Source organism: Diabrotica virgifera, chromosome 3 (assembly GCF_917563875.1).
Source record: "Diabrotica virgifera virgifera chromosome 3, PGI_DIABVI_V3a".
Taxonomy (NCBI): domain Eukaryota; kingdom Metazoa; phylum Arthropoda; class Insecta; order Coleoptera; family Chrysomelidae; genus Diabrotica; species Diabrotica virgifera.
Genome location: NC_065445.1, coordinates 175,643,653 through 175,787,831, shown reverse-complemented (window position 1 = coordinate 175,787,831; position 144,179 = coordinate 175,643,653). Strand labels below are relative to the sequence as shown.

The 144,179-nt window shown below is 32.8% G+C and overlaps 2 protein-coding genes and 1 long non-coding RNA gene across 3 annotated transcripts in view; 2 read left to right on the top strand and 1 right to left on the bottom strand.

Annotated features, from left to right (window-relative positions):
• LOC114339428 (zinc finger protein 28-like) overlaps window positions 1–17,008 on the top strand; it is a 57,304-nt gene extending 40,296 nt beyond the window's left edge. The window contains exon 2 of the mRNA XM_050645673.1: window positions 15,625–17,008. Within this exon, the coding sequence (XP_050501630.1) occupies window positions 15,625–16,940 (1,316 nt within the window). The 3' untranslated portion in view covers window positions 16,941–17,008. The remainder of the gene's footprint in view (window positions 1–15,624) is intronic.
• Window positions 17,009–49,354: 32,346 nt separating this feature from the next.
• On the top strand, window positions 49,355–140,500 carry LOC126881408 (zinc finger protein 227-like). The gene is made up of 2 exons (XM_050645671.1): window positions 49,355–49,685; window positions 137,039–140,500. Exons 1-2 carry the CDS (start codon window positions 49,454–49,456, stop codon window positions 138,601–138,603), a joined length of 1,797 nt encoding a protein of 598 aa, XP_050501628.1. The 5' UTR covers window positions 49,355–49,453; the 3' UTR covers window positions 138,604–140,500.
• Window positions 120,537–120,822, bottom strand: LOC126881409 (uncharacterized). Its single transcript, XR_007696838.1, has 2 exons — window positions 120,774–120,822; window positions 120,537–120,675 (listed from the first exon to the last, which is right to left on the bottom strand). It is a non-coding gene; the product is annotated as an uncharacterized LOC126881409 (long non-coding RNA).
• Window positions 140,501–144,179: the final 3,679 nt, after the last annotated feature.

The window sequence follows — 144,179 nt, the reverse complement described above, 5'->3', positions numbered from 1 at the left end:
ATTATTTCGGGTTGGTTGCCCATCGTTTAGGAAGTTTAAGTTTTTAGAAATTATCAAGTTTTCCAAGATTTTTCCTTCAGAGTTTGTTCCGAGAAATCCCCATATTGGATTGTGGCTATTAAAATCACCTACAATAATTATTCTCGGAGTTGGAATTTGATCCAATGAATCTGTAAGTTCTGTTATTGATTGATTTGGAGGAATATATATATTGCAAATACATATTTTTGGGGAAATAGAACTGTTTCCGTACTAACTATTTCTAGATAACTCTTAATTTTTAAAATTTTTGATTCGTAATTTTGGTTTATATACATAGTGACTCCTCCACTAGCTATATTTGCATCCCTCCAATTTTTATAGTAATATTTATATTTTTTTATATGGTAAGTATGCTGTTCTTTAAAGTTCGTCTCCTGTATATAATATATATATATATATATATATATATATATATATATATATATATATATATATATATATATATATATATATATATATATATATATATATGTCTTCATATCAAGGCGAGATCCGTTTGTATCATAAGCTATACAAGATGAGATCCGTTTTGCAAGGCGAGATCCGATTTTGGATCTCACCTTGTATTCACGTGTATATAGTGACATCTCGATGTAACAATGGTTAGGGTACAAGGAAATCGATTTTTGTCTGGACCTCATTTTGCACCCCTTTTGGTGAATTTTATATTGCAGTGGTTCCACTAAATCCGCTGTAGAGGGCAGCGCGCGCGATCCGTTGTGTATATGGTAAATATATATTTTGCAGACAACCCGAGATCCGGTAAATTTGGAAACATCGCAAATGAATTTCACGGTCAGCTCTCTCACTCGGCTTATGTCTAGCTTGAATAAGAATGTTTACATTATTTAAGGGCTCCGTCCACAAAGGCGATTGTCAAATATCTCGAGAACTAGACGGCATATCGAAAAAACTTTGGAATGCTTTTTGAATGGTTTTTCAAAATCTATATACTTATGCAATAGCAGGGTTCTTATTCTGCCTGCGAAAGCGGTGGGTGTAGCAACTTTGAATTTTCAACTGAAACACTTTATTTTTAATTAAATAGTTGAAATTTAGAATTAAAAATACACAACTTTTGTTTGAATCGATAATAGCTTCTTTAATCCAGTCGGAAGAGCTTCAAAATCGTCGTTTTGATGACATTTTTAGGGTTTAGGGGTACCTCAGGTAGTTAGCTTAAAACGTAAGAAATAAATTTGAATAGTTAATGTTTATTGATAAACAAAGCTCCAATTCTATTTTACTTCAACTCATTTTAAGGCTATTTCAATAAACTAATCGGTTCTTTTTTCAGTTTTTTGGTAAAACATTGTAACTTATAGACGAAAATTCTTAAAATCGGCTATTTTTCATTTAAATTGTCAATAAATAATTAAATTGAGAAAAAATTGGTCAGATTTACATAAATTTTGTTATTCCGTCCATATAGAAACTAAAACAATTGTTACGTAGTTACACTGAGTGTCATAAAAAACGTGTATTTTTACTCATTTCTTTGAGCTATTTCACGTAATATCGAGATATAAGTTGTATTTTTTACATAAGTTATATTAACGTTAAACTGATTTAATGTATAGTTTTATAAGCAACAATTAAGTATAGCGAAATTTATAAAACCTTGTTTAAATGGTTTTACATGCTCAATAATGCGGTTATCTTAAATTTTGTTTTGAATGTTTTTCTTCTTACTGGTAGACAAAAAATGGCAAAATGTGCATTTTTGACATCAAATTGTTGATAACCAACATAGTTACTACTAAAAATATTAAAAAAACTAACCGTCGGTATAACAGGTTGCCTGGACCTGGAAACCAGATGCAGAACAGTACCATAAATGTTTTAGACTTTTTAGCACTTTCTTTAAGTGAAATTTAAAATCATTTACCACCCATGTACACTCATTACGGAATCTGTTACAAGAATTTCAGCGATTTCAGCCATTTTTTCAAAATTTATTTGGATTTTCTCTAGTAATCCTTCCAAAAGACGATACATAAATGGTGAATACCTTTTACACCAACTTCAAGGAGGGTAATTTATACAGGTACATACCTGGAATTATTATATGGACCGTTCACTCTTGCTAGAGTATAGTTCGCTCAAATATGAGCTCTTTTAATCCATTTCACGCGGTAAATTAGTCCGCTTTTCCTTTAGGTCTTAGTTCATAGGTTGTGATGTTTTTTTGCCCTCTCTACTATCTTCTTTCACTCTCTCCGGTCCTGAATCTTTTCTCTCCAGTTTGCAATTTCCATCTTTGATATATCGTCTAGCAGTTGATCTTCCCATCTAATTTTTGGTCTTCCTCTTGGTCTATTTTTTACTGGTTTCCAGTTCATTATCTTCCTGATCAGTTCTTCTACCCCTCTTCTTTGTATGTGCCCAAACCATCTGAGGCTTTGTGCTTTAATGAATTTTACTATATCTTCTCCTTTATTTATATTTATTATTTCATGGTTCATCAGCTTTCAATATTCCCCTGTTTCTGTCTTTACTGGGCCATGTATCCTTATAATTTTTCTCTTAATTATTTTTAACTTTTCTTCGTCTTTTTTCGTAAGGCACATTACTTCTGCTCCATAGGCTATCACTGATCTGATTGCTGCTGTGTATATTTTTGATTTTGTTTTTTTTGCTCAGGTTTTTGTCCTTGAGTAGTTGGTGATATTTCCAATATACTCTATTACCTGCTTTAATTCTGTCGTTTATCTCTATACTCCTTCCGTTTTTGCCGTCCACCATCACCCCCAGGTATTTGAAGCAATCTACTCTCTGGAATGTATTTTCACCTATCTTTATTTCTGCTATTCTGTTTACATTGTCTCGTGTGCTTATAAGATATTTTGTTTTATTCTGATTGATTATTAGTCCTCTCGTCTTTGCTTCTCTTACAAGGGTTAAAAGTGCCTCTTCTAGTCTTTTTTTATCTCGTGCTACCAGTCCCAGTGCATCTGCATATCCTATGATCTGTGTTGAGCTTTGAATAATTGTCTTTTTCGGCCCTGTGTTCCTAATTACTCCTTCTAGAGCGATATTAAATAGTGTCGTTTGTCGTTGACAGACTGTCTCCTTGTCTTACTTCAAGTTCTATTTTGATGTCATTTGTATCGCCCTCATTTGTTTTAACTTTTGCTGTTGAGTCTTTTATTGTCATTCTAGTTAGTCTTATTAATTTTGCCGGTATCTCCATTTTTTTCATTTCTTTTAATAATTGTTGTCTGTATATGCTGTTGAAGGCCTGTTGGAAGTCGATGAATAGTATATGTAATTCTATGTCATGTTCATAGCTTTTTTCAATTGTTTGTGTCAGTACGTGTATTGCATCTATTGTTGATCTTCCTTTGATCTATTGTTATAAAACCCTGTTGATATGGTCCTATAATTTTTTCTGTGTATTGATTTAGTCGGTTTCTTATAATTGTGGTCAATATCTGATACGTTGTATTTAGTAGCATAATTGGTCTGTAGTTGCAGCACTTAGTTGGATCTTCTTTCTTAAAGATTGGTGCGATGTGTCCGTTTTTCCATTCTATGGGCATGCTTTCGTCCTTCCAAATTGTAACCATTAACTTGTGCATTCGCTTCGTGAGCTCCTCTCCGCCGTTGATGATCAGTTCGTTGTTGATTTCATCTGGCCCTGGCGTTTTGTTTACTTTTAGTTGTTTTAATACCTCCATGAATTGCTAATAAGTAGGTGCGACTTCCTCTTCATCTCTGTTATCTCTTATATCCTCATCCTCTGAATATGCCTTATTGTCGTTTTTGTATAGGTCCGTGAAATGTTTTTCCCAATCTTTTTTGTTTATTTTTGTGACAGATTTTTTGGTACTGTGTTGTTGTTTTATCTATTCGAACAATTTCTTGTTGTCTTTATTATTCGTTTCTAAGTCTTGCATTTGTTCAGAGATCCATGTGTTCTTCTTTCTTCTATAGAGTTTCAATGCTTCTTGTTTTTCTTTTCTATATTGGTCCAGTTGTTCCTGTTCGGCACTTTGTAGCCATTTGTTTCTTGCGAGGTGCTTCAGTTGACTTTTTTGGTGACATTCCTCATCAAACCATTCTTTCGATTCTTTGTTTTTTTGGAATCCTATTATTTGTTCTGCTGTCTCTATTATGCTGTTCTTTATGTTTTTCCATTCTCCTTCTATTTCTATGTGCTCGTACTGACCCAATTTCTGTGCCAGTTGTTCTGTATATTGTTGCTTTGTTTCTTGCGTTTTCAGATTGGCTATATTCCATTTCCTCCCTTTTCCTTCCTTATGATTATTTGCTTTGATTATTTTCATCTTAAGTTTTGCTATCAACAATATGTGGTCAGTGCCTCCATTTGCCCCTCTATATGACCTTACGTCTTGTACTATTTGTGTCCACTTTTTCGAAATTAGAGTATGATTTATTTGGTTTCCATCCATTCTTCCTGGTATCATCCATGTTATTTTGTTTTCTTTTTTATGTTTATGCCCAGTACTAACTATATATGTATTTGTTGCTGCTGCTAGGTTGCAGATTTCTCCTCCATTATCATTCGTAGTTTCATGAATGGTTTCTTTGCCAGCTACATTACGATTATAGTCCTCCTTTCCGATCTTTGCATTGAAATCACCCAATATTATTAATATGTCATTCCTCGGAATATTTTCACAGGTTTCTTCCAGGATGTCTTAGAATTCTGTTTTATCTTCTTGGTTTGCTTCTTCGGTGGGTGCATAGCAATTGACTATCGAGATGTGGGCTTGTTTATTTTCTTATGTAAGATATCCTTTCATTAACTGCTTTGAATTGTATCAGTTTTTCCCTCATTTTTTTGTTCACCATAAATGCCGTACCATTCGTTCCCTGTTTGTTTTCTCCCGAATAATACATGCTAAAGTTTTTCTTCTCAATTTTTCCTTCTTTCTTCCATCGTATTTCCTGTACGGCTAGGATTTCTAGTTGGTATTTTTTCATTTCAAGAGCTATTTCTTGCATCTTACCTGCTGCCAGCATGGTTCTAATATTCCAAGAGCCCATTCTAATGGGTTTTGTTCTTTTCTTCTTATTGAGATTCTTTCTTTATTTTGTGTGCGTTATTTTGTTTTCGTTAACCGTTTGCATTTCCGACTCTTTTTTTGCCATGTCAATATCATATTTCAGCCGCTGTTCTTCGTTTATTAGTTTTTTGAATTTTCTATCAGCTGTTCTCTCTCTTCGTCCCATATCTAGATTTTGCCATTCACTATTAATTTCTTGTAGCCGATTTTCGTTTGCTTACCTTTGCTTCTTTCGTCCTTTGCTAGTTTAGTTATTTCCTTTTGTATTTCTTTTTCTTTCGATGTCCAATCGTTGTTTATATAGATACGATCTTTATGCTGTTTTAGTTTACGTTTCTTGTTTAGGATTTCCATTTTATCCGTGAGGGCTTCTGTTTCTATTGCGCATACTGTTTCTCCTATTTTTTTTGCACTTCTTAGTTTTATTTGTATTTGCAACTCTTGGGCTCTGAAATTTTCCATTTCTTCTTTTAATTTCTTATAATCATTTGTTTCTACTTTCAACCCAGTCACGATCAAGCTTTTCTTTTTGCTAAATTTCTCCAGTTGCTCCATTCATTCATGTAGCTGTTTTACTTCTTTTTTTAGTTTTTGTTTCTCTGCTTTTACACCCATTAACTCTTTATTGGTTTGTTGTTATTCTTTCCTTATTTGTTTTATTTCCTGAAGCATTTCATCGTTTTTATTCATTAGCTCTTTCATTATTGTAATCATAACATTTTCCATGTCTTCCTTGTTTTCGTTGCCTGCTTTGCTTGGTGACCGTTTTTTAATTTTACTTCTATTAAAACAATCATCCAAGTTTTCTCTTTTGCGTTTCGTTTCATCATCGGTTTCACTTCCTGTGACATTTTTTCCATTTTCTAGGAGTGCAGCGCTAAATACCTGGAATACCGATATTAGATTATCAACAATACTTAAAAAATGAAAGTTACCAATTCACCGGTAGTTAATGCGTTATTTAAAAATTACCTGCGCACCAGAGTTGCCAGTTGGTCTGTAATTAGGATGGGGATTAAAATAGATACGAATTCACCGGGACCCGGAAATATGCACACCCTGATATTCTAGTTACGTAAGCTCGTCCGATTGGCGCATGACGTTAACAACAGAGTAAAGCATAGTCCCGTCTATGCGTTCGTAATACGAACGCGAATGAAATTTGAGAATAGTACAAATCAATGAATTATGACTAAAAGAAACTAAGTGATTTTTATAGTTTAGAGGGAAATAATTAAACTATTTACTTTTATTTAAATTGATTTTCAGTTATTTGTAAAGTTCCCAGTTTCTTGATTATATTGGTATCCGGAAAATAAAAATATTCATATAATCGATATCTACTAAAATTATTATATTTCGTTAGTTGGCAAAAATTGATTAGTGGCCTACACATTAGTAAATATAATTTTTACCAAGGGGAAGAAAAGCCCCAAAATAAAACCATAAATTTAATGGATTGATAAAAAAACAAAATTTTTTACTTTTTAAATAATGTATTTCATCAGATTTAAGTAAGAGGCTTGGAAAAGACAAAAATAAGTTTTACAGTTTTCATGCCATGCACTTTATTTAAATTTTGTGCATGTGAAATAGACGTACATACAGCAACTATGTAGCAGTTTTCATAATTTTTCTTTTACGCAATGTCAGGTTGTTAAGAGACTTGTTTAATTCTTTAATTCGGAAGTACATCCGAGACCTAAAAAATAACTTGTTCGCTTTGTTAGAACAGTCTACAGTTACACTTTTGGACATAAGGTTTTCTAGATAATTTTTAGTTACCAAAATGGAATCACCATTCATGTGGAAGGAAAAATTGTCTCCAGTTACTTAATATATGACAAGAGAGTGTCTGATGGTTTACATAAACCACACTTACTCAAATGATCAACCCACGTGTACGTTGAAACATCTTCGGATTGAATACTGGAGTCCTTCAATTTATGGCAGATATAACCAGCCAAATTCTCCAAACCATCATACTCGAGGTCACTAATGTTTTTTCATTCTAACTCTCATTGAAAACTTGAAAATCCACAACTGTTTCGTTGTTAGAATCCAGCCTTTGGATCAATTGTCCAGAAATTGGTAAATCTGGGATGTCGTCTGTTTAAACGTTCGAAAATTCGTTCCGTTGTCTCTCCTACCCGTATATAACTTTTATAAAATAAAATAAAGCTTTTTGTTAACACTTTAAAAAAATTTTAATGGGTTTTCCCCGAAAAGAGCTTCATTTTTTGGTGCTATGTATCACGTTAAAATATTTGATTTGGAATTTGAAGGATAAGATCGTCTTTTTATGAGCTACAAATTTACTTTTACTGGTTCTATAGACTAAGAATATACCATTTTTTCGTTTTTTTTATATGCTACATTTTTTCCAAGAATATTTTTTCGATATAATACTTACTTTTTGAGTATTTGCGAAAAACCGCCGAAAAACGTGTTTTTTTTTTGTTGAAAAGTAAATATTTTTAGTCGCAACTGACTCTAGTACCTAAGTTAAAAAAACTCTATAGAACAAAAGTTGCTTAAACTTAGTCAGATCTGTTTCCGGACTTATTTTAAACGTATATTTTTTCACCCTCCAAGTAAAAGCAATCAACGGCACAAATTCAACTTTGAAGTGGGGGATGGGTAGAATCTAAATCCAAATTTTCATGCAATTAGGAGTTGACCCTGAAAATTATGTGTGTTTCTTTTTATCTTTTAAATCATTTTACTTAAAATAATTTTTTAACTATCAAATAATAATTACATATTGAGTTATTTTATTTTTTAAACTTTAATAATATTTATAAAAAATTTTACTTTCTTGTAATGTATTTTTAAAACAAGCAATCATTTAAATAATTATTTTGTAACAATTTGTATTATTTAAGAATATAATAATTACATTTTGGTTTCGTAGTAAGTGTTTTTTAAGAATATTAATGTATAGTTTTAAAATATTGTATTGCAAATAATTATCATTATTAAATGGTTATTATTTGTCAAGTATTCTTTTTCTTTTTTCACACCCTTATGTATGTAATAAAACTAAGGGACTTTCTGAAAGGTCAATCGTAGACTTTAAAGACACAAAAGAAGCGATACTTAAAAGTTACGCCCATTATAGATCTTTATATCGTGGGAAATATACAATACAACACGAGCTCCAACCGCTCGACTAATACTCTTTAGAGCTGGCATCAGTGTGTGATCTCGCGTTGAACGGTAAATATCTAAAATTTCGTATATAAGTCCTCCCCTTTACTTTTCAGCGACGGATCTCGTTTCGCTGTAAATTTATCAGAAAAATTTAATTACAAAAATCTTTTCCCCTCTAAGTGTGCCATGATTAATATGTTAATTATAAAGATACTTATGAACAATATACTCCAATAATTAATTTACTATTGGTGGATCTCGGGTTGTCCTCGATTTAGTCGGATCTCGCCTTGATATGAAGACGTATATATATATATATATATATATATATATATATATATATGTGCTTTGATGGTAGGATTTCTGAACATAAGTGTTTAAACATTTCAAAGTGAGTATAAAACCCGTTTATATTCCACTGTAGTATGCAATCCATTTTTATTATTATTATTATATATTTTTATTCTTGTGAAGACTCTATAGAGCTATCAGAGTCCTCTAGAAATTGTTTTATGGCAGCTGGACTCAAGTCGAGTTGTTTCATTATTCTTTTTCGTATTCTAGTACCTGCTTTTTATGGCTCGATCGGTATAGTCGGATGCATTTTTGACAATGTTTTCAAGAAGTCGTCAATATCTTCGGTATATGTTTTCACTAGACTGACAAGGTCTTTATTCTCATATGCATTTTCGAAAAAGTCTACCATCTGCTCAAAGTAATACATTTTTTGCTGGCTCTAGTAATTGTTCTAATTCATTATAAGTTTTTGGTCTCTTGGTGGGATTTGTGTTCAAAACGGTAAAAGGCTGTGCGAATACTTCAGCGGGAGGTGTGTTTGCATCTGAAAAGTTTCGTTTAGCACTCCTAATATCGGTAAATGACCCTTTAGATTACAAGAAGTGCATTCTTGACTTTCATGTGACAAGAAAATACGATAATTTGTATTATCATGTGTGACAACTATTGAATCGGGAACGATGGTGCTGGATGGAGATATATACACTTGACGACGAAAACTTAGGATATGTTTGTATGCAGGATTAGAGAAACCTATTCGTAAGAAACCAATAGATGAAGCTAGTGTATAACCAAGTTGATTTAATTGATATTCGAGGAATTCGTGTGGGATAGACGGGCAGACATTTGATAGTAGTAGACGTTGACTGGGTATTATTAACGGACGAGTTTGAACCATTCATTGTGATTATTCCTCGATGTTGTTTCATGAATTCATCTACGATAGTTTTGCTGGATAATTATATGCAGATTCGGTTGCCGGATATTCTTGAACAGAATAAGATGTTCTTTGGATTGACATTATTTCCAATGGCTAAGAGGTATTGTTCTATTTTAATACCATTTAAGGAATTAAAAACAATAGCTTGTTCTTTCAAAGGAAGAGCGGTAGGTTGTTGTTGAGTGAGAGCAGTTGAATAGCTATAGGGTTTGTTGGTGTTATCGTTGTTGGTTGAAGTCATTATTATTTATAATATTGTTGATTCGAAAAAATTTTCATTTACAAATTTTTAAATGTTGTTCTGAAGCTATTTCCTTGTGGCATTTTTATGATTAATTATTTATATGGGAAATAAGCCACAATTAAAATGAAAAAAATAATTTTATTAACGTTTCGACGCCCAAATCGGGTGCCGTTGTCAAAATACAAAATATTACTAAATAAACAAAAATGTTGTTGCTAAGCAAAAAAATTCTTCTAATAATTTATTTAATCTGACTCATTTATATTGGCAATTTAGACATATATTATACATTTTAAAGTAGAAGACTTTAAAATGATATTGCCAATATTTATGAGTTGCGTTCCTGGGACGACTTACTGAAAGATAGTTCATTCGATTACATGAAATCAACCCCAACTCAAGAATATCCGTCACAAAAAAATTATAGCATGTGATCTGTCTTTAAAAAGACAACCAAATGCAACGACAGTAAAATTCTCGCGTTAGAGACTTCATAGTAAATCACAAGGGAAAACCAGGAAAAAACCTTGTGATACTATCCCGACATCGTAAGTATTTGGTCTTACATTTAATTTACTCTCAAAAAATAATACCAAATTCTGACTTGTAACATGTTTAAATTATAAATAATATTAATAATACTAGATATATAAGTAATACTAAAATATAAAATATGTACCAGCTCGATGTTATTGACTTACTAATCTTGGTATTTTCTTTCTGTTGACTTCCTCTTTCAGTATGGGCAACCACATCCTACTGCATTCTACCGAGGAATTTGCGACACAATTGGTTTCATTTAGCAGAATTAGAGCCGCTTCTTTGATTTTTCTCTTTTTACTATCTGATTCTTTCAGGACTATACTTGAATCTCTCCACTAAACTCTATGTTCATTATCCCATGCGTGTTGACATATTTGAGATCTATCAAATTCTCTATTTTTAATATAAGATTAATGTTCACTTATTCTAACGTCTAATGGTCTTGATGTCTCACCTAAATAAAATTGTTCGCATTCGCAAGGTATTTTATAAATGCAATTCTTTGTTCTTTCTTGATCATTGTTAGGTTTATAAAAGAAAGAACAAAGAATTGCATTTATAAAATACCTTGCGAATGCGAACAATTTTATTTAGGTGAGACATCAAGACCATTAGACGTTAGAATAAGTGAACATCAATCTTATATTAAAAATAGAGAATTCGATAGATCTCAAATATGTCAACACGCATGGGATAATGAACATAGAGTTCAGTGGAGAGATTCAAGTATAGTCCTGAAAGAATCAGATAGTAAAAAGAGAAAAATCAAAGAAGCGGCTCTAATTCTGCTAAATGAAACCAATTGTGTCGCAAATTCCTCGGTAGAATGCAGTAGGATGTGGTTGCCCATACTGAAAGAGGAAGTCAACAGAAAGAAAATACCAAGATTAGTAAGTCAATAACATCGAGCTGGTACATATTTTATATTTTAGTATTACTTATACAGGGTGTCCCGGAAAATAGTGCGTTCCTTTAAGGTATGGATAGAATACACAATTTAGAACAAAAAAGTCCTATACCATTTTTTTCTAAAGTTAACCGTTTTCAAAAAAAAGATTACATTGGTTTCCATATACCTGAATTTTAATCTTCAGAAAATTCAATAATCTGGCAACATGTTACGCACTGGTGAATAAGAACTCGTTTGTGTCTTACAGTATTTAAAATAATCCAACCTAATACTTACTATTTTTGTTTACTATAATTTTTTTAAAATGTAGTTGAAATATGGCATAATTTTAAACGAATTATACTTACATATTTTAAGATGAAAACACATGTTTTAACTGAACCACCACTTTTGCGAAAACATGAATTCATAGAGTAACATGCACTCATACGACGAGAAATTCCAGCAAAACATTTTGAAAGAATTTTAGTAGGTATTATGCCTCTCCATTTATTGATCTGCCATAAATAAACAACATAATATCATAATATTACTCATGAACACACGATCAAAAACATTTTCGGCGTTGACACTAAACAGGATTCTTCCAAATTTTCTGTTTACTAAACATGGGACTATTTACGATTAGATTTTTGTACTTCACAGAGTTGCCAGATTTGAATTTGCGTTCCAAAATGTTTTATAGTTTTTTGGTCAAACGGTTGAATTTAGAAAAAAATGTTATAAGAGTTTTTTGTTCTACATGGTGCCTTCTACCTATACCTTTAAGGAACGCACTATTTTCCGGGACACCCTGTATATCTAGTATTATTAATATTATTTATAATTTAAACATGTTACAAGTCAGAATTTGGTATTAGTTTTTGAGAGTAAATTAAATGTAAGACCAAATACTTACGATGTCGGGATAGTATCACAAGGTTTTTTCCTGGTTTTCCCTTGTGATTTACTATGAAGTCTCTAACGCGAGAATTTTACTGTCGTTGCATTTGGTTGTCTTTTTAAAGACAGATCACATGCTATAATTTTTTTGTGACGGATATTCTTGAGTTGGGGTTGATTTCATGTAATCGAATGAACTATCTTTCAGTAAGTCGTCCCAGGAACGCAACTCATAAATATTGGCAATATCATTTTAAAGTCTTCTACTTTAAAATGTATAATATATGTCTAAATTGCCAATATAAATGAGTCAGATTAAATAAATTATTAGAAGAATTTTTTTGCTTAGCAATAACATTTTTGTTTATTTAGTAATATTTTGTATTTTGACAACGGCACCCGATTTGGGCGTCGAAACGTTAATAAAATTATTTTTTTCATTTTAATTGTGGCTTATTTCCCATATAAATAATTAATCACAAATTTTTAAAGCCGGACCTGCTTTTATACAGGTTCGACTAATTGGTTAGGCCGATGCCACATTATGCGTTTTGACCGAATGCGGTGAGAACGCATCCGTTTCCAACGCAACCGGACCGACCTGTCACACTATGCGTTTAGTCTGGTGCAGTTTGTAAGCGCGTACCGATAATTCAAAATGCATCCGTTTCCAACGCAACCGGATCGATCTGTCACACTATGCGTTTTCACCGGATGCGGCGGAAACGCATCCGGTCAAAACGCATAATGTGGCATCGGCCTTAGGTGGTTTTGCTAATTAGCGAGGTTAGATACATACACTTTGTTTACTATTATTTTGATAAATCGAATTACAGAATATCATTAAGGAAAATGGTTTTCGTATCCTTACTTTTTCAGCATATGATGTATCACTTTTCACTAACACAATTGCTAACTTTGATTTAATAAATTGGGTTTTATTTGCGTTTGCAAAATATTGAAACTTTTAACGGAGCTGAATAACACGTGTGTTTATCAGACTGTTGCCAGGTTTGGCCTCCTCAAATATCTTTGCATCCTTATATAATAAAAGATCCAAATTTTTATAGTAGTTTTAGATAGTTCCTGGTAAAGTTTTATTAAAAAAATGTACCTACTTACAAAAACAAGTAAAATAAAATCTAAACTTTTTTTGGGGTTTTTTGTAAAAGTATTTAACCTTTTAACACTTTACAAAAATCTACGCTACTAAACTTAACAATAGATACTTAACTAAACAATATATCTAGATTCAAAATAAATAAAAAATTAGGTCTTTAAGTGCGTTGGTCACAGAGATATGTGACATAATGTTAACATTGTCGTTAAATGGGACTTCGGGTGCCCATGTTTTAAACAAAAACTGTTTTAAACCTAAACAAATGTTTAAACATGTTTTCTTTGTTTTTGCATTATTTTTCCCTTATTCTCAAATAGTGCAGCCGATATGTGAAACAATTGTGCATTTAATGATAGAAGTATATAATTTGGACCACATATACTGCACATATAAAGGTTCAAATTTAGATGGGAGGCCATCTCAGATTTTGCCTTATACAAAAATGGCAGGGATTCAAAATGGCGACTATACATATGTGACTAATAGCACGATAACTTTTGAACGAGACTTCAGATTTCAACCAAATTTGGTATATAGGTTCTTTTTTTGATGTATAAGATCGGGGTCTTGAACCAGAAGAATCGGTTTACCAGAAGTTGTGTTTTTGCGGGTTTTTTTTTAAAATATGCTGCTTTTTTTCAATTCTTTCACCCTGTATGTATAAATTTTTCAAAAAAGTTAATACCGCCATTGAAAAGAGCGTAAAAATATTTTTTAGGAAATATTTTTAACTTTTTAGTTATGTTAATTACCATTTAATAAATGCAAAACGTATCTTCACATGTACCTATATGCGGCAGATTCGTCCAAATATTATAAGAAATATTGTGCATTTAATGGTAGAAGCATATAATTTGGATCACATATACTACACATATAAAGGTTAAAATTTAGATACGAGGCCATCTCAGTTTTTGTTCCTTTTACAAAAATGGCGGGCATTCAAAATGGCGACTATACATTGTGACTAATAGCACGATAACTTTTGAACGAGACGTCAGATTTCAACCAAATTAGGTATATAGGTTGTTTTTTATGAGTAATATCGAGGTCTTGAACCGGAAGAATCGGTTTTCCAGAATTTGTGTTTTTACTGTTTTTTTATGTAAAAATATGTTGTTTCTTTTTCAATTCTTTCACCCTGTATATATAAATTTTTTAAAAAGGCAATACGGCCATTGAAAAGAGTGTAAATAAATTTTTTAGGAAATATTTTGAACTTTTTAGTTTTGTTAATTACCAATTAATAAATGCATAACGTATGCTCACATGTACCTAGGGGCGGCAGATTCATTTTTAATGCCCGCCATTTTTGTAAAAGACTAAATCTGAGATGGCCTCATATCTAAATTTGAATCTTTGTATGTGTAGTATGTGTGTTCCAAATTATATGCTTCTACCATTAAATGCACAATAATTCTTATATTATTATTTGCACGAATCTGCCGCACATAGGTACCTACATGTGAATATCTGTTATGCATTTATTAAATGATAATTAATATAACGAAAGAATTGAAAATATTTCCTAAAAAATATTTTTACGCTTTTTTCAACGCCGGTATTACTTTTTAAAAAATTAATATATACAGGGTGAAATAATTGAATAAAGAAACAACATATTTTTACATAAAAAAAAAAACAGTAAAAACACAAATTCTGGTAAACCAATTCTTCCGGTTCAACACCTCGATATTATTCATCAAAAAAAGAACATATATACCAAATTTTGTTGAAATCTGTTATCTCGTTCAAAAGTTATCGTGCTATTAGTAACATAGGTATAGCCGCCATTTTGAATGCCCGCCATAAGGAACAAAAACTGAGATGGCCTCGTATCTAAATTTAAACCTCTATATGTGTAGTATATGTGGTCCAAATTATATGCTTCTACCATTAAATGCACAATAATTCTTATAATATCTGCACGAATATGTCGAATATAGGTACATGTGAAGATACGTTTTGCATTTATTAAATGGTAATTAACATAGCTAAAAAGTTAAAAATATTTCCTAAAAAATATTTTTACGCTCTTTTTAATGGCCGTATTAACTTTTTGAAAAATTAATACATACAGGGTGAAAGAATTGAAAAAAATACAACATATTTTTACATAAAAACCAGGAAAAACACAACTTCTGGTAAACCTATTCTTCCGGTTCAAGACCTCGATCTTATACATCAAAAAAAGAACCTATATACCAAATTTGGTTGAAATCTGTGGTCTCGTTCAGAAGTTATCGTGGTATTAGTCACATATGTAGTCGCCATTTTGAATCCCTGCCATTTTTGTAAAAGGCAAAATCTGAGATGGCCTCCCATCTAAATTTGAACCTTTATATGTGTAGTACATGTGGTCCAAATTATATGCTTCTATCAGTAAATGCACAATTCTTATAATATTTGCACGAATCTTCCGCACTAAAATATTTGTATTATAGTGAGTTTGTATTTTAGGTTATCTGCAGCAAGGAGAAAATAAAATGGAAATTATGGAGACACTAATTGAACATTCATCTTACCAAAGCAATTATATGGGTCCACACGCTGAAGAAAAATCATTACATCAAAATAAGAAAGTTGCGACTGAACGAAGACCTTACAAGTGTGAAATTTGTTTTAAGCAGTTTACTATAGCAAGTCATTTGAAAAGACATTTGAGAGTGCACACTGGCGAAAAATGTTACAAGTGTGAAATTTGTTTTAAACAATTCAGTCATAACGCAACTTTGAAAAAGCATTTAAGGATACACACCGGAGAAAAGCCGTATAAGTGTGAAATTTGTTTTAAGCAGTTTACTCAAGCAGTTCATTTGGAAAGACATTTGAGAGTGCACACTGGAGAAAAACCTTATAAGTGTGAGATTTGTTTTAAGCAATTTAGTGAAGGAGGATCTTTGAAAACACATTTGAGACTGCACACCGGTGAAAAACCCTATAAGTGTGAAATTTGTTTTAAGCAATTTAATGAAGCAAGTACTTTGAAAACACATTTGAGAGCGCACACTGGCGAAAAACCGTACAAGTGTGAAGTTTGTTTTAAACAGTTTTCGCAACAAGGAGCTATCAAACAACATATGAGAATTCACACTGGAGAAAAACATTACAAGTGTGAAATTTGTTTTAAACAATTTAATAACGGAAGTTCTTTGAAAAGACACTTGCAAGTGCACACTGGGGAAAAACCTTACAAGTGTGAAATTTGTTTTAAGCAATTTACTAGAGCAGGTGATTTTAAAATACATTTCAGATTGCACACTGGAGAAAAACCCTATAAGTGTGAAATCTGTTTTGCGCAGTTTACTAGAGCAAGTAATTGGAAAATACATTTGAGAAGAGTTCACACTGGAGAAACCCCTTACAAGTGTGAAATTTGTTTTAAGCAATTTATTGAAGCAAGTAATTTGAAAGAACACTTAAGAGTGCACACTGGAGAAACCTCTCACAAGTGTAAAATTTGTCTTAAGCTGTTTTATAGAGCAAGTCAGTTAAAAACACATTTGAGAGTGCACACTGGCGAAAAACCGTACAAATGTGAAATTTGTTTTAAACAGTTTTCTCAACTGGGACATATCACACAACATATTAGAATTCACACTGGAGAAAAACATTACAAGTGTGAAATTTGTTTTAAGCAATTTAATCAAGCAGGTAATTTGAAAAAACATTTGAGAGTGCACACTGGCCAAAAACCGTACAAGTGTGAGATTTGTTTTAAACACTTTATCCAATCAAGTGATTTGAAAAGACATTTGAGAGTGCACACTGGATAAAAAAGCTTACAAGTGCGAAATTTGTGAAAATATAACTACACAATATTGATCGTAATAGTATTTTGAAATTATTTTTTTTTTATTTTCAAATTTTTCCGTCCACTGAAATCTGCCGATCGATAATTTTAGGAGAGACCCGGGCAAAAAGTACCACCCAACACTTTACTTGCATCTGCCAAACTTGTGAGAGCACACACTGGCGAAAAACCGTACAAGTGTGAAGTTTGTTTTAAACAGTTTTCGCAACAAGGAGCTATCAAACAACATATGAGAATTCACACTGGAGAAAAACATTACAAGTGTGAAATCTGTTCTGCGCAGTTTACTAGAGCAAGTAATTGGAAAATACATTTGAGAAGAGTTCACACTGGAGAAACCCCTTACAAGTGTGAAATTTGTTTTAAGCAATTTATTGAAGCAAGTAATTTGAAAGAACACTTAAAAGTGCACACTGGAGAAAACCCTTACACGTGTGAAATTTGTTTTAAACTGTTTTCTAGTGCAAGTCGGTTGACAACACATTTGAGAGTGCACACTGGCGAAAAACCGTACAAGTGTGAAATTTGTTTTAAACAGTTTTCTCAACTGAGACATATCACACAACATATTAGAATTCACACTGGAGAAAAACATTACAAGTGTGAAACTTGTTTCAAGCAATTTAATCGAGCAGGTAATTTGAAAAAACATTTGAGAGTGCACATTGGCCAAAAACCGTACAAGTGTGAGATTTGTTTTAAACAGTTTATCCAATCAAGTGATTTTAAAGACATTTGAGAGTGCACACTGGATAAAAAGTGCGAAATTTGGGAAAATATAACTACACAATATTGATCATAATATTATTTTGAAATTATTTTTGTTTATTTTCAAATTTTTCCGTCCACTGAAATCTGCCGATCGATAATTTTAGGAGAGACCCGGGCAAAAAGTACCACCCAACACTTTACTTGCATCTGCCAAACTTGTGAGAGCACACACTGGCGAAAAACCGTACAAGTGTGAAGTTTGTTTTAAACAGTTTTCGCAACAAGGAGCTATCAAACAACATATGAGAATTCACACTGGAGAAAAACATTACAAGTGTGAAATTTGTTTTAAACAATTTAATAAAGGAAGCACTTTGAAAATTCACTTGCGAGTGCACACTGGGGAAAAACCTTACAAGTGTGAAATTTGTTTTAAGCAATTTACTAGAGCAGGTGATTTTAAAATACATTTGAGATTGCACACTGGAGAAAAACCCTATAAGTGTGAAATCTGTTTTAAGTAATTTATTGAAGCAAGTAATTTGAAAGAACACTTAAGAGTGCACACTGGAGAAAACCCTTACATGTGTGAAATTTGTTTTAAACAGTTTTCTCAACTGGTACATATCACACAACATATTAGAATTCACACTGGAGAAAAACATTACAAGTGTGAAATTTGTTTCAAGCAATTTAATCAAGCAGGTAATTTGAAAAAACATTTGAGAGTGCACACTGGCCAAAAACCTTACAAGTGTGAGATTTGTTTTAAACAGTTTATCCAATCAAGTGATTTTAAAAGACATTTGAGAGTGCACACTGGATAAAAAAAAACTTACAAGTGCGAAATTTGTGAAAATATAACTACACAATATTGATCATAATATTATTTTGAAATTATTTTTTTTATTTTCAAATTTTTCCGTCCACTGAAATCTGCCGATCGATAATTTTAGGAGAGACCCGGGCAAAAAGTGTCACCCAACACTTTACTTGCATCTGCCAAACTTAATAAGAAATGAAAATACCTTATTATGTCTTAACCTTCATGTATTAACATCATTAATACTTTTGAAAGAAAAATGTTAAGGAGGATACTGGGACCCATTTGCGACAATGGTATATGGAGAATAAGGTTCAACCACGAATTATACTAATATTACAGAGAACCCTCTATAGCAAATTACGCATAAATACAAGGATTGCGCTGGGCAGGTCACCTTATAAGAATGGATAACGACAGAACACCTAGTAGAATGCTTAGCAGAACTGTGGTGGGACGTCGGCCAGTAGGAAGACCAAGGAAGAGGTGGACAGCCGAAGTGAGAACCGATGCTAGAGAGATATTGAGAGTGAACCACTGAAGGAGAGCAGCAGAAACAGAGATACTTGAAGGCGGATGCTAGGGGGGGGCAGGGCTCGACTTGGGCTGTGGCGCCATAGTGCTGTTTCACATTATAAGAATTTAAACGTACGAGGGTTAGAACGCACGGCGACATTCCAATGGTGGCGCATGTAATCATATGGAGCCTTTCTCACTAGAAGGTGGTTGGAACGTTCGGTGAAGTCGCCGTATTTATGCCGTCCCTCGCTTACAACAACAGACGGCAGCCGTGCCGTCTTTACGCACCCAGTAGCATAGGGGACTTGATGCATCCTTTCATATGATACTGTCGTTCAGTCGCACGAAGTTAGTTTCTTTGGTTGTTTGGTAGAACATTTTCATTACCACTTTGTGGCTGTTTAAAGTAGGTATATATATTTTATATTATTATGTCTCAGATTGATAGTGTATTAATAACATTAATTGAAGCGAGACCTGTTCATTGGGACAAAACAATAGAAATGTATAAAGATACTTGACGAGAAATGCTTGGAATGGTGTATGCAGTGCACGAATTAATTTGAGTTAATTAATTTGACGAATTAAGTGATAAAGAAAAAACACATTTTATAAGTACAGCAGAATTAATTATGTTACTGATAACAACAGTAATTAAAACTGCTATTATAATAGTATAACAGTATATTATAATAAACTTTATTTTACATAGTTGCAATTAACGTTGAGTATAGAGGGTGTTCCATCAATATGTGTGAATATAAAAATATATAAGTCGTATCTTTTTGTGTTAATAGAATGGACCCAATGAATTAGGTTCCTCTTATTTCTCTTTTCTTCGACGATAAAGTAAACACAACACTATAATTTGATTTCGCTCCATATAAAATATACCTTTTATTCTACGAAATGATATTTAGTTTTATTGGGCAAACAACTCGGTGAAAACTGGAGTAGGGCGGCGGTCACGTCTTGTGTGAAATTATCTAAAAACAACATTTAAAACAAGGGGAACAACATTTAAAAATAAATGGATGACAGAGGGTCTTTTAAATTCTGTACATGAAAAACATATATTGTAATGTTGTTCTGAAGCTGTTTCCTTGTGGAATTTTTATATTAAACTAGTCTAAATGGGTAACGAGCCACAATTTAAATAAAAAAAAAATAATTTTATTAACGTTTCGACGCCCAAATAGGATGTCGAAACGTTAATAAAATCATTTTTTTTAGTTCAATTATGGCTTATTTCCCATTTAGAATAGTTTATTACATAGATTGTATGAGCTAATCCAAGATCCCACAAATAAGAACAATGATTATAAAAACAAATTAAGGCTTTTAATTAAAAACATAATAAATAATAACTGACAAAATAGAAATTGCAAATGAATTAAATACGCATTACAGTACATTCGGACAAAAAATACCCATTTGTAATGATACATCGTAATGATACATATCCGACATCGTATCATGTACCTACCTCAGCCACAATGTGTACCTAAATAAAAATAATATACCAAACAACATAGCAAAATATCTTCGTGCGACTCAATTCTTATTGTGTGAAAAGGATAGGTGTGTCAAAACTATCGCACGAGAAAACCCTCACACGTTCAAAATTCTTATAATGTGAAACAGCACATAGGAGAGAAAGAGAAATCTGCCGCTCGGGACACACTTTGCCCCGCCCTAGTTCCTAGCCTGGGTAACTATTGCCTTACTACTGGTACTACCGGTACTCTCCAAAATTATTGAGAGCCTCATTAAAAAACTCGACTTATGACCTTTCTCGTTGATAACAACATTTTATCGCAAAATCAGTTCGGCTTTTTAACTAATAAATGTACCACTTATGCCATGTTTTCTGTGCTACATGAGATTTAACAAGCACTAAACAATAATCTTTTTACTGCCACTGTTTTCTGTGACTATGCCAAAACTTTTGATTGTGTAAATCACGATATTTTGATAAAAAAACTCAATTTCTACGAAATTCGAGGTATTTCTTTGAATTGGTTCCAATCCTACTTGGATAATAGGAAACAACTGGTTAGAACAAATGATACGGACTCGTCTGAAAGATATTATATGTGGTGTACCACAAGGTTCAATATTGGGTTCTCTACTTTTCCTTATCTTTATAAATGACATCACTTATTTAAAAATGGATGGAAAAATTTTCTTTTTGCTGATGATACCAGTATCACTTGGAGCAACTCAACTATTGCAACTCTTGGACGTGGATAAGACAGTAGCATTATCCTATAAAGGAGCTCTTCAACCTTTGCCTCTTAATAACAGCTAGATCAGTACCGTTGATTGTGTAAAATTTCTCGGTATTTTTTAGACAGCAACCTCAAATGATCCCTTCATATTGATCCGTTAAGTAAGAAACTCGCCTCATCTTGCTATGCAATAAGATCTGTTTCAAGGGAAATAAATTTAGCATCTTCTAAAATAACATATTTTTCGTTGTTCGAGTCTCATCTTCGATATAGTCTTCCTTTTTGGAGCTCTAGTACAGCTGCTCAATCTGATATTATCTTTAAATTGCACAAAAGAACAATAAGATATGTTTGGCCTCAGAAGAACTACACATTGCAGAAGTTACTTCAGAGGTAACATCACGGAATTTTAACACTTCCATCTTTATATATTCTAGAAACGGTTTGTTTAATTCGTTAAACACCTTCTTGTCTTTCCAGCAAGGCCTAATCATCTCTACTCCACCAGAAATTCAACCTTTGATATTTATTTACCGATCCCGTCCACTGAGTTAGTAAAGAAATCTATATTATATTCGGCAAAGAAACTATACAACCATCTCCCATTACAACTTAAATCTGCAACATCTTTCCCAAAGTTCCGTAAAATGACAAAAGCCTATCTATCTAAAAGACCATATTATTCAATAGAAGAATGGCTTAATGGAATAACTAAGAAAATTGGGTTTCATATGCAGCAGCTTAAACTTATCAGTTCCTAATGTTGTTTTTATTTGTTGATGTTCAATTTGCAATTTATATAAATTCTGCAATATATTGTTGTTTTTGCTTTACTTTAATACTCTTATATACTTATATTGACGATTTATCTAATTCTAGTAAAATGAATTTGTTACTGATATTTTTTGACTGTATGTAAGCTTTGTCCATAAAATTGTAAAATTTTCAGTGACAATAAAGCATATTTTCATATATCTATCTAGTTAAGAATAATTGAGCCCCTCAAAGGAAAAGTGGTATAACTCACAAATGTTTGTTGGTGAAATGGTATTCTTCTAACTACAAAAGAACAACTAAATTCAATCATTGCCATTCGGCATCTCATGTAAATTACAACAAATTGTTGTCAAGAATCGGTCACAACTGCTCAGTAAGTATTACTGAGATTTTTAGTGTGTTAACATGCAAAATCTTTCATTTGCCAAAAGTTTTATGCAATTGAGTATACTAATTTTTGTCCTCTGTTTGGCTCAATTAATAAAGAAAAATAATTTGCAATTATTTCTGAGAAAGCAACAATTAAAATAAAAAAAAAATTGTTTAATTCAAACAAATGATGCCAAATAGCCAAATTAAATAAAATAAAAAGTTGTGTTATTGATATATTTTTTATAATTACAGAAGTTTTAATTCCTACCAATTCTCCATTCGAGGAAATCGTTTTCGGCTATTAAGTTCGGAAAATTTATTATTAAAAGGGCTATAGATTTTTTTGTTGTCTCCAAAAATAAATTTTAAGATTTATCAGATTTTTATCCCACAGGAAACAAATCCGGCGAAAAAGCACTTGAAAAAATCGAAAAATTACTGACCGCTACTTTTTAACTGGAATATATGGGGAAAGTCAATAGAAAAGGCGTACCGTCTCGTGTGTATCGAAATCTCTGCTTAAATTAACATTTAAGCAAACAATGCCACTTTCATTAATTTGAATATATTGAAAAAACTAAGCGTTATAGATGAAATTGTTAAAAAAAATCGACCCGGGCAAAAATGATTTCAGAATTTTATATCATTCTAAACATAAAAGGTCTTTTGTAATTTTTCTTTTTAAGTTGATTGTTTTCGAGATATATACAGTTTAAAACTGAAAAAAGAACGAAAGATGACGATCAAAGTTCAAAAACATAAGTAAAAAATATAATTTTTGAAATTACGAAGTGCCTTAATTTAAGTTCAAACCTTATTCTATCAGTTCTTAATAAGTATTTTGGACTTCTTTCATTTTGAAACATGTTCTATATAGTTGTTAATACCCGTCTTCCCATAAGAAAACTTTCTCATTAACAATTAAAAAAATATATTTTAGAATAAAACATTGATAAAATTTTTATCGGAACCTGATAGAAGATGGTTTTATACTTGAATTTATGATTCAAAAAATCTAAAATAATATCTGCCCGGGTCGAATTTTTTTTAAATATACATATTAAGCCGGACTCAAACGACTCGTGTACTTGGCGAATAATCGTCACTTGCGTATACTTTCCATGTCGTCTGAGTGGGTTACTCGTACAATTGTTTGTCGTTCGTCTTCCAACTGTTGTCGGTAAAAATTACCCGAGTCAAAGGGATCACGATTATTCGCACACTTGCGAAGTAGTCCATGTGGTGAGACCGCTCCCGTCTGTAAAAATTTCTGATTCGGTTTCTTTGTGGATTCCTAATCAAAAATGTCCCCTTTAAACAAATCTGAAGGGTGCCAGGCGGAATTGTTGGGCAGAAATTGTTTAAACAATTTTTTTAAACACACAAAAGATCACGTTTTCTTGTCCTGGAACATATATTTTTAGGTTTTTTGGTTCATTCTAAACAAGAAAGGTATCTTGTAATTTTTCTTAAAAATTGATAGTTTTCGAGTTATAGGCGATTTAAAAGCTGAAAAATGCGAAAATACGCATTTTCGAGGCTTAAAAACTCATATTTCCAGTAATATTTTTGAGGTTGCCAGATACTTAAATTGAAGATTAAGCATTCAGCTTCAAGATTCTGAAGATTGATCGCGTCTAACCTTAATGTATACCGTTGTTTTTTAATTGTTAAATATTCGTGTTTATCCGGTTTTTTTGCCGGTGAAAAATCTCCAATTTTCTTACGAAAGATATTTTTTCTAGATTCTTTGGGATATTCTAAATAAAATAAGTTTCTTGACATTTTTCTCAAAAGTTAACAGTTTTAAAGTTATAAGCGATGTAATATCCGAAAATGCGTTTTTTTGTCATTTTTCGGATTTTAAATCGCTTATAACTTTAAAACTGTTAACTTTTGAGAAAAATGTCAAGAAACTTATTTTATTTAGAATATCCCAAAGAATCTAGAAAAAATATCTTTCGTAGGAAAATTGGAGATTTTTGAAACAGAACGCGCCGCACCGGCAAAAAAATCGGATCGACATGCCTATTTAACAATTAAAAAACAACGGTTTAAATTAAAGCTAGACGCGATCACTCTTCAGAATTTTGAAGCTGAATGTTTAAACTTCAATTTAAATATCTGGTAACCTCAAAAATGCCTAATTAAATATGAGTTTTTAGGCCTCGAAAATGCGTATTTTCGCATTTTTCAGAGTTTAAATCGCCTATAACTCGAAAACTATTAATTTTTGAGAAAATTTACAAGATACCTTTGTTGTTTAGAATGACCCACAAAACTTAAAAATATATGTTCCGGAGCAAAAAAACGTGATCTTTTGTATTTTTTTAAAAAAATTGTTTAAACAATTACTGCCCAAAAATTCCGCCCGGTACCCTTTAGATTTGTTTAAATGTATAAATGTATAAATAATTGGCATTTACTGCGACTATTCATTTAGACCAGTGCATTTAGCACTAAAAACACCGGAATAAATCGATTTTTAAATACACCATCTAGAGACTTGCTAGTTTTGCATTGTGTTGAGGATGATGTCAGGAAAAAAGTCTACAATAGAAAAATGGGTGGAAATGACTAATTAATAATTGCTTTTTAAAGTTCTTAACATTCATTAAAAAGTGCATAAACATGTCAAAATAAGCATATTAAGGGCCAAGTTTTGTTACTCGCGGGGTTTTTGAGGTCGTTGAACATGACTACTGAGGTACGTTGAACATGAGGTCACTGCTAGGGCACGTCATCTGGAGGTTCGAGGGCTAACGGCCCTAAATTAATGCAATCTGGTGCCCAGTGTCACTGCTGTAGCACGTCATCTTCTGGAGTTTCGAGGGATTTTGGTACTAAATTAATGCAAACGGCTTATACGAGGTTTTGGTGTATTCGGAACACGATGATTACTCCATCAGAACCGATCCATGGAGCACCTTGTGCCCGTGGTCACTTCCAAGGCACGTCAGCTCAGCTACCCCAAAAACTCCCGAGTACCTAATCTGTTTCATAGGCGTAACCGGGATAATCCTAAGGGGGATTACAACTACTGGAAGGCCTCGGAGGGGTGTGGTGTTAAGCGTATAGAGCTCAAAGTACATCCCAATGGAGGGGGTTAAACCCCTGGTTATGCCTATGATCTGTTTGCATAAGTTTAGTGCAGAAAACCCTCTAAACTCTAGATCAGCGGTTCTCAATCTGTGGTACATGTACCACTGGTGGTACATATCATTATTTGCGGTGGTACACAAAACACACAAAAACTTAAAATAGTAGTACATAGTAAGTCTTGATTATACAATCTAAAAATATAGAAATATAATAAAAGAAACTTTAGATGGTACATGACTCAAAAAGATTGAGAACCGCTGCTCTAGATGACGTGCCTTAGCAGTAAACCTGGACACCCAGGTGCCCCGATGGTCAGTTCTGATGGCGTATTTGTCCTCAGCAGTGCCGGTTTATCCACTGGGCGCTTGGGGCGGGCGCCCAGGGGCCCTTTCCTTTTGATTATAAAAAATAAAGTCGCTAAATAATTTACATATTCTCCGAAAAAAAATCTCATACACAGATACGCCAATACACTGCAAACGCCTTTTTTCTATTGTTACATCTCTTAACGCCTATAGGTACACAATGCCGTAGCCTAGCCCCAGAGGGGCCCCGTGTCAGTGTTTGTGGTGGGGCCCTTTTCCAAAAACTACACAAAGTTGTCAGATTTCGCCATGTCATTGATTAAAAACTACCCAGGTAGTGGGTAAAAAGTGTGTAATTTATTAATCAATAGTCATGTCTCGAATTGTATCCAAAATAATCGCACAAACGGAGTTTTTTGTAGTTTCTAATAATTTCATTTTGAATTGTGGGTCTTAAATAATAATTTATCTTACTTTTCGGCTTTAAAATAAGTTCTTTTAAAATAGGAATAAAATAAGTCCTTTTAAAATAGTTCAACGAAACACAAAAATAGATATACCTACTTACATAAATCTAATTTATAGATAAAGAATATATTATTCTCGAAAATGCCAATACCCAAACAATAGCTACACACTTTTTCAAACATTCAAAAGTAAAGCGAATACAAAAATTGCAATTTGGCATTATACAGTGGCCTCTAAGGCTAGCACTCCACTTGCGATTTGTAGTCGCAGCGACAAAAAAATCGCTGTCGCACAAAATCTAGAGTCTAGAAAATTAGTCGCTGTTTTCAGAATCGCGAATTGAATGTTACAAGGATGTAACATCAGCTTTTGATGTTTTTTTAATCTAGAGATAGGAGAAGTTAAGACGTCAATTAATACTTTATGCGAGAAACATAAAAACGATGTTAATGAAACCAAAGAGAACTTGCATAATGAAATTACCCATTTTGTAACGTTATGCTAAAATTTGAATAAACATCATACAATTTATTTGATTCTTTCAGGATGTAAAAGCAACTTTTCCCAGTATTTTGACTTTACTGCAAATTTATTTGACGATACCAATTTCTAATACGTGAGGCGAGCGGTCTTTTTTCGGCTTTAAAAATAATAAAAACCTATTTAACCTTGCGATGACCAACCTTTTTTTGTTACACGGATGACCAACGGGGGTAAAAAATGACTACAAGTCAAAAATGACAATTGATAAAAAAATTAAGTTGTTTTAAAAAATAAAATAATGTATTCGTAATTTTAGTATTATTAGTATTGTATCAATAAATAATAAATAAACATTAGTAAAACATATTTTAATCACAACTGAACCAAAACAGGAATCATCATTCTGAACATAGAACTAAAGAAATTTTAAAATATAGGTACACTAATTTACGTCGCCACAGGTTTAACAAACAACTTTTTTTCACTATTGAAATGTTTCTTACTAACAATTCAACATAATAGACGGTATTTACTTAATATAATATTATAACATGGAAGGCCAAGGGAGTTCGTCTTTGACCCCAAATTCAGAAAAAAAAATTTCGTAAAATATAGGGAATTTTTTTAATACAAAATAAGAGGGTGTATATCTAGAATGATATTAAAGTTAAATAAAAAAATAATGAGCTTAAAATTGAAAATATTTCTGAATTTATTAAATAAAAACATACGTTGTGGTCCAAATTTACCCCCTTGGTCATCCGAAGGTTAAGGTCAAATTTGGGTCAAGAAAACTTAGACGCATTATCACTAGTATATTATAGACAATGAAGATAATTGGAGAAACTGAATTGTGATAATATTATATTGCAGTTTGCAAATGCAAAGTCAAGAAAAAAAGTGATCTAATTTTTGTCTTTATGTTTTTTTTTATAATGTTTTTTGCTTGTCATGTAAACCTTTACGGAAATTTGACGTTCTGCATTAAGAGTTGCATATATAGCTTTTAAATGTCTCACCAAAGTTGTTGTATTAAATTAAAGAGTGTCGAAATACTGGTTACAATAGTAACTGTGTATTCTACAACTTTCCTGTCGCTAAGCATAAGGCCGCACATCAAAGAAACATGAAACGTAAATTACGTTTCATGGAAATAAAACACTGCTAAACAAATATACGTCCGGCCATTTATGAAACTCTCCGAAAATAAAAATGTGTCCTGAGCATGAATCACACTCGTTTCATTGGTAGGCGGACTTTGAGATTTGTTTAGCAGTGTTTTATTTTCATGAAACATGTTTCATGTTTCTTTGGTGTGCGGCTTGCCTAAGGTGATTCAACGACAAAAATGGATTGATGCAATTAGAAAAAAGTAGGTAAACACAATTTTACGTTTACGCTGTTAATTAATTAATTATTTAGGTGCAATAAATGCATAAGTTAATATTTAAGAGGTATTATACTATAATTATATTAAATTATTATACTTTTTTGCAGAATAATTTTTTTCTAATATTAGTTGTCAACATAAACGTCAAAACGATAAGCAAAATCTTAAAAATAATCATAATGAATAATAAATTCTGTACTTTACTGATATTAATTATCGATTACAATCCGATTACTTCTTTACGTTGTAAATATTACACGATAAGAATTAAATCATAAGTTTGAAACAACTATTATTTGCTTTTCTACTGTCCTCTTTAAAATTCCGGCCGAAATAGGAACACTAGTCAACCGTTAGATGGCGATACCAACGAAACTCACAGAGGATAGGCAACACTTTTTTCTTTCCAGATAAATTTCCGGTAAAAGTTATACTAGTAATACTGTAGGTAGGTGCCCAGATAGCATGTACAGTGGCGTAGCTGAAGATTGGGGGGCCCCCGCGACAATTTTTGTGGGCCCCCGTATTATAAGCATAACGACAACTAATAACAGTATAATTATTAAAATATGTGTAAATGACAATATTTGGCATTTCTTTAAAGTCTTCATCAGTTACTGTTTAGTAGATTCATCAGTAGATTTTTTGGGAATAGACATGGAAACCTATTATACCTACATGTATCTTAATCCCACAAACCTATTAGTAAGTTGTTTGAAAACATTAACTTCAAAACTTTTTTGCTACAAGTTATTTTTTCGTCTCAGCTGAGCTCATCGTAAATATTTTTATACGTTTTATCCATTTATTTTTAAATTTCGGTATAATACCCCACTATTCTGATATTAATGCCGCTTTTTCTAAAGTTTCGGAAAACGAATTTCTCATTTCTCGAAGATTATCACGATTTTGTTTCAAAAAGTTGCAAGGTCGTCCGTTAACTCTGCCGTTTCAGATTGCAAACGTTTTTTTTTAATGGCATGGACTTTATGTCATTCAGCCAGTCACAACATGAGGTACTTAGGGTCATATGTGTAGTGTGTGTGTGTTGAGTAACTGTCTTGTTACTTTGCAAAGTCGACGTCATTGTCTTTGCAGAGAGACGCTAATTGTATCCGGACGTCTGCGGTCCCTCCGGTGAGTACCGATCCCACAAGGACAGAAACTATCTTTATTCATTAATTTATATTAAACCAAAAATCCCTGCCCTGGTGAGATTCGAACTCACGACCATTCGGACCTTTCGATCTTACCACTGAGCCACAGAGGGGGTTTTGATATTAGAATAATAAATTTAAGTATTGTAGATTGAATAGTAACGTTAACGACAAATTCAAAATTATTCATATGCTCTAATAATGCATTAGCTTCTAATTTTTCATCGTTTTTTAGATAGCAATGAAATTTTAGTTAAAGATTTCATTACTTGTCGGAAAGCTCGACGCAAAGCCATAACAGCATCATGTCTGGATGACCACCGGGTTTCACATAACCTTTCTAGTGTTGGCAAACGCGATGAATCCAAAGTCATAATAGTACATAGTACATCACATCTTTTAATACTCGCACTAAAAAAAAAGCATAATCTTTTAAATATATCCTACAAAAACCAACTCCTGTGTACACCAGCAACGGCATCATTCAAGGTTCAGATTATGGGATGCACAATGAATATTATAGGAAGATGTTTTTTCAATGTCAGTTATGCGCCTTTCTACGCCTGAATTTGTACCACTCATAACGCTTCCCCATCATACCCCTTCCTATGCAGTTGTGTACGGAAAGGTGCTTTGATTGTATAAATTTTAAAATTTCATTTACAAGGCCTTCTGCACTTTGGTCTAATATGCAAATAAATCCCAAAAAACTTTCAACAACTTCTTCTTGGAAGGTAAATTATTATTTTCATCGCAAGTTATTTTTACATATTGGAAAATAAAACTAAACTGATCGTGCTTTGAAATATCTTGAGTGCTGAGTGGTATCAAGAATTATTGAATAAAAAGAACTCTTTTTGGAGTTATACTTCTTTACGATCGAGAGTGAAATTTTATAATTCCCTGGCGCATGCGCAGACAGACAGTATGCAGTTCGTTGCTAATCTTTCAAATTATGTATGTATCAGCGCAAATAAGTCATTAAAAGAATATATTAGTGTTCTTAGTAAATGTAATATTTATTATAATTTTTGTGTCTTTGGATTTGTCTTCCTCGGGCGTAAGATAATAAAATATCTATTTTTATACTTCACTTTGATCTATTTGTCATCGTGATGTGTAATTATATCCGACACGTCAATAGCACGGGGCTTGATAGCTCGGTTGGTAGAGCATTGGACCAGAGATCGGGAGACCGTGGGTTCAAATCCCGGACGATTCATATTCATTTCTTTTTTATTTTTGGTATTGTTAAGTTTTGATTAATTTTTGGTAATTATTGTTAATTTTTGGTATTGTAAATTAAGTATATTTATTTCGTTAAAATTATATAATAGAAGTATAACTTCTTACGTGCGTACAAAGTACACACACATTATTTTTAATTAAATTCATCAATTTGTTTTCAGTTTCTTGAGCCAGCAAATTTATAACTTCGTTTTGTATTTGGGGGCTCAATTAAGTAATTTGTTTTTAAGTTATTGTTTTTATCGATTAATTTAGCCAAAACAGGATCACATTTAGCTAGTAAAGTAAAAGAACCACCGACAAAAAATTAAATTTTTGTGATTCACTTTCATCTAAACTACCAACATGTCTACAAAACGCTTAATTGCACCCGGAAAGAGTAGGCCGCGTCCCACCATCAAATAATTTGATCAAACTGGTTTGAGCAAACTGAAAGTGACAGTTAGTGACGTCACATCCTGAGTTTTCATTGTGGATAATAATGAAAAATTTTAATTTTAAATAAAGTACAAACAAGTTAGAAAACTCAATACAAAAAATTTGATCAAACTAGACCGATAGTGAGAGCACAGATTTTTAGAATTTCAAAAAAACTGCAATTGTGACGTCACTCTGACGTACTTCCGGAGTTTGCTCAAACTGTTTGATCAAATTATTTGATGGTGAGACGCGGCTTACGTCAATTACCCGCTTCATTACTTCCTTCCAAATTCCCTATTTTGATGTTTATTAGGAAAATATGTTTTGGTCTCCAATTTAAAGAAAGTAGAAGTATTAAGCTTGAAGGCTTTAAGGGCAGGGCCCTGCGGACCTGTCAAGGCCCCGTCTCACCATCAAATAATTGACAGTTAATTTGATCAAACTTGACAGTCAAACTTGACTAGTGACACAAACTATACATACTAACTGTCACTTTGTGTCACTAACTGTCAAGTTTGATCAAACTAACTGTCAATTATTTGATGGTGAGACGGGGCCTTCAGCTACGCCACTGAGCATGTAAACTTGTGGCAAGTTTGATTCTTCTTTGATTTTAAATTGCTGCGTCAAATATGACTTGGCAAGTTTGTGTCAAGTTTGCTGTGATTATTCGAGTTTGTAGCAACTTTGCTTCAAGCTTACAGTTGCAAAGCCGTCATCTATTTGGTTGACTTACACGTTACGGTCGGTTCGGTTCGGTTTCGTTCGTTACTGTAATGTATTGGCCATGTAATTATAAACCCCACTCGCGACGCTCATGTATTGCTAATTATCGCATTATATTTTAGTTAGTTACAGGTAAAAGAATTAACCAGTTGTATTTGATATGTAGTCAAATAAAGATTTGTTTTGGGTTCATCCAAGTGTTTTTGTGCCGAATATTTCATGGCGACGAGGATAAAAACGTTTTAAAAGTGTGTATAAGTGAATACAAAATGTCGAAAAACGGAAAATTAGATTTATCGTTAAATTTGGAATTTAATCCCAGAGTTTGTGAATGGAATGTGTTTATAAAAAGACTAGAACAATATTTCATCGCTAGAGAAATTACAGATGTTAAAATTAAAAGAGCTATTTTGTTATATAGCCTTTCAGAAGAAGCTTATATCTTGTTATCCGACTTGTCCGTGCCTAAAAAACCTGAAGAATGTGAATTTAATGTCATTGTAAAAAGCCTAGATAGCTACTATAATAAAACTTGTTTAGTGTGGGTAGAAAGGGCAAAGTTTTATGGTGCTTCGAAAACAAAAAGTGAAACGGTACAAGATTGGAGTGTACGTTTAAAAAAACTAGCCGGTACTTGTGAATTTGGAAATAATTTGGAAACAAAATTAACAGATATGTTTATTTCAAAATATAATGATGGAAAAGTAAAGAATACGCTATTTGCACTGAAGTCAGATATCACATTTAATAAAGCTATGGAAACAGCACAAATTGAAAAAGCAGCAATAACTGGCATTAACGAAGTAGATAGCAGAAGTGTGGTAAAAGTGGAACCAGTAGAAGAAAGAGAGGTGTGTCAAATAACGAGTGGGAGTTGCAGTAAGGAAATATTGCAAGTATCACAGCGTGGTGATGGCAGAGCACATCAACAAGAACGGCGATTTAAGGAGACTAGACCTTCAACTTCAGGGATGCAGAGACATAGTTCGGATTTTAATCGTGATGAGTTCAGTGCTAGTGTTCAAAAGTGTTTCAGGTGTGCTAAAAGATATCCGCCTTCAGTACGTCCCTATAAGGATTATATCTACAATTTATGTAACGTTCGAGGACACTTAAAACGGGTATGTAGAAATAGATTTTTAAATTTATTGCAAGAAGGAACTGAATCATCTGTATTATGTATATCAGCAAATAATGATCCGCCAATTTGGACGGGGTCGAGTTCGCTCCCACTGGTAAGAATTTTACCTGAACTAAAAAAGGTAGAGTCCGAATTGGCTCCCATAGACAAAATTTATTTTACCTAAACATGTCGAAAATATCACCCAGCGTTGTCACTTCTTTCAAATTTTCTCTTTTTGTTAGAAACAGGTACCTTCCTAGAAATATCTATGGGAAAGGAGGAAGACCTAACCCTTCGGTCCTAACTTAACTTTCGGGTATTAGAGTGTAGAGCGCAAACCGGCCGATTTCAGGTAAGAGCGCATACCGGCCGACACCGATAATTTGTGTTAAAATTGCCACATATGCCAATGTTGAACTAAAACCAACTCTAAAAGTATTTGTCTAAAAGTATAATTTTCCTATAAAAAGTCTAGATCACTATGTAAATTTCCTAAGCAGTATAAATATTACACGATTTGGCAACAATGTCTAATGTTTCCGCGATTATATGAGAGCCTACCCGCATTCATGCGGGAGCCAATTCGTACCCTTCTAAAATATACCTGAACGAAGCGGAGCGAACTCGACTTCACCCGCCAATTTATATTGATATCAGTATTAGAGGTAAAATGTTTAAATTTGAATTAGATTCGGGCGCCGCGGTCTCTGTCCTACCTTTTAGTATATATAACAAATATTTTAATACACAACCGTTATCTCAAGTTAATGTATCGTTAGTTAATTTTTCGGGAGACAAGGTTCATCCTAAGGGCAAAATTAACTTACCAGTAACTTTTTCAAAACAAACAAATAATTTGGATTTTTATGTTATGCATCGAGAACAGCCTTGCTAGGTAGAAATTTTATTAGGTGTTATAATATGGGTTTCAGGGAACTAAATTTTATTGAAGCAGATAAAAATAATGAAATAATGGGGTGGTTAATGAAAGATTTTCCCACTGTAGTTTCTGACAAATTGGGCACATTTAATAAATTTCAGTTAAAATTTAATATTAAACCAGATGCCAGACTTAAATTTTTTAAACCCAGAGTGGTTCCTTTTTCTTTAAGAAACAAGGTAGAGATGGAATTAGATAAAATGGTCCAGGAGGGCATTATATCTGCAGTTGAATTTTCGGAATGGGGAACACCCATAGTACCGATTTTAAAAAATGATGGAGGTGTTAGGATTTGTGGTGAATTCAAAATAACTATCAATCCTTTTATCGAAGCGGATAAATATCCGTTACCACGGATCGATGATTTATTTGCTAATTTACAGGGTGGTCAAGAGTTTTCTAAAATTGACCTGAGTCAAGCTTATCAGCAAGTTGTGATTCATCCAGATTTTCGGAAATATACGGTTATTAGTACTCATAAGGGATTATTTGCATTTAATCGTCTACCGTTCGGAGTTGTATCAGGTCCATCCCAGTTCCAACGTATTATGGAACAAATATTTCTCAATATGCCAAGTATATCTATTTTTTAGATGATATTCTAATTACAGGAAGGAATAGGGAAGAACACACTAAGAATTTGTGTAAAGTTTTAGCGATTTTACAAGAATGTGGTCTTACAGTAAAAAAAGAAAAGTGTACGTTTTTCGCGGAATCAGTATCTTATCTTGGATTTATAATTGATAAAAGGGGCTTGTGACACAACTAAAATCGTTTTTGGGAAGTATAAATTATTATAATCGATTCATTCCATATCTCCAGTGGCGGCTCGTGGAATTTGAGCAGGGAGGGCGCAGATAATAACAATTGCACACAAAAATTTGCCCTCAGGGATTTAGTAGGAATTTGATCAGGGGCAGCGGGTTTTCATTTTTCTATCGGGTGCAAAGTAGATTTCCATTTACTATTTGAACGGTGTCTCTGCAATTTTTTCCCTAGAATGTTTGCTGAGAACTATTGTAGGTTTATATACGCAGATGGGCAAATATGACGGCAAAGCTTTTGACGCGGCAAACGGTTTCAAGTTCGTAGAAAACATTAAATTGGCGTTACGCAGGTAAACGCAATGAAGGGCAATACTCAAATAGGGGCAATAATTTTTACGATGGGCTGGTCGGCAAATTTCTCAAATTATGGGAAAAACCAACCTTACCGACTTTCGGCTCTGGTCAAAATAAAATAGTTAGGTACAACTTACAGGAACTAGGTACCTACTACATATTTAAATTTTCAAATACAAACAAATTTGATTTATAATAGTTTAATAGTTATATTCAAGAAATACACTACGACATTGCGTTCATAATAATTAATACATTACAATTACTTTTTAAAATTAAAATCGGCTCTACGGTCTTTCATAGCAATAAATTTTTCCATAACTTTTTCCTCGAAATCATTGATCCCATCATGAAGTAAATTTCGGTTTATGGACATCATAGCTAGGGCATTTAGTCGATCATTAAGCATTGTGTTTCGCAAAAATGTTTTTATGCGCTTAAGGGTTGAAAAACAACGTTCCGATTCTGCAGTTGTCATTGGAGTTGTCACAATAATTTTTAACACCATTATTGTTTCTGCAAAGGTTTCGGCAAGATTATTCTCTAACATAAACGTGAGAATGTTCATAGCTCCAACAATTTCTTTTAAGTCTGGCCTCGAATATATTACTTCTAATTCAGTCTTTAATCTAGTCTTGCATAACACGGGATAACAAGTAGTTACAGCATCTAGAATATTAACTGGAAAAGTTTTCGAATATTTTGAGTACATGTCTTTGTTGAATAGTTCAGCCGCTTGCAAATGGCCCCGATAAGAGAACCTTTCCTTCATTTGTGTTGTTATTACATCACACACCTCCTTGGCAATAACACTTCGCATATTATCATCAGTTCTTCTTCTTTTAGCACTTTCAAAATTTGATTCAACACTTTCTTTAATTTCATCAGTATCATTTCGAATGTTGGTAATACTTTGCTCAAAAATTTCTAAGTCCTTCTTCAATTCAACACTGTCCTTATTTCTTGATTGGAGTTGATTATAAAGTATATCGACTTGCGGCAAGACTTTATGGAAAATCGTTAACCAAAACATAAATTCTGGATCTTCTAACGCTCGCCTCAAGCCAGAAGCCTCATTGGAAGTAACACTCTTTTCACATCTGTCCTCGACCTCTTCAAAAACTTCTATAAGTTTCTCACGATTTTCATATACAGAATTAACCGTACGAATATTATAGTTCCATCTAGTGACGGCCACTCTCGGTAATCTTTTATTTACTATTTCTTCTAAAATATCGCATCGATGGGAAGAATTTGAAAAAAAACGCTGGGATAGCTGATAGATTATTAAAAAACACTCGCACTTTAGGGTTTTGCGATGGGCTTTCTGCATAATTAGGTTTAATTGATGGGCATAGCAATGTATAAAATGTGCACTGGGATATTTCTGTTTAATTTGGATTTGAACACCGCTGGTTGAACCGCTCATAACATTTGCACCATCATAAGTTTGCGCTATTAGTTTTTGAGGAGTTTTTAAAATTAACGGATCTATTTCGTTTTCAATACAGGTTTTTAACCCAGCCGCTGTTTTATCCCTAACCCTTAAAAAGCCCCAAAAATTTTCATAAATGGAATCTTCGTAGAAATACCGTAATATCAATACCATTTGACAATTATTTGAGACATCGGTGGTTTCATCGCATTGGATAGATAAAAAGTCGGCCTTTTCAATTTGATGGGAAATTTCTTCCCGACAAACTAGTAGCATACAGTCCAAAATATCATTTTGTATGGTCTTGGAGGTTCCTTTAAACACAGTTGCTTTCTGTAAATGTTGTTTAAGTGTAGCATCCAACTCTGCAGTAAAATCTATCAACTCTCTAAATATTCCTCGATTTTCAGATCCCTCGCTTTCGTCATGACCTCTAAGTGCTAGTTCAAAAGAACCGCAAAATTTTACACAGCTAATAATTATTTTCAAAATGTGTCGGTTTTTTCTGACTTTATTATTGTGTAGTACTAAAGACTCCCTGTATGCAGAACTCAATTGTGTTAAAATATTGACTTTGCCAAGCAATGCGAACCCTGTGCATGAATTAATATGACCACGAGACGATTCATGTTTTTTTTATTTTTGCAGGAAGGTGGTGAAGATCTTTTATCCCTGTTCTTGCCCAATTTCCGTCCATCCCTGATCCGGCATTGTAAAGTAATAAACACGGGAAACAGTACAATAAATTCGAAACGTCACAACCACAAATCCAATTATTTCTTGTATAAATGTCTCTTGAAAAATGGCGGGTGAAACTTCTGTTTTCTGCTTTGCGTTCACTAATTTGCGTTAACTTCAAATTTGGCAACGGCCTGCCCAATTCTTTAATTTTTAACTTATCTTCAAGTGGCAGATTGGAAAAGTTCGTATTTAATATATTATGAACAGTATTCATGATGCTAAAATAAATTCGTTCTAATTAGCCCATGTGTTATAATATGAAAAATATGTGTACTTACGTAATAAGAATAAGTGAAACTTTAAACACTACTACTGCAAACTTTTCCACTGCTTTCGCTTTATTGTTGTCAGAGATAACTGCTTGCAAAGCTTCTTGCCGCGTGCTTTCTTGCTCACTGAGGCCGCTAAAGAAGTGCGGCCAAAATGCAACATCACGCAACGTCTGAAGATGAGTGGGAGTGTTGGTCGACCGTCCTCGATTGCTATGGTTACGTGGCCGCACTTCTCTTGCGCCCAAATATCGTGCGTGCTCTCTCAACGTGGTCTCAACCATCGCCTACGTCCTATAAAGCTATGACAAGCTGGTTGAGCGTCGGAAAAATATCAGACAGTGTTTTTATGTGAATTTCAACAAATTAAAATTAGAATAGAAAATGTTGAAGTTGGTTGTATCAGAATTTTTTAACCAACATTATATCTGGGAGGGCGCGCGGCCATGCGGCCTCAAAGAGGAGCCGCCACTGCAAATCTCCCAAACATTGTTCATTGTTTATATAAGCTTTTAAAACAAAATGTTGTTTGGCACTGGGATGAAGAATGTCAATTAGCTTTTGACACTATTAAACAAATGTTAGCTTCAGATCTAACGTATCTGAAGGTAATATCGCCAAGCTAAGGTTTAGAATTTTTTTGTTGGATAGTGGGTCATATTAAAAAATATGTCACAACTTGAGCTGTTCAATGAACTACTTGAAATTACGTAGAATCTACTAAAAAAATAATTTGGGTATTTTTACACATTTACTGGACAATTTAAAAAAAAAGTCATCTTTGGCGATATTTCCAACCCCTGTTGGCAATATCGCCAACCTATTATTTCGAATACAATACGGTCTAACAATTGAACATTATACTTCAAAATGATATATTTGCTGAATAATAACAATAAGTAAGTATTTAAGAACAATAACATTTTTGTACCATAATCTGGAGTGGTTAGCATATCTGAAAATGAAGTGTCATGTTTTTCTTCATCTGATGTTTCCATCTCACTTAACTCTATATCATCAGAATCACTGTTGCTTGTCGATGACTCTACGGCAGAGCGCTTTTTAATTTTTCCAACCTTCGACGTATCTGGAGAAAGCTGCCAAGGCAATCAAAACTCCAAGAAGGGATGGTAACGCCAGGGCGTTATTACCATCCATTGGACTTGGCGATATTACCGACATGCACATAAATTGTTTGTAATTTGGTTTTCGAAGATAAGCAAAACTATCTAAAAAATCTGAATGCATCATTTTATTCCTTAGGAAACAAAGTACAAATTACTGAAATCAAATAATATTACTCATCAATAACGCCGCTCCAATCTAATAAACACAAAAGATGTAAAATTATAAACGGTACTCGTTCTACACCGAATACTGATATTCAACTGTCATAAACACAGCTGACAAACCTAAGGTCATCGCAAACACGATCACGTGATTTAGAATACTATGAGGAACATATCCATGTTGCCATTTATTATTTAGCAAACGTACTTTCTGAGAAATCACGAGTTGGCGATATTACCAACCTGGCGTTATTACCTGCACATACCTTAGTATTAGTTCATTACGACCCAACCCTAGAATTAAATTTAACGGTTGATAGTTCAGATTATGGGATCGGAGCTGTTCTCTCGCATAGTTTGAAAGATGGTAGCGAGAAACCAATCTATTTTGCTAGTAGAACGCTCAGCGATACCGAAAAGGCTTATTCGACTCTAGATAAAGAAGCAACTACTATAGTGTGGGGAATCAAACGTTTCTACCAATTTTTATATGGGAAGGAGTTCAATTTAATCACAGATAACAAGGCGTTAGTATCCATTTTTGGCCCTAAAAATGGGATACCGGTTACGGCGGCAAATAGATTGCAGCGATATGCAGTATTTTTAAGTGGTTTCAATTTTAATAAAGCATGTATCGACACAAAAAAATGTAGCTGACTTTTTAAGTAGATTGCCTTCAAATAAGTCGATAAGGCTAGATTCTTCTAAGTTTAATATAGAGGAAACTTAATTTAAATTATTTAGCAGAAAGCGAAGAAATTCCTATTAATGTGAGTGATATAAGGAAAGAAACAGAATTAGATCCGATTTTGTCTTGTGTAACTAAATATGTTATGGCCAAATGGCCCACAAATGTTGAATTAGAAATTAAACCCTATTTCCTTAAACGAAATGAAATATCTATTGAAGATGGCGTCTTATTGTGGGGACAAAGAGTAATTGTTCCTAGTAAACTACGAAATAAATTACTGAATGAATTGCATTCAGCTCACTTTGGTATAGTTAAGATGAAATTATTAGCTAGGTCTTATATTTGGTGGCCATCATTAAATACAGAAATTGAAGTTCTCAGCAAGAACTGCATTCCTTGTCAGCACATGCAGGCAGATCCTCCTAAGGTTCCCTTACAAGGCTGGAGCATTCCTCAAAATGTTTGGTCACGCGTGCATATAGATTTTGCCGAAACACGAAAAACTCATTTTCTGATAATTTTTGATGCTTTTTCTAAATGGGTAGAAGTTTGTCTAATGTCTTCAATCACCTCAATGACTACGATTGCTAAACTTAGGGAGTGTTTTGCTCGTTAGGGTTTACCGGAAGTACTTGTCAGCGATAACGTCCCGCAGCTAACATCGCAAGAATTTAAACATTTTACTTTAATTAATGGTATTAAACATATAACAATACCTCCTTTTTCAGCACATTGCAACGGTGCTGCTGAAAATAGCGTTAAAACAGTCAAGCATTTTTTGTTAAAAGATATTGATCAAAGGAATATTAATTTATCATTGTCTAAATTTTTATTGACATATAGGAACACAGTGCACCTGTCGACAGGTACTTCTCCCGCTAAGATATTTTTTGGAAGGGCCTTGCGAACGCGTCTAGATTTAATTAAACCTGATGATTTACAAAACCAACAATCAAACCCAGTTGATTTAACACAAATTAGACGTAACTTGATGCAAGCGCAAGAAAATAATAAGAAATATTATAGGGGAGGAAACAGGTAGAGTTTGTAGTGGGGGATATCGTTTTAGTTAAAGATTATGGAAACACCAAGATGTCGTGGTGCAAAGCAAAGATTTTACGAATTTTAGGTAGAAGAGCATATTTGGTAAATCCGTTAGGTAGTAAACTTACGTGGAAAAGACATTGTAATCAAATTAAAATAGTTTTTAATAATAATTTAGAAGGTATTACATTTGCGGAGACGATGCACGATAGTTCAGAGGAAAATAATATTCAAAATAACGAGGAAAATGTTATCCAAGCCGCTACAAACTTAACAGGAAATCTAGGTGGGGAGCCTCAGCTAGACTCTCAAAATGATAGTGATGTTATCTAGGAGTCAGGCATCCCACATAGACGTCCAATAAGATCTAGAAGAGAACCAAAACGTTTTGGATTCGAAATATAGTATTTAGGAGTTTAGTTTTGTTGTGTTCCTAAATTTAGTTATAAGTAGGATTTTAGGGTGGGGTGATGTAATGTATTGGCCATGTAATTATAAACCCCACTCGCGACGCTCATGTATTGCTAATTATCGCATTATATTTTAGTTAGTTACATGTAAAAGAATTAACCAGTTGTATTTGATATGTAGTCAAATAAAGATTTGTTTTGGGTTCATCAAAGTGTTTTTGTGCCGAATATTTCAGTTACCCTGACTGATATCACGCCCACGAAAACGAAAGTGTTGCCACCCGAGAGAATTTTCAACATAAAAGGGAAAAAGTTAACTTATAAAGGAATCTTTGCTCAGTGGCGTGCTGGAACTTTTCAAGCGGCCCGGTGATTTTGTAGAAAAGCGGCCTCCCATCCTCATTTTACCGTCTGTTATCAGGATGTTTTATTCGTTATTTAAAAAAACAAAAAACAAAAACAAAAATATAAATTATTTTTGAATCAATCATAAAACTTCGAATTCAATGATTTTTTTAATTTGCCATATTTTTTCATTTAAGAATAATAATCTTACAAATAATAAATGACATGTATGACAATATATATAATTAAGATAAAAGTAAAATAAAATTTTGAGAATTTTTCAATTATGTATTAAGCTCAATTTTAGTAAATTAATTATACAAGAGAGTATAAATGCAAGTAGAGTGCAAATACTTTAATTTAAAAATATTTTTCTATAAACGTGTTAAAAATGCAATTTTTAGCACTCCATACGAGCGTTAAAAACGCTACTTTAAGGCACTAGTGCTTTAAAAAAATTTTAAGGCACTGCAGTTAAAAAAGAGAAATGTCATATTTTGAAACGTCAAAATATTTATATTTCATTTATTAACATTAATATTAATAGTAAAACTTGCGCAATTTGAAAAAGGTGGTTTAAAAGGTTTTTTAAAATTTAATTTAAACTGTATTATTGCATTTTTAACACGTTTGTAGAAAAAAACTATTAAAATTTGTTAGAATATACAACAATAAAAGTAAGATGTTATTCTATAGTTGTTATGATTTACGTATTGACAGTATAGGCGGTTTTGATGTAATGTCAAGGAAAATATAAAAATGGAATGCCAGTTCATGTTCAAGTAAAAGTTTTTGTAGATATTGCCCTGTAATGAATAAATTATAATTGTTGATATATGACGTTTGTAGAAAAAATATTGTATGATATACGTGTTAAAAAGTACATTTTTAAGGCACTCATGTGAATTGCAGAATTCGCTTCGCTCATTCTGCAAAACTTTCACATGCGCAGTGGCGGATCTAGCAGGATCCAGCATCGTCAAGAGAGGGGGCCAATTGGCTAAATTTCTATGAAAAATAAATGAATAATTGAATGTTTTTATAATCTTTATATATAACTTGGTTTGAGAGGGGGGGCGATTACCCCCATCGCCCTCCCCTAGATCCGCCACTACACATGCGTGCCTTAAACGTGTACTTCTAACACTTATATCATAAATAACTATTAAAATATTAATACAACGCAATAATCTAAATATTCTTTTGCGATTATTTTATAAAATAATTACTTAACTCTTGATCAATAATTTCCGCATTAAAGTAGATTGTTGAGCAAATACGTCGATTATTCCATCATTTTTAAGCTCAGACAAAGCTTCTTTTTCTATAGCCATTAGCATAAAAGTGATCTTGTGTTAAAGTAAGTACTTCTTAACCGATTTTTTATGCATTTCAATGTTGAAAAGCTTTTTTTGCAAGATACTGGTGTCACTGAAAGAGTTAATAAATGCTTTATATTATACTATTTAAATTTTGATAAGCACACAGCACACTGATATAAGTTGTACTTATACAAAACAGCGTAACAGCAAGCTATACAATCTTTACACTTTTTAGTACATACCACACGGAGGTGAAGTTTTCACGATATCAACATTGTCATTTGTTACTTCATGTTCATTATCACTTAGATTAATAATATCATAATATCATCCTTCATATTTTCTGTAGACTGAACATATTCATCATTAACTCGATCTTCTATAATCTCAGTATGTATTTTGCAAAATCCTATTTTTAATACAATACATTTATCAGAAAAATCCACGAGTTCTTCTCTAATTGCAGTCGCAGATATGGTAGGATAAAAACTTCTTAATTTTTCAGTATACCATTTTTTATTGTATCAAAATTTCTAGGATTTCTAGGATTTCTTAGATCATCATAAAACGGTTTGATTTGTCAAAATATAATAATTTGGTCAAAAGTGAGCAAGACGTTTTTCCATTTTTTATTCTGCAGAGTACATACATGTTTGAAGGAAATTGGAAATTCATAAATATACTTGAATGTATGAAAATAAATAATATTATATGTAGCAATCTATTTATGCATAGACTATAGAGTCTTATTCATTTACTTAAGCTGTATTTCACAATTAAAAAAAATAATTTTTTTTTAAATGTTTTATTAATATTATTAGCAAAATTAACATCCGATTAGAAATTAAAAAAAAATATTTTTTTTATTACATCTAAAAAATTTTGTGAAAATATTTGGCCGGCCTCAAGAGGCCGCGGCCTCTCGGTGATTGCACCGATTCATTTATATGGCCAGCACGCCACTGTCCAGTCCAAATTGTAAAATATTTAAAAAAAATCAAAATATTTGAAAATAATTCAACATATTTTCACAGATTTTTTAAATAGGAGCATAGGAGGGAATTTTATCATAAAAGTGGGAATTTTTAAGGTACGTTGAAGGAAAAAGCTTACTCGACAGCTGGCAACACGGGAAAAGTAACCTGCCTGCCAAGCTAAGCGGTGATAATTTGTGGTTATGTCCTATCCCTATCCTATGTTGATATTTTTCATTGAGTTTTTTACCAAAATTTTCCGTACAATTCTCCGAGACTATTACTGTAATTACTAAGCTGAAGCTGCTTTTCTTCAGTTTTGCATAGACCTACCTGCTTGTGATGATTATAAGTACAGATTGGTATTCTTTTTACTTTGGTGAAATTGAGGTAAGTTTTTTATGTTTTTCGTAGCTTCTAGGCCTCTAGCTTTACTAATTCTAGCTATTTACTATCTAAAATAAATTATATTTATAATAATATTATATGTAAATAAGGTTAGGTTTTATTGTAAAATTGTACTGTAACATCTTTTTGTCTCTTTTAATAGCAAATATTAATTATGTTCACACAGCAAGAGTTTATAACAATTTCTTTTATTTGTTTCAGAGCTGATAGACAAAACTGAGCATCAGAATCTGAAGCTAGCGAGTTTAATGTAAGTTCCAATAAATAATTTTAGACAATAGATTGTATTTTATTTGAGTGATTACTGAATAAATAGTTATATAAAATGGTATTGTATTTTTTATTCACGTTGTTTTATTCAAATTGTGGCTAGTATGTCAAAACAAACCTTAAGGAAGTTTGTATCAAGTTTGAAAAAACAAACTTCATGCAACAAAACAAAAACAAACCTTCAGCAAGTTTGTTGTGTCAAGTTTGTATCAAGTTTGAAAAGACAAACTTCATGCAAGTTTGTCACACTCCAACTAGCAAGTTTAATTTAAACTTGCTGCAAGTTTGCAAAGTTGCCATGGCAAACCTGCAGCAAGTTTGAAACAAGTTTATATTGCTATATCGGTGGCGATACCAGCGAAGCTCGGAGCGTATACTTTCCAAGTAGGTGAATTTAGTAGGTTACACGAGTCGTTTGAGGCCAGCTTTGACATAGAGAGAGTATCATTCATAGTGAAGTGACGACACCATCTTTTTTATTTGGATTAGTGCTGTTTCACTCTTACGCATAGTAAAGCTGCGACAGTTGTCCTCCCCTTCCGTACCTATACTCACAGTTAATGTCATCTTAGTTTCTCGATACAATGTGTTAGAAAGAGATGCCGCAAACCAGTCCATGAGATCAGGTTTGTTCCATAACACGACCGAGAACCGTCACGAAACGGTAACGCTCCTGCGCAGTAAACAAAATCCGTTCCAACAAAAATATGATCGTCATCGGATCGTCCTTCCCACTGTTCCGACAAGGATTGTGATCTTTTAGTGACGGTTTCGTGATGATCATTTCAGTAATCGGGCAAATGCATGTGCTGGTTGGACTGACTTGCAAATTTTGAGCCTTTTTGCAAATCGAAAGCGGGAATCGTGATCGACTAAAAGCACACCAGTTGTCACCAACAAAAATGATAATCTAAATCAGTTTTCCAACATCGGATTCCAAATTACCGTCATAGGACGATAACTGGGCGATACAATTACGAATATGCGCACAACCAACTGTACAAGTAGTTTCGTGACGGTTTCTGGACCGTCCAAAAGTTCATGTTGGAACAAACTTCTTGTCGTCAGGAAGCGCGGAAAGTAGGCTCACTCTATGTTAATATACAGGGTGTAACAAAAATACAGGTCATAAATTAAAGTACATATTCTGGGACCAAAAATAGTTCGAATGAACCTAGCTTACCTTAGTACAAATATGCACATAAAAAAAGTTACAGCCCTTTGAAGTTACAAAATGAAAATCGATTTTCTCGAATATATCGAAAACTATTAGAGATTTTTTATTGAAAATAGGTATGTGGCATACTTATGGCAGGAACATCTTAAAGAAAAATTATAGTGAAATTTGTGCACCCCCTAAAAATTTTATGGAGTTTTGTTCCCTTAAACCCCCCACCAAACTTTTGTGTACGTGCCAATTAATTTATTATTGTGGTACCATTAGTTAAATTTAATATTTTCAAAACTTTTTTGCCTCTTAGTATTTTTTCGATAAGGCAGTTTTTATCGAGATGCGGCTTCTTTTTTAATACGTTTACATACAAAATTTATGGGGATTTTGTGCCTTTAAACCCCCCAAATGTTTATGTACGTTTCAATTAAACTATTACTGCGGTACCATTAGTTAAACAGTCTTTTTAAAACTTTTTTGCCTCTTTGTATTTTTTAGATAAGGCACCTTTTATCGAGATGTGGCTTCTTTTTTAATATGGTTCAAAATATACCTAAAAATGTAAACCATAAATAAATTTTCATATTATTACCAAGTGTCCATAATCGTACTTGGATTTGACAAATATTCAAAAAATCTCCATAAAAACTGATTTTTCGAAAAAGTACTAAGAGGCAAAAAAGTTTTTAAAACATTGTGTTTAACTAATGGTACTATAATAATAATTAAATTGGAACGTATACAAAAGTTTGGGTGGGTTTAAAGGAACAAAACCCCCATAAAATTTTTGAGGTGTTTCCAAATTCCACTATAATTTTTTTTTTCTTAAGATACTACTGCCATCTGCCATAATAATGCCACATGTCCACTTTCAATAAAAAAGCTCTAATAGTTTTCGATATATTGGGAAAAATCGATTTTCATTTTGTAACTTCAAAGGGCTGTAACTTTTTTTATGTGCACATTTGTACTAAGGTAAGTTAGGTTCAATCGAACTATTTTTGGTCCCAGAATATGTGAATAAATTTATGACCTGTATTTTTGTTACACCCTGTATACCTCTAGCAAAGAATACATATCTCCCAAGAACCGACACAAACGGATTATCTATGAACTAAATTTTTATGCGCATGTGCCAGATCGGCCATTTCTCAATTTGTATGAATAGCAAATAATTTTGGTGACATTTGTCTTGTACAGGATCGGCGTTTGTTGTCACAGTTGTTTGTTTGGCTTGGCTTGGCGTTAGTATTTTGTTTTTGTATCAGTTTGTAGCTCATAATATTTTGTATAGACTTATTTTCTATATATATTTTCTTATATAGCCTACAACTATTAATTGTTATTTTCCAACATTTATACAATTTAATTCTTTTTGAGATATCTTGATTATGTGAATTAATTATTTTAAGCTTTTTCATGAACTATAAACTATCGTATAAAAAATTAATTTTGTATTTATTGGGACTTCACAAAGAATTTGAATCTAAAATATCATACAAATTCTCTAACCTTTCTTTGACCAAATGAATCTGCAGGAAGAGCACAAAGTCATATTTTATATGTGTTCATTCCACAAAAGCCACGTGCTGTGTTTAAAAAGTTGAGAATCCAATACGCACAAAAACTTCCATAAAGTACTTTTATCAGCAAACCTAAATTAAATTTAATAAACTATGTTTCATTAAATTGTTTCTGTAGTTTGTATAAAACAATAACTTAGGTCAAATATATAAAACAATTTATGACTGACTACTTGAAATTCAGGATTTTCAGGAGTAACATTATATAATTTAGCTAATTCAAAAAGTTTGATCCAATATCACTTGAAATTGTTTCAACATTCAAGTTAATGCTTGATAATTGACAATACACTCTTCATAATAGGCTTACATTCTCTTGATTATACTTGCGTTCCAACAAAAAAAGAATGTGTGTGTACTTTGTACGCACGTAAGAAGTTATACTTGTATTATATGATTTCTTAAAATGTTTTAATTTTTTTTAAACACCAAACAAATTTTGTGCTTACCGCTTTCAAAAAAATAAAAAAAGTATAGGATTACTTATTGTATAGGAACCATACATTACATAACCAAACCGTCAACCGTCCACACCACAGCTGTGCTACAGCTGCCATATTGGATAATTTTTGACATGTCATTTGAACATCCAATCAGAACAAAGTTATAATGCGCATGCTCCCGGATCATAGGTTTTAACATATAAAAATTCACCCTCATATCGCCCGTAAAGAAGTATAACTTCAAAAATCTAAAGGCTGCTTTCATATGGAATATAAGCTTCTGACCATAATGATCAAAACGTTTCCATATATATATTAATTAATATATTAATTAAAAAAATTACTTTTTCTCTTTTCTCGATTGCTTATTAGTTTTTATTTTTAACTATATGTACCATATATTCACCACCCTGTATATATTTTTTCAGTTATTACATCTTTATATTTATAGAAATAAAATAGTACAATACTTATTGGTTTTTTATTTATTTACCCCGATATTCGACTTTAAAGAATGTACTGGCTGGTTTTGGCTGGAATGTACGGAATGTTTTGGCTGGTTTCCAAGACAATAAAAATTGAAAATATTGACATTCGATTTTAACATACAGTTTCTTGTTGTTGATCACGAACATTTGTCATCCAAAAAGAATTGGATTCCGTGACGGGTACAACGGTTGTTATTTTTCGATTATTTTACGAAATAACGAATATAATGAATTAGGAAATACCTCGACAAACAAGTAATTGGTCCTAGGTTTTCACCCAAAGTAATCGAAAGTAGAACTGGAAGTCGATATTGGAACTCTTCGTGTAACTTTGCGTCGATTGATCTACGATTTTACTAATTTTGTCATCTTGTTTTACATTCATATCATATTTTGAGTGACTTTAAAGCAGTACCTACTGTTGTAACTCTAAAACCGAAGTCCGATGTCAAATTTCTCATCTTTAATACCATCCATGGGTTATAAGCTTTCATTCGACACCTCATTTGTCATTCTATCTGTATTAGTAACTGAGGAGTTGTATTCGCGGTCGGACGGACAGACAGTCATGAAACCAGAAGTATATATTTGTTCTCGTCTTGCGAATGCGCGTCGAATAATATATCACTTGTGCTATTGCGGTGACTTTAAAAGAGTACTTCCGGTCGCATTTCTAAAACCGGAAGTCCTAGGTCAAATTTCCCACCTTTAGTACCATCCATGTATTATGAGCTTTCATTCGACACCTCATTTGTGATTCTACCTGGTATAGTGACGGAGGAGTTACATTTCCGGTCGGACGGACAGACAGTCTAGGTCAAATGTCTCACCTTGAGTACCATCCATGGATTATAAGCTTTCATTTGACACCTAATTTGTCATTCTACCTGGTATAGTGACTGAAGGAGTTATATTCGCGGTCGAACGGACAGACAGCCTATTAGGTCACACCAAGTCGTTCAAATTCTCACCAACTTGTTCACACTTTTTCAAAATTGGTGAAAACAACAAATTATATTTTGTATCGTTGTATCAATATAAGCCAAAAAGAATAATTAGTGACTGTCACGCCACTATAATATATTTTATTATTGGTCTTTCAATGCTAAAATCAGGATAAAAAAGGTATTTTATCCATGGTTTTAATCAATATTATTCTCACCATTACTTTGTGTTGTATTTGCAACCTTTTGTAAATCAAAAATAATTCCACCATATTAAGAATGTCAACAAAAGCCGGCCCTGCATGCAACATTTCTCTCAGTGCAACTAAAATTTTATTGATACACGCCAGAAATGTGCGAGACTTTTCTCAGTGTACTCGCGTGTACACTTGCCAACTCGATACTAAATTAAGTACATGCTAACAACAAAAGAATCGCCGTCCGTGTCGGTTCTTGTGAGTGATAATTATTATTCTTTGCCTCTAGTAAAATCGTCGCGAGTTGTTTCGATACTAGTATTTTCATTCGATACTGAGTACTCAGTATCGAATCAAAGTATCGATACCGTATGAGTAGATGAGTACTTAGTAGAATCGAATCATCCCTAAATTCCCTTAAGTAGATCAGCTGATAAGTAAAATAATCTTTGACCAGAATTTTTATAATATTTAGCAAATAGTTTCACTTTTTGGGTGTAAGTTATAAAATTATTATTAAAATACATAAAATCAAATGGAAGTAAAACAAGAAATTAGCGAGGAAACGTGTAAAGTAGAAATAGAGTATAATGACCTGGATGATACTCTTCTGGATGGTGTTAAATGTGAAATTAAGGAGGAATCCAATCGGCAAAGGACACATGACACATCTGATTATTTGGACTTAAAGCATGCTATAAATACTAAAATAGAACAACATGGGAATAAACTTGACTCCTTTGAAGAAAATAAAAAAACTGAAATAGGTTAGTAACAATATATTTATTATGTCATCCTATGTTTAGAAGTATAGTGGAACCTCAATACAATACGTCTTCCTCCGATAACCCGGAAGTCCGGCTGAGGGCAGGGCGGAGTACCATGTATCCGAATTCCGACATCTTTCAAATTACTTTCGCTTTTAAATTACTCCCAAAGTTGTGGGAAAATACACCAATCTGGCAAACCTGACTACCACTATCAATTTTTTTTGTTTACGGAAGATGGCGATTATCTTATATCCGTCCTGACTAGGCTATCTCATCCTGGCCACATTAAATTCGCTTCATGCCCATTCCATCAGTATAGGGCTTTTCATCGATTGTCATTTGTTTCGAGCTTCTGTCATGTGTCGCATAATATTAATATATATACGTCATACGTCTTCGGTTTGTATCATTGGTAATACCAATAACATACGACGTAGATATATTAATATTATGTGACACATGACAGAAGCTCGAAACAAATGACTGTGAATGAAAAGCCCTATATGGCTTTTCATCGATTGTCATTTGTTTCGAGCTTCTGTCATGTGTCACATAATATTAATATATCTACGCCATACGTCTTTGGTTTGTATCATTGTTATATACCAATAACGTATGATGTAGATACATTAATATTATGTGACACATGACAGAAGCTTGAAACAAATGACTGTGAATAAAAAGCCCTATTGACAGTTCGTTGGTATAAACTATCAATTTTTTGTTTATTTGGTTAGTAATTGTTGTTTTACTGTCCATTGGAAATATTCCATGGGCAACTTACAGTTTAGGGCAGGGCAAGCAGTCTAACCTATATTGAGTTTTTGCGAACAGTGTTGCCATAATTTTTTATAATTTAGAGGTTGTTTAAAATATTTTTTCTATTCTCATGTCACTACCTGTATCATAATGAACTTCATTAAGATACAGATTTTTAACCAATAGAATCCAAATGAAGCTCATACTCTATACGAAACTCACCCCATACGACTCGTTTCGTAACCCTCATACTCACTTCATAATGACCATCATTAAATGCTCGTTGTATAATATACTAATATATAAACTTAGACTTTTACGCAAATATATTTTGAATATTTTTTGTTATGAAAAGCTATGACTTTTAAATTTATACAAAGCAGGATTTATAGAATATATTCTAAATTATTTTTTAATTCACCCCTTATACATTATCGGGTATACTTGGCAATGGGGCCAGAAATTAAAAAACAGAAATGGTCAGATTGCAACAGAATATTTTCTGATTTCTATCTAACATCTGTTTATGATTTTTAAATTATACAGGGTGTAACAAAAATACAGGTCATAAATTTAATCACATATTTTGGGACCAAAAATAATTCGATTGAACCTAACTTACCTTAGTACAAATTGCACAGAAAAAACTTTGAAGTCACAAAATGAAAATTGATTTTTTCTAAAAAAAATGCAAAAAAGTTTTAGAAATAGTGCGTTTAACTAACGGTACCACAATAATAATTTAATTGGAACGTACACAAAAGTTTGGCGGGGGGGGGGGGGGGTTAAAGGGAACAAAACCCCATAAAATTTTTGTGGGGTGCACAAATTTCACTATAATTTTTCTTTAATTTAAGGTGTTCCTGCCATAAGAATGCCACATGTACATTTTCAAGAAAAATCTCTAATAGTTTTCGATATATTAGTTAGTCTCTAATAGTTAGGTTCATTAGAACTATTTTTGGTCCTAGAATATATATATATATATATATATATATATATATATATATATATATATATATATATATAAAATGAAATGATGTTGGAATATATATATATATAAAAAATATATATATATATATATATATTTATGCACAGATATCAAAGTGAGGTCCTGACATTACGCGCACTTAGTGAGGACCGGTAGAAAACGTAGACATAATCGTTTCAACTCTTCATAGTGACCTTGACAAGTAAATAGCAATTAAAAAATGACGAGTATACACAAAAAAAATTACGTATATGTGCCCCGTATTGTTCAAGTATATTGCCACCCAAGTGAGGCCATTATACGCAGCTATTAAAGTGAGACTGTATATACTTTTTCGTTATGCGCACAAAGTGAGGACAACTTTACGTGTATATTTCCTTACAGCTCATCAAGTGAGGACCATACAGTGTTGTCGATAAATATGAGATTAATCGTTTCTACTGCCTTTTTCTGTATAACACAGTAAGAATTATTATTGTTTCGATGTTTCAGTCACTTGTAGTTATAAGAAGGATGTGGACTTTTTGTTCTTGCTCGTACTGTTTGTTAATTTTATAACATTTTAGTACCTCAGCATTAAATCACGGTAGCCTTATCGGAGACTAGCGTTAATAAAGAAATAGTTTTATATTTTTTAATAATTTACGTTAAAGATGGATAGGAAAGCAAGAATTTTGAAAATAGCGTTAGTTGAGAACAATAATAATCAAAATGGAGGATACAGTGATAGTTCAGTTATGTGAAATTTATATTGAACTTAACATATAAATATAAAAGCCCGACTTTTGATCTAAGGGGAACACAGTTTTTACGGTACATACATATCTGTCATTTGTCTACCCCTCCCTTCCATTTCCCCCACCCCTTATTTTTAAATAGGGAAGAGGGGCGTGTGCTAGCTCATTTGAAAGGATATTCAATTCTCTATCCAGTATTATTAACATTGACATAATTATCTATACAGAGTGTATTTTAGTATAGGTACTGTTGCCCCTGTCGATTTTCATTTTGAAACGACAATTTTCCAACCTTAATTTTAGTATACAAGATGATTTACTTAATTTAATTAAACTTAATGTACTTTTTTACTGACTTAATTTTACAGTTATTCCACTAGATGGCAAATACAGTGAATATGTGCATATGTTTTATTTCGAATAATCATTTTAAAATAGTTTTAGTTTTTTATTTTCTCTGAAAATTGTTGCAAGCTTCTTGTTCTTATACCTAAAATCATGTCACTACAAATTTATACGAGACTACATATTAAGAGTATAGAAAGTATTATAATATATGACATACATGCTTTTTTCCATTTATTGAAGATATTTCACCTTATCCTGAAACAATGCAATGTGACCAAGTGTCCTCAACTAAAAAAATATATCCCACTATTTTGATATTAAATGTATTAGTCCAGAAAGCCACTGCGCATCCGCTAGGAAAAATATTCTAATTCGGATTTTTTGCACAATCTTACTCAAAAAGGACCCCTTTTAACAAATTTGCGTGTTGCCAGGACCAAAAGTTGGTCAAAAATTTTTTAAACGTTTTTTTTTGTTTTTTTCCTAAAATAATTTTTTTTGCATGGAACAAAATTTTTTTAGGCTTTTTGGATCATTCCAAACAGAAAAGGTCTTTAGTGATTTTTCTCTAAAGTTGATATTTTTTGACATATAAGCGATTAAAAATTGAAAAATTGCGAAATCGGCCTTTTTTAACCCTCAAAAACTATGTGAAAAACTGAAAATTTGAATGTTGCCAAGGTAAGTAGATATTTTTTAAACATCGATTGATGAAATCCCGAAGAGTTTTTTGCAATACAGTATCAAAAACCCCTTTGTTTCTTAATTGCCAATCAAGCGTGCGCGAGACTATTTTCCACCGTTGCATGTGTATGCAGTATGGTGCAAATGAAAGGATTAAATTCGTTATTTCGTAAACCGGCGACTTTAAGGAAAAATCCCGAAACAGGTCGATTTTTATTTTTAAGTTATGATATTGTGACATATATGGTATACTAGTAACGTCATCCATCTGGGCGTGATGACGTAATCGATGATTTTTTTAAATAAGAATAGGGGTCGTGTGCTAGCTCATTTGAAAGGTTCTTCAATTCTCTATTCAGTAATATAAACATTTACATAATTATTTATACAGGGCGTCTAATAATTTAATTTTTTTGTCAATTTGCCAAATGATTTAATTTAATAAAAAATTTTTGGACACCCTTTATAAAAAATTATGTACATGTTTATATTACTGAATAGAGAATTGAAGAACCTTTCAAATGAGCCAGCACGCGACCCGTATTCTCATTTAAAAAATCATCGATTACGTCATCACGCTCAGATGGATGACGTCACTAGTATACTATATATGCCACAATATTATAACTTAAAAATAAAAACCGACCTGTTTTGGGATTTTTCCTTAAAGTCACCGGTTTACGAAATAACGAATTTATTCCTTTCATTTGCACCATACTGTATACACAAATACACATGCAACGGTGGAAAATAGTGTCGCGCACGCTTGATTGGCAATTAAAAACAAAGGGGTTTTTGATATTCTATTGCAAAAAACTCTTCGGGATTTCATCAATCGATGTTTAAAGAATATCTGCCTACCTTGACAACATTTAAATTTTCAATTTTTCACATAGTTTTTGAGGGTTAAAAATGGCCGATTTCGCAATTTTTCAATTTTTAATCGCCTATATGTCAAAAACTATCAACTTTAGAGAAAAGTTACTAAAGACCTTTTCTGTTTGGAATGATCCAAAAAACCTAAAAAAAATTTGTTCCATACAAAAAAAAATTATTTTAGGAAAAAAGCAAAAAAAAACGTTTAAAAAATTTTTGACCAACTTTTGGTCCTGGCAACATGCAAATTTGTTAAAAGGGGTCCTTTTTAAGTAAGATTGTGCAAAAAATCCGAATTAGAATATTTTTCCTAGCGGATGCGCAGTGGCTTTCTGGACTATATAGTTTGTACTATAACCCGTATTGAAATAGATTGCAACATGTGTGTGTGGTTGGGATATTGACTGCGAAACCTAAGGCTTCATTCGCCTAATCATATTTACCTTTGATTCTTATAACAATAAATAAAATTGATTAACATTTTATATCAATATTATTAGTGTTTTTAAACAATATCAGTGTGATATATCAGTATGATAAAGTCAAGATAAACAATACTATAACAGAAAGCTTTGAGGTCAAACAAGGACTGCGACAGGGTGATCCATTATCGTCTATAATGTTTAGCATATTACTAGAAAAGGTTATACAGGAAGCAAACATTAATAGAACAGGTCTGATCTACCACAAAAAGCATCAGTGCTTGACATTCGCAGACGATTTGGTAATCTTGGCTAGGAGCAAAATAGAACTTATAGAAACACTCATGAAACTCGAGGAGAGGGCAGCAACCAAAGGATTGTATATAAATGAAGCAAAAACAAAGTATATGGAATGGACAAATAAGCAATTCGTTCGGGGGCAATACATAACAATGACAACAGCGAAGGGAACACAGTATAAATTCGAAGAAGTTGAGAGATTTGAGTACTTAGGAACTGTCTTCACAAGAGATCCTAACTGTGAAGAAAAAATATAAAAGAGAATTATGTCGGGCAACCGCGCTATATTTGCTTTTAATGGGTTGTTAAGAAGTAAACATATATCACGAAGAGCAAAACTAAGGACTTACAAGACCGTAATAAGGCCGATAGTAACGTATGCTTCTGAAACATGGGTCACAACAAAAAAACATCAAGAGTTGTTATTAGTTTGGGAGAGGAAAATACTGCGCAAAATCTTCGGTGGGAAAAACTTAAATGGACAATGGGTAAGAAGAACAAATAAGGAACTAACTGAGCTCTATCAAGATCCTAACATACTAGCAGTAATTAAGGCGCAAAGACTTAGATGGTTGGGCCATGTGCAGAGGATGATTCCATCTAGAATTCCCAGAATGGTACTATCTAGTGCATTGGCAGGGAAAAGACGAAGAGGAAGACGGAGGTCACGATGGAGTAATGAAGTTAGAGAAGATATGAGAAGAATTAACTTAAGGAACTGGGAAACAAAAGCGACTGACAAAAGGGAGTGGAAAAGAATAGTACATCAAGCCATGGGCCTACTAGGCTCGTAGTGCTTACATATTATAATATCAGTTTTCTAATATTATCCAGTTCCATATCCAGTTCCGAATCCAGTGGTTATATTTCTTCCGTATTGTTTAGTTTCGCTTCCAGTGATTGTATTTTTTTTCTTGTTTTTTTTTGAAATATTTATTTATTATTCTATTACTATATGTTTTTATTGTGCTCATAATAGATTGCAACATTGTCTACAGACATGAATGCAGTAACAATAAATAAAAAAATCGGAGATCCACACCCCGGATTTGAAATCGAAACCTCTGCTTTACGAATCCGAGATCCGAGGTCTACCCACTAGGTCACTAGGCTATCGCTCTTAGACAATATTTTTTCCTGAAACGGGGAACTTTTAAAGCCGGGTCTAGACTATGTAACAAACATGCTAATAACAAAGTTGTACAACTTTGTTATGTAACTTGTTATAATATAGCATGAGTATCCAGACTATATAACAAAAAACAAAACAACAACATGCGCATAAATTTTGCAGCATTTTAGATGGATAGCTGGTAGGTTAGGTAATATATAAAATTGCGTCATATAAGTATGGAGGATCTCTTCATAGCAACAGCAGCTTGTGTAATATTGTGGAGGCGACACCGGCGTGTTAAATTAATATTTTGGATGTGTCCTTCATTAGCAGCTCGAGCAAAATATAGGTAGTGGTACAGCTCTTTTAGCTGATCTGGAAAGAGATAACATAGACCCATCGACAGGAGACATTAAATGTGATGGCAGTTTTAAAAACTTCTTAAGAATAGAAAGTCCTGATTTTGAATTTCTTATAAATGAAATTGGCCATAAAATAGGCAGGAAAGACATTTCGAGATGCAATTCCAGTAAGAGAAAGATTAACAGTTATATTATTAGCAAAGTATATTTTTTAAACTTTTTACTCATTGTTTCAGAGAGGACGTATAACATTTCTGTAAAATTTAATTCCTCAGTATTATCGTCTTCACCTGTTCATGATTGAGTGTCACTGTCTGTTTGAATTGGTGTAGCTGGAGAAGTAGCGGATGTAGGTGTAGTGGACGGAATAGAAAAGCTCAGATATATTGTATGATTGAGTGCCTGTTTGAGTAGCTGATGAAGCAGTCTGCATCTGTGTAGCGAATGAAGTGAATGTTACAGGTTTTATGTCTGAACACTCTGCTCTGTAGAGAATAGTATTTATGTCAAATTTAGAGTTGATTTGCACCGATTTGCTGTTAAGGTTCCGCGTACTGCTTTTCTTTTGTTGGCTTGAGTTATAGGCGTACGTGCATTAGTTTTAACTACATTTTCTGTATCTATTATCACTTCTATTTCAGTCTATTCATCGTGTTTTTTATTTGTTTTTTAAATCAATAAATGTAGCTCATCCCATAGCAATCCCATAATACTCGTTACTTACGAAATAGCTCAATTAAATGAGTAGTCAGTTCTTTCCACAATTTCATCGCGTAAATAACCCTACGTGAACAGAGTAAAGAAAAATCTAGCACAATCACTCCAGAATGAACAAGCCGATATGACTCCAACGGTTGCTGCTCGCGTAGGTACTATGCCAGAGAAATGTTTCAATAACATGTTTTTAGGTGTAGATCAGTCGCGGTGCGGTTTTATAACTTTCTTTGATGTTTACCGACATCTGTTGGATAACATAAAACATGCTATATAACCAGAAAAATGTTATACAACACTGTGTTTTAAAACTTGTTTTTTTAAAATTTTGTAACAAGTTACAAAACTTTGTTATTTAACATGATTTGTTACATAGTCTGGACCCGGCTTAACGGTAACTTCTTATAGGTAATACACTACAATTTCTGAATATTTTTTCTGAAATCTATCGAATGGTACCAAACACGACCCCCACGGAGGTGGGGGGGTGGGTTACTTTAAAATCTTAAATAGGAACTCCTTTTTTTATTTCAGATTTGGATTCTTTGCGTAAAAATAAGCAACTTTTATTCGAAACGTTTTTTCTAAATACGGATAGGTGGCGCTATAATCGGAGAAAACGGGTGTTGGAAATGGAAAATTAAATTAAAATATGGAAAGTCCCCACTAAAATAGAAAATTTTACTTAACTTTTTTGGTTTTAGAACCTAATAATCACAACCCAATAGGTCCCCAAAGCGCTCGAGTGACTGCACATTTAGCATACTTTGCTCCCCTACTATATGTATTATAAATAATATGCGAAGTACTATATAATTATTAACCCAAACAACCATAATTCAACTTTTATTTACTAATAAAGAACTGGACGAAAGTGTCACATCAGCTTTTATGAAACACATGAATATTTACATAAAAAGGTAAGTAATCTGCTTGAAATCCATATTCCCAAAATCATCTAAAAATTGTTTATACTTGAGTACTTTGAGACTCTTGTATGAAATGTGAATACCGAAATACGATTAGGAATCTCCATTATGTAATTTTTAAATAATACATAATTCTTAGGAAATGAAAGGTATTATACAAACGTGTTAAAAAATACTACCTACTGAAATTTTTTGATGGCAATAAATGATGAATTGGTTTATCGAATTTATTTTGAAGGTGATACAGTAGCGATCAACAGGTAGCCAAAACGCGTTCCAAGATTGAGGCTGTAATTTTGAATATTTTTTCGAGATATTTGGCACACGTATTTGTAATATAATAAAGAATGGCGGTACAGAGCCCAATTTGAAAAATATATTAATATGTGGAAATTACTCTGTAAATAAATACAATATTAAAAAAAACGAGTCTGTACCGCCATTAAGAAGAACAAAAAAATACACTTTCTTCAAATAAACTTTTTTATCAGATGCCTAGATTTTGTGTCATTTTGGAACTACTAATGAAATAAAAAATTTTAGTAGTTCCAAAATGACACAAAATCTAGGCATCGGATAAAAAAGTTTATTTGAAGAAAGTGTATTTTTTTGTTCTTCTTAGTGGCGGTACAGGCTCGTTTTTTTAATATTGTATTTAATTACAGAGTAATTTCCACATATTAATATATTTTTTAAATTGGGCTCTGTACCGCCATTCTTTATTATATTACGAATACGTGTGCCACATATCTCGAAAAAATATTCAAAATTACAGCCGCAATCTTGGAACGCGTTTTCGCTACCTGTTGATCTCTACTGTTTCCTCTTAAGTAAAATATGTCATTTGGATATTTTTTTAAACTCGATAGATCCTAGGGACATGTCGGTAGATCGGTAGGATCATCACTTTTGGGAGTTTTGGGAATATCCCAATTGACAACGCAATATACACCGACGCCGTCTACAACGAGCGACGAATCAGAGATGCCAGATTGGGGTACTTTCGAACATTTTTAGGGTAATTTGAAAGCACATGGGAAAATTTTTATAGGTTGAATTGGTTGGGGAATTTTTCGGGAGGAAAATTGAGCAAACTGAATTGCAATATAAATGTAATGTAACATATAACATTATATTAACATTATAACCTATCGAGTATTTGCTTCTGATTAAAAAAACCGAAAAATGGTTTTTGGAACAACCGCTTTTTTTGACCAGTTATAACCGCCAGGTTAAACCGTAAGTAAAAAACCGGTATAACCGAAAACCGGTTTTTTGTTCAACAACCGCCATCCCTACCTTGGTTGTTACAAATACAGTTCGCTGGAATAAGTTTTACCCCCCTTATTAACTTATTTATTTTTAGCACATAAGAAAAACGCTCGGATAGGTCGATTTTTAAAATAATCATAGTATATTATAGCGTCAATGTTTCGAACTTTACGCGATCCCTCTTCTTCAGGTGATAGGCACAACTTTGATTTTTTTAAATAGGAAAGTAAGTACATCATGTGACACCTCATTTAAAGGCTTTTTTCTACAACCGTGTTAAAAATGCAATTTTTAGAACTCCATACGTGCGTTAAAAATGCTACTTTAAGGCAGGGCCGGTTTTAGGGTTCTGAGCGCCCCTGGCAAAATAAAATTTGGCGCCCCTTCATATAAGAATATACAAATTTAATGCAAATATAAAAAAATAGGAAAAAATCAAAATTTTACCATAAAGAACTATGTAAAAATATATTTATTTAAAAAATAGTAGGATAGTTATTACTTATAACTTATCCAACATAAGCGAGGTAAAAGATAAATGCACATTATCAACAACCAGTAAAAAATGTGTATAAATAACTATTTAGATGGAAAATAAGCCACAATTAAATTGAAAAAAATAATTTTATTATCGTTTCGACGCCCAAATCGGGTGTCGTTGTCAAAATACAAAATACTACTAAATTAAACAAAAATGTTGTTGCTTAGTAAAAAATTCGTCTAATAATTTATTTAATCTGACTCATTTATAGCATTTAATGTGTATAAATCTTCTACACGACCAAAAAACATGTTGATTGTGCGCAAGATATAGCTGCATCCCCAATAACTAAATTGAGGGAGTGATCCACTTAGCATAAAATAGCATGCGGATATTCTTTGCAAACGCGAGCTTGTACATCTTTATTTTTTCTCTTCCTTTTAGAGCCGTTGTGATATCCTTGGCCTTACAATCATCTATGCAAATTTAAATAAAATCATTCATTATTTTTTTTTTATTATCTCATGAGCTTTTTATTATCTCTATGACTCGATACCTATAGAACCAAGCTATGGTTTTAGGTATCGAGTTACTAGGACAAACAATATGCTGCATACTAAAATTAAACCCGGTACTGTGGGATAAGAACATCAGTATAAAAACAAAAAGAAGAAAATAATATAACACCATGACAAAAAGTATTCTGAATAATGGGTGTGAAAATTGAATAAAAAATACGAAAACCAAATGCAAAATAAGAGCAACAGAGATCGAATACCTAAGTAGAAGCTGTAGAAGGGATAGAATAAATAACATAGAGATTAAGAAAATAATGGTAATGAATTCAAGGGATAATAGACAACATAGAACAAAAGAGATTAACCTGGTACGGGCATGGCAGAAGAGCAGACCAAAATCGTTGATAAACAGAATAACAGATTGGAGCCCGATAGGAAGAAGGAAGAGAGACAGACCCCGAAAATATTTTGGAGATAAAATGGACGAAGCAATATTAGAAAAGAAACCTGCAGGACTGGAAAAACAGAAAGAACTGAAAATAACGGTCAAGTGAAATAATACAGGAAAAACTATGGAAATCCAGGGTGGTCAAGAAAAAACAGGATGTTTCTAAATAAATGCGACAAACTTTAAAGGGTAATTCTATATGAAAAAATAATGATAGTTTGCTCTATAAGCGTATGTCAGCAAATACTTCGTTTCCGAGATATGGGGTGTTGACATTTTTCTTACAAACTGACGATTTCTTTATTGTTCTAAAACCGGTTCAGATATGCAAATGAAATTTGATGTGTTTTAAGAGGTAATTATTGCGCATTTTTTGACATAAAATTAATAATTTTATATCTACTGTTGAAATGGTGTGAATTTTTTTAAAGAAAAACATAGTACGCCACTAAGATATTTCAAATAACAAATCATTTTGGAATTACTCGTTCAATTTATGATATATACAAAAATCTATTATTCCTTTTTTTTCATACGTCGTTTGTGCCGTTTTTATGCAAAAAGTGAAACATCTTAACGCGTACAAAGTATTCGAAATAAATTTCTATATATGTATTCATATTATGAAAAAGAACTTGTCAATTCTAATTCATATAGATATACCTGGTTTGTTTTTTTTTTATTTCAAATTACACACCCAAGGGCACACGACAATGTTGATAAAGCAAAGTTTACAGAACAGGAAGACAAAACTATTTAACCATTGAGGCTATAATGACAAGCAGCAGTATAATAATATCACTGACTATTCATAAATTTGTTGATACTTCGTAAATCTGATCTTCGTGTATTTTAAGTATGTATGTATAACATTGTAATACCATAAAAGTGATAGGTATTACCTGACAAATGACCTTTAAAAGCCATAACAATTTTTAGGTTGCATTATTTTTATTAGAGAATTTTTGTGAGCTAGAAATAGTTTTCTTATTGTTACAATTATTTAATATTAATTGTCTTAGGAGTAATCTTAGCCCAAAGATAATCTATAAAGTCCAAAAAAATAGTGAATGTAAAAAATATTATATTTTTTTTTGTTTAGCTAATGCCTCGAAAACTAATGGCCATTGGCATGGTAGGTACGGTAATTTTGAACAGTTAGGTACCTAGTGTCATGTGTAAGTAGTGTGTGTGTTGAGTAAGTGGCTTGTTACTTTGCAATGTCGACGTCATTGTCTTTGCAAAGAGACGCTAATTGTATCCGAACGTCTGCCCCGAACGTCTATTTACCCCCCTCCACGGAGGGGGGTAAATATTATATTTATATATCAGCGTCTCTCAAAATTTGGCGCCCCCAAATTCTGGCGCCCCGGGCGGTCGCCCGGCTCGCCCGCCCCTTTATCCGGCGCTGCTTTAAGGCACTAGTGCTTTAAAATTTTTATGGCACTGCAATTCGTATTGATCGTATAGGCAATTTTGATGTAATGTCAAAAAAATATAAAAATGGAATGTCAGTCAAGTTCAAGTAAAAGTTTTTGTAGATATTGTCCTGTAATTACGTTTGTAGAAAAATTTTTGCATGATATGCGTGTTAAAAAGTGCATTTTTAAGGCACTCATGTGAATTGCAGAACTCGCTGTCGCTCATTCTGCAAACTTTCACATGCGTGCCTTAAACGTGTACTTTTAACACTTATATCATAAATAACTATTGAAATACTGATTACAAAAATTTATAGTATTTTAAGCCTTTCTGAGAGCATATGCGCAAAAATTTCGCTCGAATTATTTTTAAATGCGTTCATTTTTTTCGAATACTGAGAAAACCTTAAGTATTTTTAAAAAATTTAAACGCAGAAAGAAATATTATTGTATTATCCATGTTCGAAAGTCCTTGAGAACTTCTATAATATTTATTTTAATAAGTCACAGGGGTGAAAAAAAATAGTCTGATTTTTAATTTTAAATATATATTACAAAAGAAACTTTTTGTTCATTATAAGGGACTTTCTGCCCTCGGGAATAATGTAGTCTTCTATTTTGCGTTTAAATTTTTTAAAAATACCTATTAGTTATCTCAGGAATCGAAAAAAATAAATGCGTTTAAAAAGAACTCGACCGAAATTTTGCGCCTACGCTCTCAAAAAGGATTAAAGTATTAAACATTTTTGTACTGTTTGAATTTATGCGACGATTGACGATCCACTGTTTTAAAGATTGGTTGAACAGATGTTGCCAGTTGTATGGTCCTCACTATGTGTATCGTAAGTTATTCAACAGGGTATAGAATATACATGGTTAGAAAATATACGCCAAAGTCAGCGCCTCTATGCGGAAAATCTCTGAACTAAAAATTGATGTGGACCATACAAAGTGAGGTCCCACTTTTTTTTGTAAAAAAACAGTGTTTGCTATCAGTACATGTCTACGAAAAAGTCTTACATTGATTGACTAAGTGAGGTCCGTATACTGGACCTCACTTTGTACAGGACCTCACTTCAACCGCAGTTTCTTTTGATATGTGGCTCACTTCATACGCTGGGAGTAAATATATATATATATATATATAAAAGGAAAAGAAGTCTTTGCTGACAACGTAGAAAACGGAATTCTGAGGTTATTGGGATATGCAGCGGTGAAATAAGTGTACTCTTTTAACTAAGTTTCAAGCTTTCGAAAATGTTTATTTTCATCATCAGGAATAACTGAAATAAAGTGCTACTGTTAGTACAGCATCCTCGAAAACATACAGTACAAGGTGTAAAGGTTTAAAAACTTACGTTATTGAGATTTGCTTTCCGTGGATGTTATACTCACAGGTGACAAATTCACGCACCACTCATTGATTGAGTCAAATATTAAAAAATACATGGTGTAAAAGACCAAATTGACAAATTATTTTCTACACTAACACATAAGAAAAAGACAATTAAAAAGGTTTACATGCCACGTGTGCCGGCAAGTGTGAAATGTGAGGTTAGAAGTCAATGTCATTCCTGGACATACGCAAATGACACCACTTCTTCTTTTTTCTTTGTCTTATGTAGTACTAATACTTTAAGAATACACATCAAAAATTTACCAGAGTTTTGTTTGAAGTTAAAAACCAAAATTATAAATAATTTACATTTCAATGTACTGAAAGCTGGAAACTTTACAATGAATCAGTTGAAAAGACATCATTGAAATGAGGATAGTTGTCCAAACATAATAGATATGAGTAAATAGAGCTTAATTGATTTATGTCACTCCTTTTGTTCATTGCATTAGAATTCTGCGAAATGAAAGCCATCTCTAAGAACAGTCTTTTAGTATAGTTGGATTCAGAAGCTAAAACTCTGACCGATTCGTAATTCATTTTGTGATGTTCTTTATTAACATGTTCGGCAAGAGCAGATCTTTCAGGATATAATCTGCTATCACTGCGGTGACTAACTAAACGACTACCTAAATTGCGTGCGGTTTGTCCAACATATACCAAATTACAGTTGTTACAGGGAATCTGGTAGACAACGTTAGAACAATCCCTAATGTCACTCTTGTCCTTAACCTTTGAAAATATAGATCGTGAAGTTAAAGATGTTTTAAAGGCTATTTTCAAGTTAGGGATGTCTTTAAACAGTCTAGCCAGTCTGGGTGTTATGCCTTTCACGTATTTTAAAGAAGTATATAAACAATTGGCATTTTGTTCTCCGCTTGTAACAGTAATTTGCAACTCATCATTGTGGCGTATTATGTCAGGGGTCAAACTGAATAATATCTTGGTGACTAGGTGTTTTGGATAAGAGTTGTCGATAAAAAGGTTAGACAGGATTCTCAGGTTCTTCTGATGGCAAGAAGGATCACTGATAGCTATGATTCTAGCCTTCATTTGCTTAATCAAGTTGATTTTTATTGAGTGTCGATGATATGACCAATAGTTAAGAAAACGTCCAGAACTATGAGGTTTTCTATGCCAGTCAATTCTCAGGGAGTTGTTATGGGTTCTAATGAACCGGGTATCAAGAAAGGGGACTGAGCATAGATCATCCTCATGTTCAATTGTGAACTGTAATAGAGGGTCATAACTATTGAATACTTGCAAAATTTCAGCTGATCTATTGCTAGGAATAGCGAGGATTAAGTCATCCACATACTTTTTAACAAAAGGAATATAGAAGGACAATTCTGGGATCACCATATCCAGTAAATGATCCATCACATAACAGGCCAGAATGGGAGAGATAGTACCTCCCATAGGAGTCCCTTGTGTTTGTCTAAACACAGTATTATTAAATGTGAAATAGGTGTTGTTAAAAAGAAAGGAGATGAGTTTTTTGAAAGATTCCAAGCTAATATTGCAATGAGAACTAATAAAATTCCAATTGTTTTCAACAGCTATTAAGGCTGCATCTAGATGTACATTAGTGAACAAAGAGACTACATCCAGACTGATAATAACATAGCCCTCAGGTAACTGATAGTTGTTAAAGCTGTTAAAGACATCAAAAGAACTTTTTACGTCATATTCATTAGAGACATATGCATTGGTCAAAATCTCAGTCAAAAAAGATGCTAATAAATTAGTAGGTGAACCAATGCATGCAACAATGGGACGTACCGAAAGCTGTGGTTTATGAATCTTAGGTAAAGCGTAAAACTTGGGTATGACACCCTTATACCCTGTTAATTTTTTCTTTGTATCATCATCTATTTGTCCCGAACTGCATAATTCCTTGATGAGGTTATTGCATTTAGTTTGAACAGTATTAGTTGGATCTCTGTTCAATCTCTCATATATGTTATCAGAATTTAGCATCTTTTGATACTTAGATCTATGTCTCCAATTGCTAAATTCTGATAACATATATGAGAGATTGAACAGAGATCCAACTAATACTGTTCAAACTAAATGCAATAACCTCATCAAGGAATTATGCAGTTCGGGACAAATAGATGATGATACAAAGAAAAAATTAACAGGGTATAAGGGTGTCATACCCAAGTTTTACGCTTTACCTAAGATTCATAAACCACAGCTTTCGGTACGTCCCATTGTTGCATGCATTGGTTCACCTACTAATTTATTAGCATCTTTTTTGACTGAGATTTTGACCAATGCATATGTCTCTAATGAATATGACGTAAAAAGTTCTTTTGATGTCTTTAACAGCTTTAACAACTATCAGTTACCTGAGGGCTATGTTATTATCAGTCTGGATGTAGTCTCTTTGTTCACTAATGTACATCTAGATGCAGCCTTAATAGCTGTTGAAAACAATTGGAATTTTATTAGTTCTCATTGCAATATTAGCTTGGAATCTTTCAAAAAACTCATCTCCTTTCTTTTTAACAACACCTATTTCACATTTAATAATACTGTGTTTAGACAAACACAAGGGACTCCTATGGGAGGTACTATCTCTCCCATTCTGGCCTGTTATGTGATGGATCATTTACTGGATATGGTGATCCCAGAATTGTCCTTCTATATTCCTTTTGTTAAAAAGTATGTGGATGACTTAATCCTCGCTATTCCTAGCAATAGATCAGCTGAAATTTTGCAAGTATTCAATAGTTATGACCCTCTATTACAGTTCACAATTGAACATGAGGATGATCTATGCTCAGTCCCCTTTCTTGATACCCGGTTCATTAGAACCCATAACAACTCCCTGAGAATTGACTGGCATAGAAAACCTCATAGTTCTGGACGTTTTCTTAACTATTGGTCATATCATCGACACTCAATAAAAATCAACTTGATTAAGCAAATGAAGGCTAGAATCATAGCTATCAGTGATCCTTCTTGCCATCAGAAGAACCTGAGAATCCTGTCTAACCTTTTTATCGACAACTCTTATCCAAAACACCTAGTCACCAAGATATTATTCAGTTTGACCCCTGACATAATACGCCACAATGATGAGTTGCAAATTACTGTTACAAGCGGAGAACAAAATGCCAATTGTTTATATACTTCTTTAAAATACGTGAAAGGCATAACACCCAGACTGGCTAGACTGTTTAAAGACATCCCTAACTTGAAAATAGCCTTTAAAACATCTTTAACTTCACGATCTATATTTTCAAAGGTTAAGGACAAGAGTGACATTAGGGATTGTTCTAACGTTGTCTACCAGATTCCCTGTAACAACTGTAATTTGGTATATGTTGGACAAACCGCACGCAATTTAGGTAGTCGTTTAGTTAGTCACCGCAGTGATAGCAGATTATATCCTGAAAGATCTGCTCTTGCCGAACATGTTAATAAAGAACATCACAAAATGAATTACGAATCGGTCAGAGTTTTAGCTTCTGAATCCAACTATACTAAAAGACTGTTCTTAGAGATGGCTTTCATTTCGCAGAATTCTAATGCAATGAACAAAAGGAGTGACATAAATCAATTAAGCTCTATTTACTCATATCTATTATGTTTGGACAACTATCCTCATTTCAATGATGTCTTTTCAACTGATTCATTGTAAAGTTTCCAGCTTTCAGTACATTGAAATGTAAATTATTTATAATTTTGGTTTTTAACTTCAAACAAAACTCTGGTAAATTTTTGATGTGTATTCTTAAAGTATTAGTACTACATAAGACAAAGAAAAAAGAAGAAGTGGTGTCATTTGCGTATGTCCAGGAATGACATTGACTTCTAACCTCACATTTCACACTTGCCGGCACACGTGGCATGTAAACCTTTTTAATTGTCTTTTTCTTATGTGTTAGTGTAGAAAATAATTTGTCAATTTGGTCTTTTACACCATGTATTTTTTAATATTTGACTCAATCAATGAGTGGTGCGTGAATTTGTCACCTGTGAGTATAACATCCACGGAAAGCAAATCTCAATAACGTAAGTTTTTAAACCTTTACACCTTGTACTGTATGTTTTCGAGGATGCTGTACTAACAGTAGCACTTTATTTCAGTTATTCCTGATGATGAAAATAAACATTTTCGAAAGCTTGAAACTTAGTTAAAAGAGTACACTTATTTCACCGCTGCATATCCCAATAACCTCAGAATTCCGTATATATATATATATATATATATATATATATATATATATATATATATATATATATATATATGTCTTCATATCAAGGCGAGATCCGTTTGTATCATAAGCTATACAAGATGAGATCCGTTTTGCAAGGCGAGATCCGATTTTGGATCTCACCTTGTATTCACGTGTATATAGTGACATCTCGATGTAACAATGGTTAGGCTACAAGGAAATCGATTTTTATCTGGACCTCATTTTGCACCCCTTTTGGTGAATTTTATATTGCAGTGGTTCCACTAAATCCGCTGTAGAGGGCAGCGCGCGCGATCCGTTGTGTATATGGTAAATATATATTTTGCAGACAACCCGAGATCCGGTAAATTTGGAAACATCGCAAATGAATTTCACGGTCAGCTCTCTCACTCGGCTTATGTCTAGCTTGAATAAGAATGTTTACATTATTTAAGGGCTCTGTCCAGAAAGGCGATTGTCAAATATCTCGAGAACTAGACGGCATATCGAAAAAACTTTGGAAAGCTTTTTGAATGGTTTTTCAAAATCTATATACTTATGCAATAGCAGGGTTCTTATTCTGCCTGCGAAAGCGGTGGGTGTAGCAACTTTGAATTTTCAACTGAAACACTTTATTTTTAATTAAATAGTTGAAATTTAGAATTAAAAATACATAACTTTTGTTTGAATCGATAATAGCTTCTTTAATCCAGTCGGAAGAGCTTCAAAATCGTCGTTTTTATGACATTTTTAGGGTTTAGGGGTACCTCAGGTAGTTAGCTTAAAACGTAAGAAATAAATTTGAATAGTTAATGTTTATTGATAAACAAAGCTCCAATTCTATTTTACTTCAACTCATTTTAAGGCTATTTCAATAAACTAATCGGTTCTTTTTTCAGTTTTTTGGTAAAACATTGTAACTTATAGACGAAAATTCTTAAAATCGGCTATTTTTCATTTAAATTGTCAATAAATAATTAAATTGAGAAAAAATTGGTCAGATTTACATAAATTTTGTTATTCCGTCCATATAGAAACTAAAACAATTGTTACGTAGTTACACTGAGTGTCATAAAAACCGTGTATTTTTACTCATTTCTTTGAGCTATTTCACGTAATATCGAGATATAAGTTGTATTTTTTACATAAGTTATATTAACGTTAAACTGACTTAATTTATAGTTTTATAAGCAACAATTAAGTATAGCGAAATTTATAAAACCTTGTTTAAATTGTTTTACATGCTCTATAATGCGGTTATCTTAAATTTTGTTTTGAATGTTTTTCTTCTTACTGGTAGACAAAAAATGGCAAAATGTGCATTTTTGACATCAAATTGTTACTAACCGTCGGTATAACAGGTTGCCTGGAAACCAGATGCAAAACAGTACCATAAATGTTTTAGACTTTTTAGCACTTTCTTTAAGTGAAATTTAAAATCATTTACCACCCATGTACACTCATTACGGAATCTGTTACAAGAATTTCAGCGATTTCAGCCATTTTTTCAAAATTTATTTGGATTTTCTCTAGTAATCCTTCCAAAAGACAATACATAAATGGTAAATACCTTTTACACCAACTTCAAGGAGGGTAATTTATACAGGTACATACCTGGAATTATTATATGGACAGTTCACTCTTGTTAGAGTATAGTTCGCTCAAATATGAGCTCTTTTAATCCATTTCAAGCGGTAAATTAGTCCGCTTTTCCTTTAGGTCTTAGTTCATAGGTTGTGATTTTTTTTGCCCTCTCTACTATCTTCTTCCACTCTCTCCGGTCCTGAATCTTTTCTCTCCAGTTTGCAATTTCCATCTTTGATATATCGTCTAGCAGTTGATCTTCCCATCTAATTTTTGGTCTTCCTCTTGGTCTATTTTTTACTGGTTTCCAGTTCATTATCTTCCTGATCAGTTCTTCTACCCCTCTTCTTTGTGTGTGCCCAAACCATCTGAGGCTTTGTGCTTTAATGAGTTTTACTATATCTTCTCCTTTATTTATATTTATTATTTCATGGTTCATCAGCTTTCAATATTCCCCTGTTTCTGTCTTTACTGGGCCATGTATCCTTATAATTTTTCTCTTAATTATTTTTAACTTTTCTTCGCCTGCTGCCTGCCGACCTGTCTACAGGACTCAGATAAGTTTTAGCTTTTAAGGACATATACACACCAATAAGTACTCTCATTGTCAAAAAAAAACTAAATTTAAATTTAGCTAGTTCTTTAAAGGAGATCACTCACTGGAGTGATACTCTACATGTCAATCTCACATTTGTCAAAGCAAACGCTTATTGCCTTCCGGCAAATTGCAGAATCCATTAGGGGTTATATAAAAAAAAACTTTTCTTCGTCTTTTTTCGTAAGGCACATTACTTCTGCTCCATAGGCTATCACTGATCTGATTGCTGCTGTGTATATTTTTGATTTTGTTTTTTTTGCTCAGGTTTTTGTCCTTGAGTAGTTGGTGATATTTCCAATATACTCTATTACCTGCTTTAATTCTGTCGTTTATCTCTATACTCCTTCCGTTTTTGCCGTCCACCATCACCTCCAGGTATTTGAAGCAATCTACTCTCTGGAATGTATTTTCACCTATCTTTATTTCTGCTATTCTGTTTACATTGTCTCGTGTGCTTATAAGATATTTTGTTTTATTCTGATTGATTATTAGTCCTCTCGTCTTTGCTTCTCTTACCAGGGTTAAAAGTGCCTCTTCTAGTCTTTTTTTATCTCGTGCTACCAGTCCCAGTTCATCTGCATATCCTATGATCTGTGTTGAGCTTTGAATAATTGTCTTTTTCAGCCCTGTGTCCCTAATTACTCCTTCTAGAGCGATATTAAATAGTGTCGTTTGTCGTTGACAGACTGTCTCCTTGTCTTACTTCAAGTTCTATTTTGATGTCATTTGTATCGCCCTCATTTGTTTTAACTTTTGCTGTTGAGTCTTTTATTGTCATTCTAGTTAGTCTTATTAATTTTGCCGGTATCTCCATTTTTTTCATTTCTTTTAATAATTGTTGTCTGTATATGCTGTTGAAGGCCTGTTGGAAGTCGATGAATAGTATGTGTAATTCTATGTCATGTTCATAGCTTTTTTCAATTGTTTGTGTCAGTACGTGTATTGCATTTATTGTTGATCTTCCTTTGATCTATTGTTCTAAAACCCTGTTGATATGGTCCTATAATTTTTTCTGTGTATTGATTTAGTCGGTTTCTTATAATTGTGGTCAATATGTCAATATCTTATACGTTGTATTTAGTAGCATAATTGGTCTGTAGTTGCAGCACTTAGTTGGATCTCCTTTCTTAAAGATTGGTGCGATGTGTCCGTTTTTCCATTCTATGGGCATGCTTTCGTCCTTCCAAATTGTAACCATTAACTTGTGCATTCGCTTCGTGAGCTCCTCTCCGCCGTTGATGATCAGTTCGTTGTTGATTTCATCTGGCCCTGGCGTTTTGTTTACTTTTAGTTGTTTTAATACCTCCATGAATTGCTAATAAGTAGGTGCGACTTCCTCTTCATCTCTGTTATCTCTTATATCCTCATCCTCTGAATATGCCTTATTGTCGTTTTTGTATAGGTCCGTGAAATGTTTTTCCCAATCTTCTTTGTTTATTTTTGTGACAGATTTTTTGGTACTGTGTTGTTGTTTTATCTATTCGAACAATTTCTTGTTGTCTTTATTATTCGTTTCTAATTCTTGCATTTGTTCAGAGATCCATGTGTTCTTCTTTCTTCTATAGAGTTTCAATGCTTCTTGTTTTTCTTTTCTATATTGGTCCAGTTGTTCCTGTTCGGCACTTTGTAGCCATTTGTTTCTTGCGAGGTGCTTCAGTTGACTTTTTTGGTGACATTCCTCATCAAACCATTCTTTCGATTCTTTGTTTTTTTGGAATCCTATTATTTGTTCTGCTGTCTCTATTATGCTGTTCTTTATGTTTTTCCATTCTCCTTCTATTTCCATGTGCTCGTACTGACCCAATTTCTGTTCCAGTTGTTCTGTATATTGTTGCTTTGTTTCTTGCGTTTTCAGATTGGCTATATTCCATTTCCTACTTTTTCCTTCCTTATGATTATTTGCTTTGATTATTTTCATCTTAAGTTTTGCTATCAACAATATGTGGTCAGTGCCTCCATTTGCCCCTCTATATGACCTTACGTCTTGTACTATTTGTGTCCACTTTTTCGAAATTAGAGTATGATTTATTTGGTTTCCATCCATTCTTCCTGGTATCATCCATGTTATTTTGTTTTCTTTTTTATGTTTATGCCCAGTACTAACTATATATGTATTTGTTGCTGCTGCTAGGTTGCAGATTTCTCCTCCATTATCATTCGTAGTTTCATGAATGGTTTCTTTGCCAGCTACATTACGATTATAGTCCTCCTTTCCGATCTTTGCATTGAAATCACCCAATATTATTAATATGTCATTCCTCGGAATATTTTCACAGGTTTCTTCCAGGATGTCTTAGAATTCTGTTTTATCTTCTTGGTTTGCTTCTTCGGTGGGTGCATAGCAATTGACTATCGAGATGTGGGCTTGTTTATTTTCTTATGTAAGATATCCTTTCATTAACTGCTTTGAATTGTATCAGTTTTTCCCTCATTTTTTTGTTCACCATAAATGCCGTACCATTCGTTCCCTGTTTGTTTTCTCCCGAATAATACATGCTAAAGTTTTTCTTCTCAATTTTTCCTTCTTTCTTCCATCGTATTTCCTGTACGGCTAGGATTTCTAGTTGGTATTTTTTCATTTCAAGAGCTATTTCTTGCATCTTACCTGCTGCCAGCATGGTTCTAATATCCCAAGAGCCCATTATAATGGGTTTTGTTCTTTTCTTCTTATTGAGACTCTTTCTTTTGTTTTGTGTGCGTTATTTTGTTTTCGTTAACCGTTTGCATTTCCGAGTCTTTTTTTGCCATGTCAATATCATATTTCAGCCGCTGTTCTTCGTTTATTAGTTTTTTGAATTTTCTATCAGCTGTTCTCTCTCTTCGTCCCATATCTAGATTTTGCCATTCACTATTAATTTCTTGTAGCCGATTTTCGTTTGCTTACCTTTGCTTCTTTCGTCCTTTGCTATTTTAGTTATTTCCTTTTGTATTTCTTTTTCTTTCGATGTCCACTCGTTGTTTATATAAATACGATCTTTATGCTGTTTTATTTTACGTTTCTTGTTTAGGATTTCCATTTTATCCGTGAGGGCTTCTGTTTCTATTGCGCATACTGTTTCTCCTATTTTTTTTTGCACTTCTTAGTTTTATTTGTATTTGCAACTCTTGGGCTCTGAAATTTTCCATTTCTTCTTTTAATTTCTTATAATCATTTGTTTCTACTTTCAACCCAGTCACGATCAAGCTTTTCTTTTTGCTAAATTTCTCCAGTTGCTCCATTCATTCATGTAGCTGTTTTACTTCTTTTTTTAGTTTTTGTTTCTCTGCTTTTACACCCATTAACTCTTTATTGGTTTGTTGTTATTCTTTCCTTATTTGTTTTATTTCCTGAAGCATTTTATCGTTTTTATTCATTAGCTCTTTCATTATTGTAATCATAACATTTTCCATGTCTTCCTTGTTTTCGTTGCCTGCTTTGCTTGGTGACCGTTTTTTAATTTTCTTCTATTAAAACAATCATCCAAGTTTTCTCTTTTGCGTTTCGTTTCATCATCGGTTTCACTTCCTGTGACATTTTTTCCATTTTCTAGGAGTGCAGCGCTAAATACCTGGAATACCGATATTAGATTATCAACAATACTAAAAAAATGAAAGTTACGAATTCACCGGTAGTTAATGCGTTATTTAAAAATTAACTGCGCACCAGAGTTGCCAGTTGGTCTGTAATTAGGATGGGGATTAAAGTAGATACGAATTCACCGGGACCCGGAAATATGCACACCCTGATATTCTAGTTACGTAAGCTCGTCCGATTGGCGCATGACGTTAACAACAGAGTAAAGCATAGTCCCGTCTATGCGTTCGTAATACGAACGCGAATGAAATTTGAGAATAGTGCAAATGAATGAATTATGACTAAAAGAAACTAAGTGATTTTTATAGTTTAGAGGAAAATTATTAAACTATTTACTTTTATTTAAATTGATTTTCAGTTATTTGTAAAGTTCCCAGTTTCTTGATTATATTGGTATCCGGAAAATAAAAATATTCATATAATCGATATCTACTAAAATTATTATATTTCGTTAGTTGGCAAAAATTGATTAGTGGCCTACACATTAGTAAATATAATTTTTACCAAGGGGAAGAAAAGCCCCAAAATAAAACCATAAATTTAATGGATTGATAAAAAAACAAAATTTTTTACTTTTTAAATAATGTATTTCATCAGATTTAAGTAAGAGGCTTGGAAAAGACAAAAATAAGTTTTACAGTTTTCATGCCATGCACTTTATTTAAATTTTGTGTCTGTGAAATAGACGTACATACAGCAACTATGTAGCAGTTTTCATAATTTTTCTTTTACGCAATGTCAGGTTGTTAAGAGACTTGTTTAATTCTTTAATTCGGAAGTACATCCGAGACCTAAAAAATAACTTGTTCGCTTTGTTAGAACAGTCTACAGTTACACTTTTGGACATAAGGTTTTCTAAATAATTTTTAGTTACCAAAATGGAATCACCATTCATGTGGAAGGAAAAATTGTCTCCAGTTACTTAATATATGACAAGAGAGTGTCTGATGGTTTACATAAACCACACTTACTCAAATGATCAACCCACGTGTACGTTGAAACATCTTCGGATTGAATACTGGAGTCCTTCAATTTATGGCAGATATAACCAGCCAAATTCTCCAAACCATCATACTCGAGGTCACTAATGTTTTTTCATTATAACTTTCATTAAAAACTTGAAAATCCACAACTGTTTCGTTGTTAGAATCCAGCCTTTGGATCAATTGTCCAGAAATTGGTAAATCTGGGATGTCGTCTGTTTAAACGTTCGAAAATTCGTTCCGTTGTCTCTCCTACCCGTATATAACTTTTATAAAATAAAATAAAGCTTTTTGTTAACACTTTAAAAAATTTTTAATGGGTTTTCCCCGAAAAGAGCTTCATTTTTTGGTGCTATGTATCACGTTAAAATATTTGATTTGGAATTTGAAGGATAAGATCGTCTTTTTTATGAGCTACAAATTTACTTTTACTGGTTCTATAGACTAAGAATATACCATTTTTTCGTTTTTTTTTATATGCTACATTTTTTCCAAGAATATTTTTTCGATATAATACTTACTTTTTGAGTATTTGCGAAAAACCGCCGAAAAACGTGTTTTTTTTGTTGAAAAGTAAATATTTTTAGTCGCAAGTGACTCTAGTACCTACTACTAAATTAACCTAGTACCTAAGTTAAAAAAACTCTATAGAACAAAAGTTGCTTAAACTTAGTCAGATCTGTTTCCGGACTTATTTTAAACGTATATTTTTTCACCCTCCAAGTAAAAGCAATCAACGGCACAAATTCAACTTTGAAGTGGGGGATGGGTAGAATCTAAATCCAAATTTTCATGCAATTAGGAGTTGACCCTGAAAATTATGTGTGTTTCTTTTTATCTTTTAAATCATTTTACTTAAAATCATTTTTTAACTATCAAATAATAATTACATATTGCGTTATTTTATTTTTTAAACTTTAATAATATTTATAAAAAATTTTACTTTCTTGTAATGTATTTTTAAAACAAGCAATCATTTAAATAATTATTTTGTAACAATTTGTATTATTTAAGAATATAATAATTACATTTTGGTTTCGTAGTAAGTGTTTTTTAAGAATATTAATGTATAGTTTTAAAATATTGTATTGCAAATAATTATCATTATTAAATGGTTATTATTTGCCAAGTATTCTTTTTCTTTTTTCACACCCTTATGTATGTAATAAAACTAAGGGACTTTCTGAAAGGTCAATCGTAGACTTTAAAGACACAAAAGAAGCGATACTTAAAAGTTACGCCCATTATATATCTTTATATCGTGGGAAATATACAATACAACACGAGCTCCAACCGCTCGACTAATACTCTTTAGAGCTGGCATCAGTGTGTGATCTCGCGTTGAACGGTAAATATCTAAAATTTCGTATATAAGTCCTCCCCTTTACTTTTCAGCGACGGATCTCGTTTCGCTGTAAATTTATCAGAAAAATTTAAGTACAAAAATCTTTTCCCCTCTAAGTGTGCCATGATTAATATGTTAATTATAAAGATACTTATGAACAATATACTCCAATAATTAATTTCCTATTGGTGGATCTCGGGTTGTCCTCGATTTAGTCGGATCTCGCCTTGATATGAAGACGTATATATATATATATATATATATATATATATATATATATATATATATATATATATATATATATATATTGATACATGTATCCATGTGACTTCCAAAGTAGATTCTCGTAATACGTTGTTACTTCATATATACCGTTATGACTTCCGATTTCGGAAGTCACAACGTTTTGCCTATATTTTTACGAATTTGGCTACTAGATGGTATCAGAAGGCTTATATTAAAAATTTCGCTGGAAGTCATATCGTATCTAACATACTCATAAGATCAGATTTTAGTTCGACGGTATATCACCAGCGCTAGTGTCGCTCCCGTGCTACTATACAGGCTATGTACACAACGCGTAGCGTCTTCCGTATACCACACCGCTCGGTGTGACTTCCGTTTTTTGGCAACCCTGTGTAACGGTTTCCAGACATTTATCTGTTGTAGATTCGCGGTCCTAATCGTACTTAGTGTTTTGTGTGCCTTTTGTTTTTAAACATGAATAATAGCAGATCTGCTTTACTTTTAAAGTTAGCCTTAAATGAAGGTACAATAAGTGATTATATATCTCTATAATTATATATTTTCTGTACTTATTTTAATCTATAATATTTACTTACCTATTTACTTATATAAATTCATTTTTCTCGTGTTTTTGTTTACTTCCTTTTTTACAATGAACTTCTAATTTAATCTACACTCACCGGCACGAAAAACGGGCACCCCAAAAAAATGGGTAATTTTTGATGTCTCGTATCTCCCAAACCTGTTTTCCGATTTAAGTAATTTTTTTTAATATGTTATAGCCTTATTCTTTAACAAAATAGCTATGATAATATTGTTGATAGACAGGTAAATTTTCATTGTATACCGGGTGTACCAATCAAACTGGGTTTTTTTTCTCAATTTTCACAACACCCTGTGGAATATTCTAGCGTTTATAAAATATTTAAATCAAAGCCTAACTATAGCTCCAGGTTTTATTAACATTCTGTTTTTTTATTCATTCGCTTACGTTGGATAATAAAAAGTTAAGGACTTTAACAACTAGCCATGTTCTTTATCGATACAGGTGTTTCTAAATATAAGTGCGACAAACTTTAAGGGGTAATTTCTGCATGAAAAAATAATGATCGTTTGGCAAAAGAATTTTATATTTGCAAGCATTTGCGGACATAGCTTTATCAAGTAAACGATCATTATTTTTTCATGCAGAATTACCCCTTAAAGTTTGTCGCACTTATTTAGAAACACCATGTATTGATAAAGAACATGTTTAGTTGTTAAAGTCCCTAACTTTTTTATTATCCAACATAAGCGAATGAATAACAAACAGAACGTTAAGAAAACCTGGGGCTATAGTTGGGTTTTAATTTCAATATTGTATAAAGGCTAGAATATTCCACAGGGTGTTGTGAAAATTGAAAAAAAAACCAGTTTGATTGGTACGCCCAGTATACAATGATAATTTACCTGTCTAGAAACAATGTTATTACAGCGATATAGTTAAAGAATAAGGCTATAGCACAGGGGTGGGCAAAAGCCGGCCCGCGGGCCGGGTCCGGCCCTTTCGCTTACTTTGTCCGGCCCGTTGAAAAACCACGCAAGTACCTAATCTTTTTAATCCCTTTTATGTGATTTTGTTGAAATCAACAGTAATAGTTTGCATAGTGTTCACATAAATTATTAAATATACAAATAATAGAGAGTATTATAATTACGAACAGCCTTAGCTAACTATATTTTTAAAAACTGTTTAATTGTAACTATTTACTTTAAATTTCTTTTAAAATATAGGGAAATCCCCGGAGATTCATAATTGTTTATTCGGTATTAATAATCGTATTTAACTCTCAAGGTCTCAAGACAAGCACTCGGTGTTTGGGTATCTATTTCAACCATATCACTGACAGTTTATGATCTAAATACCTCAGCACTTTGGTCCCAATAATATGATTCTTTATTTATTAAATCTGAATTAAGTATGGTTGTTTGGAATACCTACTTCAGTATAAAATTCATTGTTACCGATTTTTGCCGAAGTTTTACAACTACTTCGAAAGACGCGTATAAGTTTATTTTGATTTAGCACTGGTCGTATTTCCTATTACTCCTCATATTTCTTTTGATACAGTGTGTGTTATTTTGCAAATATATAATAAATTGAAAAAGTGGAGGACATTTTGTAAGTAAAATTTGAAAACATTGTTTTTATTTTATTGTATTAAAATATTTATTTGTAAGCATTTGCAAAATGATACAATCTAAAAAAAGAAAAGTTGATTTGGAATGCAGAAATTTTAATGAAGCATGGACACAAAAATACCTTTTTACGAACATTGGTAAGAAAGCAATTTGTTTAGTTTGCCATTAAACCATTGCTGTTTTCAAGGAATATAATTTAAAGAGGCATTTTACATCAAAACATTCAAAATATGCATCGTTTTCTTTAGAAGAACTTAAAAATGCTGCAGACAACTTAGCAAAAAACTTAAATAAACAACAAAATATTTTTAGCAAACAAAGTAACATCGAGAAATCTACCACACAAGCAAGTTATGTTATTGCACACAAAATTGCTAAGTTATGTAAACCTTTTTCTGAAGCAGAATTTGTTAAACAGTGCATGGTAGAAGTGTCGGAGATATGTTGTCCTGAAAAAAAACATATTTTTGAAAATTTAAGCCTGTCAAGGAGAACAATAGTACGACGGATCGAAAATATTTCAGGAAATTTACTCGACCAGCTAAAAACAATAATTGCTGATTTTACATATTGTTCTCTGGCGTTGGATGAGTCCTGCGATATTACTGACACAAGTCAATTATTAATATTTATTCGGGGCATTAACAAAAAATGTGAAATTCGCGAGGAACTTCTTAGTGTGCATCCAATGAAAGATACAACTACCGGTGAAGACTTCTTTAACGCTGTTGAAGAGTGTTTAGTTAAAGTAAATTTACCTTGGAACAAAATAGTAAGCATCACTACGGATGGCTGTCCTAGTTTAACAGGGAAAAATGTGGGCTTACTAAAACGAATCAGCGACAAAGTAAAACAGTTGCAGCCAGAACAAGACATATTATTTTTACACTGCATTATTCATCAAGAAGTGTTATGTAGAAAAGTTTTAAAATTGAATCACGTCGTTACTGTTGTGACAAAAGTTGTAAATTTTATCCGGGAACGTGCCTTAAATCATCGACAGTTTGTTGAATTTTTGAAAGAAATTGAAAGTGACTTTTACGAAATTCCTTACTACACTGAGGTGAGATGGCTTAGCATCGGTAAAGTTTTGGACAGATTTCAATATTTGCTTGATGAAATAGTATCCTTCTTGTCGATAAAAGAAAAACTACATGATTTTCCTGAATTGCAAAATGAGGCATGGCTAAACGATTTGTCGTTTTCTGTAGATATTGTAAAATATTTAAATGAACTTAATGTAAATTTACAAGGGAAAAACCAGTTCGCTTTCAATATGCACTCAAATGTCAAAGCATTTATGATAAAACTAAACTTATTTGCTGAGAACTTTAATAAAAAAATATTAAACCACTTCCCATCATTACAAACACGACGAGAATTATTGAAAAATTCTGATTTTCTTAAATATAGTTCAGTAACACAAGACCTGCATACTGAATTCCAAAGAAGATTTCAAGATTTCAAAGCTATTGAAAAACCTTTGTCATTAATTAGTCAACCTTTCAATTTCGATGTGCAAGAAGCTCCTGTTGAAATTCAGCTAGAATTAATTGACTTACAGGCAAATAATTTATTAAAAGGAAATGTTCAATCAAACGAATTGAGTGCTTTCTACGGTGCTTTGAATAGAGAACATTTTAAACATTTTTTAAACTATGTTCAAAAATACCTAGTTTTATTTGGTTCGACATATATTTGTGAAAGAACTTTTTCGTTGATGGTTTCCACGAAAAATAAATATCGATCACAAATTACTGACGAAAATCTACACTCGGTATTAAGGATTGCTACAAGTGATTTGGATCCCAATTTTGAAGAAATAATATCACATGAACATTCGCGATTTCACGTTTCGCATTAACTATTATAGAAGTTATATTTATAATGAGTATTCTATTAATTTTAACGTTTAATGTTTGTCTTTTTTTTTATAATTTTATTTAATATTAGGTATATTTACAAAATATGTATCAATATAAATTAATTTGTATCGTTAAAATATAAATAAATAAGAAAATAAAATCTTTCAATAACTGATTTATTTAATTACCATTAATTTATTATTATTCTTCTAACGCCGACTCCACTAATGAAGGTTGGCTAAAACACCATTGCAAATTCGTCTCTATTTTCTGCTTTTCTTAAAAGCGTCTGTGTGTTTAACCCGGTCCAGTCTCAAATGTTTTCAGTCAGAATATTTGTCGTCTACCAGGACCCCTTTTTCCTTCGAACAACTCGTACATATCATTTCTGAGCATGTGCCGTAAATATGCTGTCTGTCTCCTTTTAATGGAGGTCAAAAGTTCTCTGTCTCTTTCCATTTTGTGCAACATCATTTTGTTCGTATATGATCGGTCCATGGTATTTTCTAAATTCTCCCAAAAAGCCACATCTCAAAAGCTTCCGGCTTTCTCATTAAGTCAGCATTAACAATCCAAGCTTCGGCACCATAAAAAAGAATAGAGTGGATATACAACATTTTGTCAACTAATATCAGATTTGCAGATTGAGTCTTTGGTGACTCAGAAATGTCCTCATCTGCAAAAAGTCTACCCTCAATTGCTCTATTCTTGATCGAATTTATGATTTCGAATTTAAATCTTCCGTAATCCAGACTCCTAAGTAAGTATTTCATTTTGTCCACTTGCTCAATATCTTCATTTTTTATCTGGTTCTTTTTCTGGATCTTCTTATGATTTAATATAATGACCATTTTTTTTTCAATTACGTGACATATTTTACTGGGCACAAGTTTTTCGCATGTATTCCCAAGTAGGACAATTTATTATTACCATTTTCTAATTATTAACAGTCAAATTTCTTTGTCCAAATGCTTTAAAATAATACTTATAGTATTTATTTCTTGGGCAGGGAATAAACTACACCAAAAAAATTCGCGTGGGCACAGCGTACATATCCGGTATAGTCCTCCGGCCCGAGAGACATTTTGAAACTTTCATTTTGGCCCGCGCTTAAAAGTAATTGCCCACCCCTGATCTAAGCGGTTTTTTAAAATTTATGGGTTTTGCAATATTTTACCGTCAGCGAACGGACTAATAGTAGAGGATCCGATATAAGGCCGATCTGCATCGATCTATTTAATGGATAACGTGTGCGTGAAGTAACAATGTATTTTAAACGGGATTTACTTTTTCGCACTGTTTTTGACACACTTTCATATAATCAAATATCCTTAACTTTCGCGTTGTCATGGTGATGACATAATGAGCAATCAATTACAAAAAAAAATTTGACAGTTTTGTGGTTTGAAAGAAATTAGAATGTTTAAATAAGTTCTAAAAATTGTAGAATAGGAATGAATTCCAGTGGTGAAGAGTTACAGTTTTTTTATTTGTTTATCGTAGATAAAATATTGTATGAAACTGTGCGTGAAGTACTTTTTGCGAACTTAAGCGATGTATAGCACTCGCTCCGTTGTCGCTTGTGCTCTAAACATCACGTGCATTCGTAAAAAGCATACTTCACGAACTGTTTCATAAATAACTATTTTCATATATTAAAAAAAATGTTTCGACCCGGGTAGATATTATTCCAGATTTTCAGATTTCAGCACAGTGTTAGATGGTTGGGGCATATATGGAGAGCAGGTAGCGTAACAACTATAAACTCAATTTTACAATGGAAACCCGGAGTTAGAAGGAGACGCGGAGGAACTAGAATAAATGGTTACAGGAAGTAAAGGAAAATTTATATAGGGCAGGAATTAGAGACTAGCAGAAAAAGACAGAGGATAGAAAGAACTGGAGAAGCACAGTCAATAGTATCGAGTAGCAGACTGGGACTAATCTGCTCTAAAAAGATGGATCTAGATAGCTTTTTAGCAGCTCAACCCCACCTGGTGTATTTAGCCATTTAATTTTCTTATTACACATTATTATTGGTACATCAAAAATTAAAAGGACGGTGCCTGTAATAAAATCTAAAATTCAAAATTTAATCAAGAAAAATAATAAATATTAAAATTTCCTATAAGTTCAAATTTATTTATTAAAATTTTTGATATAATTTTCATAAATAAATTACTTACTAATAACACTTTTTTAATTAATTCCAAAAAATCCATTTTGCAGCAATAATAAAATATTAGTATTTGTAAAATAAATATCAATCATATCATAAATAATACAGGTTTACAAAAAAAAACTAAATTTCGGACTATTTGACGAAACCATGTTACAAGGGGGTTTTTGGGGTGGCTGATCACGAATCCGGGGTCCGCTCACCTCTTTCACGCCAGGTAAAGGTCATTTCAAGGTCAAATCAAGATAAATCGACAGTCGCTCTGAGAAAGTATATTAGGGCGTTTTTGGTGTCGCTGATGACGAATCATTAGTCCGCTGACCTCTATCACGTCTAGTTCAAGGTCAAATCAACATAAATCGACACAATCGCTCTGAAAATATAGGGGTTTTGGAGTCACTGATCATGAAAACTGCGGTCCGTTGAGCTCTACCACGTAAGGTAATGGTCATTTCAAGGCCAAATCAGGACAAGTCCACAAAACTGATTTGACCTTGAAATGACCTTTACCTGTCGCGGTTGAGCTCAACGGACCCCAGTTTTGTGATCAGCGACCCCAAAAACCCCCTAATATACTTTTTCAGAGCGATCGTGTCCATTTATCTTGATTTGACCTCGAAATGACCTTGAGCTAGACGTGATAGAGGTCAGCGGACACAAATTCGTCATCAGCGACCACAAAAACCCCCTAATATACTTTTTCAGAGCGACTGTCGGTTTATCTTGATTTGACCTTGAGATTACCATTACCTGACGTGATAGAGGTCAGCGGACCCCGGATTCGTGACCAGCGACCCCAAAAACCCCCTAGTCATATGGTTTCGTCAAATATTCCGAAATGTATTTTTTTTGTAAACCTGTTTAATCAAAAGAATATCAATCTTTTAATTTAAATAGACAACTTTAAAACGTAGAACTGCATTCACAACTGTATTCACAGTAAAAGTTTCAAAAGATCACACATTACGCTTAAAGTAAGAGGTAAATCAGCAGACGAGTCGTTGTGACTTCCAAAATATGACAACACCGCTGGAAGTGACAACGCACCTTGAACTACCCTATATATGGAAGCCATAACGTATGCTGTACGCTTCGGTATATACGTATATATATACAAAATTTATTTTGGTAAATCCTTTCCCCTCAATAGGTAGACCCATTTTATAAGCCCCCCTTTTACCAAATACACAATTTTTAAAAAATAATTTCTAGTAGAAAAGGTGGAAGTCGGACAGCCTCTTCTGTGTACCGGAAGTCACAACTTAACGTGCATCAATATATATATATATATATATATATATATATATATATATATATATATATATATATATATATATATATATATATATATATTGCAAGGTATGCGACCGTTAATTTAAATTTAAAGGTATTCAGCTAGTGAATTCAGAGGTTGAATCAGTCAATTTAGTTGGCAATTAAATAAAGAAGTCAACTACTTCATTGATATATTGAAAACGTTTCACTTTACAATTTCGAAAGCTTCATCAGTTCACTACAAATAAAGGATGAAGTCTATAAGTATAAATAACCTTAACAAAAGTGATATAATACTTACAAAGCAATTTGTAGTATGTTTAAGATGTTAAAACAAAAATTCTACAGATACTACTCATTCTATAACAACAACTTAACGATACACTGCGGAAAAATACACCATGTATTAATGTATTAGCCAATGAACATTAATACATGGTGTATTTTTCCGCAGTGTATCGTTAAGTTGTTGTTATAGAATGAGTAGTATCTGTAGAATTTTTGTTTTAACATCTTAAACATACTACAAATTGCTTTGTAAGTATTACATCACTTTTGTTAAGGTTATTTATACTTATAGACTTCATCCTTTATTTGTAGTGAACTGATGAAGCTTTCGAAATTGTAAAGCGAAACGTTTTCAATATATCAATGAAGTAGTTGACTTCTTTATTTAATTGCCAACTAAATTGACCGATTCAACCTCTGAATTCACTAGCTGAATACCTTTAAATATATATATATATATATATATATATATATATATATATATATATATATATATATATATATAATCAAACAAGTGGTCGTTAAACCAGTACCTGTGGATCTTTTGATCACTGAGTGTGTTTCAAAGATCTACATCTTTTGTTTTTTCATATATATATATATATATATATATATATTGATGTGATCTTGATTATTGATATGAGATAATATTCTTATATGTCATTTAATTTAATCAATGCATTAATAATAATCTAATTAATTTACCAGATCACATATCAATATGTTTTCAATCTCAGGGCTTTTTATAAAATTAATTACTTACGTGGCTTCTAAGTATTTCTCAATGGTTCCTAATCGGGATAGGAAAGAAAAGAGTAAAATAATACACACATATGGGTTACAATTATAATCAAAATATTGTTTATTTTATTTAAATGGCAATCACTGCTTAATATTTGTTATATCTTATTATTCTTAAACATAACATTTACACATGGGAATCTTATTTCCTTTTGGTTTCCAATTGAAAGTTTTTATTAACATTTAACTACTATGATTTATTAGCAACAATTCTATTTAAGTTTGATGAAGCTTTTCTGATATTATTGATTATGTTCTTCAATTTTAAATGTGGTATTTAATACGAAAAACCCATACATTCATGTCCAAACAAATGAGACTGACCTTTTTCTGGTGAACTGAGAATGTCTTCACACAAGACCCGTTTCCTGCTATCCTTGGCTGCGATCAAAACCTCGTCCTGGCTTTCAGTAATGTTCTCCTTTGAAGATTAGCTCGTATAGCTCTCGTTCTTGCTTCTGTCGTGATGCTGTGTTCTACCTTTTTCGAAACTGCAATCAGCTACCGGGACACTCTTGGCTGAAGGAGGTTCTTTTACTCTCAACCTGGCCTACCTCTCGTTCCACGATAGATACTCCACACTCACGGAACTACACCGGCTTTCTCACTCTCCGTACACTACCGTCTACCACTGGACTTCACTTCTCGACAGCTCAAAACATTCTGATCTCTATTTGTCATTCATTCTCCTACTTTCTAAATATCCCTTCCAGATTCACAAATCAAACTTCCACCACCAACTCTCATTCGCAGTCTTCCTCAAAACCAATTTTTAATCTTTCTAAATATGCTTAATGGATTTCCAAAAAAATAGTTAATTCCCATTCTAAAATTACTTTCTACTATTTACAAAATTTAATGACCTATTATCTACTTCAACTGAGTCTTATTTAGCATAGGCTAATGATCGAACCTTCCGCGAACAACGATAATGACCTATTATCGATTTCACTTGAGTTTTATTTAGCATAGGCTAATGATCGAACCTTCCGCGAACAACGATAATGGTACGCGCCATTCACTTTGTTTATTATAAGCGCATTGTCCCGAGTTTCGTTTAATCACTTCTTAAAATTAAATATAACAATTTGTTGTATACAGGTTGTTCTACATTTATATGCCCGTGGTTGAGAAAATTGAAAATATTTTATATTAAATTGAATCCTTTTTATAATTATCAAAATTTAATTTTCATATCAAATAGAAATATAACAAATCCCCGCCTTGTATTCGATAAAATTTATCTGCATTTTTAAATAAATTTTCTCGAGGCAAAACCAACTCCCTGTGTATTTCCTTACTTTAATCTACGTCTTATACCCCTTCTTCTTGTATTACTCTAATTAGTCCCATCTGTAGAGTAATTGTTTCCTTATTTTCAGTGTCCTCATCCTGTGTTAGAGTGTCGGCTATTATGTTGTCTTTCCCTTTTTCCCACATCAATCTTCTGTCTTTTTCCTCAGATTTTTCACATACTTTTACCGTGCATTCTGCATCCTCGTTTTCATATGCCTCCTCTTCAAATGCCACTGTTTCGATTATATCTTTTTCGCTTTCATTTGTTAGCTTTATTTCTTCTTCTCCTGAGCTCATCTCTTCTTTTGAGGAATCCCAGTTTTCTTTTGCTTTTGATACTCTCAATTTTTCTTCTTCTGGGCTCAACTCTTCTTTTGAGGAGCCACAGGTTTCATTTTCTTTTGTCTGTTTCTGACTTTTTCTCCCTTTTCTTCTTTGTCCTTGCTTCGTTGCCAAATTCATTTCCACTGTTTGTTCTTTACCTGATTCGTCCGTATTTTGTTTCTCCTGTTCCTTGTCCTGTTCTTCTTCTTTTTCTTCTGTTAGATTCATCGTATTATTTTTAAACTCTATCACTACATGTTTTTCTGCCAATTCGTCAACTCCTACTATCATGTCATGTGACATGTTTGGCATTATTACACATTGTAGTGCATACATCTTCTTACCCAGTCGTACCATTACTCGTATGCCTTCATTTATAGTTGCCAATGTCCGTTTGTTTGAGCCCACTAAATTTACCCTAGGTATTTTGTAAATTAAATTTGTTAAGTTAACTTCTTCTTTTAGGCTATTTATGAACGGCACTGGGTGTAATCTTCTTACATCCCCGCCAAACCTTATCTTCACGTCATCTGTGCTATGTATAACCATTTCTCTTCTTTCTCCTACATTTTGTTGCGTCCGGTTTTCGGTGACTTGTTTTTCTATTTCTGTGATTCTTTTTTCCACTTCTTCTCTGTCTACTTGAATAGCATTTTTCAACTTATTTTCCAAATTTTCTATTTCCTTTTTCTGGCAATTCGTTATTTCCTTTATTTTGCTTTTGATTTCTTTTTGATTGTCATCCAGTTTTTGTTGTATTTCATCCATTTTCTGGTCCATTCTTTGTGAATGGAGTTGCATCATTTGTAATAATTTATCTATTCCTGATAATTCTTGCTGTTCTGATGCCATGATTGTCGTGTCTAAAATATCTTCTTGGTCTGAATTATTCTCTTGATTTGAATGTTCTTTTTGTTTTTTGTTGTCTTTGCTTTGGCTTCTTGTCACAGACATTTGTTTTCAAGAAGTACTGTCCCCGCCAAATATGAAATTTTACTAGTATATTACCAAGACGACTTTTTCTCACCCAAATATTATAAATTGTCAATAAATATATCAAATGTAAATATCGTAAAAATAAGATATTAAATCAGTTATGTAAAATTTGTACCTAAAGAGATCTAAAATTTTATGTTATCAAATGTAAGTATCTCACTTTTTACCACAGGCATATAAATCTTCAAATACCGGCTTTACTCTTTCTATCCTTCAAATTTGCCACTAGAAATACTTTTCAATGCCCTCCACGTTGGACGACAGTTGATGTGATCTTGATTATTGATATGAGATAATATTCTTATATGTCATTTAATTTAATCAATGCATTAATAATAATCTAATTAATTTACCAGATCACATATCAATATGTTTTCAATCTCAGGGCTTTTTATAAAATTAATTACTTACTTACGTGGCTTCTAAGTATTTCTCAATGGTTCCTAATCGGGATAGGAAAAAAAAGAGTAAAATAATACACACATATGGGTTACAATTATAATCAAAATATTGTTTATTTTATTTAAATGGCAATCACTGCTTAATATTTGTTATATCTTATTATTCTTAAACATAACATTTACACATGGGAATCTTATTTCCTTTTGGTTTCCAATTGAAAGTTTTTATTAACATTTAACTATTATGATTTATTAGCAACAATTCTATAAGTTTGATGAAGCTTTTCTGATATTATTGATTATGTTCTTCAATTTTAAATGTGGTATTTAATACGAAAAACCCATACATTCATGTCCAAACAAATGAGACTGACCTTTTTCTGGTGAACTGAGAATGTCTTCACACAAGACCCGTTTCCTGCTATCCTTGGCTGCGATCAAAACCTCGTCCTGGCTTTCAGTAATGTTCTCCTTTGAAGATTAGCTCGTATAGCTCTCGTTCTTGCTTCTGTCGTGATGCTGTGTTCTACCTTTTTCGAAACTGCAATCAGCTACCGGGACACTCTTGGCTCAAGGAGGTTCTTTTACTCTCAACCTGGCCTACCTCTCGTTCCACGATAGATACTCCACACTCACGGAACTACACCGGCTTTCTCACTCTCCGTACACTACCGTCTACCACTGGACTTCACTTCTCGACAGCTCAAAACATTCTGATCTCTATTTGTCATTCATTCTCCTACTCGCTAAATATCCCTTCCAGATTCACAAATCAAACTTCCACCACCAACTCTCATTCGCAGTCTTCCTCAAAACCAATTTTTAATCTTTCTAAATATGCTTAATGGATTTCCAAAAAAATAGTTAATTCCCATTCTAAAATTACTTTCTACTATTTACAAAATTTAATAACCTATTATCTACTTCAACTGAGTCTTATTTAGCATAGGCTAATGATCGAACCTTCCGCGAACAACGATAATGACCTATTATCGATTTCACTTGAGTTTTATTTAGCATAGGCTAATGATCGAACCTTCCGCGAACAACGATAATGGTACGCGCCATTCACTTTGTTTATTCTAAGCGCATTGTCCCGAGTTTCGTTTAATCACTTCTTAAAATTAAATATAACAATTTGTTGTATACAGGTTGTTCTACATTTATATGCCCATGGTTGAGAAAATTGAAAATATTTTATATTAAATTGAATCCTTTTTATAATTATCAAAATTTAATTTTCATATCAAATAGAAATATAACAATATATATATATATATATATGAAAGCTACACTATACTGACGAAGCCCAAATAGGCCGAAACACCGGTGTATATAGTTGCAAAGAAATGTATGGAATGATGACCCTTCATCATTTTATATATTTCCAACTAAATTCACATTCACTTTACGAGTATTAGCCAATGATTTTGCTTATTTATTTTTATATTTGTACTCGATTATCCAACATCATTTTATATATATATATATATATATATATATATATATATATATATATATATATATATATATATATATATATATAGAACAAATAGAGTTTTATTTCATCTGACCGAATTGCCGTTATTCAAAAAATCACTATATATATATATATATATATATATATATATATATATATAAAATAGATGGAATAGAGAATGTGGAAAAATCCCCTTACGAACAATTCACACATCCACCATTTCTATTTTAATTTTTTATTTTAATTTTAATTTTATTTTAATTTAATTTTAATATTTCTATTTCAATTCATCCGAAATGGTGGATGTGTGAATTGTTCGTAAGGGGATTTTTCCACATTCTCTATTTCATCTATTTGATTTCGTACGAGTGGTCGTTAAACCAATAACCTTGGATCTTTGGTTCACTGAGTGTGTTTCAAAGATCTACATCTTATGTTTTTAAACATATATTTTACTTACTTTAAGTAATTAGGGAATTAAAACTTGAGACTGTCATTGTCGGATTTGCCATAGACTTACGCACCTTCTATGTCTAGGTCTCGAATGTTGTTTTTTGATTAGAATGTGTCTAAAGATATTCAACCTCTTGTCTTTACCGACGAGCCCAGAGAGGTTGAAGAGGGCGAAACACATTTCTAAGAACTGGTGTTTGGATCTTTGATTCTATTCGAAAAATTTTTCCCAGCCCGAAATGGTGGATGTGTGAATTGTTCGTAAGGGGATTTTTCCACATTCTCTATTTCATCTATTTGATTTCGTACGAGTGGTCGTTACACCAATAACCTTGGATCTTTGGTTCACTGAGTGTGTTTCAAAGATCTACATCTTATGTTTTTAAATATATATATATATATATATATATATATATATATATATATATATATATATACATCCTACTATCAATTTGGCATCGATACATTATGCATTTACCATCGATTTGGCATCGTCTTGCAAAGTGGCATCTGTATATCGATGCCACTTTACACTACCTTAATAACTTTATTCCTGTACTTGCTACCAGAAGTCTAATCAGCTCGGTAGTTAGAGATTTGATTCCTTGATGTTACTTTAATATATCAGCTTTCTTTGTTTACCTCTTACTAAGTTATATAAGTTTATTCCATAAAATGTTTGAGGCCAAAATTATCGTACAGTGAAAATATTATATACATTTAGTTCAGTGTTTTACCGTTTTGTCGCTGCCGTTATATACATGAAAACGTATATCCCACTTTCATTATCAATCATTTTGGCATCAGAAATTTGGCATCACTGTTGAATACAATATTATTCGCAACGAAAAATAGACAATTTGAGAATGTATATATTATTTTCATAAAGAAATCATTCTGGCATCATGTTTTATTTAAAAATAGGGCATATCAGAGATATGCCTTAGGCATCATAGAAGACAATGACACAGAAAAATCAAACAAGCAATATGTCAAAAGGGCCTTAGTTATGTATCTTCGGTCCTGTTGGTCCAATCGTGATGTATAGCACCTCAAATGATAGGATTTGACAAACAGAATACAATGAGAGAAAAATCAAATACAACAGCATGTCAAAAGGGCCTTAGTCGCGTATCTTCGGTCCTATTAGACCAATCGTGACGTACGGCATCTCAAATAATAGGACTTGACACATATAATACAATGACACAGAAAAATCAAATACAGCAACAAGTCAAAAGGGCCCTAGTTATGTATATCTAGTCCTATTGGTCCAATCGTGACGTACAGCAGCTCAAATGGTAGGGTTTAATGAACAGAATACAATGATACAGAAAAATCAAATACAGCAATATGTCAAAAGGGCCTTATTTACGTATCTTCGCTCCTATTGGTCCAATCGTGGCGTACAGCACCTAAAATAACTGGAGTTGACTAATATAATACAATGACGTATGAAAATCAATTACAGCAGCATGTCAAAAGGGACTTAGTCTTGTATCTACGGTTCTATTGGTCCAATCGTGACGTACAGCGTCTGAAACGATGGGATTTAACTGGCAGAATAAGATGGTGTAGACAAATGAAAATGACGGCATGTAATAACACTTTAAAATTGTAGAAATAAAATGGATTAACGCACATGGTATGACATATTATGTGAGAGTATTTAACAAATAGAATACGATTACATACGTCCAGTTTTTGACAAGCGACTTCTCCACATATGATAAACGCGAAAGGGCCCCAACGTTCACTGCTCGACATAGGCCCCCCGTTCACTGCATATACCCGCTGCTTTCTGACGCTGTGACTTGAGAGGATAGGATTTAACGAATAGAACGACAAAGAAGACTAAACAAGGCAACTCACGGGAAAAACACAACTGTCCGTTTTATACTCTACAGGGAAGCATCAAATATTCAACGTAAGAATATATTATAGTATAACGGTATGATAAATCTTTTTCTTTTTTTTCATTTAGTGCATTCCGTACGTTTTTTAAACATAATCAGGAGAAGTTGTTGAATTTCTGAAGTCTATAAAAGAATTTCTTAACAAACCTTTTTTTAATTGTGTTATGGATTATTTTTAAGAATGTGTTTAAAAGGTAGCTCGCAGGCTTATTGTTCAATGGTCTTATCACTTTCAAGCGCCTGTCTTTTTTGTAGGACTATTAATTGTTAATTGTGATTTCAACCATTCTAGCGGGGCAATGCCTTTTCTGTAATTGAAATGAATATTGTTATCCATTTAATTTTTTTCCTCAATTAATTGAATGCCTCCTACTGGTGTTTGGTCTAAGCTTACCGCTTTTCCCCATTTAAGCTAAAGTGCTCGTCAAAAGTTAGGGATATAGAAAGTTATGCTCATTTTCATAGCTAATTTTTTCGAGAACACATTAACGGATTCCATATATTTTTTTAATATTTTAGATTTTTCTTTAGTATTTACACAGTTGTGCAAAGGTTTAACCTCTTGTTAGGTATTAGTTACGTATCTTCACTCCCATTGGTCCAAACGTGTCGTACGGCGGCTCAAATCATTGGAACCAGCCAATAGAATACAATGACTAGGGAGCGGATTTATATGCGATCAATTTTGATGAAATATGCGCATATATAGGCGGTAAAAAATTACGAAATATGCGCAAGATATGCACAAAAATTCAAAAAATGCGCATTTCGGGAAACCACAAATTTTCTGTCTTATTTAGCAATCTTATTTATTATCTTTCAAATAAAATCTTTTTTTATATATGCAATTTATTCACAGTTTTTACAAAAACTGCTACCAATAGTTACCTATTTAAAATAAAACAACAATATCACTATAAATATTATCTTCGATTATAATTCACTACAATGTGTTTTTTCAAATTCTTTACGAGGAAACATATTCTTTGATCAGATAAAATATTTTTATAACTTGAAAAACTCCTTTCAACATCAATAATTGGTGCGTATTTAAAATAACTTGTTAATTTCCGTTAGAAAATCGTAAATGTATGGCTAGTGTAAATTCTCTTAACAATAGAGGATTTAAAAGAATCACCAGAATTATAGGTACCTACTAAATATAACAAAAGTAAATAAAATTCGGATTTCCGTTTAAACCATCCTTCGTCATTTTAACATCCTACAATCATTTACGGCGTACTATCCTATAAGTACTTTGTGTAAGGATCGGGTATTTTCTAAGAAAAAATGAAAGGCAGTGAATGAGCTGTCTCTCTTGGTTCTCGAATTAATAGAGACGACAGCCTGTGCGGGGAAATATTTTGTCGAATTAAAAAATTTAAATTTTGTTTTGGACTAATGAAATAAAAAATTTTAGTAGTTCCAAAATGACACAAAATCTAGGCATCGGATAAAAAAGTTTATTTGAAGAAAGTGTATTTTTTGTTCTTCTTAATGGCGGTACAGGCTCGTTTTTTTAATATTGTATTTAATTACATAATAATTTTCACATATTAATATATTTTTCAAATTGGGCTCTGTACCGCCATTCTTTATTATATTACGGATACGTGTACCGAATATCTCGAAAAAATATTCAAAATTGCAGCCGCAATCTTGGAACGCGTTTTGGCTACCTGTTGATCGCTACTGTATCACCTTATACAATTTTTTAAACAAATTCACAAAAATAATTTTTTCATTACGAACGATTTTTTTAGATAAGTTGGGTTATTCTGAGCAAGAAAGGTATCTTGTGATTTTTCTCTAAAATTGATTGTTGTCGAGTTATATGGCCATTTTCGCATTTTTCAGGTTTTAAATCGCGTATAACTCGACAACAATCAATTTTATAGAAAATTGACAAGAGACCTTTTTTGTTCAGAATGTCCAAAGTTATCTAAAAAAAATTTGTTCAAAGTGAAAAAATTATTTTTGTGGATTTGTTTAAAAAATTGTTTAATCAATTTTTCGACCACGGCACCTTGTGAATATGTTATAAGGACCTCTTTTTGAGTAAGTTTGTGCAAAAAAATCGAATCGGAATAATTTCACTAACGGGGGCGACGATAAATCCGGGACTATAGCGCTAATTATTAATAATTAAAAATAACAGCTTTGTAATAAAATAATGACAAAAATCTCTTCAGGACCTTGAAGCAGGGGTTTGAAACTTGATCTGCTCACTTTTTTAATTTCATAATAATAACTGTTAATCGAGTTCTTAAGATTTGAAAATGGCCATTTTCGCATTTTTCAAATTTTTAATCGCATGTAACTCGACAACAATCAATTTTAGACAAAAATGGCAAGAGACCTTTTTTGCCCAGAATGACACAAGTTATCTAAAAAAATTGCTCGAAATGAAAAAATTATTTTTGTGAATTTGTTTAAAAAAAAAATGTTTAACCAGTTTTTCGACCAAGGCACCGCCCGGCACCCTGTGGATATGTTATAAGGACCTCTTTTTGAGTAAGTTTGTGCAAAAAAATCGAATCGGAATAATTTCGCTAGCGGGGGCGACGATACTGCCCGGTCTACTTTTGATGCTGTTGGTGATAGAATAGATACTTTTTAAATAACAAAAATAAAACTTTTTTTAAACACTTTAAAAAATTTGTGGCGGGTTTTCCCCGAAAAGTGCGTTATTTTTTAGATATTTTACGTTGAACTAGTCGATTTGGAATTTGACGAATAAGAACCAACTTTTGATCAGCTCCAACTCTGTTTTTATTGTGTGTCCAGACTTCATACATACATAATTTTTTTTACTGTTTTATAAGCTTCATATTTGCTAAGAATAGTTTTTCGATCAAATACTTACTTATTGATTTATTTGCGAAAAACCATCTAAAAACAAAAGTTACAAGGAATTTAATTAGTTTATCCACTTACGGACTTATTTGGACCTATATTTTTTCACACTCGAGAAGGGGGTGGTACTCATCCCCAGAAAAAAAGCACACACTGGCACAATATCACTTTTTTCTTTGACATGTTAGCTATACTTATGCCAAATTTCATGCCAATCCAAGCGATTTTGTAAAATCCAAAAAAAAACAGTGAGTAAATTGTCCAATGATATCTTTAAAAAAAGACCAGTGCATTTTACAAAAATTTAGGTCAATAAATACACACACCGGCAAAATTAGCCGAACACCTTAAAAATGGGACATGTTTGATGTCTCGAATTTCCTAAACCAGTGATCCGATTTAAATGATTCTTTTAGTATGTTATAGACTTATTATTTAAGAATATCGTTGTAATAATATTATTCCTAGACAGGTAAATATCATTTTATACAGGGTGTACCAATCATACTGTGTTTTTTTCTTAAAGTTTGGGTCACCCTGTGGAATATTTTAGCATATGGAAAATATTAAAATTAACGCTCAATTGTAGATTTAGGTGTTCTTAACATTTTCCTTTTTGATTCATTTACTTTTGTGGGGTATTAAAAAAGTTATGTGCGTTAAGAACTATCGATGATTTTCATCAATAAATCCTCATAGTAGTAAGAAGGAGGTATGCTAAATTTGTAGTTACTCGAGCGTTATGGGGACCTATTGCATTGTGAAGAGTATGTAATAAAACCAGAAAAAGGTTTAGTTAGGTTTTCCATAAAGTGGGGGTTTTAATTTAATTTTGCATTTGAAACAATCGCTTTTTTCCGATTATAGCGCTATCTATCCATAATTCGAAAAAATGTGTCGAATAAAAGTTGCTTATTTTTACGTAAAGAATTCAAATCTGCAATAAAAATTTGGGGCTCCTATTTAAGATTTTAAATTAAATCCCCCACCCCACCTCCGCCGGAGCTCGTGTTTGGTGCCATTCGATAGATTTTTCAAAAATATTGAATACGTGTATTTTGCAGTTTTTCGATCTGATGTTCATTTCGCGAAATATCGCAGGGTTCGTATTTAAAATTTTTAATTTACCCCTCACTCCTTTCCGTGGGGATTCGTTTTTGGTATCATTCGATAGACTTTTGAAAAATATTGAACACGTATTTTTTAGTTTTTCGATCTGACGTTCATTTCGCGAAATATTCGCTTTTTTTGTGAAACTTTGTGACTCGCCCATTTTCTTAGGCCCCGCTCAAATCGTCAGATTTTTGAAATATACACTATTTTGCCTATTCTTAACTTACTTTATTTTAATCTGATGATTTCGAATTTTTCTAATGATAGATTTTCTTCGGACACACCTTAACGAACTCCCCTGTATCAAGAACCAATCTCTTCACAATCCAATAGGTCCCCATAACGCTCGAGTAACTGCAAATTTAGCATACTTTCCTCCCTACTATGAGGATTTATTGATGAAAAACATGGCTAGCTGTTAAAGCACATAACTTTTTTATTTTCCAACTTAAGCAAATGTATCAAAAAGGAAAATGTTAAGAAAGTTTAAGTCTATAATTGAGTTTTAATTTTAATATTTTATATATGCTAGAATATTCCACAAGTTGTTCCGAACTTAAAAAAAAAACACAGTATGAGTGATACACCCGGTATAAAATGATATTTACCTGTCTAGCAACAATATTATTACAACGATATTCTTAAATAATAAGGCTATAACATACTGAAAGGATCACACAAATCGAACAACAGGTTTAGGAAATTTGAGACATCAAACATGTCCCATTTTTAAGGTGTTCGGCTAATAATTTTGCCGATGTGTGTAATATGAAAACAGCCGAATATGAACCAATGTTGAATGTTTTTACAAAGTATTGTTTATTTTTCGCTACTCGAAGTGAACTATTAAACTAGTTTAACAAAATACATGACCAGCTCGAAAAGCAGACCGATCGTTAAATGATACAATCCGACATTGTATTAACACAAAAGTTACTTGACCACCTCAACTAATTTAGAATTTTGTTTATATTTTCTTCAGACATTCCTTAAGCTAACGCTGTCAAGATATTTTTGTTTTATGCTTATTTTTTGTTTAACAATAATAAATATGTTGAATTTTCACCCTTTTTTGCAAAACAATTCTTTGTTTAGACTTCTGATTGATATCAAAAAGTCAAAATTAGATAAAACTAAAAAACTCGACAGCGTTACCTCGAGAAACTCATAACCTAATAAAATTTTTTGAATTTTTGGTTTACCATGATCTAACGATGAGTTTTGATATCCACCGCAAAATTCATTATATTTTGAGGTGTCTTTTACAAATTTGCCGCCGTTGGCTTATTTTTCAGTAGTACCTACTCTTTGGATTTCTTCTTGAGTAATCTACGAATTATACTGAATATGCCTATTTAATTTAGAAATAAAATAAATCTACCATACTTAAAAAAATGGTGTTTGGAATATTGGTTTCAACCCCTTCGGCCCCCTTAAGGATATCTATGACACGATTTTAATAGGCAACCCATGCTAGAAATATTTGTCTATGTATGAAATTTAATAAAAATGTTTCATCCTGCAAGCAGATGGGTACAGGTCGACCTATATTCGGATCCCGTACTACTAGCTCCACATAACATTTGTAGTTCTGCAGTAACTAATCAATAATTTGACACATTAAGTTTTTGTTTTGTCTTCACTACTCGATTTTAAATCATTTATTATAAAAAATATGCAGTATTTCTCTTGTTTTTATACAAAGAAGAAATTTCTAAATTTAAGACGAAATATTTTTAAATTGATTTATTATTACAGACATTTATTTTCCTTACATTTTCTGGCGCTTTTCCTCGCAATTTTTAATTATCCACATGCAGCAATGATTTTTGCACGAGAGTTTAATGAAAGGGTAACAAATAAATTGGAAGTTCTGTCTGACAAAATACATGGAATATTTTCGTAGTCTTACGTTTCAAATTTTTAACCTGTTCCACAATTAAAACTTCCCCTGTTCCAGTGTTCCCGTAGATCAAAGTTTGTCCCACTAGACACCGTTAAGCTATTAACAAATTTTCAGCTTGCTATTAATCAACTTTTTTTGGTACTATACCAGGTCTATAAGATTTGACTAATTTTGAGTAAGGTTTGCCCAACTTCCAGACAATTTTTTAACCGCATATGACATCAAAACCAGAATTAAAAATTCGGTTTCGACTTCTTAATACACGTAAATTGATCAAGTATATTTTTCTGTGACTATGTGTGTCACTTCCGGGTACACCATTTTAACCGGAAGTGGTATAAAAACTAAAAAAAGTGTTTCTTTTTTCTCATTTTCTAATGCGCGGTAAATTTCTAATCGCTAGTACCATCTATGGGTTATAATCTTTCATTCGACCTCATCATGTCATTATATTTGACAGACGGACGGAGACAGGCATAAAACCGGAAGTATATATTTGTTCTCGTCTTTCTAAGGCGCGTCGAATAATACATAGTTTGTACTATTTATGCGAATTTAGAACAATACTTCGGGTTGCAACTCTTTATCCTGAAGTCGGAGGCCAAATTTCTCACCTTTAGTACCATCTTTGGGTTATAAGCTTTCATTCGACGTCTAATTTGTCATGTTTTACCCCGGCATCCGACAGGTGAACTTCTTTGCCACTAACAGACAGGTGGGGTGTGACAAACCCCAGCAATAAAAGAGTTAAAGAATCTCAAAAAATATCTCTACGTTTAGATTAGTTAACAGAAACAGTAAAGATGCAGTAGAAATAAACAAACCAAGACACTCTAAATGATACTAGGAGCACCCCCGAATCATAATTTACAATGTGTAAACTTTGGAAATCATGACTTGGAATTTACAATGTATATACATTGTAAATAATTATGATTCGGGAGTGCTCCTAGTTGCATTTAACGCAAATTTCTACCCTGTTTCTTGTTGAAAATAAAGCAAAAACTTTACCAATTATGGTTTCATTTCGAAAACAACATACGTTCACAAACTTTAAAACATAATATCAAAAAAATACGCAACATTTAGACTTTTTTGGTCTTTCAGATAGATGCATTTATAACCCATAATACTTATATAAAATATAGTATTACTATCAGAATCTTTAACTGCTAATGGAAATATTTTTACGTTTCCTGAAAAATTTACACATTGTAACATATAGTGCGTCCATAAAGTAAAGCATAAATTCATTATTTCGTAAACCCTGTATAAATAATTATATTAACGTTTATATTATTGAATAGAGAATTACATACCCTTTCAAATGAGATATTACATGACCCCTAATCTTATTTAAAAAAATCAACGATTACGTCATCACGCCCAGATGGATGACGTCACTAGTATGATATGTATGCCAAAAAATTGTAATTTAAAAATAAAAATCGACCTGTTTCGGTATTTTTCCTTAAAGTCTCCGGTTTATGAAATAATGAATTTATGCGTTACTTTATGGACGCACTGTATATTGTTTCGCAATGACCCATTCAATTATTATAAATGCAATTAACCATTCACTATGTCATGAAAATGGCAATGTAAAATTAATTTTTCAAATGTCAAACTTTAAAATTTGTTTTTGTTAAAAAAAAATAATTTAAATAGCTATTATGAAATTCGTTACAAACAAAATCTGATATATTTCAACTAAATGAAATAAAATGCCAAGTGAATTATTAAACTCGTTCAGGTACCCGTTCAGACCCAAGAGCCTACAATGGTTTTTTACCTGAGTGCGAGTGGAATACTTGTAACGTGAAACGCTCGTTTGTATCTAACTAGGTACTGACTTTTCCGTAAAAATATATATCTTGGCAACGTCCTGTTGTTACCAAAATGATGTTTAAGCAATGTTTTTGACCTACGGGAGTCAAATTGTCTGTATAGTGTAAGGAATAAAATATATAAATAAATCGGATTACTCAAAATCCGACAACGGTGCCAAGCCTAAAGCAGTGTATTAAGCGAACATTCACGGTTTATATCTAGAAAATGATAGCATTTCTTGGTGATGCCAAATGACTGCAACGTGAAAAGGTGTCAATATGATAGCGGGATGTATATATATATATATATATATATATATATATATATATATATATATATATATATATATATATAGACCGGTCACTCTAGTAGAGTATAGATTCATGAGCTCTTTTAATCCATTTGATGCGGTGGATTGGTCCGCATAAGCCCTCTTCATTATCCTTTATAGATTTTCGTGTTTTTTTGCTTTCTCTGTGATCTGTTTCCATTCTTTCCTATTCTGTATTTTTTCTCTCCAGCCTGTAATTTCCATATAGGATATATCCTCTCGCAGTTGATCTTCCCATCTTATTTTCGGTCTTCCTCTAGGTCTGTTTATTATTGGCGTCCAATTTGTTATCTGCCTAATTAGTTCATCCACTCCTCTTCTTTGGATGTGGCCAAACCATTTTAGTCTTTGTGCTTTAACGAATCTCACTATGTCTTCTCCTTCCATTAGATTTCTTATTTCGTGATTCATCAGAATTCGTATTTCTCCTTGATCTGTTTTAATTGGACCATGTATTCTCCTCATAATTTTTCTTTCTATTATTTTCAGTTTTTCCTCATCTTTTTTTGTAAGGCACATTGCTTCTGCTCCATAGGTGATGACTGGTCTAATTGCTGCTCTATATATCTTTGTCTTTGTTTTCTTGCTCAGGTTTTTATCTTTAAGTAACTTGTGGTATTTCCAGAGTGCCCTATTCCCTGCTTTAATTCTTTTATTTATCTCAATGCTTCTTCTGTTTTGACCATCTACTATCACTCCTAAGTATTTAAAGCAGTCAACCCTTTGGAATACATTATCACTTATTCTTATTTCTTTTATTCTATTTATTTGGTCTTGATTTCTCGTACTTATTAAGTATTTTGTTTTTTTCTGGTTTGATTTTTGCCTCTCTTGTCAATGTTAGCAATGCATCTTCTAGACTTCTCTTGTCGCGGGCTATCAATCCTAGGTCATCTGCATACCCTATTATTTGTGTAGAGCTTTGGATTATTGTCTTTTTTGTTAGCCCTGTGTTTCTAATTACTCCCTCCAAGGCTATATTAAAGAGAGTTGTTGATAGGCTGTCACCTTGTCTTACCACATGTTTTATGTTGATATTCTTTGTTTCACCATCCACTGTTTTAACCTTTGCTGTGGAGTCTTTCATTGTCATTCTGGTCAATCTTATTAATTTTGCAGGTATATTCATATTTTTCATTTCTTTTAATAGCTGTTTTCTGTAGATGCTGTCGAAAGCCTGTTGGAAATCAATAAACAATATGTGCAACTCTATGCCATGTTCGTAACTTTTGTCGATTGTTTGCGTTAAAACGTGGATTGCATCGATTGTTGATCTTCCTTTTCTAAATCCCTGTTGATACGGTCCTAGGTTTTTTTCTGTGTATCTGGCTAGACGATTTCTTATAATTGTTGTCATGATCTTATATGTTGTATTTAATAGCGTGATTGCTCTATAATTGCTGCAGAGCGTTGGGTTTCCTTTTTTAAAAACTGGTATAATGTGTCTGTTCTTCCATTCTTCAGGCATGTATTCCTTTTCCCAAATATTGACCATTAATTTATATATACGGTTTAGAAGGTCATCTCCTCCATTTGCAATCAATTCATTGTTAATCTCATCCGGTCCTGGAGTTTTGTCAGGTTTTAGTTGTTTTACTACTTCTATAAATTTCATGAAACATGTTTTATTCAGAAAATGTTAAAACAATGTTATCTTTATCCAATGAGACTCCGCCTTTAAGGCGGAGTCCCATGATCATTGATCTCAACATATTCTTATTGGTCAGAATATTTCATCCGAAATTTTTAACTACGATTTCGATATTGGATAAAGATAAAATTATTTTAACTTTTTATGATAAAACATATGTTTTGTAACCTCATACAGATAACCCAATAGTTTAACATATGTGCATTCAATTTATTAGTCAGTCATTGAAACATGAATTTTAATCGAAGAAGTTATGTTCGTAAAGTTATTAAAACCCTATTATTATGTCTGCTTCTTTTAATTCACAAAAAAATTTCTACAAATCCTACATTGTTGATTTCGTATATCTCTTACATACTTTCTTCTACATTATCTATAATAACCACAATAATTTATAAAGCAGGAGAATTGAATATTTCCAATGCACAGTAAAACAAAAATTATTACTAACCAAACAATACACAAAAAATGTACAGTTTATACAGATTTTTGTATCCGACAATAGCAACCATGGAACCATGTGACTAGATTCTAAATAGTAACTAGGAAAACAGACGATTTTCTTCAGACAAACATTTCTAAAATAAAAACGTAATATTGAAACAACCGAAACTGACTAAATTTTTTACCAAAAACAACTCTGTATACAACTGTATGTAATTTAGATTTTAGATGTACTGTGCAGACATATTTCATGTTTTTGCAATTATAATGGAGTTTATCCTATGTATTGTCTGTAAGGATACCATATCTAATAATTTGTACCATATTCTCTGGGTAACCCAGATTGGCTGCGATCCCAATTAATCCGACTTATCAAGGTTCCACTGTAGTATAATTAGGATTGTTTTACCAGTGAAGTAGAAGTTAATACAGTGAACTATAGAGCATAGAGTGGTTTGTTTTCAACTTCTATTGCTAAGGTTTTTAATAGCTTTGTTCTCATCTACCTGAGTAATATAGGCAGATAATAATAATAATAGTGTCCCGTTTTATACCGCTAACCCGAGTTTGTGCTACGCTTCAACCACCTATTATTACCCCTGGTTTTACCCAAGGGGCTGTCCATTAATCACGTGAGGCTCGAAAGGAGGGGGGGCGTAAAAAAATCACGAAATGTCACAACACACCATGGTGGTCTTAAACCTCACCATGGTTCACCAAGGGGGAGGGGGTTAAAAAATGTCAAAAAACATCACGTGATTAATGTACTATTACTTGTACTATTTCAGCGACTTTAAAACAAGTACTTCCGGTTGAAACTCTACAAGCGGAAGTCCGAGGTCAAATTTCTCATCTTTAATACCATCCTTAGGTTATAAGCTTTCATTCGATACCTCGCTTGTCATTCTATCTATGTCTTTTGATACCGGATGAGTTATATTCCCGGACAGACAGCCATGAAACCGGAATTATATTTTTGTTCGCGTCTTGCTAAAGCGCGTCAAGTAATATAGTGCTTGTACTATTTCGGCGACTTTCTCATTCAAATACACTCAAACACCTGTAGAAACCATAATTATCTATAAACAACCACATGGGTGAAAAAACAACCTGAATAACCCACACTTATATTCAAACAGTTCTACCGACCTCATTTTTAAAGATAAATACATAAAATTTACACCATCGTAAAGGGGAAAACATGGCGGACCTAAATAGCCATTCTGCCTAAAAAGGGCACATGTGCCTATGTGCCCTTCTCACGTCGAACCCCTCAATGAAAGTAAATAAATTGTAGGTTAACTCAAATAAATAATCGATTACTGCCATCGACCACTTACATTCAATCTCGATTAATCGCAGCAGCAAAGAATATATTAGATTTTATATACTCTCCTAGAAGAAGCTTTTATATGGAACAGATGGTCACATTTATTTGTCACTTCAATGTAGGCTTGCTTGTTAGTAGCAATCTGATTCTCGAAGCGTGAACATGTACCGTCATTCAAAGCGCTAGAGAATTTCTTTATCGTAAAACTACCTAATTAGCTATTAACTATCTTATCAGCATCAAAAAATTGTTAAAGTGAAAAGTAACAAAAACTGCATTGAAGTACGAGCCATCGCACGAGCCGGTTGTGTTATTGTATTCGTTCCTCATTGTAAAAGCTAATTATTTTAAAATGTATGTGAATGTGTTTTATTCTAATTATATTATTATCGTTTATTAAACTAGTAAAATGCAAAAAGAAGTTTGTCTGCATCAGACGGAGCGACCGGTGTAGGCTTTCTTATCGCTTTGCTATTATCGATTACCGTAATATCGGTTTTTTGTGCTTCATTGTCGGTCGGTGTTATCGGCAGTCAGTGAAAAGAAACAAAAAATAATAATAATAAACCTCAACCTGTTAGTCCGGGAAGTAAATACAAAAATTTTTACTAAAGTGAATGTTACAGCAGTGAAAGATGCAAGGAAATAGCGATGGTGTACCTCCAGTTACGACTAACTCTGGATACAATTACCAACCACAATGCCCTACAACTCTACCAAGTATGCAGGCAAGTACATATATGCTTTCTAATGTAAACAATATGCCATTACATCCCACTCATATTCAACCTATGATGTATCAACAACAATACAACCACATGATGCATCCTGTGCAAACATATTACATGGGATTATCAAATCAAATCCAAAACCAGCCAATTCAAATAGCTGAAACTCTGTACCCACAACATGATTCAAACAGTAATGCACAAAATCAATGGAAATCAGGGGAACTAAACTCCGAATACTAGAGTGACTCGGACACAAAGGGAGACGTGGATACACAATCAATCATCAGCGCAGACTCAGTAGTAGATAGACCAAACGACTTCCAAGAAGTAAGAAGCAAAAAGAGAAAGATATTACCAAATAGCCCAAAAGAAACAAGAAAACGTCCAAATCATGAAATCAAAACCCAAAACCGTTTTGAAAAGCCAACATCTATAACGTCTACAGAAAAAAACGAAACTAGTAATGATATTACCCCTCAAGAAAACAAGGAGAAAGTACCACCATTTATTCTCCACTACGTTGAAAAAATACCTCCGTTAATCAAAATATTAAATAATACAGTAGCGCAAAAAGACTACTATTACGAAGTGCTAAAAGGATATAAAATAAAATTGCAGGTAAAGTCGTTAGAAAACTACAAAAAAGTCAAAAAAGTACTAGATGACAATAAAGTAATACGACACACATATACATTAGAAGAAAACAAGAAATTCAGAGTGGTACTACGTAACCTGCACCATACCACTGATCATAATGAAATAAAAACTGCATTACAGGAAAAAAGACACACGGTGCACAGTATAAACAGCGGATACTTAAAAACCAGCAAGGTTCCCCAAAAAATCTTTTCTTCATTGATCTTGAAAAGAAGGAAAATAATAATGAGATATTTAATATCACCTTACTGCTAAATGCAGTAATAAAATTCGAGGAACCCAAGAAAAAATCCAAACTGGTACAATGCATGAGATGTTGCTGCTATGGACACACTAAAAGCAACTGCACACGCCCAATGAGATGCTACAAATGCGCTGGAAAGCACGACTACAAAACATGTGAAAAGAAAAAAGAGGATGGTAGAGATCCAAAATGCACATTATGCAGTGGAAACCATCCTGCCACTGCAAAAATCTGCAAAGTATACCAAGAAATAATCAAAAGATGTTTCCCAAATTAAAACATAGTACCAGTAGCATTACAAACACAACGACAACAACAACAACAAAAGAAGCAGCTTATGCCTGTAACCCAATCACACCAAACGATCCCGCAACAAACAAATCCACAGATCCCACAACAACCTACTCCACAAAATGTACAAGCTGCACCAACACCCCAACAACAATACAGGCCAACATATGCGCAAGTTGCCAGTGACAATAATATATTATCCATTCTTCAAAATACAATTACAAACCAACAACAAATAATGAACCAAATGGCAGCAGAAATAAAATCACTAGAGAACAACTCACACAACTAACTAATCTCTTAATTAGAAATGGCCCAACTGTATAAAATTGCCCTTTGGAATGCAAACGGCCTTGCCAAACACAAACAAGAAGAAGAAGTATTTCTTGCGCACAACGACATTGACATTCTTCTAATATCAGAATCCCACTTTAACAGTAGTTCTTACTTTAATATTAAAAATTATTTAATGTACCACACAGCACATCCAGAAGCTGACAGGGTAGCCAGAGGAGGAACGGCAGTGCTCATTAGACACCAAATTAAACACTATGAGTTACCTAAATTTAGTAAAAACTTTCTACAGGCAACCAGTATTGTAATTGAAGATTGGCTAGGTCCATTAACAGTATCAGCGGCATAATTCCCACCAAATTACCCACCAAATAAACAAGAGATGGAAGAATACTTCTTGTCTTTAGGTCACAGGTTCCTAGCAGGAGGTGATTACAATGCGAAAAACATAGCATGGGGCTCAAGACTAACAGCGCCAGGTAGAGATAGAGTACTATATAACATCGTCCAAGAACCGCAATTGAGTTACCTATCCACATACACTCCAACGTACTGGCCTAAGGATCCAGCTAAAATACCAGACCTACTTGATTTCTTCATAGTTAAAGGCATAGGAGCTTGTTACCTAAATGTAGAATCAAATCTAGACCTTTATTCTGATCACACCACACACCAATAATAGCACAAGTTAGTGCCACAATTATAGAAAAAAAAGCTTCCTGTAATTCTGTTCAACAAGAATACCAATTGGGAACAATATAGAAACCAAATTAATGCAGAAATTGACTTAAAAATATCATTAAAAACAAAAACAGAAATTGAAACTGCAGTAAATCAATTAACAAACATCATCCACACTGCTGCGAAAAATGCAACACCAGAAATATCAAATCACAAAAAAATCAACACTGCCCAGTAATAAAAAAGAAAATAGCTGAAAAAGGAAAACTCCGAAGGATTTGGCAGCGTAATAGACACCCGAAAAACAGGATAAATTATGACAAAGCTTCTAGAGAATTGATAGAGCTTATTAACAATATAAAGAATGCATCATTTAACGAATACTTAGAAAATCTGACAAGTACAGAAGATACAGACTATTCGTTATGGAAAACGGTTAAGAACTTAAAAAGACAAAATGAGCAAATTCCTCCGATTCGCGAGACCGAACATGGGCACGCACTGACGAGGAAAAAGCAAATACCTTCCGAGAATATCTGGAGGAAGTCTTTCAACCTCTTCCATCGCAAAATACGCCTGAAATAGAAGCTAACATCAAAGAAACTCTTGAAGCTCCATATCAAATGTCCCAAATTCCAAACCTCTTCAAAGTCAAAGAGGTACATGAGACAATCAGAAGAAACTTAAATCCAGATAAGGCTCCAGGGTTTGATCTGATCAAAGGCCGTCTTATTAAAGAACTCCCAAGAAAAGGTGCTAGTAACAACAATATTCAACGCGGTGCTACGATTAGGACACTTCCCTGCCCAATGGAAAGTTGCCGAGCTTATACTTATTCCAAAACGTGGAAAACCAATAAATGAAGTAACATCATACAGACCAATCAGCCCGCTGCCAGACCTTTGTAAACTCCTAGAAAAGCTGCTCATAACCCGACTGACTCCCATAATAGAAGAAAACCACCTGATTCCTGAACACCAATTCGGATTCAGAAAGGATCATAGCACAATTGAACAGATCCACAGAGTAGTGGACGAAATAAATGAAGCATTTGAGCAAAAAAGTTACTGCACTTAGATATGAGTCAAGCTTTTGATAAGGTTTGGCATGATGGACTACTATTTAAATTAAAAAAATCACTCCCCCACACACTGTACATTATTATGGAATCCTACCTAAAAGAAAGATATTTTACTGTAAGGTACGCACAGACAACATCAGAAATTGATGTAGGCATTGATAAAGGCAGGGGTACCACAGGGCAGTGTTCTTGGTCCAGTTCTCTATCTTATGTACACAGCTGATCTTCCAGTAAGCAACCAAACAGTCACAGCTTCCTTTGCAGATGATAAAGCGATAATGGTCAAACACAAAGACCCAGTCATAGCCGCAAGAATTCTCCAACAACATCTAGTGAAAATTCAGGACTGGACAAGAAACTGGAGAATCAAAGTCAATGAAGTAAAATCAGTGCAGGTTACATTTACCAAATGCAGAGGTACAGTGCCACCGGTTACACTAAATGGACAAGATCTGCCTCAATCTGACAGCGTTAAGTATTTGGGGATGCACTTGGATAAAGGACTGACCTGGAGAAAGCACATTTTTAACAAACGAAAACAACTTGGCTTGAAACTCAGCAAATACTACTGGCTATTGGGAAGACAGTCAAAGATTAGTTTAAAAAACAAATTATTGGTGTATAAAGTAGCCTTAAAACCAATATGGACATATGGTGTACAACTATGGGGTACGGCTGCAAACTCAAACATAGAGATATTGGAACGCTTCCAGTCGAAGGTACTAAGGACCATAACAAATGCACCTTGGTTTATACCTAACAAAGAAATCAGAGACGATCTTCAAGTAGCCACAGTAAAGGAGACAGTGAGTGAATACAGCAGCCGCTATTTGGTAAAATTAGAAAACCACCCTAATAATCTTGCACTAAACCTGCTGGATAATAGTGAGCAGACTCGGAGACTGAGGAGGCACAAACCACTTGAGCTACCACATAGGTTCTAAGCAGCAGTGAAGTGAAGCGTCGTGCAGTGCAGTGCAGTGAACTACTTACCCTATCAGGGCACAGTTCAATAATTTAAGAAACTAGTGGAGTCTTTGTTATCATTGGATAACAAATCCAAATTTATACTTACACCCCTTTGAACAAACAACTAACATGCTTATAATTTTTTTATTTATTGATTGCATGTAGTGAATAACCTATAATAAAAAAAAAACCAAGTGATTAGTGAAACAAACAAAAGAAATATGTTCCCTTCGGGGAATTTATTAGGATTTGATAACAGTAGCCAACCAATTTATCAACAAATGAATACTATATTATACAGGATGTCCCAACAATAAATAACCAGAACCAGTCAAACCAAACAGCAGTAAAGCCGCAAGTACCATTTTTGTATTTTAATCAAACACCATCTAACCAGATGGTCAAATCAAGTGTCATGTCTAAACCAAATACCTATTCTAACCCAAATAGCTATACCAAACCCAAGTACAATTTCCTAGTCAAACAACTGCACAAAATATTCAAAACACTCAAAACCCTATTCAGCAAACCCTCAATGCTCACTCTCATCATCACAAAACACCAATAACTACACGGATAGCGATAGCAACATAGAACTTAACGAAACAGAAAACAAAATAAACATCCATGAAAAGACAAACAAATTCAGAAATTTCCAACCAAATAGAAACACAAAGCGGATTTGATTCCCTCTCAAAAGAAAATCTAGATGAACAAACAGACAATTTATCAAATTAGTCGCAAGTAATGAAGCTTAAAATAGGACAAAACCTCGCAATTTTTACAGAATGGATCGATTTGCTTGAAAATTTCAGAATAAGTAGTGGATAGTCCAAGGATCAAAATCTATATGATGCCGAAAGGCGCTTTTACCATGGGGGTGGTTGTCATCCCATCTGAGGGGTGGAAATATTTTATTATATTTTGACCACAAAAGTTGGTAAAAACATTAATTCTAAGCAAAATACGTTCTATATATTTTTATGATAAAATTAATAGTTTTCGATTTATTCGCTATCGAAAGTGTTAGTTTTATATCGAAAAAATCATAAGTTATAAGCGATTTGAAATGCGAAAATGTGCTTTTTTGTCATTTTTCGGATTTTAAATCGCTTATAACTTTAAAACTATTAACTTTTGAGAAAAATGTTAAGAAACTTATTTTATTTAGAATGTCACAAAAAAATCTAGAAAAGATATTTTTCGGAGGAAAATAGGAGATTTTTGAAAATAGTGCGCGCCGCACCGGCAAAAAAACCGGATGGACACGCATAATTAATATCTAAAAAACTACGGTCCAAAGTGAAGTTAGACCCGATCACTCTTCGGAATTTTAAAAAGGAATGTTTAAACTTTAATCCAAGTTATTGGCACCCTTAAAAATACTAATTTAAATATGAGTTTTTAAGCCTCGAAAATGCGTATTTTCGCGTTTTTTAGATTTTAAATCGCCTATAACTCGAAAACTGTCAATTTTTGAGAAAAATTACAAGATACCTTTCTTGTTTAGAATGACCCAAAAAACCTAAAAATATATTTTTTGGAGCAATAAAAGGCGATCTTATGTATTTGTTTAAAAAAATTGTTTAAACTTTAAACAATTTCTGGCCAAAAATTCCGTCCGGCACCCTTCAGATTTGTTTAAAGGGGACATTTTTGAATATGAATCCGCAGAGAAACCGAATTAGAAATGTTTTTCAGACGGGAGCGGTCTCACCACATGGACTAAAATAGAACCACCTAGAATAAAAAATACAATACTACAATGCACAAGGTGTCAAAAATACGGACACTCGAAAAGTTACTGCCTGAGGCCATTCGCCTGTGTTAAATGCGGTGGATCACATGACACAAAAACCTGCAAGAAAGCACGCGACACACCAGAAACATGTGCCTTATGTAATGGCAATCATCCAGCAAACTATAAAGGATGTGCTATGTAAAGACCTAGTAAATTCGAAAAACAAAAATATAACAAGCAGCTTTCCTATACCTAGAGTTGCTAGCCTAAATAATAATGACACTAATGCTCACCACATACATCAATCACATGTAACATATGCTCAAGTTGCAGCAACTAATACTTCTTCACAAGACAACAACAATAATTCAAACCTTTCAAATAAACTTACAGAATTCCTCAACGAATTTAAAAATATGTTTGCACAATTGATAGACCAAAACAGCACGTTACTAAGCATGCCTACAACAGTGATAAATAGAACGTCGTAATGGCTAACTCAATTAGGTCCGGTTTCACCAACAACAAATAAATCAATGAATAGGTAGCTATTCGTCGAATAAAATTTATTAGACGTTTATATTTATATTTTGTTTCAATATAATTTTGATGATTTAAAGTTGAACTGGCGAATTTTCTTTCTCATAAATATTTACAGCTAGATTAACAAACCAATTCGTTCCAAGAGTAAGTATTTATTTAATAAATAATTAAAATAAATCTTATTTGACGTTAGTAAACGGAGAAATGTCAGTTTATTGGTCGAATAACTTTATTTATAGAATAAACTACTATTTGTCGTTGGCGAAACCGACCCATAGGATAGCAGAGTGGATCGCAAATGGTCTAACAAACCATGTGCAAGAAATTATACTATTTCTAAAATTAACCAAAATAGACATCCTACGTATATCTGAGAGCCACACAACTGAGAGGTCTTTTATAAAAATTCCACACTACTCTGTCTATTACGCAAACCATCCCGATGGAACAGCCCATGCTGGTTCAGTTGTAATAATTCGTACAGCTATAAAACACTATGGTAGGGGAGCCCAAGCGGGGATTTTTGCAGTAACTCGAGCGCGTCAGATTATCATATGGGGAGAAACCTGGTACCCTGTAGATGTACCTCTACCATATATTTGCTCTAAACACAGGGGTGTTCGTAAAGGGGGGGCCGAAAAAAAAATATATCCTTAGAAAAACTCGAAATCGTTAGATTAAGATAAGGTAAGTTAAGTACATGCAAAACAGTGTATATTTCAAAATTTGACGATTTGGGCGGGGCGTAAGGAAATGGGTGAGTCACAAAGTTTCACAAGAAAAAAAATATTTTGCGAAATGAACGATAGATCTAAAAACTAAAAAATACGTGCTCAATATTTGTCAAAATCTATCTAAAGATAACAAAGACGACTCCCCACGGAGAGGGGTGGGGGGTAAATTTAAAATTTTAAATACGAATCCATCGATATTTCGGGAAATGAACATCAGATCGAAAAACTAAAAATACACTTATTCGATATATTTGAAAAATCTATCGAATTACACCAAACGCGGCCCCCCAAGGAGGTGGGGTGGGGGTTACTTTAAAATTTTAAATAGGAGCTCCCATTTTTTATTGCAGATTTGGATTCCTTACGCAAAAATAAGTAACTTCTGTTTGAAACATTTTTTCGAATTATGGATAAATGGCGCTATAATCAGAAAAAACGATTGTTGAAAATGGAAAATTAAATTAAAAATGGAAAATTCCCACTAAAATGAAAAACTTAACTCAACTTTTTTTGGTTTTAGAACCTACTCTTCACAACCCAATAGGTCCCCAAAGCGGTCGAGTGACTGCACATTTAGCATACTTTCCTCCCCTACTACTACGAACTTGCTCCATATATCACCAACAAAATTCAGAGTACTATTATAAAAGTACATGCGCTCACCATTCCATTAACAATAGCTTCTATCTACAGCCCACCACGCCACACCATCAATCTGGAGGAATACAGAGAGTTGTTTTAACAACTTGGCTCACATTTCCTAGTGGCAGGGGACTGGAATGCAAAACATACAACCTGGGGAGCAAGACTGATATCTCCAAAAGGCAGAAATGTATTAAAAATCATACAAGATAATAACCTGAAATACCTAACAACTGGTACCCCCACATACTGGCCTACTGATAACAACAAAATTCCTGATCTGTTTGGCAAGGCGCCCATTGAGGTAGAATGTCCGTGGCATGCGGCGTGGTATTGAATAGAGATGGTCCGAACCGCTATTTTGATATAGCAGTTGCCTTTTCAGCATTATTCAACGTTTTTATGTTGATATAAGAAAAACAAAATCATATTTGTTTGTTTTGTTTCAAAAAGCAGTTTTGTTGGTATTTATTGTGAACATATAAATAATAATTGTTGCTAAAATAATACATCTAAGTACGGACATTCTTTGAAATGACAAAAAATATAACAAAATACATGGTGGTTGTAATATTTATATGGTCGTAGTATTTATTTAAATTTACTGTTTTAACTGGGAATAAGCCACAATATTAGTTAGAAATTGAATTGGAAATATTTGAATTTGGAGGTAAAATTCAACTTCCACTTCGGAAATTGTTCCAAATGAAATAATTATATCGCAATGCCCTGCACATTCCTAATAGACATCAAGTAAAATAGTATGAAAAGTAAGTGAGTAATGCAGGACATACAGTTTTCCAAAGTTTGTTTTCTCTTCAGGTGACAGCCACATCTTTGATTTTTTTAAATAGGAAAGTACATAATGTGACACCTCATTTAAAAGCCTTTGAAATACTGATTACAAAAATATATAATACTTTAATCCTTTTTGAGAGCGTAGGCGCAAAATTTCTGTTGAATTATTTTTAAATGCATTCATTTTTTCGAATCCTGAGAAAACTAATAAGTGTTTTTGAAAAATTTAAACGCAAAATACAATACTACAGTATTACCGAGGATCCAAAAGTCTCAGGAATTCTATAATGTTTATTTTAATAAGTTACAGGGGCGAAAAAATAGATAATTGAGTGTAATTTTTAATTTCAAATATATCACTCTACAGAAACTTTTTGTTTATTCTAAGTGACTTTTATCCCTCGGTAATAATGTAATCTTTCATTCTGTGTTTAAATTTTTCAAAAATACTTGTTTGTTTTCTTAGGATTCGAAAAAATGATTGCATTTAAAAAGAATTCAACCGAAATTTTGTGCCTAGGCTCTCAAAAAGGATTAAAGTATTATACATTATTGTAATCAGTATTTTAAAGGCTTCTAAATGAGGTGTCAAATAATATACTCTCCCATTTAAAAAAATCAATGTTATGGCTGTCACCTGAAGAGGGATCGCGCAATAATTCTTGAATTCATTTTAAATCAAGTATATCACATAATTTTTGCGGAAGTGGATTATATAACAAAACAAATTCATATTCAATGTAAATAAATAAAAACTTTAGAAATAGAAAACAAGAATTAAGTTATAATCTTAAGTTAAAGTAAATAATATAAACAGTAAATATAATAAAACAAATATACTTATAATAAAGAATAAAAACAAATATGAAGTATCATCACCGCAACTGTCAAATAAATGTTACCAATTTATGCTAAAATTGCACATTCGTTCGATTACAGTTACAGTGTGTTCCGAACAAATGTGCTTCATAAAAACGCTTTATAATCCATTTATACAAATTAAATGAAACATATTATTGTGTATTTCTTTAAGTTAACATTAATAGAAATATTCAAATATTGAAATATTATTTCTACGCGTATATTAATAAAATATATCTAGTGGCTGTAATTCCCGTGTACTCGGCAAAATTATTCTAAAAAAGAACACACCTACCGCCTAAATATTTCGTGTTGGTATCATGTGACGTCACGGGCTATGACGCGGATCACGTGCAACGGTAAGTATATTAGACGAGGTATAAGTAGGTGGTCACTGTATAGAAATTTGTAGAAAAGTGAAATTATTTTACAACCAGTAAATTTGTCGGTGAGTTTGTACTCATAACAGTTGTAATAAAATATTTATTACCTTAGAAACAGGCCTTTGAGGCATTTGCGACAAAGCATAATACCTGATTTAAATTTTTAGGATATTGTAGGTAAAAATTTATTCGTTGACTTATAAAGTATTATAAAAAGCTGTATTATTTTATTAAAAGATATTTCAACAAACGGATAAATTTATTAAGGGGGTAGGCGCAAAATGTTGGTCCAATGCTTTTAAATGCATTTATTTTTTTTTCGAATTCTGAGAAAACCAATAAGTATTTTGAAAATTTTAAACGCATAATGAAAGATTACATTATTACCGAGGGCCGAAAGTCCCTGAAAACTTCTATAATGTTTATAATTATAAGTTAAAGGCGTGAAAAAAAAGGAGAAAATTTATTGTGATTTTTAATTTCAAGTATTTCATTCAAACTTAACTTTTTGTTTATTCTAAGAGACTTTCGGAACTCGCTAATAATGTATTCTTTCATTCTGCGTTTAAATTTTTCAAAAATATTTATTAGTTTGTTCTCAGGATTCTAAAAAATAAAAAAAAATGAATTTAAATAGCATTGGACCAAGATTTTGTGCCTACTCCCTTAAAAAGTAAATGGAAATGTTTCGGGGCCTCGAATTTATATTCCATAAACCGGGATATTCCTATAACCGGTACTTACATTTTTACTTGTTGGATTTTTGAGATGCTAGATTTGATTCTTGATTTTACTCTCTGCCATAATGTGTCAATAGTCAAATAACAAAGTTAGCAATGTACAGGGTGAGTCACCACTAACGGTACGGAATATTACAGCGAAACGGTAAAAGATTTGAAAAAAATTTAAATTAAATAGTTTGTAAGTTAATAAAAGCTACATTTTAAAATTATTTTGAAATATACAGGGTGTCCCAATAAATGGCGGCGTATCAAAGTTATATTTTTTCTTATGGAACACCCTGTATTTTATTGCATTTTTTAATTGCCGCAAAAAATAAGGTATAGTTTCATAAGGCTTCCCTATACCTATGTACAGAGTGTTCTGAGTTATGTTGACTTTTCTTAAAATGTAGAGTTTTAAAAGAAGGCTTATTCTCAAGTTATTTAAGAAATTATAAAAACATTACTTTTACATCTAAATAGTTGGATATTGGTTGAACGTATTCCATGATTAATTATTACACATTTGACTACAGGGTGTTCAAAATTTATAGTTTCATTAGTGGGGTATTCATTGTGTCATATGATGCGTATTTTAAATGGAGCACCATGTATATTAATAAATAATTATACTTAACAAATTTATCTTTTTCGAATAGTATATGGATGTCCTATACCTAGGTCTCATAGTTTTTGCGTAATTTATAATTATTTAAATTCTTACTCTGTAAATCGATTTTAAAACAAAAGATGAAGTTAATTAATGTCATTGTATGACATTGTCATTTTATGTCAATACGGTCTGGTAATTATCTTATAATTAATGCATTCCATGATTGATTATTACACATTTATTTACAGGGTGTTCAAAATTTACAGTTTAATTATTAAATTATTCAATGTAGCATAATATGATGGGTATTTTATTAGAACACCATGTATATTAATCAAAGATTGTACTAAACACAGGTTTCTGGGTTAGGAAGTGCAGCATTTACAATATTTTTAATATAACCTTATTTAAAAAAATTCATCTTAGTCAATCCTGGTGACCTAGGTGGCCAAATATATGGACCGAATCAATCTATCCATTTATTTCTAAATTTTATGTTGAGGTTGTTCTTAACATCACGTCAAAAATAAGCAGGAGCCCCGTCCACTTGGAGCCACGTCCACTTGGAGCCACATGTTTGTTCGCACGCTAAGTGGAAGGTTTTAAGAAGAATTCAAAAAACTTGTTTTAAGAAATTTAAAAAAATTGCTCCATTCAGATTTTCGTCAAAAAAATATGGGTCGATAACGTACTGGCTCAGAATACTGCCCCAAACATTAACACTTCATCGGTGTTGGCGATCAACATTAAAATGTTTGTTTACTGTATCATAATAAAATGAAAGCTATGTCTATTAACTAGACGATTATTATTAAAAGTAGGTAGATTTGTCTGTACATAATACATTCTTAAAAAAATCAGGATCTTCTCCAAATTCTAAAGTCTATAAACGAAAAGTTAAACGTTCCTGTTCTGTCTAATGCTGGTGTAGTTGAGTTTTATACGGATGATAGTGGTTTTTCTTATGTATTCTACATACACTTGTTAGACTGATCTCCAATTGACTCGACATTTTTCACGTAGGTACTAGTATTTGGGTTTTCCGTAACAGAAAACAGGACATCAAGTTCGTTGACGTCATCAAAAATAAATGGTTTATTTTTATTTAACTTTTCCTACCTATGCAAAATTACCAGCAGCACGGAATCTATCGAGAAATTTCTCAAAAACGTCCTTTTTGGGTGTCCTCTATCAGGATACTATTAAGCGTAAACTTTAGAAGCTAAGAGAAAATTTTAAAAATATTCCCCAATGCAAAGTAGCATGTCTACTCTTTCATAGATAGTGTGATTATTCATTTTTAGGAACAATTAAATCTGAATGTAATTGGCTCTTCCAAAGCCATTTTTAAGTAAAAAAAAGTTGAATATCATACACGGATGTTTATAGTTTTGATAATTACCAGACCGCACTGATGGTTCATGGTTGAAGAACCTGAGAGAGTGGTTTGGATGCAGCTCGAAATAACTATTTAGAGCTACTGCCTCAAAAATTAAAATAGCTATGATGATTGCCAACCTCCGTAGCGGAGATGGCACCTGAAGAAGAAGAAGAAGACCGCACTGTCATAAACTGACAATGTCATACAATGACATTAATCTTTCGTTTTAAAATCGATTTACAGATTAAGAATTTAAATAATTGTAAATTACGCAAAAACTATGACACCTAGGTATAGGACATTCATATACCATTCGAAAGAGGTAAATTTGGTTAGTATAATTATTTATTAATATACATAGTGTTCTATTTAAAATAAGCATCATATGACACATTGAATACTCCAATAATGAAACTGTAAATTTTGAACACCCTGTAGACAAATGTATAATAATTAATTATGGAATACATTCAACCAATATCCAACTATTTAGATGTAAAAGTAATGTTTTTACAATTTCTTAAATAACTTGAGAATAAGCCTTCTTTTAAAACTTTACATTTTAGGAAAAGTCAAGATAACTCAGAACACTCTGTACATAGGTATAGGGAAGCCTTATGAAACTATACCTTATTTTTTGCGGACAGTTAAAAAATGCAATAAAATATAGGGTGTTCCATAAGAAAAAATATAACTTTGATACGCCGCAATTTATTGGGACACCCTGTATATTTCAAAATAATTTTAGAATGTAGCTTTTATCAACTTACAAACTATTCAATTTAAATTTTTTTCAAATCTTTTACCGTTTAGCTGTAATCTTCCGTCCCGTTAGTGGTGACTCACCCTGTATAATAATTATTAATTAAAGTGCTTATTAAAAATGGCAAATAGCCGAAAAGAGTTTTACCGAAAAATCCACGAATAAATAAAAATAAAAAATAAAAAGTTTCTATATAAATAAATATTTAATATATTTATGTTAAATTGTTGATCGTCTTGAATGATTTTAAAATTTTTAAATGCGTCCTCGTATATTGCAACATAAACACTCGAGTACAACTCGAAATTAACATGCTGTCGATTAGTGGCAAGGGGACTGGCGCTACTGCGCGGCACTTCCAAAATACCACCCTTTCGAGTTCAAATCCTTTTTATAAACGGTAAAAATTGCAAATTTTTAATTTTTTTTTGCCAGATAGGGTGCACCCAACAATGATGTTTGCTCTTCTTTGGGTTTTTAGCATTGAGGTTGGCAAATTAAAGAAATAAAAGGTAATCGGTGCTACTATTTATAGTACTTAGTCTACCGCTGTATTATATTACAATGCTCACAAAAAATCTTTGCAAAGTGAATAAAACGCATAAATCATAAGAATTATTATTTTAATTTGACTTTCTAAGTCCTAGGTTTTCACCCAAAGGGATCGAAAGTAGAACCTGAAGTCGATATTTGAACTCTTCGTGTAACTTTGCGTTGATGGATAAACGATTTCAGTAATTTTTTGTCATTTTTACTAAACTTTCGGTCATAATTGTTTAAACGGTAATAATTTCAAAACCGGAACTAAAGATTCAAACTCGGCTTTTCAATACACTTCAATTAATATGTCACATATACCATTTGTGCGAATCTGATATGGTACTTCGGTTAAGAACTTTTTAACGGGAAATGATATGAAAACCAAAAGTATCCGGTTCTTCTTCTTCTTGAAGTACCGTCGCCTATCGGAGGTTGGCTACCATCACAGCAACCATCACAGCAATCTTAACTTTGTTGGCTGCAGCTCTGAACAATTGTATTTGTATAAATCCTCCTACGTCCCACATTTCTCTTTCCCGAGATATTTCCTTGGATTATGAGCCTTAGCGGGGAGTACTTTTCCCGTCTCATTATGTGGCCTAACTTCCGGTTAGAACTTTTTAACCGGAAATAATATAAAAACCAAATTTATACATTTGTTCTCATCTTGCTAAGGAACGTCGAATAATATATCTTATACTATTTCAATTTGCCACCATTTCGGTAACTTTCCAACGGTACTTTCCTATTGCAGCTCTAAAACCGAAATTCCGAGGTCAAATGTTGAATATATCACATGTACTATTTCTGTGTCTATAATATGGACTTCCGGTTAGAACTTTTTAGCCGGACATAATATAAAAACCAAAAGTATATTCTTTTTCCAAAGTCAGTTTGCCAAGTGTCGGCTTTCGAGTTTCTTTGATGCCAGTGCCGACCATTGGCGTGGAAATTAAGAAAAAGGATCAGTTCATCAAACGCATATTTCAAGAAAAATCATATAATTTTTATTAATTTTTGCATAATTATATTCAGGAAAATCTCTCAATTTTTGGGCAGAAATTGTTTAAACAATTTTTTAAACAAATTCAAAATATCACCTGTTGTGCTCCAAAAAATATTTTTTTAGGTTTTTGGGTAACTCTAAATAAGAAAGGTACTTTGTCATTTTTCTCAAAAGTTAATAGTTTTCGAGATATAGGCGATTTAAAATCCGAAAAATGCGATACCTAATATGCATTTTCCAGGCTTGAAATAGTTATTTTCCTAACAAGTGCATAAAGTCATACTTTTCCGCACGCGACTGCAGTTTGCCAAACTACGCGAAGCGGGAGTTCGGCAAGCAGTCGAGTGCGGAAAAGAGACTTTCTGCAAGCGTTAGGAACAATATTTTTTCTACGAGTCTTTAAAAAATGACCAAATCTTAATCAATTAATTTAATTAATATGAAAGTACACAAATTAATTCTTTGACAAGGTTGTCAAAACCAAACTTTCAGCATAATTGGTTAGCATGACGACGATCTTGGTTTCCATGACGACGATTCAAAACCACTGTTATTGTCCACTGATATGACTTTCGAATATTATGTCAAAATTATTTTATTTCATCGAATTCTCGCGTTAATTTCATTAAAACATGAACACAATAAGATATATTTGAAATAAATTAGTAAATAACATCTAAATATTAGTTTATTGCATGTATTATAATTACTTTAAGGCCATATTAACATACCTAAATTAACACGCGTGATGAAAAGTAAAACGCGTGTGGAAAAGTAAAACGCGTGCGGAAAAGTAACACGCGTGCGGAAAAGTAAAACTTTTTAAACTAAAACGCGTGCGCGAAAGTAGAAATTTTTGCACGTTCGTAGAAAAAATATGTAAATGATTATTTTTGAGATTCAAGAGTAACTGAAGTCTAAACATTGAGTCTTAAGATTTTGGTGAGAAATCGAGGTAATATTTTCCGTAGCAGAAAAAGGTGATCTTTTGAATTTGAATTGTTTCAACAATATCTGCCCAAAAATGTCGCCCGGCACCCTTCCATTTGTTTAAATGGGGCATTTTCGAATAGGAATCTTCAAAGGAACAGAATCAGAATTTTTTCAAATGTGAGCTCACATTGGCTCAATGGGGTTCACAACATCGAATGAATAACAAATTAATTCTTTCAAATTAAAACTTGTTAATTTTAAAAAATCCACAAGGAAAAGAAAAAGTTTTCCTGTAGTTGGCTGTATACTATCAATCACAAAATTGGAAAGAAATCCTTTGTAAAAGGTATAAAATTTTTTTTATTAAAAATCCCTTAAAAGGGCTACATCACAACAAAACGTTTTCGATTTTTATAAAAAATCATCATCAGTGTTCGATCTAAAAATAAGTATAACCGATTTAATGAATATAAAGTTATTATTTAAATTTTGACAAAGGTTAGAGCAAGTTGGTTATACTTACAAACTGGATACTAGCTGAGCCACAAAAGAAAAATATCTAGGTAAAAACCCTTTACATAAAATATAGATGCCTTAAAAGTGCGTACTTCAATAAAAAGGCCTGTGATGGTCACATGGCAAACAGGATAATGCCCTAAGGTAAAGTATACAGGTTTCCCAACACGTGGGATCCAAATTGAGTTGATCACATTTCAATGACTTAATGGCAACCATAGAAAAAAGTGTTGTGTGATTTGGTAGAATGCGATCTTACTCTTTGAAAAATATGTCACGTATTTCAGCGCCATCTCAGCACCTGGTTAAATGGAGGGGTACTACAAATCTGGCCTCCACATAAGTGGTCTGTAGCTTCGACATGATAGGTGTGAAATTTTAAACGTTCTTGTTGTTGATTGGATAGGAAGAGTGGCGTAATCTAGCCTCCATGCTAGGTACATCATAGCCTCCATACGCTACTTCCAATATTTAATATTTTATTCAAGTGGACAATAAAGGTACAACACAAACAACTTTTGTTTCTTAATTATTTATTTATACAATAATGTGACATTTTACATAGAAATATGAGTATTTAATTTGGATTAAATATATGTTTACTCGTTGAATTTTTCCTCCGTCTGCACACAACACCTGATGGGAGCCATTAGACCTAACAACAAAACGCGAAATAAAATGTGTATTTTAAAACTGTTGGATAAACAGTACCTACAATCAGAAAATCTCTACCTTACAATCAGAAAAACTTACCTTTAAAAAGGTACTCGATTACAAAATATCAAAAAACACGACTGAATGACTGAATATCAGCTTTTTATGGTGACACAAACAGATCACATAAACCGACCATATAATAGGTCTGTTCCAACTCGATACAAAACCATTCTTGAATCGATATGCGCATGCGTAATAACGAATAATTATGCGCAGTAACACATTCTTCGTTACTGCGCATACTCGTAACCATTCAAGAACGGTTTTGTATCGAGTTGGAACAAAGCTAAAATGACTGAACAACAACGAACGAACGAACACGAACACAGATTCACAGATAGCGCAGGATTTGTCAAAAGTCATGTTCCACCAATCGCAATGCCGACATCATCGCCTCTGACAAAATGGAAGGAAAATAAATACGATTACATGTTTGCTATTAGAGTGCGCGGGGCATGATGGCAACTGAATGCGAAATGAGTGATGTTTCTGAAAGGTGTCAAAAGACAGATGGACAACGTGACGTGGAATTTACCCTGTATTACGACAGCCAACTAATTGTTAGTAAAATATTTAATGAAAATTTACATAGTAATAACAAACATCAACAAAGTTGTGGCTATAATTACATTTAAGTAAGTACCTTGAATATGTAAGATGAACGTGGAGTATGAAATGATTTTTATAATGAGAATTAGCCAGAATCTATGCAGCCATCTATACATGTTCCTATTCAAATTGAAGTAAGTCCAACTGTGCTGTTGAAAATTTAATTTACTATGAATTAAAAGGAGTGTTTGGTTTAATTGTACCAATGGCAGAGTAAATTAGAGAGTCTGTAGTAAATGGAAGTCTAATATTAAAGTAGTGTTGAAATTAAGATAAGTTGTATGAGTCACAGGAGGAAACTGATATGATATAATGATATGTGAATTAATTGGTTAAAGTACCTGAGTGTTGATATTGGAAGTGAAGAAGAATATCAATTGAACTAATAACCTGGCAAAAGTATGAGGTCCTTTTATGTAACATAGGCATCTAGGACTAAACATGTTTATGAAATAGGGATTTTTTCTATTTTTTATTTTTTATACCAAGTTATCGAGTTGAATTGAAAAGGTTTAAAACTGGATGGATGTATGAAGGTGTATTAGAAAACAAGCAATATGTGTAAAATTAGAAGGTAGTGAATAATTTGTGATTTGATATCAGAATTGTTTACTGTAATGAGGTCTGATGAAAAAGGCTGGGCGCCCCAGAAACCAGACCCCACATCCTATGGATAAGAGAGTGGAAGAATTAGTATAAAAACCTTTTATAAATATTTTTCTGAAGTTTAGTTGGACCTATAACGAAAACCTGATCAAATGGCAATAAGTTATGAAATTGGGTGGAAGAGATCAAATAGTGTTAGAGTTCTGACTGGTCGATTTAGTAAAAACTGTGGAAAAAGTTAAAGTAGATTATTTTGGAAGACTAGTAGAAGTTAAGGGTTACTTACTTAAATGTAATTATAGCCACAACTTTGTTGATGTTTGTTATTACTATGTAAATTTTCATTAAATATTTTACTAACAATTAGTTGGCTGTCTTAATACAGGGTAAATTCCACGTCACGTTGTCCATCTGTCTTTTGACACCTTTCAGAAACATCACTCATTTCGCATTCAGTTGCCATTAAGTCATTGAAATGTGATCAACTCAATTTGGATCCCACGTGTTGGGAAACCTGTATACTTTACTTTAGGGCATTATCCTGTTTGCCATGTGACCATCACAGGCCTTTTTATTGAAGTATGCACTTTTAAGGCATCTATATTTTATGTAAAGGGTTTTTACCCAGATATTTTTCTTTTGTGGCTCAGCTAGCATCCAGTTTGTAAGTATAACCAACTTGCTCTAACCTTTGTCAAAATTTAAATAATAACTTTATATTCATTAAATCGGTTATACTTATTTTTAGATCGAACACTGATGATGATTTTTTATAAAAATCGAAAACGTTTTGTTGTGATGTAGCCCTTTAAGGGGTTTTTAATAAAAAAAATTTTATACCTTTTACAAAGGATTTCTTTCCAATTTTGTTAAGTTTAGTGATTTATAAGAATATTGGTCTCATTATTTAGTTTTTACATGAACCATAATATTTTTTTACAATTATCTGTAAATAATGGCTCATTCTGTCAGAAAATCTCAAAAGATTGTCTATCCAGCAAGGACAGAAAATCTCAAAATATTGTCTGTCCAGCAAGGACCACGAGGAGGTATGAGCCTTCCTTGCCAGGAAAGGGAAGGGTTGGGTATGTTAGTAAGAATATAAAGTTAGTTTTTTTTTCATTTTGTTTTTATTATTTTTTTTCTTTTTTGTTTTTATATTTTTTTTGTTTTTTGTTTTTTTTCTGACTTTATACAGTGAGTCGCATTTAAGATGAAGACACCCCTATATTTCGGCTATCAAAATAAATACCGATTTGAAATTTTGCACAGTTATACAGGTTGCTAATTCACATTTTTTAAGATAGTCAACTGAAATTTAATTTTTAAACGCGACCTACTGCGAATGCACAAACAGGGTGAATCTTCGATATTTTGCTTCGCGTTAGAGATATCGGAAAAAGTTATTTGGAAAAGATGTTCCAAATATTATTATAACCCCACATAACAAATTTTCATGTCGAAATTCGCACTTTTACTTTTTTGATTAATTGTAGTCAGAATTAAAACCGACAGTTCCTGTCCCGAGATGCATCTCTAGACAGCCAATTGTAGATTTAGGATCCTGACTACAAATAATACTGAAAAAACTAAAAATGCGAATTTTGTCATGAAATTTGGTATGTGCGGTTACTAAGTGGAACAACTTTTCCAAATAAGTTTTTCCGATATCTCTAACGCGAAACAAAATATCGAAAATTTACCCTGTTTGTGGATTCGCAGTAAGCCGCGTTTAAAATTTAAATTTCAGTTGACTATCTTAAAAAAATGTGCACCATCAACATGTATGACTGTGCAAAATTTCAAATCTATATTTATTTTGATAGCCGATATATAGAGGTGTCTTCATCTTAAATGCGACACACTGTATAATAATGAATACTAGATAGATGTTCAGGATGCATCGCGATAGCTGTAAAGAAATTAATTAGAAGGACTAAAAAGAATCGTCAGAGTCTTCTGAAGTCGAATCGTTCCCAGGTTGGATAACTATTGGTGCTATTGCCGGTAAAACAGGATATTCGTTTTCTATTTTTACAACATGAGCTTCGCAATTTTTCCACACATCGCTATTAATGCCACTAATTACTTCTCGAATATTCTCAATGGCCACTGCGCTTAATGTTGGTGACTGATTATATTTTCGCAATCGTTTTTTTACGGTTCCCCAAACCATTTCAATTGGATTAAAAATGCAATAGTATGGGGGTAATCGCAAAAGAGTATGGCCGTGCCTGCTGCAAATGGTGTCAATGACGTATTCGTTTTTAAAATTCCGACTTTTGATCATTCTAATTAATTCCTTCTTTACTGGAATCTTTTGAGGAACAGTGATGTTTTTAAGTTGCATAAATTTTAAAATTTCATCCTTTTTCGTGTTATTATTAGGTATCTTATTTAATATGCGGGAATGATACGGCGCATTATCCATAACAATAACTGAATTCGGCGGAATATTGGGCAAGAGCTGTTTGACAAACCACTTTTCAAATAAATCGGCGTGATAATCGGCAGAAGATTTTGTTATATTTTTGGCCGACAATAGCAATGCATTAGATACAAAACCATCTTTGCTTCCGGCATGAAGAATAATAACACGCTTTCCTCTTGAACACGGTGTATTTAAGGCACAATTGTTTGTGTTGTCAACCCAGCCGTACTTGACAACACCATGCGTATCGAACCAGGTTTCGTCTAAATAGATTATGTTTCTGTTTGAATTACGATATTGTTTTATTTTACTCAAATACTTTCGTCGAAGTTCAACGATACGCCGAGATTCCATTATTACCATTCGATTATCTAATTTCTTATATTTAAATCCACAACTTATCAAAATCTCACGCAGTGTTTCCAAAGATATATAATTATATTCAGGGAAATTTCTCAATTTGTCACGAATCAGTTCTAAAGTAGGCACTCTATTTTCTTTGTAAAAATTGTAAAATGTTCGTTGAATAACGTCTTTTGCAGCAATGTCAATCCTACCTAATTTTTTATTTGGTCGCTTTCGTTTTAAGGAATGATCTGTAACAGTGCCTAATTTAATAATTGTGGATATCGTCTTATACCCGATTTTTGTTAATACATGAATTCGCGAAACAATTGCATTATCAGTCATCCCAGTATTTTCTTTTTTTAAACAATCGTACATATTTAGAACAATCCTTTGGGATTGTACGTGCAAATCTTTATTTTTTAATTCGGGGCTGTCATTAACATAATTATCATTATTTATTGATACCACAGAAGATGATGCATCTTGATCATTCGTATCAAATGGTCGCCAATATGCCATCGTAGCAAAAATATAATATTACTTACCTTAAAATAATCCTCCGCCTCTGATAGCTGGTGCTTAAATGAAAGATTTTAGGTGGGCATAACCAGACAAACACGTTGTTCATTTTGATTTATGGCTTTTCAGTTCGGTGTTGCCATAATATGTAATATAATTATTATTTGCTTAGGACTAGGTCATTTATTAAAAACTACTCAAACTGTGTATTAGGCGGTAATATATTTTTTCTACGAGCGTGCAAAAATGTCTACTTTCGCGCGCGCATTTTAATTTAGAAAGTTTTACTTTTCCGCACGCGTGTTACTTTTCCTCACGCGTTTTACTTTTCCGCACGCGTTTTACTTTTCCGCACGCGTGTTAATTTAGATATGTTAATATGGCCTTGAAGTAATTATAATACATGCAATAAACTAATATTTAGATATTATTTACTAATTTATTTCAAATATATCTTATTGTGTTCATGTTTTAATGAAATTAACGCGAGAATTCGATGAAATAAAATAATTTTGACCTAATATTCGAAAGTCAAATCAGTAGACAATAACAGTGGTTTTGAATCGTCGTCATAGAAACCAAGATCGTCGTCATGTTAACCAATTATGCTGAAACTTTGGTTTTGACAACCTTGTCAAAGAATTAATTTGTGTACATATGTAGTTTCATATTAATTAAATTATTGATTAAGATTTGGTCATTTTTTAAAGACTCGCAGAAAAAATATTGTTCCTAACGCTTGCAGAAAGTCTCTTTTCCGCACTCGACTGCTTGTCGAACTCCCGCTTCGCGTCGTTCGACAAACTGCAGTCGCGTGCGGAAAAGTATGACTTTCTGCACTTGTTAGCAAAATAACTATTTCTATTTACACGTTATACAATGTATGTCCATACTTTAAAATAATTACACTTTTATAAAAAAGAACTTTTTTATAATACTTAAAACCTTTTTATTATTTATAGGCAAGAATATAAAATAATTTAACGATAAACCATTAGGACACAACATGTTTGGAAAGAATAATTAACTTATAAAATATGATTTTTTAGTAGGTGTATTAACTGTTATTTATAATTATGGTTCCAAAAATTACACTAGTATAAAATAGTATTTTTTATAATACCACGGTTGTTTAAAATAGTATATATAATTTTAAGTATATAAACTTTTAATTATTTATTAAAAAAATTAAAAAAAGATACGCAACAGCCGGGTTCCAACTGGGGACCTCTCGATCTGCAGTCTAATGCCACTGATGCAACATCAATTTGTAGATATCGATTTATTAACGTACTTTAAAATATCATTGCATTAGTCACATTTTTAAAATAGTTTGAAATAAAAAAAAATCGATTTATCCATACAGTGTGATTGGTCAGTGGGGTAAAGCTTTGTAAATCCGTTATAAGTAATAGATAGTAATAAAAGTTAATAACAAAAATTGTAGCCAACTTTGATTACAGATCAATAATCAGTAATCGTAAATTGTAAGTTTAAGGGCCGGTTGTTCGAACGGTAATCAACATTGATCACTATCAAATACTTAATTACTGTCACAACTGTCAATGTCAACTTTGGTTAGGTTGCCGAAAACATAATTATTGATGACAATTATGAAATTATTTAATCAATTATGTTAATAATTGTTATGTTAATTGACTACCTAATCTCATATTTATAATTAACTATGTTTTCAGCAACCCAACCAAAGTTGACATTGACAGTTGTGAGAGTAATTAAATATTTGATAGTGATCAATGTTGATTAGCGTTCGAACAACCGGCCCTTAGACAATTATTCAGTCATGGCTTACTTAAAATTTGGACAGATTTAGACCCCTAATTATTAATAATTTTGCTCTGAAAAATGATATTATCTCGAAAACTAATAAATTTACGCATAGGGAATGTTATACAAAAATTATAATATGGTAATGGTACTTTTCGATAATTAGCAAAACAACCATTTTCGAAAATTTTGACAATAAATAAAAAATATGACGTCAATAAACCATTGACCTTGTGCTTGCTTTTATTTATACAGGTAGTTAAACTTGTTACGATTTTCATATAAAATTAGTTATAACTTTGTAAATACCCCGTATAACATACCAAACCTTTATATTTTTGTAATCGAAAAGTTACGAAGATTTCGAATATAAAATAAAATACAGGGTGTTCTATTTAAAAAAACATAAGTTTGGTCTGCCACTATGTTATCGAACACCCTGTAACATTCTAACTAATTTTGTAATGTGAAGCTCAAAGTTCGCTACAATTTTTGTTATTAAGTTTTATCGCTATACATTACTATAACGGATCTACGGAGCTTCACCCCACTAATTATTAATCACCCTGTATAATAGCAGTAAACTATTGCATTGTTAGCTAGTTCTAAGCTATCCTGAAAATTTCAGGTGTCTAGGTAGCCTAGAACTATTTTTAAAATGGATTATAAAATTTGCGGAGTCCGTGACACCAACCAAGCCAAGTATATTAAAAGGTTTTAAAAAAAGTCTTCTTTAATTTTTTTGTTAGGAAAGGTATTCATTTTTATTACTCATTTCAATGACGTACTTATCATAAAAAGAATTATGTGGAGTTTAAAATTGAATGTAACGCTGTGCTATACATGGTGTCCAGAAACTCTCCCGACAAACGAAGACTGGAGATGCTTCAGATAATTTGAAGACAATTTATCCCAATTCACCTAGTTCGAAAATGCTTCCTAAGGCCCATGTCAGGTTATGCGTTTTAACCGGATGCGTTTCCGCCGCATCCGGTGAAAACGCATAGTGTGACAGATCGGTCCGGTTGCGTTGGAAACGGATGCGTTTTGAGTCATCGGTACGCGCTTACAAACTGCACCAGACTAAACGCATAGTGTGACAGGTCGGTCCGGTTGCGTTGGAAACGGATGCGTTTTCACCGCATCCGGTCAAAACGCATAATGTGGCATCGACCTAAGGGAGATAGAGCCCTTTGAAGATAGCGTCATGGTATTAGTTTTGCTTAAATATCTCCAGAACGCTTCTACTTAGAAAAACTAAAACTGCTACACTTATTTATCTTGCAGAGATAAATCAATTACATCAATTACGAATTTCTAGTACCAGTCATAGGCGCCCGTTCTGGGTAGGGTAACGGTTATTTTATCATATAACTTTTTTATCTTTAACTTCTAAGCATTTTTTATGCTGGATTAGTAAATTGTAAGATATTCTAGTACTAAAAGGTACTCTTGCTTTAAGTCGGTAGGATGCACCGTTTTCGATAAAAATCAATTTGAAAATTTTTCGTGTGTTGAATTTGAAAAAAAAATTAAAAAAAAAACTATTTAGAAAAACGAAAAGTGGTACGTTCATTTATCTTCCAGAGATAAATCGATTTCCTTACTTGCGAAATTCTAGTACCGGTCATATGCGTCCGTTTTGGGTAGGTCAATCGTTATTTTATCGCATAACTTTTTTGTCTCTAATTTTTAAGAATTTTTGACACTTGATGATTAAATTATGAGGTATTCTATTACTAAAAGTTACTATTACTTTAAATCAGTAAAATACACCATCTTTTTGACAAAAATTTTCAAATTTTCTTCAAATTTAATCAACGAAAAATTTTCAAATCGATTTTTCTAGAAAACGGTGCATCCTATCGCATTAAATCAAGAGTACTTGTTAGTACTGGAATACCTCACAATTTAATAATCCATTGTCAAGAATGTTTAGAAGTTAAAGACAAAAGAGATGCGATAAAATACCAGTTGCCCTACCTAATACGGGCGCCTATGACCGGTACTAGAAATTCGCAATTGATCGAATCGATTTATCTCTGGAAGGTAAATAAGCGTACCAGTTTTCGTTTTTCTGAATAACAGTGTTCTGGAGATATTTAAGAAAAACTAATTCCCAGACGCCATCTTCAAAGAGCTCTAGCTCCCTCAGAAAGCATTTTCGGACTAGGTGAATTGGATTAAATTGTCTTAAAATTACCTCAAGGATCTCCTGTCTTCGTTTGTCGGGAGAGTTTCTGGACACCCTGTATAAAAGAGCTTGAACATTCAAAATCGATTTTCTCCAAAAGTACATGCACGGACATACAATAAGTGTTATGCCATCACATAATGTGAAAAATAAGTTTTAAAACAATATAATAATAGTTGGTGTTCTTCTTTTATTCTTGAAATGAAACGAAATATACTGCATCTGACCATCACATCTAGTGTTGATCTTTGGATCTATTTGGTTTTTTATTAGTTAAAATTTGATATCTACTTTTAATCTTTAAAGTTCATTAAAGCTAATTCTTATCATATTTTCATAATGAAAAAGATTAAATTATCTGAACTGCCTTATTATGTAGATATTACAGTATGTAGCCGCTTTAATACCATATCAATATATCTTAAATTTTTCATGTTTCCAGGTAAGGTATAAAATCAGTGAAATTTGGAAAAAAATAATAAAATTCTTGAAACCATTTTTGAGAACTTGGATTCTTAAAAGTTGTTTATGTTTGATTTCTTAAAAGTAGATCATTATCTATAACTCTATAAAGTATTACCGCTAAAATCATCAACATGGCAACGTCGATTAGACCGAACGACCAAATTGTCTCCAGACTACAATGTTGCCGATATTCGAAAATTTCTTGAGAGTATACGTAATATATACAAAGTTCACAGTTGCTTTAATTCATGAGTGAAGAGTTCATTGAAATATTAAGTACCTAGTTAATTAATTTATAGATATATTTTTTGAGAATATTTTCATATTATTTTTTTAAGAGTGTCGTTGACTAGCAATTGAATAATAACGAATAGAGAATAGAGAATATTTTTTAATATAAACTTAGGAATTTTAGGAAATATATCTGACAACCTTGATTCGAAAGCGGGTCTCTTTGATACCACAATGAGGCATGTTTATGTTGGAAAATTATTAGTGGATGTACAGTACATTTGTTCTCGTCTTGCTAAGGCACGTCGAATAATATATCGCTTTTACTACTCCGGCGACTTTAAAACAGTACTTCCGGTTTCATATTCTAAAACCGGAAGTCCTAGGTCAAATTTCTCACCTTTAGTGCCTATAGTAACCATATAAATAATAAATAAATATATAAATATTACAACCACATATATTTGTTCTCATCTTACTAACGCACGTCGAATAATAAATCTTATACTATTTCAGTGACTTTCCAACGGTACTTCCTATTGCAACTCTAAAACCGGAACTCCGAGGTAAAATTTCAAATATATGACATGTACCATTTCTGCGTCTATAATATGGCACTTCCGGTTAGAACTTTTTAACCGGAAATGATATAAAAACCAAAAGTATACATTTGTTCCCATCTTGCTAAGGCACGTCGAATAATATATCGCTTTTACTACTCCGGCGACTTTAAAACAGTACTTCCGGTTTCATTTCTAAAATCGGAAATTCTAGGTCAGATTTTTCACCTTTAGTACCATCCTTGGATTATAAGCTCTCATTCGACACCTCATTTGTCATTCTACCTGGTCTAATGACGGAGGAGTTAGTTTAGGTACTGACGGACGGGTATAATTCGACGTTTTCACATTTTTTCAAAATTGGGTGAAAACAAAACTTTCGAAAACTGTATGTCCTAAACTACTCACGTACTTTTCAGTACTATTCTACTCGATGTCTATTAGGAATGTGCAATGCATTGGTATACATTTCATTTGGAACGATTTCAGAAGTGTAGGTTTAATTTCACCTCCAAATTACAATCCTTTCCAATTCAATTTCTAACTAATATTGTGACTTATTCGCAGTTAAAACAGTAAATTTAAATAAATACTACGACCATATAAATATTACAACCTCCATGTATTTTGTTATATTTTTTTTTTTCATTTCAAAAAATGTCCGTACTTAGATGTATTATTTTAGCAACAATTATTATTTATATGTTCACATTAAATACCAACAACAATGCTTTTTGAAACAAAACAAACAAATATGATTTTGCTTTTCTCATATCATCTTTAAAACGTTGAATAATGAAAAATGAAAAAGCAACTGCTATATCAAAATAGCTGGTCGGAGCATCTTTAATAGTCAATACCACGCCACGGGCCACGGACATTTCACCTCAATGGGCGCCTCGCCTTAGACTTTGCTATAACTAAGGGAATACCTGAAATACACAGCGGCATCACCCCCAGTTTTCATCTACATTCGGACCACAGTCCCATCTTGATTACCTTAAGGTGATACAGTAGCGATCAACAGGTAGCCAAAACGCGTTCCAAGATTGCGGCTGAACTTTTGAATATTTTTTCGAGATATTTGGCACACGTATTCGTAATATAATAAAGAATGGCGGTACAGAGCCCAATTTGAAAAATATATTAATATGTGGAAATTACTCTTTAATTAAATACAATATTAAAAAACGAGCCTGTACCGCCATTAAGAAGAACAAAAAATACACTTTCTTCAAATAAACTTTTTTATCCGATGCCTAGATTTTGTGTCATTTTGGAACTACAAATGAAATAAAAAATTTTAGTAGTTCCAAAATGACACAAAATCTAGGCATCGGATAAAAAAGTTTATTTGAAGAAAGTGTATTTTTTTGTTCTTCTTAGTGGCGGTACAGGCTCGTTTTTTTAATATTTTATTTATTTACAGAGTAATTTCCACATATTAATATATTTTTCAAATTGGCCTCTGTAACGCCATTCTTTGTTATATTACGAATAGGTGTGCCAAATATCTCGAAAAAATATTCAAAATTACAGCCGCAATTTTGGAACGCGTTTTCGCTACCTGTTGATCGCTACTGTTTCCTCTTAAGTACCAATATAATTTGGAAAACTGTCAGCTGTAAAATATCTAACGGAACAAATACAACAGGCCGCTTGGAAAGCTACTCCTGTAAAGGGAAAACCGTTGATGAAAGATGTAGTATACCCCCCAACATTAAAACATTAGTAGAAGAGAGAATAAGAGCCCGTCGCAAATGGCAAAGAACAAGAAACGCGATAGATAAACAAATTTAAACAGGCTCACACACAGACTTCATTCCGCTATCCAATCAGCCAAAAACGAATCCTTTGAAAGATATGTCACAAACCTTTCTCTTTCGCTTTTAAAGCCACAAAGAAATTCAAAAAACCGGTAGTAATGAAATCAATAATTAGGAAAAATGACGGAACCTGGGCTCGACCAGATATAGAAAAATCCAACAGATTCGCAGAACATCTATCAACAGTTTTCTCCACCCCACAGGCCAACGATATTAACGACGAGAAAATTATAGACTTCCTTAATGCACCCTGTCAGCTATCATTACCACTAAAATACTTCTCACCAAACGAAGTCCGTAACGAAATAAACCTGCTTAACCCTCATAAAGCTCCAGGATTTGACCTTATAACTGGCGAAATCTTAAAAAATATCCCAAGAAAAAGTATCGTCTTAATAACCATTATTTGTAATAGCCTCCTGAGACTATGCTATTTTCCAGTGCAATGGAAGTATGCACAAATTATAACGATACCTAAACCTGGTAAACCTCTAACTGAAGCCAGTTCGTACAGACCAAAAAGTCTTCGAAAGGTTAATCCTTAACCGAATAGAAACAATAATACCTATAGAAAACCTGATCCCAGATCATCAGTTTGGTTTTCGCTCAAATCACTCAACCACACAGCAGTGCCGTAGATTAGTCAACAAAATAAAAGAGAGCCTAGAAGGGAAACAAATCTGTCTATCAGCATTCCTCGATATACAGCAAGCATTTGATAGAGTGTGGCACGAGGGTCTTCTCTTCAAAATAAAAACTCAGCTAACTGGCCAAATCTATCTCCTCCTTAAATCATACTTGTCCGACAGATACTTCCAAGTTAAATACGAAGGTACTCTATCCAACTACCACCAAATAAAATCAGGAGTATCTCAAGGCAGTGTACTTGGCCCATTCCTTTACCAAATCTTCACTGCTGATATTCCTATTAGCGAAAATACACTAAGGGCAACATTAGCGAATGACACTGGTATACTATGGTTTGTTTTTAAACCAAGAGGAGTGATTCAAATTTACCGCGCTGTAATGCTTGTTTGTAATTGGTCCAACCGCAGGCAAGTTTACTCCACTATTATAAAATTTTGACACCAATGACATTTATCAAATTTTGACACAATTGGCTGGCATTTCATAGTTTAATTAAGTTATATCGGCGATTTTTTGTATTTTCTGCGTTATTCCTTTAATTTTTAGATTTTTAGTCTGCTTTTATATAAAAAGCAGTAGTTTTTAGAACTCCTTAGCGACGTATTAATATAATATAATATTTATGGATTACCGTCGAGGGCCGACATGATCAATTAAAAAAGAAGATGTATTTGGTGATTATTCTAGTGACTTTCTTGGTGGTAAATTACTTTTTAGTTTACTCCTCCTGGTTAAAAAATAAACATTAGCATCAGACATCAAAGAAATATTAGCATTTAACAAATTGCAAAATCATCTCAATGAACTAGAAGACTGGCTTAGATGCTGGAAAATAAACGTCAACACAAACAAGTCTTGACAAGTAAATTTCACAAATCGAAGAATTAGATGTCCACAACTACACCTAAATAATTCACATATACCAATAAAAACAGAAGTAAAGTACATGGGCCTTCATCTAGACGAAAAACTTACTTGGAAATCACATATTGCAGCCAAACGACGACACATCGACTTAAAAGTTCAAAATATGAGCTGGCTAATCAACAGAAGATCGCAACTTTCATTAGAAAACAAACTGACCATCTGTAAAACAATACTCAAAATAGTGTGGACATACGGAATCGAGCTGTGGGGCTGTAGCAAACCATCCAACACCAAAATACTAAGACATTCCAGTCAAAAACTATTCGTATGTTAGCTAAAGCCCCATAGTACGTGTCAAACCAAATCCTACATGCAGACCTCAACATCCCCTTCATCAATGATGTGATTGCTAACCACTCCAGAAGATACATGAATCGCAGCGCAGACCATCCAAACCAGCTCATAGACGAATTATTCAACCCCACACTGGTTGACAGACGCCTAAAAAGACTTTGGCCAGAAGGCCTAGCTGCTAGGTAAATTCCAGATAGTCGTCAATGGACGACACCTGTCACAAGCCAAGAACATACATCATATTTACTTTTTACTGTATTAAAGTAGATTGTAAATTAGCAATAAATAAATAAATAAATAAAAAAAATGTAGGCTTGTTGACGAGGGATGTTGCGGCCGCGGTACGGGCGGTGATGAGATCACGTAAGCTCCGTAGTCGTTGTCAGGTCTATGCACCTAGTCAGTGGGAACACAAAATCCTATGCTAAAACGTTACAGGGCAGTACCCTTCTACTCACATCTATATTCTTTGGCGGCAGGTACAGTAAAATTCTTCTTTCAGTACAATAAAGTGTTGCTTTACTGCCGCAAATGAGTACAATAATGAATGACTTTAGTGACGGTTGGCGATAAAATAAATTAAAACTTTACCGATTTATAGTCTGTTTTTAAACCAAGAGGAGTAATTCAAATTTCCCGCGCCGTAAAGCTTGTTTGTAATTGGTCCAACCTCAGGCAAGGTTACTCCACTGTTATCAAATTTTGACACTAATGACATTTATAAAATTTTGACACTAATGACATTTATAAAATTTTGACATTAATGACATTTATAAAATTTTGACACTATTGGCATTTCATAGGTTAATTAAGTTATATCAGCGATTTTTTGTATTTTCTGCGTTATTCCTTTAATTTTTATATTTTTAGTCTGTTTTTACATAAAAAAAAAATTTTAGAACTCTTTAGGTACTTATTAGTATAATATAATATTTATGGGTTACCGCCAAAGGCCAATGTGATCAACCTAAAAAGAAGGTGTAGGTATTTGGTGATATTTCTAGTGACTTTCTTGGGTGTGAATCTGTCTTTTTAGTTTACTCCTCCTGGTTTAAGAACAAAGCTTAGTAATTATTCAATATTGATAACTATCGATTACAAATCGAAATGGCCATCTTGCAAAAGTCATATGTCATCACTGTCATGAAATTATTATGTCTAAAATTTAAAATGTCTTTAAATTGTAAATTGCAAGTAAGTAACCAATATCAAATTATGTTGGCGATAAAATTTTGTATGCACCACATCAGTACAGACTTTTTATCGAACTCGTTTGTTATTCACCTCGCACGCTACGCTCGCTCTTCTCATAATATCAGACTCGTTCGATAAAATATCACTCTACTGACTTGTACATAAATAACTATTTTCATTCTAACTTTACAAAAATCTACGCGGAACTAAACAATGCATCTAGTTTCAAAATAAATGAAAAATTGCGTCTCTAAGTGCGCTAGTTACAGAGATATGTGACATAATGTTAATGGTAGGGGAATCCAAGCGGGGATTTTTGCAGTTACTCAAGCGCGTCAGATTATATTATCATATGGGGAGAAACGTGGTCCCTGCAGATGTACCTCTACCATATATTCGCGGTGTGCAAGTACTTGGAAGGGAAACGAGAAACGACCGTGCGCGAGTCGCGGAGAATATTGCAACTATCTTAAATAATTCATATTGTCAATTGAAATTGTCAAATTGACGTATATTTCATACCTTCTGTCATTGAGGCAGAAAAATTATATATTGCTCCACAATATTGATATGATATGCAATTATTATATAAAGGTAAATTTAATTAATTGTATTTTGCTTGCAGTACTGCATTTTAATAACTAATTTTATTTACTACATACAATTGTTTACGTTTGCATAGCATAACCTGCATCTTATTTTTTCTTCTTATTATTTTTTTGGACTATGGCCTTGACAATTATCCAGTAACCAGGACTAATATAATTGGCCAATATAATTAAAAGTGCGAATTTTAGTATAGAGCGTAGAAATAGAGGTCGCTTTGCCGAACTTGCACGGTCCCAATTGGCTCTTAACATAGTACACAGGGGAGTTCGTTCAGGGGGGCCCGAAAAAAAATCTATCCTTAAAAATACTCCTAATTGTCAGATTAAGATAAGGTAAGTTAAGTACATGCAAAATATTGTATATTTAAAAAATCTGACGATTTTCACGACAAAAAGTTTCACAAAAAATATTTCGCGAAATAAACGTCAGATCGAAAAACTTAAAACTACGTGTTCAATATTTTTCAAAAATCTATCAAAAGATACCAAACATGACCCCCGGAGACGGGTGGGGGGTAAATTTAAAATTTTAAATACGAATCCCTCGATATTTCGCAAAATAAACATCAGATCAAAAAACTGCAAAATACACTTATTCAATATTTTTGAAAAATCTATCGAATGGTGCCAAACACGGTGGGGCGTTACTTTAAAATCTTAAATGGGAGCCCCATTTTTTATTGTAGATTTGGATTCTTTGCATAAAAATAAGCAACTTTTATTCGAAACATTTTTTCGAATTATGGATAGATGGCGCTATAATCGGAAAAAACGATTGTTGGAAATTGAAAATTAAATTTAACTTTTTTTGGTTTTAGGACCTAATAATCACAACCCAAAGGGCCCCAAAGCGCTCGAGTGACTGCAAATTTAGCATACTCTGCTCCCCTACCATAACTTTGTCGTTAAATGGGACTGCGGCTGTCCTTAAACATGTTTTAAACAAAAACTGTTTTAAACCTGAGAAACAAATGTTAAAACATGTTTTCTTTGTGTTTACATTATTTTTCCCTTGTTCTCAAATATTTGTATTATAGTGAGTTTGTATTTTAGGCTATCTGCAGCAAGTAGACAATAAAATGGAAATTATGGAGACACTAATTGAACATTCATCTTCCGAAGGCAATTTTATGGGTCCACACGCTGAAGAAAAATCACTAAATCAAAATAAGAAAGTTGCGACTGGACGAAGACCTTACAAGTGCGAAATTTGTTTTAAGCAATTTAATCGAGCAGATCGTTTTAAAACACATTTGAAAGTGCACACTAGAAAAAAACCTCACAAGTGTGAAATCTGTTTAAAGCAGTGTATTTCAGCAGGTCATTTGAAAACACATTTGAGAGTGCACACTGGCAAAAAATCTTTTAAGTGTGAAATTTGTTTTAAGCAATTTAGTGAAGCAAGTAATTTGAAAACACATTTGAGAGTGCACACTGGCGAAAAGCCGTACAAGTGTGAAATTTGTTTTAAGCAGTTTACTCAAGCAGTTCATTTGGAAACACATTCTAGAGTGCACACTGGAGAAAAACCTTATAAGTGTGAGATTTGTTTTAAGCAATTTAGTGAAGGAGGATCTTTGAAAACACATTTGAGACTGCACACCGGTGAAAAACCCTATAAGTGTGAAATTTGTTTTAAGCAATTTAATGAAGCAAGTACTTTGAAAACACATTGGAGAGCGCACACTGGCGAAAAACCGTACAAGTGTGAAATTTGTTTTAAGCAGTTTTCGCAACTAGGAGGTATGAAACAACATATGAGAATTCACACTGGTGAAAAACATTACCAGTGTGAAATTTGTTTTAAACAATTTAATAACGGAAGTGCTTTGAAAAGACACTTGCAAGTGCACACTGGGGAAAAACCTTACAAGTGTGAAATTTGTTTTAAGCAATTGACTAGAGCAGGTGATTTGAAAATACATTTGAGATTGCACACTGGAGAAAAACCCTATAAGTGTGAAATCTGTTTTGAGCAGTTTACTAGAGCAAGTAATTGGAAAATACATTTGAGAAGAGTTCACACTGGAGAAAACCCTTTCAAGTGTGAAATTTGTTTTAAGCAATTTAGTGAAGCAAGTAATTTGAAAGCACACTTGAGAGTACACACTGGCGAAAAACCTTATAAGTGTGAGATTTGTTTTAAGCAATTTAGGGAAGCAAGTACTTTGAAAAGACACTTGCAAGTGCACACTGGGGAAAAAACTTACAAGTGTGAAATTTGTTTTAAGCAATTTATTCGAGCAGATCATTTCAAAACACATTTGAGAATACACACTGGCGAAAAACCTTATAAGTGTGAGATTTGTTCTCAACGATTTAGCCAAGCAGTTAGTTTGAAAAAACATTTGAAACTGCACACTGGAGATAAACCGTACAAGTGTGAAATTTGTTTTAAGCAGTTTACTATAGCAAGTCATTTGAAAACACATTTGAGAGTGCATACTGACGAATCTTACAAGTGTGAAATTTGTTTTAAACAATTTAGTCGTAACGGAATTTTGAAAAAGCATTTAAAGATACACACCGGAGAAAAACCGTACAAGTGTGAGATTTGTTTTAAACAGTTTATCGAATCAAGTGATTTGAAAAGACATTTGAAAGTGCACAATGGATAAAAAACTTGCAAGTGTGAAATTTGTGAAAATACATATAACTAAACAGCATTGATCGTGATATTCTTATTTTAAAAAATTATTTTTGTATAGACTTCAAATTTTTCCGCCCCCTGAAATAACCTGCCGCTCGACAATTGTATATGGAGAATAAGGTTCAACCACGAGTTATACCAATACTGGATGTCCACTTCTAAATGGCTCAAGATAGAAATATGCGGTTAAAATGGTTCTTAAAATTTAATAGGGAAGGCGGTATTAAAATTGATATAGAGGTTTTTAATAGAGAAAGATGAAGAAGTTTATATTTAGGGTTTTAAATAGGATGTAAGAGAGTCCCTAGCCCAGCTAATTTATATAATTATTGAATATTGTAGTATTTCTCACTTAGAGAGTATTTAGTTGTTATAAAGGACTTTCGTGAGTCATAATGGTGAACACCTCACCCCTTTAACTTCTGCTAGGTGAGATATTTATTTTGGGGTAACCTTTGCTGTTGTTTTCCTTATATCTCACCTATTGTAGGTTTATTTAGATTACATTACTAACTTTTAGTATTAAGACATTTAGCTACTCCCCTGGATTTGAATTGTGTTCACTAATATCTACCTTTTCATGGCTTAGTAGTGGTGGTACTTTATTTCTTTTTCGCGGCTATGTGGTCCTGGACTTTCGTGTATCCCATTACTACTGTTAAGTCATTTAGTTTATGTATATACAGGGTGTCCCGAAAAGATTGGTCATAAATTATACCACAGATTCTGGGGTCAAAAATAGGTTGATTGAACCTCACTTACCTATATACAATAGTGCACACAAAAAAAGTTACAGCCCTTTGAAGTTACAAAATGAAAATCGATTTTTTTTCATATATCGAAAACTCTCATAGATTTTTTATTGAAAATTGACATGTGGCATTTTTACGACAGCAATATCTTAAAAAAAAATTAAGTAAAATTTGTGCACCCCATACAAATTTTATGGGGGTTTTGTTCCCTTAAACCCCCCCAAACTTTTGTGTACGTTCCAATTAAATTATTATTGTGGCACTATTAGTTAAACACATTATTTTTAAAACTTTTTTGCCTCTTAGTACTTTTTCGATAAGCCAGTGTTTATCGAGATATTTTGAATATTTGTCGAATCCACCACATATTTGTATATGGTTAAGTACGGTTATAGAGACCTGTTAATAATCTGAAAATTTATTTATAATTTACATTTTTAGGTATATTTTGAAAAAGAAGCCACATCTCGATAAAAGGTGACTTGTCAAAAAAAGACTAAGAGGCAACAAAGTTTTAAAAACACTGTGTTTAACTAATGGTACCACAATAATAGTTTAATTGGAACGTACACAAACATTAGGGGGGTTTAAAGGAACAAAACCCCCATAAAATTTTTACGTAAATATATTGAAAAAGAAGCCGCATCTCAATAAAAACTGGCTTATCGAAAAAATACTAAGAGGCAAAAAAGTTTTAAAAACGTTGTGTTTAACTAATGGTACCACAATAATGAATTAATTGGAACGTACACAAAAGTTTGGGGGGGTTTAAAGGAACAAAATCCCCATAAATTTTTTATGGGGTGGACAAATTTCACTATAATTTTGTTTTAAGATGTTCCTGACATAAGAATTATACATGTCCATTTTCAATAAAAAAATCTCTAATAGTTTTCGATATATTGAAAAAAATCGATTTTCATTTTGTAACTTCAAAGGGCTGTAACTTTTTTTGTGAGCAAATTTGTACTAAGGTAAGTTAGGTTCAATCGAACTATTTTTGACCCCAGAATGTGTGGTATAATTTATGACCATTCTTTTCGGGACACCCTGTATAACTCATTTATACATTGTTTATCGAAATATTTATTATAAATATATTTGTTGTTACTATTTTGCTTTTTTTTTCAGTTTCTACTAACAGTATACGGTGATGAGCGATCTAATAATCGACAAAATAACGCAAAATATGGAAAACAGTATATTTATTGTTTCCCACCTTAAGACGTAGTCCTCTGTATAATATAGCAATACAAGGTAGATAGTGTCTTTTTCTGGTAAGACGTAATTTCAGGTTACTTTCTTTATTTTAATTTGTTTCTTGTTGATCATTCCTTCCAAATTCTCAAACTAGCCATGAGTGGCGCTCACATTCCGTTTTCTTAGGCAACTCCGTATCTCTATCGTATTTTTCATACCATTATATTTCCAGTGGTCTTATTTAATTGCATTAATTTTTGTGTTAAAAGGTCTCATTTTCGCCATTGTTTATTCATTATGTTTATTATTGTATTTCATTATTAAATATATCTGTCTTTCTATCACAAAGCCAAACTTCAGTGTAGTAAAGCTAGCCCGAATCCTCACATGAGATTTTGTGTCTTTCTGGCCGTTTAAATTTGTTCCTTTGAGCTAAGCCATTCTTTATTAGTATATTCAATAACTTCTATCCCAGTTCTTCTTTAAATTGTAAGTTCTTAGTCTTTCCAAATCACAATACCCAGACTATTGTGTTACACTCTCTAGAGCAAATTATGCATAAATACAAAGATTGCGCTGGGCAAGTCACCTTGTAAGAATGGATAACGACAGAACACCTAGTAGAACGCTTAGCGGAACTATGGTGGGACGTCGGCCAGTAGGAAGACCAAGGAAGAAGTGGGCAGACGAAGTGAGAACCGATGCTAAAGAGATATTGAGGGTGGACAACTGGAGGAGAGCAGCCAGAGATAGAGATACTTGGAGGCGGATGCTGGGGGAGGCCAGGGCCCAACTTGGGCTGTAGGAGACATAGGAGAGAGAGAAATCTGCCGCTCGGGGCACACTTTGCCCCGCCCTAATTCCTAGCCTGGGCAACTAGTTAAGAATAATTGAGCCCCTCAGATGAAAAGTGATATAACTCACAAACGTTTGTTGGTGAAGTGGTATTCTTCTAATTACAAAACACCAACTAAATTCAATCATTTTCGGCGTCCCATATAAATTTCAACAAATTCTTGTCAAGAATCCATCACAACTGACTCAGTAAGTATTACTGAGATATTTAGTTTAACATGCAAAATCTTTTATTTGCCAAAAGTTAAGTTATATGCAGTTATACCACCACATTTTCCTCTGAGCGGGTCAATTAATAAAGAAAAATCATTTGCAATTCTTTCTGAGAAAGCAACAATTAAAAGAAAAAATATTTGCGCTCTCTGTTCTGAGTGAAAAATAAGACAGTTTTGCCTTCGCATTGCAACTGAATAAAAATGGTATACATTTTTATTTCATGTTATATTAGTTTTACTCCTTTGAGTAACTAGGTCCATTTTCCGTTGGAATTTACCAGCTGAACAGACGGGGTCGTGAATTGTAAGTTTTTGAGTTCCCTCTTGTCTTCTTCGCTTCAGCATCCATCTGGCTTGCAATTTTTAGAAGCCATGGAGGTGTTACCAGGAAAATGGTTCAATAAGTTTTCAATTAAATATCTTTTAGGAATATTTTTCAACATTTTTAATATTTCTATTATGTTGAAAACTTTGACTTTCAGTTACCAAATGTCGTTAGACACCTACTCCATAAACGTCAGTTGCAATGCGGGGATAAGCTCTCGGAGTTTCGTCACTTGGGCCAGAGAGCAGCAAACCTACGCCTCTCTGATGATGATTCCAAATAGAGTCGAAAATCGTCGATTTAGAGTGCTGGTTTGCGCTCTCTGTTCTAAGTGAAAAATAAGACAGTTTTGCCTTCGCATTGCAACTGAATAAAAATGGTATACATTTTTATTTCAGAAAAAATATGTTTAATTGAAACAAATGGTTTTAGACAGGGCGGTAACGGCGGGTTCGTTGGGAAAAATATTCCCATGAAATATTTTTGCATGATCACATTCGTGAGACATCCCAGAATAAGGTTCAAGAAGTCGCCCACGAGAAAAGTGGGCCAATTTTTTTTTTAACAATTTTTTTTTAATCAAATTGCAAAAATTAATATTTTTGGCCCGGACTATTTTTTTTTTTTTTAGGTTTTTTCGACCATTCTGGACAAAAAAGCTCTCTTATAATTTTTCTCTAAAGTTGATCTTTTTCGAGTTATAAGCAAGTTAAAATTTGAAAAACGCGAAAATTATTATTTTGAAAGTCAGAAAGTGACTAAATCAAAGTTTAAAGTCGCCGCTACATGATGCTGAAGAAATCTGTGTCATTAATTTACTACTAAGCTGTTATTTTTAATTAATAACAATGAGTGGTTAGATCGTATTGACGCTGCTGTAAATGTGAGTGCGTGTAAGATGCACAATTGGACTGCTGGAATGGCTTCTCACGGTTCCCGGGAAGAGGGGTTATCGTGGGAGGTCTTGTCACTGGGAAATTTCTGGCGTCTACTTATTTCTTAATGATTCTTTAGTCAAAATTCACTGAGAGAGAAATCGCAGCAGCACTTTCTTTTTTTTATTAAGCGAGAAATGAATTTTTTCTGCACAAAGCTCTACTATTCCGTAAGTATTTTACATCGTTTGAAATTCACATTGTATTACCAATATTTTTTTTCTTCCAAAAATCAGAAGTAGTTTTGGGGACATTAATACATTAGCCTGAAAATGATTTTTTCACTTTTGTGACATTTTTAAACGCTTTTTCCAGGTAGAAATTCAATAACATACATACTATTATAAATAGCAAAGTATTTTCGAGTTTGTTTGGGTCAATGATAAATAATATACATAATACTGTTTACCAATTTACATCTGCTTTATAGATTTTGAGAAAGCGTGATATAGGGTTCATCAAGATAGGCTGTTTGAATATCTAGAAATGTTTGGAATAGATGATAAAGATCTGAGACTTTTACAACATTTATATTGGAATCAAGAAGCTTCTATTCTGGTAGATGGCAAAGAAAGCGACAACATTTGCATTCAAAGAGAACTTTGTTTAACGTATACTCAGAAATAATTTTTAACGAAGCCTTGGAAGGACAATGTGGAGTTCGAATGGGGGGAGATACTATTAACAACATCAGATATGCAGGCGACACCGCGATCGTGGCTGAAAGTATCGAAGATCTTTAATTCCTTATAGATCGAGTCACAAGAGAATGCTCCAATAACGGACTTGGCATAAATACAACAAAATCAAAGTTACTTGTGGTTAGCAAATAAGACGTCAACCCTATGCAACTAATTGTCAGTAATGAACCTATAACAAAAGTTAACCATTTTAAATACCTAGGATGTTGGATAAACGAGACACTAAATCTGGATGAAGAAATTCTCAGCTGAATTTACAACTAAAAATCAAGTTCCTAAACTGTTATGTGCATCCTGTATTACTATATGGATGTAAAACCTGCATCATGATATAGCCGATATGTAACCGATATGTATAAGCCGATTTTGATGATATACATAGTTATAAACAAATGAAGATCAAAAAACGCTAAATTTTCGCTTTTTTCGTCTATTACCACAAAGTTAAGCATTTTAAAAAAATTTGGGAGTAAGAAACTCATAAATCATATGAAAAACTTCAATATGGCCTTCGCTAAATATATCTATCCTTATTGGTTGCTTAGAAAATTGCAAAATAAG

What these genes read in the sequence shown, in the direction of transcription:
- LOC126881408 (XM_050645671.1), top strand. Translation starts at nt 49,454, where the DNA reads ATGGAAGTAAAACAAGAAATTAGCGAGGAAACGTGTAAAGTAGAAATA. An exon ending in AAATAAAAAAACTGAAATAG is followed by an intron (nt 49,686 to 137,038) that starts GTTAGTAACAAT and finishes TTTGTATTTTAG; the next exon opens with GCTATCTGCAGCAAGTAGAC.